The 144,179-nt window shown below is 49.3% G+C and overlaps 1 protein-coding gene across 4 annotated transcripts; it reads right to left on the bottom strand.

The window, feature by feature from the left end:
- Positions 1-29,814: 29,814 nt before the first annotated feature.
- On the bottom strand, positions 29,815-95,173 carry ST6GALNAC6 (ST6 N-acetylgalactosaminide alpha-2,6-sialyltransferase 6). 4 transcript variants are annotated; one of them, XM_078646670.1, is made up of 8 exons: positions 95,119-95,167; positions 92,441-92,524; positions 75,354-75,478; positions 71,077-71,256; positions 64,689-65,098; positions 59,736-59,843; positions 30,191-31,562; positions 29,815-30,113 (listed from the first exon to the last, which is right to left on the bottom strand). In XM_078646670.1, the coding sequence occupies exons 3-7, from the start codon at positions 75,420-75,422 to the stop codon at positions 31,364-31,366; spliced, it is 966 nt and encodes a 321-aa protein (XP_078502796.1). In that variant the 5' UTR covers positions 75,423-75,478; positions 92,441-92,524; positions 95,119-95,167; the 3' UTR covers positions 29,815-30,113; positions 30,191-31,363. The 4 variants fall into 4 exon arrangements, with proteins under 4 accessions (XP_078502796.1, XP_078502795.1, XP_078502797.1 ...); XM_078646669.1 differs by having other exon boundaries at positions 29,815-30,100; positions 30,213-31,562; positions 95,109-95,151; XM_078646671.1 differs by lacking the exon at positions 95,119-95,167 and adding an exon at positions 94,761-94,817.
- Positions 95,174-144,179: the final 49,006 nt, after the last annotated feature.

Consider the following 144,179-nt stretch of genomic DNA (forward strand, 5'->3'; position numbering starts at 1 on the left):
TTTTGATAACGTTGGTGGGTGGAATCATCTTTGGTGTGCATTTGATTTTTATGCCGGTAACTACAGTACCTCCCCTTGATCCTACTACTTCTACGGTTTCTTCTATGCATTCTTTTCACTCGTTTCCTGAACACGAACAAGCTCGACGCTCAGAATTTATTAACAATACATTTGTACAGCTCTTGCATCAACACCAACTGGTAGTTAATACTACAGACTGCTGGGTGTGTGGCTTGATACCTCACACTATGGATAAAGGCATTCCCTATCTAGTCTTGCCTTTTAGCTATAATGGATCATTTCAGGCCTTTCAGACCATTTTTTCCTATGCCCTTGAGACCTATCCTTCGCGTCCACCACGGTCCACTAAATACAACTCAGCCAACAAAGCTTTAGTCCAGGGAATTATTGACATGATTAAAGACGTCAATAATACTCCATCTTACCCTAGAGATGAATTACGGGTGTATTTGAGTTGGAACTCTACAGAGTATCGCCTTAGTTTGGGAGAAAGCAAGCGTAAAAGCTCCACTTCAGTCTGGGTCGTGCCTCACCGAGGTCAGGTCTGTATGCAAGGAAATGGGAGAAATCTGAGAGCTCAGCTAGGGAGGAGTGAGTGCGTTGAGACTTACGTATTTCCGTCTAACTCCTCCCCTGCCTTCCTTACTGCTAGGGGTACTTACTTCATCTGTCAAGACAGAGCGTATACATGGCTGCCTGCTGACTTCTCAGGTTCATGTTATATTGCTCGATTGTTACCTCCGACATACACTGCTTCTTCAGATTATCACAAGACCAGAGTAGCAAGAGGTGTCTTCAGCAAGGAAGATACCGCTGGTCAGGAAGCTGGAGACTTCTTCAAAGGTTTCCTTCCGTTTTGGGGGCCTATGGCCAATAGTAGAAATCTACGTCAACTAACACGGGTAGTTGAATCTACTATTACAGAAACTGCTGGTGCCCTTAGTAACTTAACAGCTGAGCTTCAGGCGGATCGTCTCATGACGTTGCAGAACCGTATGGTTCTAGACGTAATACTTGCAGATCGAGGTGGGGTATGCAGAATGATCCAATCGAGCTGCTGTGTTTTTATTCCCAATAATGCTCCAACCGTCTATGAAGCGATCTCTAAGCTACACAAGATTTCCGACTCTATACACGTAGACAAGGGAAACTGGTCCTTCATGGAGTGGTTTTGGACTCTGGTATCAGCGTGGGGATGGAAGGTTCTGATGGTCATTGGTGTCATCCTGGTATTTCTGTTCTCGTGCTGCCTTATTATCCAATGTGGTCCCGCTTTGTGTAGTCTCTATGCTGCAACCTGTTTCAGAAAACCACCTACATTTGGGGAGAAGGTACGAGACAAGATGATGATGCAACAACATGTCACTGACCTAATGAGCATAGAGTTAGATTCTGACATAGACTGAGTAATTGCCTATGTAAGGGCAAAAGGAGGGTCTGAGGTTCCGTGACGATTTGAACCCGTGTTTTTAACATTGTCGCAAATACATAATTTTGGTATCAGTGAACCGCAAATGATCCATCTAGTATATCCTGGTGTTTTCGCTATGCTACGAGCAAGAGCACTCCTGTTACAAACACATTTCTGTTCTACCCATGGCATCCATCTTAGATTACGGCAGACATTTTGTATTCTTTGCCCTCACATAGTCAATGGACACGCAATGACCTCTTTCAATTAAGGACACATAGGCTTTAGCAGGCAATTCACCTTGCTAGTGACACGTGCACCTTAGGCAAGCAACGCTGTGGCAGCATGACTCAGCAAGAGCTGCCTCCCCAGCCTGAGGCCAGTCCTGCTATACTGGTTCTCGTGTCCGTTGGCCTGATCATGATTAGGCGGCCGAAGCTGGTAGCCTTGCCCATTTACGACCCACAAACATCTCTTATCCTACTGTTCTATCTTCTGCACCTGGCTCTGCTCCTTTCCTTCTGGGCCTTTATTAGGGGGAGGTAACGAAATTTACGATGAGGCGGTCCGGGTCTTGAATGAGAAATTGACATGGGATTATGATGGAATAGTGGGAACCCCTCGTTCGTAATGTTTTGACATCAGATATTGTTGACGATTCCTGTGCAACGCCAAATATTTATTGCTTAAGATACAAAGGTTTTTGAATGTGCTAACATGTAAAGAATTTGCCTGAAGCCCAATATTCAGTATATAAGGAGCAACCCTCTTTGTACAAATTGAACAGGCTCCTAGATACTGCCCATGTGTAGTTTCTGTGACTTCTGTGTCCCTGCAGTAATAAACCTTTGGTCTTTGACGCCACCATCGAGAAGCCCGTGTTTCTGTTTGTTTGTGCACCGAGGCAGGTAGAACTCCGGGGTCTTCGGGTGTTATCCCTGACACCTCTGGACGGAACCAAAAAGTCCAGAACTCCACCCCAAGGGACTTCAGTGCCTGATAGACGGGTTTGTTAGATTTATTGACACCCTAGATTTAACAGCCAATCTTTCTAAGTCCTTTGTTATGTTGGCTGGTACTAAACCATGCCAGAAGTTCTCCTATAAGATAGGTGCACACAAAATAGGACAGGTACAAACCTTTACTTATCTTGGCCTGCTATTTGATGGATTTTTAAATTTTAAGACATTAATTGTAGAGCGATGTTCCACATTAGTGGCCGCGACCGGGGCCATAATGAACTACGGGCGGAGGCTGGGGAGGTGGTCACCAGAGCAAATTCTGAATCTGTATAGCTCAGTATGTTGCTCTAAAGCGACCTATGGGTCAGAAGTTTGGGGTTTTGTCAACACACAGCAACTACAGGTGGAGGGGAACAAATATTTGAGGAAGGTACTCCAAACCCCAAAAAAGTACCTCGGCCCTGATCGTCCATGAGGAACTGGGCAGCCCTTATATTGAGGACCTGGTTAAGGTCAGACCCCTAATGGCCTGGTTGAAGATCCGGACAAATACTGAGGCTGACCTGAGTAGGCAAATTATTAGAGACTGTCTGGGTAGGGACAAGGGAATGAGAATCCCATGGCTAATGTACGTAAAAAAATCCTTTGAAAGAATTGGCTGTGAGGATCTCTTCATAAACCCAGGGGAAATCGTCCCCCAAGACAAATCCCGAGATAAGCAAATATTCCTGGAGGACGTAGCCTCATGGTGAGCAGCACTGGAAGGAGGCAAACCCACAGTCTGCGCTCATAGCCTGGTCCAAACAGGGGAGGGCATGGAACCTTATCTCGCCCTTATGCCTAATGCCCATGATAGATTTTTAATCACCCGTTTTAGGCTCAACATTTTACACCACTTACTGGCTGACCCACCAGGTTTTACTCTAACTGTTGAGCAGAAGGGTGCCTGCGGCTGCGACAATCGGTCTCCGCAGGAAACCCTTCCTTTTGTAATATTATGTCCATTTTATGTATTACCTAAGCGTAGATTTTTAGTAGGTATTTTAAAACAGGCCAAGTTTCGAGAAGCTAAGGTTGCCCTATTATTCTTGCAAAGGGTTAACGACCCCCTTTCGCTGATTTGTGTTATGAATTTGATCAAGGTTGCTTTAAGGCTGAGGAACACAAGAGGGTTGTGCTGACTGAATGTTGTGTTCTCTTACTTTATTCTACTATGGGCATGTGATGTTTATGAACTGTACCTGTTATGGTGACTTTTTAATTGTGTAAATGTGAACTTTTATGGTGTTTTTAAAATACCGAATAAAGGATTATAGATGATGAAAATCAAAGAGAGACATGTTAGAATACCAAAATAAATGAATGCACTGTATACTACTTATTTCTACTCTGACCCCATTACTTTATTTTAACGATAGCATTAGTAGTTAAGCAGGACATACAAAGTTTAGCTCGAGCAGAAGCTTGTGCATTAGTATGTGAAGCTTGAAGTGGGCATCTTTGGCACTAGTGCGCAGCTGCAAAGAATTTCCACCAAAAGCATAGATACGTCACACTACGTAGATGTAGCAGACGCATGCGCAGAAAGGTTCCCGCGTTTTCGGCGGCCATATTAGGACACTCGGGTTACTGTTAGTAAGAGCACTTAGAAAAGCTTCCCCTAGATACTAAAATGTCGTGAAATACAGTCATTAGTAATCATAAAACATGTTGGTTAATAAGTTACATGTTATTTAGAGAGGATTGAAATCAAGCAAGTCTCTTTACGTATTAAACCTTGTTCCATCACCATCACTACAAGAGGTTTCATTCTTCGTGAGGAGGGTGCGTATCGAATCACTGTAAAATAAACTTAATCTATGTTTATTAATTTTGGCTGGTTTGGTAGCTGCCTGTTTATTTTATAGGAAGAAGATTGAGATTTCAAGTATATAAACGGTGGGCTTTATTGCAAATATGAAATGTAATATATTTACCTTTGCTTCTAGTATGAAGATAAATAAAAGATATAAAAAAAGAAATTAAAATAAAAGACGTCTTTGGACATTTTCAAATATAAATTAAAATTTTCAGGATATCTGCGCCTCCATCTGGTCAGTAGGTGCGGATTCCACGTGAGCCCTCGAGCAGGCGACCATTCATGTGCATCGTCATGTGTTGCATCACCCATGGAAACAAGTCCTGGATTCAGGGCGCTTTTGTGACATCATCAATTGGGAAAACGTGAAAGTCATTCCAATACAAGAAAGAAGACAGACTGTTCTTTTTTTTCAGAAATTAGAGAGAAAAGTACAATGGGACAGTAGGTACCTTTTTATTTTTTTCCTTCTTCTTGTGTGCCTAACTGCAGGAATCAAAAGTTAAATACATTGTCTGTGTCAGTCTTCTATCCCTGCACATACACTTTTAATATATTCACATGAAAGTTTTAAATGTGTTTATCCCAATTACCACTCCGGGTATGTCGTAAACACTGTGGGTTCAGACTTTTCTAGCTCCTTCATATCACAATATTACACATTTAACCCCTTCTAGTTCTCTAGTGTAGTAACTTGGGTCCAGACTGAAGGTAGCTTTTAAGTAGATTTATTAGCTTAAGTTACTAGTATACAAAAACCCCACAGAAACCCCACCAGGAGCGCCTGGCTAGGTGCTCAGCCCAAGACCAACTGTGATGAATCAGGTCATAACATTCTACATGACATCACATTTACAGAGTTCCACTGGTGGAGTAGAGAAAGACATGTGAACATATTTATTAAGATACTACATATCCTCCTTTCTCAAAAAACACAAAGAAAGAAACTTAGGTAAGAAAACAACACACCACAGAAAAGCAAATAGTGTAGAACCAGAAGTAAAAACGTACAAAAGAGAATCAAAGGGAGCTGAAGAATCAGCAGTAAAAGTAAAGAGAAAAAGAAGAGAGATGAGGAAACTTACTAAAGACAAATAGAGATTCTTTGAGACATATTACTCATCCTCCTCTCTAAACACACAAAAGAAAAGAAAGTTAAAGAATAGGTAGGAAAACCATCAATGGCAGTTCAATTCACACCTACTGGCCAGGTAAGCTAGAAAAGGACAGCACAGATCAGGGGAAAATGAATAGACAGTGAAGGAAAAGAATAAACTCCTTCAATCTTCACTATCACATACAAGAAGAATAAAATATATAAGAAAAATTCAAACTGGGCTAAAGTGGAAAACACAAAACAAGTATAATGAACAAAACGCCCAGAGTAACTTAACCCATGCATTACGGCTACTGAGACCATACACCCATTAAGGGTAAAATGTACTTATGCATGGGTATCCCCGAATGGAGAAAATAATGTGCACAGATACAAAATTAAACTAAGCCCACACTAAACATCAGAAGAAAGATAAGATGTGCACAATAGTGAGGGCATTGAACAAGCAAACTGAAGTGCATATAATGATGGGAAGACCCAACAAACAAACCTTAGGAAAGGTCAAAAATTATGCATAGTAAACAGAACACCCCTTGAAGAGCTCTACGTTGTGCACTGTAATGACAGGACTCAACATCCTTTCGTGATACCCTTTGCGGAGTAAACAAAACAATGTGCACTAACAGACAGGACCATAACCCTGTGAGACACCACGACTCGTGGTACAGATTGTGCATCGTGAAAAAGAAGTACAGAAAATCGTGCACTGCAAAAAAAACAAATTTCCTGTAGACATTGTATACTGAAATAACATGAGGTACGTATTATTTGGGTAAGAATCCAAAAGAAAATGAGAATCATTTTTTTGCCAACTCTTAAGAAAGAGAAACAGCTATACAACTACAAACCTTGAACCGACTGAAGCTTAAAATTTGTGCACTGTGAGACAAAACGAATATACACTGTATAAGACTAAACTTAATTGTGCACAAATAACTGCTGTATTATTATAATTTTATAAACTGTACTGTGCTTGAAATAATAACGGCATTACTGTACGCTAATAATGCGTAAAATAAAGTTGAAAGCATGACAATAGTGTGCCTAAAAAAAACGAGGTATTTTTGAGCTCCGCAGAAATAGATTTGTCAACTTGAACACAAAATGAATTACGTTCACTATTCCCAAATTGCACCATTGAAAATGCAAGGAAATGGGACTGAAATGGGACTATACTAAAGTGGATAAAATTCAAAATACTAACTCGACCCAGAAGATGGCAGTATGGTACAGTGAAATGAATTCTGTGGAAATATAGGAAAACTACAGATAAATGTGACGAACGCAGATTTCACTTATGGATTGTAAATATGAAGCAGTCCAGCACTGGGGCTCAAGTTTTCATATGCGCATTGACAATAATTTTACACGCCGGAGCTCGATCTTTGCCCCCGAGCAATATATCCTCATTGAAACGAAGAACAAACTGCCACCAAAAGAAATAGTAGATCCACAGTACCTTCCTGTAGGATGTCCCTCAAGAACAAACAGTAGAAGCTCACTTCCAAAAGTCCCATCGCAGTGGTTTGTGAAATGTAGAACGACGGGAAACAAACTCCGGTGGTGACAGGACGCACTAGCGCAACACAATAAAAGATGGCGGCACGTACAGTGGCGCAAAGACGGATGGCTCACGGCGCTTCTCCACACCAAAGCATCGGAGAATCCGGCAGGGAAGGCAGCGCGTCATAGGAGCTCCGTAACAGAAAGCAGGTGAGTGCGCAAAGCAAAAGGCGCGCGCTGCATTTTTTAAACGTTGTTTTAAACGTGGAAAGGCAGTTGAGCAGTTGAAATGACGCTGGATTAAGTGCCACGATATTCCCTCAAACACAATAAAATATTGAAAATAATAGAATCACCACAACTGTATTCAAAACTTGGCATAAAAACAACGTGTGAGCACCAATTTAAAACAGTAAGGCTTGCTCTGTCGCAGCTGTGTGACCCCAAATCCATCTTGTGACCTGGTTTCGCTCTTCCCAGTACCACAACAGATGAGATTAGGGAAACAGACATAAATCAAGCAGTTTCTTTTGCAAGTCTGTTTGAAGCCAGATGGTCAACAGCCAAACACTTTGGGAAATACGAGTCAAACAAATGAACTGGCTTACTGTACATGGAGTGTTTCTGCGCAGTTTCTAACACGCATGTAAAATTAATTTGTTTGGACACTGAACAGTACGCTTTAGCTGACACAGAATATCTTTTCAAAATTACTTTGGTACTCAGTTCTTAAAGCATTATCATTCGCCAACATTAATTGAAAGTACACCCTGGGTTCTTCCGCTGCAAAATGTTTTTAACCCTTAACAGGTGGAGTCAGCACACATTTCTTCTTGTGTTGATAGGCTCTCCCAAAACGTAGATTCAGGATGTAAATGAAAAGAGACATTTTTTTTTTTTTTTTTTACCTTTGCCAAATTCACTGCTGTGGAAACGTTATGGTTGTAGAGTGTCTTGTTGACAGGAACCAAGTTGAAGTACGATGAGGGCGACCGGTGCAGAGGTCACTGGTGGGGCTGATTTCTTGACAGTTGGTTCACAGCAGTGCAGAGAGGTAAATTCCAGATGTATCCAATTGAAGTAGGTAGATGCATTTGTTTGTAGACTGTGTCATGTATTTCTATCGGTTCTGAATCGATCCCCCTATTCCTGACCCTATTCTAGTTAAACAAACCAACAAGTTAACTAGCAGTCAGCCCATGAGGCAGAAAACCCCCATGATGCAGATACCGTTATCTGACGCAGTCACACTACGGCACAGGAACGTGTTATCTGATTAGGTCATAACGCTTGCGATCTAATTAGACAAGCGATATTCCTCCAGCCCCTGATAAGGCATACGGAGTTCTCATAACAAATCAAACCTATGACAACCTGGGCAAAACCCTGCGGCCATTGTTTTGATTTCACCGAGAACTTTAGTAAAAGAATGTGCTAACGAGCAAGTCGTATGACATCTTTATTGACGTATCTATGTCCATCCTTACGTCAATCTCGGCACCTTAAAGGTATAAATATTACCGATCTTGCCATATGCAAACACACGCGTGGTGACGAGACGGAGCAGCCATACTTGCCGAAGCCGAGAGCAGAGCAGACCCCGCTGGCAGCAGCCCCGCCTTTCTGACGCGCTGAGAGACGCGCTGCTTTCTCCTGCCGAGAATCCAGCACCGGCGTTTCTGGGTAGCCCTCGCAGGCAGCCTGGAATATCGAGACCAGAGAGAGAGATACCATTCCTCATTCATCCTAACTTCCAGGTACAGAACTGAATAACCCCTCACAGAGAATTCTTTAGTTATTCACTTGGCAAAAACAAACTTAACTTAAACTGTAACTTTCTATTCCCGCCCACGTATTAGACTTAGGTCAGGTACACGGGGTAGGCGTATCTAGAAACACCAGTTGAGTACGTTTAGTCAAATGTATATGTGTATGTAATATATTTTATTCATTTTAAAACATCTTATGGCTTAGAAACCATATCAATGTTTTTACAGTATTATTTTATACTATTGCTTTTAATGTATGCACTTTACTTAACTATAAGTATCGCAATAATATCGATCCATTTCTCTTGTACGAGAAAAGAGACTGATCAATAAATAACACCTTTTTATTGAACACGCCCGTCCCTTCCTTTTCTCTACATTCTGATGAGACTAAGAATGCACGTACTGACTGAGTAAAATAAATTGCCTTTTGTTCACACGACTCTCGAGATTGACTCTTGATTAGGGGAGAGCAAAGTTGTCATGTTCTATGGTTGTCAGAAACTAAATCCCTTCTTGTCTAATCAGGGAAGTTAAGTCCTCCTTGAACATTCGAGAAAGTTTCTAGCGAACTCTGAGCTACGCTGGCAAACCCAAAACTTTAAGTCTAGTATCGACAGTAGTAGACCTAGTTAACGTCTGGCCTAGGCCTTTACTGCTGTAGGTATTATTCCAATGCGCAGAGCCTATTGGGAAGATAGGAACTACACTACATGGCGCCCAACGCGTTTGGAAAGGGCGATAAAACTAACGTAAGACATTTAGAGTAACTCAGTCGTGCTTTCTCACTCAGACCCCTTTTCCCAAATACTCCAAAGACGTCTGGAGTGGGTGAAAGGTTATATCCGCCAGACCTCGCAGGAGGGAACTCCTATGTATGGTTCTTGGTATAGTCAACGTTGAAGGATACACTGTTCCAAAATATTGTGCATCTAATCTTTGTTCCATAAGAAACCTGATCTGCAAACAAAAGACATAAGCTTCCTGTCGGTAAAATGGCAGAGAGTGATGATGAAAGAGAGGCAGTTAGATTAGCAACTGAACTCGCAGATGCTGATGCTACCATGCAAGCAGCAAACGCGGATATAATACTCATTCCGGTCATCAAAAGGAGATCTATAACCCTGAAACTTATAGAAAATGGACTGACACCTAGAGGTGGCACAGTCATATTCGTAATTGAGGCACACGAATATCGGCAGACAGAGGTATACTATTCATGGATACATTTTCCAGCAGCAAATGCTGTAACAAAGTACTTCCACTACTACAAAATAGAGGAACCTCCTGAAATGTACACTCCTTTCGAGGAGGTGGAAGTACCACTCAAATTCCAAGAGCATTTGCTCTTATTTGATGGCGCCCTAAAACATAATAATCACATCACCAGGCTCGGTCCTTTAGGTAGACCAGGAGCAACGTGGCCGGTCTTAGCCGGATACACACCACACCCAGACATCGAAGGGATGTCTACAGGAGAGCTGTTAATACAGCTAAAACAATTACTAAAAATTCATAGACAATTAGTCCAATATGTAATGCGGACTTCAACAATTCAGCCAGCGATTAAACTTCCACAGCTGACCCCTCACCAGGGGAACACAAATAAAATTACACCACAGAACATCCAATCCTGCCTAGGTAAAGTACCGGCTAAACGGGAACAAATACCATTCTGGTTGGCACAGAAAATTACCCAAATAGAGGCGGTGTTTCCTGACACCACCCCGCTAGAAAAACACAGGATTCTGACTATCTGTCTTCCAATGGGAATCGCACCACACATAGAGGACTGTGACACTTGGGGTACAGTCTTTGCTTCCATCTACACAAAAACGCACGGTGTTCCATCCATTTCGGTGATACCAGATGTGCTAAAACAAATTCAAGACGAATACGGTCCAGAACCCGCTTTAACTCTTGGTATGAAATTACTGAAAGACTTCAAGCAGGTCTCGGCTATATTATTAGCCAATATAAAAGGTGAAGCAGCAAACGTGGCGATCCGCCAGAGGTTAAAAGAGACAGATATAGCAGACCAACCAGCTGAAATTGCCAGAATCATAGAAAAATCCTATGAGGAACTAGGTAGAGATAGTTTAGGTGGAATACCAGTAAAACCGCAACTGACTGAAAGTCCAGAAAAAATATTTTTTAATAACAATTCACCAAAAAAGAACTGGGATGGAAATAAACAATCCAATCCTAAAGAAAAGAAATTCCAGTCCAGAGGAAGGTCTCCTAGGCGAAGAGAAAAATCTCCAAACCGAAGACAGAGGTCACCGCAGAGTGACCCCTCTGGGAATAGATATAACCTTAGAAATAGGGATAATATTAAAAAACCTGATAGATATCAAGACATTGATACACGTCCCTCTCAATCTTTTCAGAATTCCTCGCAGAAATCGGAAAGAAGAGGACGATCAGAACAAAGAGAAGAGCACACCAAGTCCAAAGACAAGGAACCTGCTCAGCTAAAAAAGAAATTACAGTTTCCAAAAAAGAAGGTAGCCAGTATCAAGGTAGTTAACAATGCCGAGAATACTGAGGACACAACTGAAAAACGGAGAGTGGGCTCAGACAATGCTAGACAGTGCAGCAGAAGTGAGCATAGCTCGCAAAGTCCTTATGAATCATCTGGAGACAGTGGACACGAATGAATATCTTCAAGTGGAAACTGCAGACACCAGGGTTAGCAAACCTCACAATATATACGAGATAACATTACGTATAGAGGGAGATAAGACTAGGAAAATAAGGGGACTATTTTGGGATAACCTCTCCAAGGGTTATGACATCCTTCTAGCTGAAAAAGACTGGCCACCAGAGTTTGTCAGGGAGTGCCCTCATGGCGAAGAAGTAATTATGCCTGCCTTCTCAAATCAAATTCCAATTCATAAAAAATACACACTTGCTAGAAAGTGGGCAGTGGCTCTAGCACCTGCTTTATATAAAAATCACGTAGGATGGGATGAGGACTCCCCTCCTCACAAAATCCAGTTAAAATCACAACCTACTGCACAAAGGCAGTCCCCAATTAAGCAAGAAGCTAAAAAACAGGTAAATGAAATACTAGATCAGCTAGAATACCAGGGGGTGATTGAAACTTGCACCTCACAAATGAACAATCCTTTGTTTCCGGTCTCCAAACCAGACAATTCATACCGTCTAGTTTTGGATTACCGACACCTTAACACATGTTGCAAAACTTTTGCAGTGCAAAACTCACACAGTGCTGCACTAATGAATAACATAGTGCGCAAAAAATACAAAACAACCTTGGACATCTCCAATGGATTCTTTTGTCAAAACATAGCACCAGAGAGCAGATATTTAACTGCATTTTCAGTAAATGGCACTCAAAAACAATTCTGTCGGTTAGCCCAGGGGTACAAGAACAGCCCGGGGGTATTCTCAGCGAGAGTAACAGAATTACTTCAACTATATGATGATGAAGCATTATCTTATGTCGATGACATTTACTTAACAGATGATGACTTGGAGACTCACTTGAAAAGAGTGAACACCATAATACTTGGGTTCGCGGCAGAGGGTTACAAATTCAACTTTAAAAAGTCCAGAATTGCCCATCTGACGGTCCTATTCTTAGGATATGAGTTATCAAGTGAAGGCAAAAGCCTGGCTGACAATTTCCTAGAGAAATGTGCCGTACTCCAAGCACCTAGAACACTAAAAAACCTACAGTCAATTCTAGGCTTCCTAAATTTCGGAAGAACATACATTGCAAATTACGCAGAAAGGGTCAAACCCCTTTATGATCTAATTAAACCAGACTTTAAAAGATCCAGTTGGACTCAAATACACACAAAAATTTTGAGATCCTTACAAACAGACATGCTAATTAAAACAAAATTAGAAACACGTGATAACACACGCAATCTTGTGATTCGAGTCATCCCAGGAAGATGCGGATTCACATACCTGACCTCTAATGAGGGGGAAAAGGTACCAATTGCATTCAAATCACACTTGTACACAGAAGCTGAACAGAAATTCAGCAACAAAGAAAAAATTGTTCATGCAGTTCAAACCGCAATAGCTAGAGAAAAAGATCAAGCGGACGGTAGACATATCACAGTCAGAACAGCAAAATCAGCCTTTGAGGCACTAACAACACCGTGTAATTTACCAACAACAGCATTGAATCCGGAATGGATACAATGGGTGAATTCTATCACAACGGACAAAGTATACTACTACTTTGATCCAGAACTAGAAGAATTAAAAAATCTAGAATATGAAGAAACATATCCTCTGCCAATCGACATTCTGCCTTTACGACATTACGCCTGTGTAATCTATACAGACGGACATGCTCAACCCTCCGTTTGGGGAGAACAAGCATACAACCCCACATGTGAGATTACAAAAGAAGTGTGGCGCGGAGTTAAACTAAAACCTCTATTAACAAAGACACACTCAGTAGAAAGTAATTCAGAACAACAAACTGAAATAATAGCATTAAAAATGGCGCTAGATAATGCGGATCGCGAATTCCCGACACTTATAGTGTCAGATTCGTATTACTGTGTCAAATCATATAACAGCGATTTGCAGACATGGATTCAAAACGGTTACAAAGATGACACAGATGCACCAATAAAGCAGAAACTGCTCTGGGAACAAATAGCTCTTTTACAAAAAGAACTACCAAAGACTCACGTGACTCACTCACTGAGTCATCAGCGTGATGGCGTTCACGTTGTAGGGAATTCATTGGCTGAAACAGCCGCAGCGGCAGCCACTAAATCGGCTCCCGTAGTTCGAAAAAAGCGTACATTAAAATACATTGACGGTGAAACAGTGCTGGCGGTGAAAACGTCATCAAAAGGCGACTGCTCAGCGTTACCGATCAACTATCCACTCAATTATACATACATAATCGATGCAAACTCCGTCCCTTTTGCTCGAATCCCTGGAGTGGGGGATAGAGTGATTCCAAACATGGACAGGAGAAACTTGTTAATCGCAGACGCACACATGGGCGAGGGTCTCAGACACCTTAAATTAAAAGATTCTCTGGAAGAATTACAATCACGGTACTGGTGGCCAGGCATGAGCCTGCGTCACACCATGTTTGTAAAACGCTGCCCAAACTGCAATAGAGATCGCAGTGGGGAGAGAAACAGTTTGATACCTCGTCGTATTACGGCAGATAATATTACCAGTAAAAAGAATGGCTTGCGATTAACATATACAGGCTAGTTTTCACTTATAATGTAGATCACCAGCACTCGGCTGACGTCCGGACTGTTATACAAAGATTTGCGAGTCTAAATGGCATATACGCTAAGAGCATGCTACGTTCGACCATTGTTTTCACTCATGCCTACCAGCCTGGGGGGAAACATGGCCGAATGAGCACAGTCCAGCGGGAATCTTCTCACTTCCTTCCTGAGGGTACGGGATGGTGTAAAGAAAAAACCAAGGCATAAAGCAATCTATAGCGGAAAGGATATTAGGTTCGGGAGCTGGGTGGGTCAAACATTTAATAAGTGTCCAACGTAGTCTAAATAACTTGCCAAGAAATTCTCTGAAGGGATTCAGTGCCTACGAATTATTATTTGGAACTAGGATGATGATCTCTGACATTGATAGTCAGACTTCAGTGGTGAAAGAAAAAAGCTTTGATATCAAAGACCGTTTGGCTATTTTGCAGGACTTAAACAAAACAAGAAAAGACCTGAGCAACATAAAGTTGAAACAACAGCCAACAACCACTGAAGAACCACCACCTGTCCCAGCAAGACCTGTCTGGATTCCAAAAGTCGGGGATCTAGTCAGGGAAAAGATCGCGGTAAAGAAGGAATTTGGGCCTTCTTACAGAAAAGCAGTTCCTGTCTTGTCTGTCAACGGGACAAGATCAGTTGTACTACCGCCACTTGCTGGTAAAAAGGAGAACCGAGTTGTATCAATCGACCTGGTAAAACCACAACATGTGGCCGATAACAAACAGTAGGCCAAGTGGACTCCCAATAAGTAGCAGAACACCAAGGTTTGCTACCAGTACAGAGGTCCTAACGAAGAGGCTCATCACATTCGAAACGCCTACAGAAGAATAACAAGGACTATGCAACAATGCAATAGAACTCAGACCTCTGAAAACCCAAATAAAAACTTTTAGCAGAGACACACCAATCTATAATGAAGTACCAAGTGAAAATGCAAGAAACAAAAATCCTGAACCAATTGGAACAATTGACAGAACTGCATCCGGCTACTTCATAAACTTCGATGATTCCTCTGAAAGCCTCAGTGAATCAAAGACACAGCCATCATCAAAATCCTTTAAAGACAAAGTTAAGGAACTTTTGAAACAACTGAAAGAAACGTATCTGATTTCTCCATGGATTTAATTTTGGGTGGGTTTTGGTGCATTTATCCTCATACTTTGGCTCATCATGGTACTTACTTTGGGACGCTTCATTGAGGGAAAATTTGCCAAAATGGACACAGCAAGTCAGAAAATCAACTTGATCCTCAAACCACACACATCTTCACACGTCGAGAAAAGAGAACTTTCTTCAGCCAACTTCACAGCCAATCCGATACCGGGTGGGGTAGCCTGGGACAACACTGACTATGAAATTTATGGTCCGGTCGAGATCCTGAAATATCCACACCAAATTAAGATCTCATTGAGTGACTTTGCAAAACCAAACTCATTTGCTGATGATTGGGACTTCGAAAGCTAATACTATGATGTCTGACTTAGTAATGTCTGCTAAATTTACCAAACATGATTATTTGCAAGGTTCTACAAATTATGACAGTATGTATTGCTATAACCACTATGGTAACCACTTTTTACATAGATCTGCACAGCCTAGAAATGTTTTAAATTATAATCAATGGGAACATTGTGCAACACCTCCAAAAGGGAGCTCAAGAACCGTTTACGACAAATATTCATATTTTTCAGGTTTTAACACAAGTAATGCTGAAACATTTTATTTTAAATTGTCAAACAAGACAGGAACCAAAACCATGATAACCAACACAAAATTGTTATATTCAGACTCATTTTTTGAACAAATGAATACTTTTGGATTTGATTATTGGGACAAAAATGTTGAATTGAAAAGTGTTTGGGGTACAAAAGAATGGCAAGTACAGGGTATAGAAGCTTTGTTTAGAGCCTGCATGATCCCAGAACAAATGATATTTTTAAATGACACTGTTCAACAAACCACCTGTCTTGGCTTAGCCAAAATCAAAGATTTAAATAAACCGTCTATTCCAAAACCAACAATGTTTAGCAATAACTCTGATACAGATGAAGAGATAGACGTAAACCATATATTAAACGAAAACAGAACACATCCTGATTGGAAACAGTGGTTGATCTGGCCCACAGATACAAATAACTGTCAAGATAGATTCCTGAATAAAACACAGGGTTTCAAAATGAACAGGCCAGACCCTAGATATCCTCAAAGACATCACCCAGGGATAATAACCACCTACAGTGTGGGCAAATTATGCCTTCAATGGCTACAAACTTCCACACTGGCAGAAATTAAGCGACACCTAACTTTACTTACTGATGGTGCTGACTTGCGTGATTTCACTTTGGGACCACGCAAACAGCGTCAAAAACGTTTCATAGCAGCCTCTGTATATGCAGCATACAATGAGGCCTGGAAGGTTAATCAAATTGAAACAGCAGAAAGAATACGGGAAATTGACCGTATTAATTTGGAAAAATCACTTTCTGTAGTGGACAATGGGTTAATGACTCTGTCCTCCAGAATTTTTTCTTTGGACAGCATTGTGCCGTCAGCAATCGATATATTATCGCAAGACTTACTGTTATTACAACATGGTCAGTCACAATTGCGTTCTATTGTACAGCTTGGCTGGACGTTACAAAATCTGCGTTCAGGCTATGTGCCTTGGCGTTTAATCAACACAACGTCACTATTCCAAATCTTTAACCTTACTGATAGACAAATCGGTATGGCGCAAAAGGGTGCTGATTATACAATCTTGAGCATTGAAAAACTAGAAAGATTACCAATGACAATGTCAGAATGACCTGTCAGTGAATGGATAATACACGGAATCATAAATATTCCAATCTCAACCTTCAGGTTTCAATACTGCCAAAGATATATACAGGCTGGCATGTACGAGAAATTGGGAAAGGGGTACCTTAAAACAACATGGAACCTGCCCTATTCACACGCATGTGTCAGTAATAAAGGACAGAAAGTGTTTCTTAGTGGCAACAATTGTGCGATGTCACTAAGCGGCACGCTTCTGTGTAACGGAATTAGTTTGCATGGAGCCTGTGAAGGGAATTCATACAACCTTTCATGTCACCAGCAAGGCGCACCTGCAACTGAAATAGAACCATTCTTTCAAAGACTCTATAATGGGAGTTACATTCTTATTGTAGACCGCAGATGTTGTAGTCTTATGCCCGGGACTCCTTATCTAGTAACTACTACTGCGAAGGTCAAGTGCTGTGGACGCTCATTGTTCCCCAGCTCCTTTCCAGACAGGGAGGCAAGGGCATGGCCCGATTTGAAAATTACTTCTATTCGAATAGACACTTTAAGCAGAATGAAAACAGTGCTTCTACAGACGCCTACAAGGCTCACGTCATCTAAAGAAACGTATGATCTACAAGTCGCAAGGACGACTGCAGAGATACATACATTATTATCAACTAATTCCCCCGTACATTTCGCGGAAATCCTGAATGAAATCTTAAATATTTCTGATACCAATGGGGTCTCAAAGGTATTTAAGACAGTATTTTCGATGGCATTAACACCATTCAAAGCCATACTGGGTATTTTTCCAGATTTCGTCCATTCGATTTTTGGCGGACTTCCCCTGATCCTGGGACTAATTGCAGGAATCCTATTCTTAGTCCTTATTTTTTGTTATGGCAACCCATGTCACAGACAAAACTCTCGCGACAATGGAAGATACGATCCTAGCCATTGGATACCGGGACCGGATATCAAAAATCCTGGGACTCTCCCGGCTTAGAGACCTGAACATGACTTGGTTTCTATCATTTCGACCAATGTGGCAAAGATGTGTTTTACCTGTATTGAGGTGTCTGCTATGCGGAGAAGAATGCGTGTTGGACACCTGTCTGACGCTACAATCGGATGCGCCGATGGATGCAGAAACATTGTTGAGCCCGATCAAGGTTCATGCTTTGTGCTGCCCTCAAAGGCTACCAATCCTGATGACGGCATTCGTGGAAGCTTCACCACTACGATTGATGGGTAGTGAAGTTCAAGATGAAAGCAGCATCGAACAGGTACGACCTTCTGTCAGTAATGCAAATCAGAATGTCAATGGAGACAATCATGCGCAAGAATGCATGATTACACCGAGTTAGTGGAACTTTCCCATGAAGCTGTTGACAGTTTTTTCGAAAGCCTAAATGATATGATGTTCGCACCCGAACAGAAATAGAGACTTTTGAGCAAGCTCGCACACGGCGTTCCCTGAATTCGGCCTTCAACTTTAAAAATAAAGTCACATGAACATTTTCGCTCCAGTTCACGGACAGCAGTTTTTTCAAGCAGCCCCAAATATTTTTGCATATTTTTCGGGACACTATCTTCTGCTTAAAGTAAGAACTATTCTTAGAGAACTAAGGTTTCTACATTTTAGATAGCTTATAGACATTAGCTGCCCGCTGGCATGTTCATAAAGATATTTTATTCTGTGATGGAATGGTCTCGAAACTTTTTTCTGTCAGAAACCATTTCATGTGTAATTCTCATATACCAAATAAGCAATAATGTATACAAATGCGATTACTTTGGCATTTTTCTACAGCTTGGGTGCATACAATATATATGTCTGCAATTTGTCCGTATATTTGAAATTTTCAAAATGCATTTATGTATTTTGGGGTGGTAAGGTATACACACTACTCTATAGTATGTTGTACTATGTTATACTATGCCTAGATTAGTAAATATGTCCATAGTTAGCGTGGAGTGGGTGTCATGTATTTCTATCGGTTCTGAATCGATCCCCCTATTCCTGACCCTATTCTAGTTAAACAAACCAACAAGTTAACTAGCAGTCAGCCCATGAGGCAGAAAATCCCCATGATGCAGATACCGTTATCTGACGCAGTCACACTACGGCACAGGAACGTGTTATCTGATTAGGTCATAACGCTTGCGATCTAATTAGACAAGCGATATTCCTCCAGCCCCTGATAAGGCATACGGAGTTCTCATAACAAATCAAACCTATGACAACCTGGGCAAAACCCTGCGGCCATTGTTTTGATTTCACCGAGAACTTTAGTAAAAGAATGTGCTAACGAGCAAGTCGTATGACATCTTTATTGACGTATCTATGTCCATCCTTACGTCAATCTCGGCACCTTAAAGGTATAAATATTACCGATCTTGCCATATGCAAACACACGCGTGGTGACGAGACGGAGCAGCCATACTTGCCGAAGCCGAGAGCAGAGCAGACCCCGCTGGCAGCAGCCCCGCCTTTCTGACGCGCTGAGAGACGCGCTGCTTTCTCCTGCCGAGAATCCAGCACCGGCGTTTCCGGGTAGCCCTCGCAGGCAGCCTGGAATATCGAGACCAGAGAGAGAGATACCATTCCTCATTCATCCTAACTTCCAGGTACAGAACTGAATAACCCCTCACAGAGAATTCTTTAGTTATTCACTTGGCAAAAACAAACTTAACTTAAACTGTAACTTTCTATTCCCGCCCACGCATTAGACTTAGGTCAGGTACACGGGGTAGGCGTATCTAGAAACACCAGTTGAGTACGTTTAGTCAAATGTATATGTGTATGTAATATATTTTATTCATTTTAAAACATCTTATGGCTTAGAAACCATATCAATGTTTTTACAGTATTATTTTATACTATTGCTTTTAATATATGCACTTTACTTAACTATAAGTATCGCAATAATATCGATCCATTTCTCTTGTACGAGAAAAGAGACTGATCAATAAATAACACCTTTTTATTGAACACGCCCGTCTCTTCCTTTTCTCTACATTCTGATGAGACTAAGAATGCACGTACTGACTGAGTAAAATAAATTGCCTTTTGTTCACACGACTCTCGAGATTGACTCTTGATTAGGGGAGAGCAAAGTTGTCATATTCTATGGTTGTCAGAAACTAAATCCCTTCTTGTCTAATCAGGGAAGTTAAGTCCTCCTTGAACATTCGAGAAAGTTTCTAGCGAACTCTGAGCTACGCTGGCAAACCCAAAACTTTAAGTCTAGTATCGACAGTAGTAGACCTAGTTAACGTCTGGCCTAGGCCTTTACTGCTGTAGGTATTATTCCAATGCGCAGAGCCTATTGGGAAGATAGGAACTACACTACAACAGAAGTAGGTTCTATCAGTATCGTCGCCAAAATAAATGTAGTAACTTGGGTCCAGACTGAAGGTAGCTTTTAAGTAGATTTATTAGCTTAAGTTACTAGTATACAAAAACCCCACGGAAACCCCACCAGGAGCGCCTGGCTAGGTGCTCAGCCCAAGACCAACTGTGATGAATCAGGTCATAACATTCTACATGACATCACATTTACAGAGTTCCACTGGTGGAGTAGAGAAAGACATGTGAACATATTTATTAAGATACTACATCTAGTTTAAACTCTTCCATTTCTTTGATAGAAAGTGTAAGTTTTAAACATGCGCAGAATGCTTGCATCACTTGTTGCCGCTCTCTGGGATTGTTTGTTATAACAAGGATATATCAGATAGTGATGACAATAGAGCTGACACATTTACCCCGTGACTGTTTATCCTCCTGCTTAGCGAGGCATACATGTCTGCTAGCTTTGCCATTATTTTCCTTATAAGAAATAAATATATAACAAAAGAGAAGGGTTTTTTTCAACAATCTCTCATCAGATCCTGTGAGACCCAGGTGTCAGGCTATAGCGTAGAGGCAGCTCTGCCTGGGATGTCGCATACGAGGCCACCCCAGATCGAAGCTGCGGTGCCCACTTTAGCCGAAGCGCCAATACTCAGAGCGGCTTTCACGGGTTACCGTTTAATCACCAGCGCTGCTCAAAGACTATAACATATGGGATTCGCTGTTTCAAGATGGCCGCCCCCGCTGAACTGCAGCGAAATCTGCCCGTAGTCGACAAGTAAATGCCGATTTAAGATTGCCATTTTTATTTTAAAAATAAAGACGATGCTCAGCAAGAAGAAAGCGCTCTGAGCAGTTCCTTTTTTGAGCTTGTTACATCAAGTGAGGCTGGGAGATTTCGAGGTGAGCTGCTTCCTGTCAGAGGGTTGGAGCGAAGCTTAGGAAAGGGCGCGGCTGAGGCCTAGGCCATTCCCACAGCTGGTTTTAGCTGCTGCTCTCGGCCTAGTCTGACTGATTTCTTCATCTATATCAGTATTGATCTTAAAATATTGCTTTAGACAGCTCTTATTTATGGAAGGCAAGCAGTCTCACAATATGTCGTCTAAACGGAAACAAAATGTTTCCCCACCACCAGTTAAATCTAAACCAGTGGCTATTAATGAACCTTCATTATCCGCTTTACTGGAGGAACTACAAGCCGTACGTTCTAATACTGATAATATCGTGACTGAGATTACAAATTTGCGTAAAGAAATGGCTGGTCTTTCTATGAAGGTCTCTGACAATGCTATTAAAATTCAAGACAATGAAGCTAAAATTGACCATCTTATACCCATTGCAGCCAAAATTGATTCAATGAATAAATTACTATTGGATTTGGAGAATCACAATAGGCAATATAAACCTGCAAAGTTTGGGGCAGATTTATGATGACTGGCGCATCCCTGGGGATGCGCCAGTCATCCTGCACCGCTGCTCCGCCACCCATGGTGCGCCGCATTTATAATGCGGCGCACCATGGGGCAGAAACGGCACAGATGCGTGACGCATCTGTGCCGTAAAGGTGGCGCATTGCTGGAGCTGCGTCGCAAGCACGATGCAGCTCCAGCAAGGCTCGGGGGTGCTCCATCTCCACAATGCTGCGTCAAGACCATGCGCCTGCGTCAAAACCATGCGCCTGCTTCAAGCAGGCGCATGGTTTTGACGCAGCATTGTCCTGAAAGTGACTGAGTGAAATCTCATAGATTTCACTCAGCCACTTTTAGGAGGCGTTCCTGCGCAGGAACGCACCCCCCCTGCGCCGGAACGCCTCCTTAAGGCGCAGGGCTTTACAACGTGACGCATCTCCTAGATGCGTCACGTTGTAAATAGGGCGCATTGTTTGCGCCGCCGTTGCGTCAAATAAAGTGACGCACCGGCGGCGCAAGGCCTTCATAAATCTGCCCCGTAGAATTTACCAGAAGATGTGGAGGGTAATGACTGCCATGTCTATCTGGAAAACCTAATACCTGGTCTTTTGCGTATTAAGTTTCCTGAAAATTTTGAAATTGATAAGGCACACAGAATCCCTTCTCATCGCAACCCAAGACAAGATAAGCCTCGTCAAATGATTTTAAAAGTGTTACGTCATCACCATCTAATTTTAATACAAAAGGCTGCCAGAGATATCCCTTCGTTAATGGTCAATGGGAATAACATTTTCATTCATCAAGCCTTTAATAAAGATACAGTCAATATCTTCAAAGAATTAGCAAACCTTCGCCCTAGGCTAAGAAATGCTGGTTAGAAATATGGATTGTTTGATCCGTTTACTATAGGAATTTGGAAGGATGGATTTTCTAAATCTTTTCAACATCCGGCAGATCTTCGCCGTTTTCTGGATTTGTAGTCTCAGTCAGCTATGGAAACAAATAAGACGACTAGTTGACTTCATTGTTGCTTGATTTTTTATTGTAAGTATGTTTAATTGATTGGAGTATTCTTTCAGGGCATGTTAATTGGGTTATTCTTGATATGCGTGTGTGCAATTCAGAAGTTCTATATATGTCTCTATGTTGTATAGTTATTATTTTTGTTGTCTGTTGGTGTCTTTTGTCTCTTTTATATATCGATCCTCAAGCTACTATTCTTTTTCTAATCTGTCTTTTTTATCTATCTTCTTTTCTACCTTTTTTCATTTTTCAAAATGTCAAGTCGCAATGGTATTAACATTGTTTCATTTAATGTTAAAGGTTTGCGGCACCCTGTTAACCGTGCTAAAGTTTTAGATTATTTAGCTAGGCATAAAGCTGATATTTGTTTAATTCAGGAAACTCGTGTAGATGATAACGTTTTATCCTATATGAATTAAAAATGGGTTGGAACTGTTATTTCATCTCCAGCTCTCAATAGGAAAAAAATGGGATAGCAATTCTTTTTGCAAAAAAATTACATGTTCAAATTTTGTGTAAGCGTTTTGATTCGGAAGGTCATTTTATTATAGTTAATATGAAAATTGACAATAAGGTTTTCCATCTAAATAATGTATATGGTCCTACTAATGATGACTCAGAGTTTTGGTTAAGATTTTAGATCAGAGGTTCTAAAATTGGGTAATGTTCCTCTGATTATAGGAGGAGATTTTAACCTTCTATCTGACCCATCACTGGATAGAATATCACAAGCCAAATTTCGTCCTACAAAAGCGTTTTTCACGCTCAAAGCTTTTTCGAAGACTACCAACATGGTTGATATTTGATGTCTACATATCCTACTGATCAACAGTTTACCTTTTTCACTAATCCTATTCTAGGTTAGATTATTTTTTAATTTCTCGTAATCTAATTTCCTCACTTTATAATCCAGACATTCAGAATATAAATATTTCTGACCATGCTTTAATCTCCTGTATTTTATACAATGATTCCGACCAGAATAGCCATAATCGCCAGCGTATGAATACCAATATTGTTCTTAACGACAAGAACAAACCTAGGGCCTCATTTATGAGGCCGTGCGTCACTTTTACGCCGCTGGTGCGTCACATTTTGTACCGCATCAGTGGCGTAAAAAATGCGCCATATTTACAAAGTGACGCATCTAGGTAGATGCGTCACTTTGTAAATCCCTGCGCCACATTATACCTGCGCCAGGTATAATGTATGCAAAGGGGGCGTTTTGACACAAGAAAGGGTCATGGAAGTGACGCAGTGAAATCTATGAGATTTCACTGCGCCACTTCTAGGACACAAATGCGTCAAATTCTTACGCCTGCCTCACAGCAGGCGTAAGACTGATGCAGGCCCTTTCACACGTTGCTTGCCCCATGTCAAAGGATACATTGCTGGAGTTGAGTCACTTTTGTGACACACTCCAGCAATGCGTCACTTTTGCGCCATACAGATACGTCAGAAATACTAACGTATCTGTAACTCCTTGCGCAATGATGCGTCATACTGTAAATATGACGTATCATTGGTGTAGCAAGAAGGGCGCAGTTTTCACGCAGCGATGCGTCACTTTTCATAAATGAGGCCCCTAGACTTTTATCAGCTATGTTATGTTATGTTACGTTAAATCTGTTTATATAGCGCATGGCTACCCCAGCAACGGGGCGTCCCAGCGCTTGTGGACATACCAGAGGCAGAACAGCGCAGCAGGTAAGAGTACGTTAAATGGAGGAAAACAGCCAGGTTTTAATCTGTTTACGGAATAGCATGTGGTTAGGAGTGGTCCGAGCCCCTAGAGGGATCGAATTCCAGAGCTTCGGGGCCAGATACCTGAAGGAGCGGCCACCAGCTCTACTCCTCCGGATCTTAATTGTGCGGGCAAGAAATAGATCCGCCGAGCGGAGGGCACGCATGGGGGCATAGAGGGAACAGAGTCCCTGCAGAGTTTGGGGGCCAACACCATACAGGATTTTGTGGGTTAGGCATAGAGTTATAAACTGGATGCGTGTTTGATCGGCAACCAGTGCAGGCGTCGAAGAATAGGAGAGGTGTGGCAGGTTTTTGCTAGTGCAAACAAGATACGGGCGGCAGCATTCTGGGCTCTTTGTAGCCTATTTATCACTGTCATGTTAGAGCCAAGCATGAGAGCATTGCAATAGTCAAGATGGGATAAGACTACCGCCTGGACTATGACCTAACGAGTGAGAGGCTCAAAGAAACCGAGAATAGGTTTAAGAGAGCGTAGGCGACCGTAACAGGTACCTGCCACTCTTTTGGCATGAGTCTCCAGCGAGAGTGAGTTGTCCAACATCACGCCCACATTTTTAACTACCTCCTTAGGAGGGGGGGGGTCCTAATGTGAGGGGCCACCAGTGTTTGTCCTGTTTCTGTGTTTCGTTGCCTATGAGAAGTATCTCAGTTTTAGATGAATTTAGCTGGAGATAGTTCTGTGACAACCAGTTTGATATGGCCAGGATATCTTCCTGGAATTTGATTTGATCAGCCACAGTGTTTTTGGAGAAGGTGAAAATGAGTTGTTTATCGTCCGCGTATGATATTAATTTAATCTTACATTCCCGGGCCAGCAAGGCCTGGGGGCGGACGTACACATTGAACAATGTGGGACTGAGCGCAGAACCCTGCGGGACCCACATTCCAGGGGGTGCCTGCTGGATGAGTACGGCGGGGCGTGCACCTGGAAGAAACGGTCAGATAGAAATGACGCGAACCAGTCCAGGGCACTCTCCCTGACTCCGATCTCCCACAGACTCTCAAGCAGGATCCTGTTGGAGACCGTGTCGAAGGCCGCGCTCAAATCCAGCAGAACCAGAGTTGATGTCTCATCCTGGTCCTGTGCCTCCCTCAGATGTTCCGTGACAGCCAATAAAGCAGACTCCGTGCTGTGTTTAGCACGGAATCCGTTTTGGGACTCATCCAGAATTTCGTTGGACTCCAGGTAGGTGGTCAAGATGGAATTCACATGAGCCTCCATCACCTTAGTGAGGTACGGGAGTAAAGAGATAGGTCTGAAGCTATCCGGTCTGGCGGGGTCCAGCAAGGTTTTTTTTAGGAGGGGGACTACTTTGGCATGTTTCCAAGATTTGGGGATGACGGCTGACTGGAGTGAGTTGTTAATTAGCACCTGCCCCTCCCGCAGAATGGAGTCTTGGAATGATCTAAACAATTCAGGTTTGATGGGATCTTCCGTGGAGCCGGACTTTACTTTTTTGGTCAGAAATTCCATCTCAGTCTGCTCACTGGGCGGAAGAATTTGTAGTAAGTATGGGAAATCATTTGGGCCTATGATGGGGCTAGGGTTCATAGTATGACCATCCGCGTGCAGAGAGTTGTAGATCCCTTTGACTTTGTCAATAAAAAAACATGATAGCTCTTCGCATTGTGCGTCGGACACTATCAGGTTACCTGTTCCCTCCAGAGCCTTGGTCAAGTCCTTCACTAAAGCAAAGATAGTTTTGGAGCGGTTGGTGCTGGAGTTGATCAGGTTGGTGTAATACTTGGCTTTAGACGTCTTTATAAGTTTGTGATATGCTTTAGTGGCAGATCTAAAGTTGATTTTGGCCAGGTGATCGTATGATCGCCTCCAGATGCGCTCCAGTAGCTTACATTGCTTTTTTTTTATTGTAAGAGCCTCAGAGTACCACGGATGGGACTGCACACGCTTGGGCCTCGACTGTTTCATCGGAATGAAATGATTGAGTGATTTTTTTATCCACTCCCTGTAGGCTATGTCGGCCTCCTCCATATTGCTGGGCCAGATTGGATGAGAGGTTTTCAGTCTGGCTTCAAACATGACATTATCCAGTTTGATCCAGCGTCGCCTCCACAGAAGGGGCGGGAGCTTTTCCCTACAGCTAGCTGGAATCTTGATCGAAATGAGGAACGGGAAGTGATCGGTCCAGCTGAGGGGACTAGGAGTAGTGATAGTAGCTTCCTGGATATTCGTGAACACCGGATCTAATAAGGGGCTGCCTGATGCGATGGCCCATTGACTAGCTGGTTAAGCTGGCAGGCCTCCAAGTCATTCAGAAACTTCAGTATAGTGGATGAGTCGCGGCGCTCAAGATGGAGGTTGAGGTCCCCCAATATGCTGAAGTTTGATGATTGTAGAGCCAGCGCCGAGATAGTCGATACCAGTGACTCCTGGAAGGCGCTAGCTGACCCAGGAGGACGATATATCAGGAGGCCCATAAGGGTAAAAGTGTCAGAAACTCGTATCTTAAATACCGCACTTTCACAGCTGATTATGCTTGTGGGGTTGAGGGTGCAGGAATAGTTACATTTAAAGATTACTGCTATACCGCCACCTCCTTCCATGGGTCTATTCTGAGTGCATATGAGATAGCCTGGAGGGAGAGCCAGGGCAGAAATGGCCGAGGTGTCATCGATTAACCATGTTTCTGTCAAAAATAGGAGGTCGGGGGAATGATCTATAAGGAACTCGTTAACGTCTTCGTGGTATTTCACTAGAGACCTACAGTTTAGGCTCACTATGCTTAATTTTGTGGAGGTCTTTGCCCCTGGAGCTGCAGATACTGGCAACTGACTGATCTATGTGGCCTTAAAGCCACAGTGGTCGCATTGTGCACAGGGGGAGCCGGGGTGCCACAAATGTGCCGTGCAGACTGCCTGTCTCCTAATAGCAGTCAGCTCCTCTCGGGCGTAAAGGGCCATTCGATTGCCTGAGAGCCAGGGGTCCAGGCGACTGGCGACGGACGAGCGCGAGAAATATTTCTGATGGAGACAATATCAATTTTCTTGCTACCGTTTAAAATGCAGAATTACAGTTGTCATTTCCTTTGGACACATGGAGGAAATTTGGTTAAACTATTTCGGGTTGGTTGCCTGTAACATTATATCAAACTAACAGCTATATACTTTTAATTGTTTATGGACCCCTTTAAAATTATATATTGCCAAACTTTCAACTTCTTCTAATTTTTGGAATTGTTCTTTAGATGTTGAATCATTACGATGTATGTTATTTGATTGTCCTTTTGTTAAGAAGTTTTGGGATGAAATTTGACAAACAATTACTTGTCTATTGAATGTATTGGATACTTTATCACATCAATTAATTATTTGCAAAGCCTCTACTCTCATTACTAAATTGACCTTGTTGAATAACAAACTCTTTGATTTTTCAATGTCAGCAGCTGTGAAGAAAATTACTGCTAATTGGAAAGAGTCATCTTCTTTAACTGTTCATGCCTGGTGGGCCTGGATTACTTTTACAAGAAAGGTTGCTAATTTGACTTTATCTTGTATTATTCATAATAATCCAAACTATTGAAATTTCTGGAAACCAATTGATGAATTTTCATTGTTGAATCCATAATATGTACAAGTTTAAATGTATCTTTTTATGGTATGACTTTTAGCTTTAGTAGCTCTGTAATCTCTTCTTATAAATGTATGCGGTTGTCCTTTTTATTTTTCATTGCGGAGATGTCATTTAGTTTTATAGGTACTTTATAATATAATCTTGAATTTCTTAATTATAAATTAGAATGTTTATATTTATTCATATTGTATTTTTGGATTAATGTATGTACCTCTTCGGAGCTCTTTTTGGTATGTTATCTATTATCAAAACACACAGACTATATATCTACTCTGGTGTTTCACAAGGACCCCGCTGCTCCTTGCTGCTCTGGAAACAGGGACGCTGTGAGCACTATCTCTGAAACTTAGAAGTAGGCTTATTGTTTATTGATTCAGCTAAAGCTTGCATAGCGCTTGGAAGTAGCAGCTTGAGAGTGTCAGGACTATAGATTTTAATAAACAAATTACAATTGTTTTAAATATTCTCATTATCCATAACTTGCTTCGCTGCCTCGCTCTGCATATTCTATGTGGTTCTCTTCACATTTTATGCACTAGACTAAAGATTTTAAAATAAACAGTTTAAAATACATATCTGGCTTCTTCTGTCTGTTTTGAGTGTGTTATTAATTTACAAAAGAGCATTGGGAGTTCCATGGTTGTCCCTGAATTTATTTGATGAGACTGATCATTCCCAGTTAACACTTCCTGTTCAGCATTGCTCAGTGGGTTGTGTATGGCTTGCAGCCCAACTGAATTTCTGATTCTGCTTGGCACAGTGGCTAAGGGCCTGATTATGAGTTTGGCGGTCTCGCAGCGGGCCTCCACGCCAGCGCCTGCTGAGTGACCGCCAAACCCGCAGTCAGACACCCTGCCAGATAACGAGTATAATCCTGGCAGGCGGTCCTACAGCGGCGACCCCACAGCAGTGCCTTTCTCAAAGAAGAGCCATAGAAAGGCGGCGCTGTCGGAGCGCCGATGCAGGTTCCTGCAAGAGAAATAATGCACCATGTCATGCATTTCTTCTTGTGCAGGAACTGGGGGTGATAACATACGGGGGGCACACCATGTGCCCTCCTGTATGCGCCCCACTGCACCGAGGTGACAGGGCCCCCTGAGTTGCCGCACCACCACCCTTTCCATGGCGGGCTCACCGACGTAGCTAGGGTCACAGTGAGGCAACTCGTAATACGATCGGCGGTGCTGCATTGGCACCGCCAGCATATTACAGCCCAAGACCGCGGCTCCACCGCTGCGCGATTCAAGATCCCCGGTGGATCCGTTGGTGCTGTGGTGATCCCACCGCCGCACTCTAAATATGGCAGCCGGACTATGAGTGCAGCAGTGCGTAGACCGCCACCACGGTCACATGGACCACCAAACTCTTAACCGGGCCTTTAGTCCTTGAAGTCAAGGGGGCAGAAAGTCAAACCTTGTGGCTCTGGGTGGGCACCGCCACGGAACGCATCAGAAGCGAATGAGCAGCTTCAGGTCAAATCTTTATTCTGGATCCATAATTCATCCCCAGCCATTAAAAATGTGTTTAACCAAACTCTTGTTACATTTAAAAGGGCTTTGACAGGGACATAGACAGGCCTTTATCTAAGTATATTTTGAGTGCACCTAGGGTGACATTAGGGGCATGCTGGTATACATGCTTCCAGGCTCACAGCGGGGTTCGGGGATTCTGGGACTCTCCTTGGGTGTATTAATGCTGTCGGCCCCGCTGTGCTGTCTTGAAGGAGTTCTTCTGCTTGAGGCATGAATGGTTTGACGAAGAGACCTCCATATTTTGCAAGAGGCTCGAGAACAATGGAGGCTGCCTCTCTTTCCACCTCTCTGGCACGCTCTCTCTCCCCAGCACGAGGGGAAGTGAAACACCCAGCACAGGATGTGCGTCAGAGTGAAAGATGACTCCTTCCCCGGCCACACACGCTGGCCACGCCCAACAGGGAAGGCTGAACTCTCACACAGGAAGCAGTTACAGGACTAAAGTGAGAACACTCAAACATTTACAGACATGGATCATGGGTTGTGCTTGCCACAGGGCCAGCTGACACCAATGTCTTTAATTGCAGCCCTCGTGAGGTCACAAACACACATGCACTGTCACCGCACACGAGGTAGACACGCCCATTAATACGGCCATGATGTGGAGTGCTAGGACCTCCACGTGGTAATCCCCACCAAGAAACCTATAGGAAATTGAATAAAGTACATTCCACGTTCAGCGGTGCGGAGAGTGAGAGGACAGAGTCCCGGGCATCGCTGAGCTGGTCGCTGTTGGATCACTTCAAGGCGCTGCACACCGCTGCGTCGCTGAGCTGCACTTCAAGAAGCTGCACACCGCTGCGTCGCTGAGCTGCACTTCAAGGTCGCTGCACAGCGATGCATCGCTGACCTGCACTTCCAAGGCGCTGCACAGCGCTGTTACCTGGGCAGCGGTGGTGGCACCATGTCCTTGGATTACAACATAACGCTCTTAAAGTGAAGAGTGTGAGGGATAAGTTGGCTGTAGGACTCCTTCCAAGCCCCTTTCTGTATGAGGAGTAAAGACCCTGACACTCTCCCAACAAGCGCACTTTCCTTTGTCTGCCCCATGAACACGCGTGTCCAAGACCCACATCACGCGTGAACCCCGAGGTATGGATCGGTGCCACAGGAACTTGAAGCCACCAACTGCATGAGGTCCCTGGAGCAGCAGACCTACCCCTAAGGGTGGACAACACACCAGAGTTTCTCCAAAAAGGTTTGCAATAGGCTTGAGCTTGGCTGACGCATTCTGCCCATGAGCGTCACTGAACATCTCTTGAAAACAGGCAAGAAAGGCAGCAGCGTCTGCACCAGGGATAGTCATTGAGAGCTCCACCTGTCCACGCGCCACCTTACTTCTTGCCCAAGGAAGTCTGCCCTCCCGGTATCATGACAGCGCCCCTGACCTCCAGCCGCCTCTGGGAGGAGCGTCGCAGCGCTAGGTGCCTCTCGGCGCTGCATGACCTCCAGCCGCCTCTGGGAGGAGCGTCGCAGCGCCAGGCGCCATGATGGAGCCAGCCTGGAGAGGAAAGTGATGTGAGGTCCCAGCTGGAAGAGCTCATGGGAACAGATCTGGGTCGAAGATGTTCTGGAAGTTGGTCATGGTGGGAATTTTGAAGCTGATCTGGGCTAACGGAAAGAGTCTGGTTGTGTATGGAAGATGGAGACGGAGCTGTAACGGGCGGAAGGAGCCGGATTATGTTTCAAAGGTCTCTGGGAGAGGCTCATGGCTGATAGAGAGGGACTTGGCTGGAAAGGATTGATGGAGGTGGTCCTGGATCAGTGAAAATGGTCTTCGCTCCGAAGGACCAGTGGAGGTGGTCTGTGCTGGAAGGGCCAGAGGAGGTGGTCTGTGCCCGAAGGGCCAGTGGAGGTGGTCTTCGCTCCGAAGGGCCAGAGGAGGTGGTCTGTGCTGGAAGGGCTAGTGGAGGTGGTCTGTGCTGGAAGGACTTGGTGGAGCTGGTTCTGGGCCAGTGGAGGTGGTCTGTGCTGGAAGGACTGGTGGAGCACGGCTCCAGCTGGAAGGAGTTGGAGACCCCTGTCAATGATCTTGAAACCAGCGCGGATGCGAGAAGGTGATGTTGTAGACGCTGGCCCAGTGCGCAAAGACAAGCTTCTCTGTGATGAAGCGGTGGTGGCTGCCCCGCCGGCTCCGCTCGTTCTGGAGGTATGTGGTGCACTCATCGGGGCCTTTGGGTTCGTAGTAGTGGTACGCCACTTTGCGGAAGGCCACACGCCGGCTGTAGGAGAACAAAGAAACAGTGTGAGTGTCCTGAGCCTTGTGTGGGCTCTCAATAGTGCACAACAGCCTGGCACAGCAAGTCGAACAAGTGTAGCGACTTCTGGGCCGGTCTCTCAAGAGAAAGTAATAAACACAAAAGTAGGCAAAGCGCAGTCCCCAAAATGGCCACCCTGTCACCCCGATTATCAGTTCTGTTCAGTGTTGACTCAGCCTCCCGCTCTGCAACACACACAAACCTGCAGATGTAAAGACACTGCACACAACACTTGCAGTAGGTAAAGCAAGGCACTAGAGGGCACTTTTTCACTTGGAGAAGACAAGGAGTCCAGTTAGGAAGTCTATGATCCTCCTCGACGCCGAAAAGGCGTTCGATCGTGTAAGATGGGAATATCTCTGGGGATTGCTGGCCCGGAGTGGGTTCTGACCAAAGATACTAAAGGCTCTTAAAGCTATGTGTAGCAATCCAACGGCCAGGGTACAGTTAATGGGTGAGAGTTCGGAGAAGATAACCATCACAAGGGGGACATGCCAGGGGTGTCCCTGCTCACCCATACTTTTTGCACTGTACATAGACCCACTGATTCGGAAGTTATTGGCATGTAGGGACATCAAACCGATAACCACTAATGGGTTTGATACGAAACTCCTGGCCTATGTGGATGACTTAGCGGTAATCACCTCTGAACCAGTGATGGCAATGCAGGCAATTGTTGAGATAACGGGGGAGCTGGGCGGAAATTCAGGGTACCGATTGAATGAGGCTAAAACCCAGATAATTTGTACCAACAATATAGTCAACCCAGATGCTAGATATGTTGAGTCTGCAGTTTATCTTGGGGTTACAATAAATACAGATATTGAGTCAATTACAGGAGACAATCTTGCACCACTGTTAAAAACAATTGCTGCTGATCTTAAAAGAATTACTTGTCTCTTATAGGTAGAACAAATGCTTTAAAAATGACGATGTTCCCAAAGATCCTGTATATCCTCCGAGCAATACCGTTTTTTATTGAGGAAGCTATGTTGAAATCAATGGAAACAATATTTATGAACTTTTTGTGGCAATATGGCAATACTAGAAGGGCTATGAAATTTATGTCCTTACCTCAGGAACAGGGTGGGCTCGGAATTCCTAATCTCAGACATTAGCATTGGGAGTGCCTGATCTACCAGATGGCGGTATTGTTTGAACCATCTACTGGAGGGGCCGACATATCCTTAAGGAACCAAAGCCCACCGTCAATATATGAATTATTGTTAGGTAGGGAAGTGTATGGGCTACTATTGAGGAAAACAGAGCGGCGCTACTACAGGAAAACTAGATATAAGGTTATATGTAGTGCATGGGAGGTCTGGAAACTGATACAAAAGGTGTGTGTAATTCTTAAAATTAACCACTTTTCACCGTTGTGGCAATCTGGGACTTTCCCACAAATCAGTAGGGATGGTATGTGGAGACAATGGGAACAATCAGGTATTAGAACTATAGGAGACATTATGCAGGATGACGCGGTTCTCAGTTTTGAGAGAATCCAACAGAAATTTGGCATAGCGGATAATCAGAGGTTCAAATATCTACAGGTATCCCAGACAGTAAAGGCCATGAGACCTCGTATCTCACTGGGAGTTAGAAGCAGTCTATTGGATTTCCTTTTAAGGGGAGGTAGTAACATTAGAATAATTAATGGGATTTTGAAGAGTGAGTTACAGGATGATATTGAGAAATGGGAGGCCTCTTGGGCGCAGAAATTGGAAAACCCGGATGTGGATCAGGATAAGTCATTGCACCTAGACAAAAAAATACTCCGGTCCTCAAATCTAAGGGCTCAACACTATAAAACACTATTCAATCTATACTACACACCTGATAAATTGTTTAAGTGGGGCAAAAGGGACGACAATAAATGTCCTAGGTGCATGCAAGGATCAGCTGACCTATTGCACATGTTTCATGATTGTAAAAGCTCAAGCCAGTTTTCAGAGAAATCGAGATATTTTGGGAAGAACTACTAGCTCAGAAGGTGGTAATATCCTCCACATTAATGATACTGGGTTGTGACAGCAGGCTGAAGCTACGGAAAGAGGTGGAAGATTTTGTGTTCTTATGTATTTCTGTTTTACGGATTCTTATATCTGCGGGCTGGAAGGATACATGTGCACCATCCATGCCAGTATGGTTGACGAGACTCCTTGGCATACACAATATTGAATCCTCCCTCTATGAGGGTAAGGGACGGAAGGTACTCGAGATGGGTTTAAAGATGTGGGCCCCATTACAAAGTGGAGGGATCGACAGATTTAACCTAAGTTATTAGCCTAAATTAATCTCAAAACTGTAGCTAATTATTGTAAGTATGGTATGTACGAAGGTATAAATTGGGCTTTTCAGATTGGCCGATTGTGAGAAGTTGGCCTGGTAGGGGATGTTTCCAATTCTGGAACCACCTACTACCTGACCAAACAATCCCTTATGGTGTCTGGTTGTAAGTCAACCTTATTAGACAAGCTATCCTAGGGGTAGCATGGACTAAGCAGCCTAAAGGCTTAACTTAAGAGGTCGTGTTAAGCGAGCTGTTTTACCACATACAATCCTGTAATACCAAATGAAAGGACACCACACAAGTATATATTATAAAAATATATGTGTTTATTACTAAAAACAATCCCCAGTATTCTTTATGAATAAAGGGGCACAAGCGTTAAATCAAAAGCACTGTTTAAACATACAAGTTGCACAATTATGGATGAGGGCGGGTGGCCACTCAAACCATATACTAAACAAGTGGTATAAGAGAGGCCACTCGAACAGTGGTTAGGCCTAGGGCCTAGGGAATCGCTGGGAGCAGTCAGGACAAGCAATGCTGAAGTCGGGAATGGCCCTCGGGATTCGGGAGATGTGCGGAAAGCGCACGCATGCACCAATGTTAACCAATGGTGCGTAAAAGTCATAGAGTTAAAGTTTAAGGACACTTCCGCTGAACCTAGAGGAACAAAACTTAACACACAGACCCTAGAGGTGTGCACCAGTGTGGGAACACCGGCGGAGCAAAGTTACCTCACCCACAGGAAGTGGGTGCACAGGGTCGAAGTGGCGTCGGGTTTTGACACGCAGGCTCTTGGTGCTTGAAGCTGAAAGGGCTGCAGGCGGGTTAAAGATGAAGTGTCCGGTGGAGTCCAAGGGTGGACTCAAGTTGTAGAGTACCTGAAAGCAGAGGGGACAGAGTCTGGGTCACTCAGCAGTGACCAGGGTGGAACCAGGACGGAACCAGGCAATGTCGGGCGCAATCAGGTGGTCGTCGAGGAGCTTCTCTCCGCTGTCACGTGGGCTCTGGGGCATCTGCGACGTCCAGGAGCAGGTCACGATCTGTCCCACGCAGGCTCTCACCGTCGGTGCAGTCGGCTTCAAGTTTGGAGCAAACAAGCCTTGGCAAGAGCAATCCACGCGGGATCGGAAGATTGCGTCTCACTCGGACCAGGAAGGTCAGAGTCGGGGCTCCTTTTCAGGGGAGCTGGTGTGGATCTGGAGCAACCAGATTCACGAGTCTTCTTAGGTAGTTCGTCGGCACAGGGACCACTAGCCAGCTGGCAAGTGACCGGGCCAACGCGTTGAGCCAAATAGAGCCAAAGGGCCCCACGCAGCACTCGTCGAGTGTGGAGGGCTGAACTTCGGCTCAGGAGCAGCTCAGGGTGGGGGCTTCTCAAACCCCGGTGCACAGCTTCGAGGGTCACTCGTGGGCTGCACGGTCAGCGTCTCGTGGTCAATTCAAGATGGCGTGCCCCACGCTTCCGGTCGCCTCCACGGGTCTCAGCTCTGCAGGGACTGTGGATCGGGCTGTTGGAAGGCAGGCAAGCTTGATCTCGTCGATCTCAGTCGCTCGAGTTCCGGCGGGAACTGCAACTAAGTAGACGTCGAGGGCTGGATGGGGCCTGCTGCTGCAGGGTGGTCACTCCTTGACCACAAGGGAGATTCTTCGGGCTTCCACGATGAGATGGAGGGCGAAGGGTCCAGAATTGCGTTTCAAATGTTTCTTCCAGGAAATCTGATGTGCATTGGCACTGCTCCCACTCTTATTCCAATCTGGGGGGCGTGATTACCTGCTAGGTCCCCTCCTATGGGTGGGACCCAGGAAGTGGGTGGATACACCCCCTTCCTTTGATCCAGGCCGCCCTGGCACGAGGGCTGGAGTGCCCCAGAACCGGTTTGGCCGGATTATGCAAGGGGCAGCCTTGTGCGCCCCAGGCAGTGTCTGGTTTCTTTCAAACCTCCCTGCTACAATACACTATCTCCTGTCTGGAGGGCGGTGACACCCTCCTGTGACAGGAAACCCTTTGTCCAGGACCCATTTGGTCGAGTTTCGGTCAACTGCAGGGGTCCAGACATTTGTCTGTGGCAGAGGCATCCATTTTGTGGATCTTAAGGTCTTTGGAGAAATTAACCGCATTAAAGTAAAGTAACATGTCTTACCCCTCTAGAGGGGTGGAATGCCATCCCCGTCGCCAGAACTGGCGAGGGGATGGTATTCCAAATCGTATGACACCTTACACGACATGTTTTGATAAAGCCAAACCAAAGTTGCTATTTAACCGCGAGGATTATAAGGCACTTAAAAGTATATGGTATGGCATTATCCTGAAACAGCTTAGGGATTTGTTCCCGACAGCTGCAGACAGGCTCAGCTCATGCTAGAGCTCCATCTCACATAAAACCACGCACTCAGCCTCCAGGATTGATGAGGCCTTCTATAGGAGTGGCTCACAGGTTTACATGTGTCCAGATATAGGTTTAGATATAGGTATACTATATCTAAGCAAGGGGTGTTTACACCACCTTACCCCAGCTGAGTGATCAGCCAGTTGTGTCAATTTAAGAACCAGCCAGGGGTGGCAAAAGATATGCTGCAGCCCCTGGTAGGCCTTGGTGGCCCCTATGCCCTGGGCACCTATAGTGCATGCTACAGGGGCTGACAAGGAGTCCATTTCCAATTGGTATGTGCCTATAGCACATGTGTCATTAATTTAGTGAGAGAACAGCAGGCTGGGGGTCTGATCAGCAGGCCCACAGCCTCAGTAGTCGAAAACCAGTGAAGCAAAAAGCAAAAATTTGGGGTGACCATAGGATAGCAGACCCTACTCTCCTACACAACCCCCCCCCAAACGCAGGGACATTAATCTAACCTTGACCAGATAAGTCTTCATGTTCTAAGTGGAAGTACCTGGAGAGACCATCTGCATTACCATGGTCAGTCCCTGGGCGGTGCTCCACTGTAAAGTCCATCCCCTGTAGGGAAATGGACCACCTGAGCAGTTTGGGATTTTCACCCTTCATCTGATTAAGCCATAAGAGGGGCTTATGGTCTGTCTGCACCAGGAAGTGAGTTCCAAACAAGTAGGACCTCAACTTCTTTAATGCCCAAACCACAGCAAAGGCCTCCCTCTCAATGGCTGACCAACGTTTCTCTCTGGGAGTCAGCCTCCTGCTAATGAAAGCAATAGGCTGGTCTTGACCATCTTGATTAAGTTGTGAGAGCACAGCTCCCACCCCCAACTCAGAAGCATCTGTCTGAACAATGAACTGTTTGGAGTAGTCAGGACTCTTTAGGATAGGTGCAGAGCACATGGCCTTCTTCAGGTCATCAAATGCCTTCTGACAGCTAACTGTCCACTGAACCTTTTTTGGCATCTTCTTGGATGTCAAGTCATTTAATGGTGTCACTATAGACCCATAGTTTTTCACAAACTTTCTGTAATACCCAGTCAGGCCCAAGAAGGCTCTGACTTGTGTCTGGGTAACTGGAGGAGCCCAGTCCTGTATGGCCTGGATTTTGCTTTCCAGTGGCTGAACCTGGCCTCCACCTACTAGGTGGCCCAGGTATACAACCTTACTCTGCCCTATCTGGCACTTTGTGGCCTTGATAGTTAGGCCTGCCTTTTGCAGGGCCTCCAAAACTTTCTTCAGGTGGATCAGGTGATCCTCCCAGGTGGAGCTAAAGACAGCAATATCATCTAGATAAGCTGCACAAAAGTCATCCAACCCAGTAAGGACTTGGTTCACCAACCTTTGGAAAGTGGCAGGTGCATTCTTCAAACCAAAGGGCATTACCACAAACTGATAATGTCCACTAGGGGTAGAGAATGCTGTTTTGGCTTTTGACTCCTCAGCTAGTCTGATTTGCCAGTAGCCAGCTGTCAGATCAAATGTGCTCAGAAACTTGGCAGAAGCCAATCTGTCAATGAGCTCATCTGCTCTTGGAATGGGGTGAGCATCTGTCCTAGTGACAGCATTGAGACCCCTGTAGTCCACGCAAAACCTCATTTCTCTCTTTCCATCTTGGGTATGAGGTTTTGGCACCAGGACTACTGGGCTGGCCCATGGGCTCTCTGATGGCTCAATCACTCCAAGCTCCAACATCTTTTGCACCTCAGCCTTGATGCAATCCCTGACATGATCAGGTTGCCTGTAGATCTTATTCTTGACAGGCAGACTGTCACCAGTGTCCACAACATGGGTACACCAGTCAGTCTGGCTGGGTGTGAGTGAAAACAAATGCCTGTGGGCCTGCAAAACTTGTCTGCAGTCCATCTGTTGCTGGTCAGTGAGGCTGCCTGCCAAGGCTACTCCATCAACTGAACCATCATCAGGGTTCTGAGAAAGCAGGTCTGGGAGAGGGTCACTCTCTTCCTCCTGTTCCCCATCTGTGGCCATGAGCAAGCTCATGTCCTCCCTGTCCACAAATGCTTTCAAGCGATTCACATGGATTACCCTGTGAGGGCTCCTGGGTGTTCCAAAGTCTACCAAGTAGGTGACTTCCCCCTTCTTCTCAATAATAGGATAGGGTCCACTCCATTTGTCTTGGAGTGCTGCTGGAGCCACTGGCTCCAGTACCCATACCTTCTGTCCTGGTTGGAACTCTACCAGCACAGCCTTTTGGTCATGCCAAGCTTTCTGTAATTCTTGGCTGGCCTCCAGGTTTTTGGATGCTCTTTCCATGTACTCAGCCATCCTGGAGCGGAGACCAAGTACATAGTCCACTATGTCTAGTTTGGGCTTTTTGAGAGGTAACTCCCATCCTTCCTTCACCAAACACAATGGACCTCTCACAGGGTGGCCATACAAAAGTTCAAAAGGGCTGTAGCCAACCCCCTTCTCTGGGACCTCTCTGTAAGCAAAGAGCAGGCAGGGTAAAAGAATGTCCCATTTCCGCCTGAGCTTCTCTGGTAATCCCTTTATCATGCCTTTAAGGGTCTTGTTAAATCTCTCCACAAGCCCATTGCATTGTGGATGATATGGGGTGGTAAACTTATAGTTTACTCCACATTCCTTCCACATTGCTTTCAGATAGCTGGACATAAAATTGGTGCCCCTATCTGATAACACCTCCTTTGGGAAGCCCACTCTTGAGAAAACTGCAATGAGGGCTTTTGCCACCACAGGTGCTGTGGTGGTCCTCAGGGGAATAGCCTCTGGATACCTGGTGGCATGATCCACTACCACCAGTATAAACCTGTTCCCAGATGCTGTTTGGGGGTCCATTGGACCCACAATATCAATTCCAACTCTTTCAAAGGGGACCCCCACCACAGGTAGTGGTATTAGGGGGGCCTTTGTTGTGCCACCTGACTTACCACTGGCTTGGCAAGTGACACAGGAGCGACAAAACTCCTTGACATCCTCTGACATGTGAGGCCAGTGAAAGTGTGAAACAAGCCTGTCCCACGTCTTGTTCTGGCCTAAGTGTCCTGCAAGGGGAATATCATGGGCCAAGGTAAGAAGGAACCCCCTAAACTGCAGAGGTATGACCAACCTCCTGGTCATGCCAGGCTTGGGGTCTCTAGCCTCTGAGTAAAGGAGTCCATCATCCCAATACACAGTATGGGTACCTTGGGCATCCCCAGCAGCCTCAGCAGCAGCCTGCTGTCTGAGGGGTTCAAGGGAAGGGCAATCTAATTGAGCCTGCCTCAGGTCTGCCCTTGAGGGTCCCCCTGTCCCCAGAAACTCAACCTGGTCAGGTTCAAGCTCCTCAGAGACAGTCTCCTCTTGGACTGCAGAATCAGTTTCCTCTGAAACTTGATCCTCAACCTGGGGCAAGGTGGAAGGCTGGGCCTTTCCTCTCTTGCTCCTTCTCTTGGGTTGTGGCTGGTCTATTGTTTCAAGATCCACCACTGGTTCAGGAAGGCACTTCTTAGCCTGAGCCCTTGTCATGGCAAGGACATGCTCTGAAATCCCTAGCATTTCTGCATGAGTCCTGTACTCCACTTCTGACCATGCTGAGCTTTCAAGGTCATTGCCTAACAGACAGTCTACTGGTAGGTCTGCACTCACCACAACTTTCTTTAGGCCATCAACCCCTCCCCAGGAGAAGTTCACAACTGCCACACTATGGGAGGTAGTGGAGTTGCTGGCGTTGGTCACTAGGTAGCTCTCACCTAGTACAATCTGTCCAGGGTCCACAAAGTCAGGTGTCACCATGGTGACACTGGCACATGTGTCCCTGTATGCTTGAGCCAGTTTCTCATTAATTAAGGGAGTCTGCCTGTATTTGCCCAGGTTAGTGGGGCTTACTGCAGTGGGCAACTCAATGTCCACATCATACAGGAGAACTGCCTGTGTAGGGATTCTGACTAGGCCAGATCCTACTTCAATACCCAGGGTCAACCCAGCTACACCCTTGGACTGTGTTCCACCACTGCTTACTGTACTTGGGGTTGCAGTTGCTTTAGGAGCTGTAGTGGTGGGAACTGGATTTGCCTTGGTGCACTCACTGCCCCAGTGTGAAACTGATTTGCAGGTATTACACCAAGGTGTCTTTGGACCTTTGTTCTTCTTCTTCTTGTTACCATTTTGGGAACCACCCTCCTTACTATTAGTTTGGGGGCCTGAAGACTTCTGGTCTTTTTCTTTATCTTTCTGATTCTGATTACCACCCTTCTGGTCTGTTTTCTTCTGGTCACCACCTTGGTTCTGGGGTTTCTGCTTAATCCTTGTTCTGACCCATTTGTCTGCCTTCTTTCCCAATTCTTGGGGAGAGGTCAGATCAGAGTCAATAAGGTATTGATGCAACAGCTGGTTTGTACAGTTATTAAGGATCTGTTCTCTCATTATAAGATTGTACAATCCTGTATAGTCTGAAACTTTACTTCCCTGTAACCAACCCTCCAAAGCCTTAGTGGCACACTCAACGAAATCAGTCCAGTCTTGAGTCTGTGCTTTTTGGGTGTCTCTGAACAACAACCTGTATTGCTCAGTGGTTAGGCCAAACCCTTCAATAAGAGCACTCTTCAAAACAGAGTAGTTTTTGGCATCCTCAGGTCTAACTGTGAGGAGCCTGTCTCTCCCTTTCTCAGAAAAGGAGTACCACAAAATTGCAGCCCACTGATTCTCAGGAACCTGCTGTACCATGCAGGCTCTCTCAAGAGCAGTCATCCATTTGTGGATGTCATCCCCTTCTTTAAAGGGGGGCACAATTTTGGTCAGGTTTCTATTGTCATAGGCCCTGTCTTTTTCTCTTGGAAAATTGCTGCCACCAGTGACATCTAAGCCACTTAATTTCTGCTCTCTTGCCAAGGCAAGTTTAGCTTGAGCTAAGGTAAGTTTAGCTTGACTCAGGGCTACCTCCTCTCTCTCTATCTGGAGTCTGACAGCCCTCATCCTAGCCCTATGCTCAGCTTTCTGAGAAACAGTCATGCCTCTCTCTGATTCTCTGGAGGCACTAGAAATATGAGAGTCCCCTGAGGGAGATCTCACTCTTCTGTTGCCTGGGAGAATCCCATTGTGGGTTCTGGGGAGGTGCTGGCCCTCTCCATTCCCCAGTAGGTCCAAGTTGGCCTGGCTAAGCCTGGCAACTGGAACCTGGCTACCCTGATCCTGAACTTCTAAGTCCTCAACATCTGAGTCCTCATCTAAGTCATCATCATCCTCCTCCTCCTGAGGGGGATCAGTTTCAGGGGGGTTCCCTCCACTTCCTGTGTCTAGGGAAGCTGCCTTTGCCTTTTCTAAGTCATCCTGTTCTAGGATTTCTACCAGGATTAGGCAGGTGGGGCTTCTGCCCCTTTTTAACCCTCTTGCTTTGCACAAGGCAATCAAGTCTCTGCGGGTTAGTTTGTCATATCCAAAAGTTGCCTGGGTAGGGTCAACTGTCACAGGAGCAGACCCTGAGGCTTTTCCTGTGTCAGACATGGTTACTAGTGAGGTGTAAGTGGTGCACTTACCTACACTAAGTGTTTTCCTACTGTACCTTGCTAGTTAGTTGTAGTCAGGGTGTGCTAATCCCTTCAACCTACAACTACTAAGTTCAGTAGAACTTAATATGCTAAGCTTTTGATTTATATGTACCTAGAGGTACTTGATGTGATCTTTCAATTTGATATAAAGATTGCAATGGTAAAACAACAGCAAGCTCAAATCCGCACCGCTGCTCACCAATGTGAGAAGTTGGCCTGGTAGGGGATGTTTCCAATTCTGGAACCACCTACTACCTGACCAAACAATCCCTTATGGTGTCTGGTTGTAAGTCAACCTTATTAGACAAGCTATCCTAGGGGTAGCATGGACTAAGCAGCCTAAAGGCTTAACTTAAGAGGTCGTGTTAAGCGAGCTGTTTTACCACATACAATCCTGTAATACCAAATGAAAGGACACCACACAAGTATATATTATAAAAATATATGTGTTTATTACTAAAAACAATCCCCAGTATTCTTTATAAATAAAGGGGCACAAGCGTTAAATCAAAAGCACTGTTTAAACATACAAGTTGCACAATTATGGATGAGGGCGGGTGGCCACTCAAACCATATACTAAACAAGTGGTATAAGAGAGGCCACTCGAACAGTGGTTAGGCCTAGGGCCTAGGGAATCGCTGGGAGCAGTCAGGACAAGCAATGCTGAAGTCGGGAATGGCCCTCGGGATTCGGGAGATGTGCGGAAAGCGCACGCATGCACCAATGTTAACCAATGGTGCGTAAAAGTCATAGAGTTAAAGTTTAAGGACACTTCCGCTGAACCTAGAGGAACAAAACTTAACACACAGACCCTAGAGGTGTGCACCAGTGTGGGAACACCGGCGGAGCAAAGTTACCTCACCCACAGGAAGTGGGTGCACAGGGTCGAAGTGGCGTCGGGTTTTGACACGCAGGCTCTTGGTGCTTGAAGCTGAAAGGGCTGCAGGCGGGTTAAAGATGAAGTGTCCGGTGGAGTCCAAGGGTGGACTCAAGTTGTAGAGTACCTGAAAGCAGAGGGGACAGAGTCTGGGTCACTCAGCAGTGACCAGGGTGGAACCAGGACGGAACCAGGCAATGTCGGGCGCAATCAGGTGGTCGTCGAGGAGCTTCTCTCCGCTGTCACGTGGGCTCTGGGGCATCTGCGACGTCCAGGAGCAGGTCACGATCTGTCCCACGCAGGCTCTCACCGTCGGTGCAGTCGGCTTCAAGTTTGGAGCAAACAAGCCTTGGCAAGAGCAATCCACGCGGGATCGGAAGATTGCGTCTCACTCGGACCAGGAAGGTCAGAGTCGGGGCTCCTTTTCAGGGGAGCTGGTGTGGATCTGGAGCAACCAGATTCACGAGTCTTCTTAGGTAGTTCGTCGGCACAGGGACCACTAGCCAGCTGGCAAGTGACCGGGCCAACGCGTTGAGCCAAATAGAGCCAAAGGGCCCCACGCAGCACTCGTCGAGTGTGGAGGGCTGAACTTCGGCTCAGGAGCAGCTCAGGGTGGGGGCTTCTCAAACCCCGGTGCACAGCTTCGAGGGTCACTCGTGGGCTGCACGGTCAGCGTCTCGTGGTCAATTCAAGATGGCGTGCCCCACGCTTCCGGTCGCCTCCACGGGTCTCAGCTCTGCAGGGACTGTGGATCGGGCTGTTGGAAGGCAGGCAAGCTTGATCTCGTCGATCTCAGTCGCTCGAGTTCCGGCGGGAACTGCAACTAAGTAGACGTCGAGGGCTGGATGGGGCCTGCTGCTGCAGGGTGGTCACTCCTTGACCACAAGGGAGATTCTTCGGGCTTCCACGATGAGATGGAGGGCGAAGGGTCCAGAATTGCGTTTCAAATGTTTCTTCCAGGAAATCTGATGTGCATTGGCACTGCTCCCACTCTTATTCCAATCTGGGGGGCGTGATTACCTGCTAGGTCCCCTCCTATGGGTGGGACCCAGGAAGTGGGTGGATACACCCCCTTCCTTTGATCCAGGCCGCCCTTGCACGAGGGCTGGAGTGCCCCAGAACCGGTTTGGCCGGATTATGCAAGGGGCAGCCTTGTGCGCCCCAGGCAGTGTCTGGTTTCTTTCAAACCTCCCTGCTACAATACACTATCTCCTGTCTGGAGGGCGGTGACACCCTCCTGTGACAGGAAACCCTTTGTCCAGGACCCATTTGGTCGAGTTTCGGTCAACTGCAGGGGTCCAGACATTTGTCTGTGGCAGAGGCATCCATTTTGTGGATCTTAAGGTCTTTGGAGAAATTAACCGCATTAAAGTAAAGTAACATGTCTTACCCCTCTAGAGGGGTGGAATGCCATCCCCGTCGCCAGAACTGGCGAGGGGATGGTATTCCAAATCGTATGACACCTTACACGACATGTTTTGATAAAGCCAAACCAAAGTTGCTATTTAACCGCGAGGATTATAAGGCACTTAAAAGTATATGGTATGGCATTATCCTGAAACAGCTTAGGGATTTGTTCCCGACAGCTGCAGACAGGCTCAGCTCATGCTAGAGCTCCATCTCACATTAAACCACGCACTCTGCCTCCAGGATTGATGAGGCCTTCTATAGGAGTGGCTCACAGGTTTACATGTGTCCAGATATAGGTTTAGACATAGGTATACTATATCTAAGCAAGGGGTGTGTACACCACCTTACCCCAGCTGAGTGATCAGCCAGTTGTGTCAATTTAAGAACCAGCCAGGGGTGGCAAAAGATATGCTGCAGCCCCTGGTAGGCCTTGGTGGCCCCTATGCCCTGGGCACCTATAGTGCATTCTACAGGGGCTGACAAGGAGTCCATTTCCAATTGGGTTATGTGCCTATAGCACATGTGTCATTAATTTAGTGAGAGAACAGCAGGCTGGGGGTCTGATCAGCAGGCCCACAGCCTCAGTAGTCGAAAACCAGTGAAGCAAAAAGCAAAAATTTGGGGTGACCATAGGATAGCAGACCCTACTCTCCTACACCGATCATACCATGAATTACCATATAATTTTTTATTATGTTTTGTATATCGTATAAGTTCAAGATCCTAAAAAGTCTAATTTTCTTTTCTTTATGTTGTTCTCTTTTTTCCTTTGTCTCTTACTCCTTAGGTTAATTGTATTCCCATATGATAATGAACTATGTATGTATTGGATTTTGTTGTGGTACCAGTATATTCTCAATTAAATAAAAAAAATTAAAAAAAGGAAGTCTACCTGAGGGTGGGTCAGAAGAAGCATGACTCCCCCATCCAAGTCACGGGTCTCCACCAAGGGCCAAGTCTTGGACAGAGCATACAAGTCTGTTATACCTGCTGCTCAGCCAGTGTGACTGGGATGTGGAATGTTGGTGTGTGAGGATGCGGTGGAATGTTGGTGTGTGTTGATGCGGTGGAATGTTGGTGTGTGAGGATGCGGTGGAATGTTGGTGTGTGTTGATGCGGTGAAATGTTGGTGTGTGAGGATGCGGTGGAATGTTGGTGTGTGTTGATGCGGTGGCATGTTGGTGTGTCAGGATGCTGTGTTGGATTTGGCCCTTCTGGCGTGTTCACCCCTGAACTTTTTGTTTTTAATTATGACCTGGTGATAGTGATTTTTGGTTTCTGCGCACTTTACCACTGTGTCCCAGGGTAAAGTGCGTGCGTGTGGTAAGGTTGGCCTGCCCTCCCATACGAATGCATGGGGAATGTTTGTGTCCCTGGTAGTTCCTGACGCGTGTGGAGTGCAGGTGCGAGAGTGGTATGTGCGGGCTCGTGTGATTAAATGCTGCGCGATGATGTGTGCGGCGTTATTGTGTCTAGTGTGGAAGTGCCACTTCTAGAAGTTGGCCTGTCTGTGCAGTTAATGTGCTGGCATGTGATTGGCTGGAGCTGGCTGGTGTGCCTGGCTCCAGAAGTCAGGATGGGTCTGCCCCGGTGGTGAATGGGAGATCTGCATGTTGATGGCCGGGGAGGAGTGGACCTGGGACCTGAATAGGGCTGGGCTTTCCCCACACAATGCTGGCTCTGCCCCCTGTGGTGTGACTGATGACCCTACCCATCCTGTGAATAGGCAGAGGGGCTGAGCAAAACAAAGTGCTCAGGAACCAGTTGTATCTGGTTCGCCCCTTGCCTGCACCTTTGTAAACAAAGGATTTCGCTGTATAAAAGAGGGTCTTTGACCCCATGAAAATTTTCTTGTTTCTGACTTGGATCTACCAGGGGCGTGCTGCTGCTGGGGCCCAGGGGAAGGCTTGCCTCTCTGGGCCCTGCCCAGCCCCTGGATATCCTCGATGCTTGGAAAACTCTCTCCCTGTGGGGCCCTTCTGCCTTGCCTGGGGGGACTGGAGGACTTTTTCTTTACTAGGAGCTGCCTGCTCCATTTCTCTGCCCCAGGACCCCTTGGACTCCCCAGCGCATTGGGAGCGCTTTATTTGAACTTTTGCAGCATGGAGCTGCTCTCTGACCTGCTCGTGTTTCAGGCAGGAGCCTACCCTGCATATTGCCTGCATCTTCATTATATTTTTATTTAAGGGTGCCACCCCTATTTATATGCCTTCACGGGTGCCCACCCAGTTTCTACCTTTATTTTATATATCGAGTGTGCCTACCCCTCATTATTGCCCCCGAAAAGGATGCCGGCGCCGAGGCAAAACAGGAGGCCAGGCCCCCGCCCACCTGACTGTGGGCGGGGCCTGGCGTGTGTCACTTCCGCTTCCCCCCTGACTGGGGGAAGCCATCGCCCGCCTTGCCGGTCTCCCGTATGGAGAGGGAGACGGAGATGCTGCCCGCGCCACAGGGAATGCAGCCCCTACGAGCGAGGCTCTCAGGAGGGAGAGAGAGCCCCGCCCGCGGCCTCAATGAAGCCGCCGGGGCTCCCGTGAGCGAGGGAGAGCCCCGGCAGACCACAATGAAGAGACCGCGTCCCCCCTGCCGCATGGAGAGAGGAGCGGCAGGGGGGATGCAGGCTGGGCATAGGGGGAGCACAGTCACATTAGTTCTTGAGCGGCCCCTGCCTGATAGGGGGCCGCTCCAACGACAGAGCCAGAGGGGTCCACCATTAAGGCATTCTTGTCTTGAGCCTGAGGGCTCCAACGAAGCCCCCCGCATTGCTGATGATGACCAGAGCCAGAGTGCTCCACCGGGCTAGATCATTATTTTAGGAGCCGGAGCGCTCCAGTGGACATAGCGGGTTTCAGAGCCTAGAGGGCTCCGAAGTTTGGCGTATTATATGTTCCTAGAGCCTAGAAGACTACAAAGTGCGCAGTATTTGGTCCAGAGCCTGAGGGCTCCAACCCTTTTACGCAGTCTTTGTCCTGGGGGCCAGTGAGGGCCTACGCAGCAGTTTTGATCCTACAGCCGCCCAGCAAGTAGTGGGCAGCTGCACCATTTAGGTTTTGCTTCTTAGGGGACTCAGGAGTGAGGCGCACTCCTTCGCCCCTACTTTGGCCTTCCCCAGCACTTAGTGCCAGTTGCAGAGATTTTAGGCCCTGTTCTTGTCCTTCATCTGCCCAGAAAGTAGTGGGCAGCTGATACGTTTAGGTTTTGGTGCGGTGGCGCAACCTGGGCCTCAATGTGATTTATGCGCTAAATGTGATTTATGCGCTAATTCTTTGGGTGTTAGGAAATGGTCTGTGTTGCACTTGGCCCTCTTTGCAGGGTCCTCCCTGAACTTTTTGCCTTCCTCCAATATTCTCTCTGACCTGTTTTTGTTGGTTTCATGACTCTGGGCACTTTACCACTGCTGACCAGTGCTAAAGTGCATATGCTCTCCCTACTGTAAATTGCTATATGTGATTGGTTTCCATGTTTGGCTTATTTGGTTAACTGTCAGTCCTCAGTAAAGTGCACCAGGAGTGCCAGGGCTTGTAAATGCCAATACTGCTAGTGGGCCTGCAGCACTGGTTGCGCCACCCACAGAAGCAGCCTTAAAATGTGTCTAGGGTCTGCCATTGCAGACCCTGCGTGCAGTCTGGTACTGTCATGCTGACTGGGCAAATGCACACACTTGCCAGCCCCTAAACCCTCCCTTTACTTCATATTAGTCATCCCTATGGTAGGGCAGGGTGGGGTGCATTGTAAGCGGGGTGGTAGGGCAGGGTGCATTGTAAGCATAAGGTAGGACATGCTCTGGTGTGGTTGGCATGTCCTAATAGTGAATTACAGCCATTTTCGTTTTTCACTATTGTAAGGCTACCTGTTCTTATAGGCCAGAATGGGCTGCTGGAATTATTACACTCTATAATCCCAGCAGACTCAGGGAGCATGGTATAAAGTCAAGTCTAGTATGCCTGAACTCAGAATAATAAAATACTTCTTTTAGTAAAGTTTATTTTAATATCCTGTGTTTGCAAATACTACTTTTTGAAAGTTAGCATTTGCTTGCCTAACCATTTCAGCCCGCCTCTGCCAGGATGTGTATCTACTGTCTGGGTTCTGTGAGTGACAGGGCTAGGGATGACAGGTGGTGAATAGGGGGATTACACCTTAGTGGGAGGTAGGAGTGCCCCTTGACTCTGAATAGGGCTGTGCTCTGCCACCACAATGCTGGCTCCGCCCCCTGGGGAGCGACTCATGACTCTGCCCGACACCTAGCCCAGGAAGAGGGAAGACTGTCAACAGAGTGCTCCTGACTGTACTTGTCATCACAATGCTGGCTCCGCCTCCTGTGGAGCGTCTGATGTCCCTGCCCTGCTCACTGAAAGCAGAAACCAAAGCCTGAAAAACAAAGTGCTCAGAGACTGACTGGATTAGGCAAAGGCCCCCCTGACCTGAAAGAACAAAAGAAATGTCCAATAAAAGAAGGAGCCCTGCTCCTAAGAAATCAGATCCTGTTTGCGCTAAGAAGAAACTCTGCCCGAAGAGAAGGACCTGGGAAAGCTGCATGGAGGAGTACTGTCTCTAATCCTGAGAGACTGGCCTGTGGTGGGTGCCTTGCTGCAAGGAGAGAAACCAAAGACTGAGAGAGACTTTATTTATTTCAACTTGTGCATTCTTCTACAAAGATCTCCATGGGCTTGCTGGTGAACTTGCCCCCTGAACTGCGCCCCAGGAACATTGGGCGCTAACCCCCTGAAAGAGGAGCTGCTGCCAAGGGTTGTCGTCCCTGCATCGCTGCCCACGGAAAGCTGAGTGCGCTTTGCTTCGCCATCGTGCCCTCTGAAGAACCTGTGCCAACCTCTGTCCTGCCAAGCGCCGTGACTCCTGCACGCCGAGCCGTAGCTCGCACATCAAAGGTCAGCGCCGCCTGACCCAAGCACCGTGACTGTGTCTCCCCGAGCCGTAGCTCGCCAAGCAAGGTCCAGGACCCGTCTGGTCCAAACACCTCAATCTGCTGGTCCCCGCGCCGTGGAAAGCAAAGTAAAGACGGACTAAAGCGTGAGCTCGCCGCCCGTGTAAACGCCCTGCTGTAAGCGACTCAATCCGCTGCACCCCACTTCAGGACCCCAGGACTCTGCCCTCGTGAGCCTGTGTCCCCCGGAGCACCGCCAACCAACGGAGAAGCGACCCCGTGGCACTTCGCGCCACCCCGCCCTCCAGGACGGCACCGCAACGTCGGACCTCAGCCGAGAGCCGTCCGTCCCGATCTACAAGACAAGGTACTGTGCCCAGAGTGCCTCGAACTGTGCGCCAGCGAGCCACGCTTGCAGCCAACGACTCGTACCTCCTGTGAGGACCAACGCACCCGGGTACGTCCCGTACGTTTCACCACGCCCCGGACTGAAGTCTCCGCGAGGCGCGTGCAATTTGGCAAGGCGGTACCTGTTAACGCGGTACGAGCCGCATTGAAACCTACGACTCGCACAGCTGGGTTGTAACAAAGGCATGTTGAAACGCCTCGACTTGTGCCCTGTGCAAGTCTCGCCTCACACTACCTGTTTTGACCTGAGGCCCCTGGTACGCCTTGAGCTGCGCGCCCACCCGGCTGGCAATTGTGAAAAGGTACGAGTCGCACCAGCTTAGTACGACTCGTACCCCTTATTTGGGTTCGCCTGCAGCGTACGCATCTCACGCGGGGTGTGTGAGGTTTAGTAGGGCCTTTTGCCGGCGATCATATGGAGCGCACAGGAGTGTTCCATAGGGCCCAAACCTTAAGGGTACACTGCAATAGCAATCGTAACCGTGCCTGAAGCCCAGTGAGCTGGCTGTGGAAGTATTCAACCCCTTCTCGGCCCTGAAGTTGGCAACTGAGGCCCATACCTTACTGTTGAACATTGTGGCATCATTGGTAAAGTGACTTGACCCATTTTGAAGTACGGGGAAGCCGTTTTTAGAGTGAGTGAAAGCATTCTAAGTACTGTCCATGATATTCAAGAACTGTGGCAACATTTTAAAGAGTAACTGGAACCATTGGTGAGAACCTTCAAAGTCTGTATGTACAAGCCTACTTAAGAGTATATATATAAAGAATATATTTGTACTAAACCTACAGTCTTGTGTCCCTGTGTGGTGGGTTGATGGTCATTGTGGGGGATGCTTCAAATGCTTAACCGTATGTACTCCAGAGATTAGCCTTGACTGCTTGCGCCACACTACCTAGAGGGTGAGCAGGGGTTATTTCCTGAGAGTAATCCTTTGCCCTGACTTAGAGGAGAGGGCCCCTGCTTGTCGCAAGTACATACCTGTGCCAACCAGAGACTCCCAATTCTAACATACTATGTGTGGTATGTTTTGCGTACCCTGTGTTCTGACACCTCTGAATGTGTTTTTATGCATCATGTGTAAAGCTTCTGGCCTATACCCCTAAATGTATTTTCATGCTTAGGTGGTTGTTTTCCCTCGTACAGTTATACTAGTGAGTTCATGGCTCCCTGCGTGATATTTTCCTAAGGTGGTTAGGGTTGCGTAGGTGGTACTTACTTTTTACCAGTGATTACTAGTTGTGTGCTACATTTGCCATGTTGTGCCTAAAACTATCTCCAAGGGCTTGATATCAAGCTCGCCCCTGACCAGAGTCCCAGGACCAGTAGACTCTATTGTGCCTTCCCTGCCAAGTTGCTGGGACCTGCCTGATCTCCTTGGGCCGCTGGAGCCCCGCCTGAAGTGTGCCTCGCTTGCCCCCCTTTTGCAGCCTGTACCTGGCCGCCCTCCCGCCTCGAGCCGCACCACTCTCCTTTGAGCCACGTCCGCTTCGCTGGACCGCTCGCACCCTGCCCCCCTCCTCCTCTGAGCCGCACACCTCGGTCGCCCCAGCCACTGAAAATAGCCTGGAGCCTTTGGGAGGCGAGAAACGCCTGCACGCTTGTAGCGTGCCGGCCGCCTCCCGCCCACGCAGGCCTGCTGAGGAGATCACCCGCATTGTCCCGCACAATCAGAACGGAAGGTACGGCCCGTACCCACCGCCAGTTATTGTATGTTGTATGTTCTAAGCGCTATTCCTACAAGTATTCTATTCCTACAAAGTGCTATTTCTTACAAGTGTTAGTTCTAAAAGTGCTTATTACTGACAGTGGTCCATGTGGCCCTGTCCCATGTATATAATCCCCTGTAAATTCTGCCCGTGTACATTGTAAAGTGTATGTTCATTATCTAATGTGTTTGGTATAATACAAAGGCTATTTTTATACAACCTTGTGTGGAGTTCCTTTTGGGGGGGCCGGGGATGTTGTTGCTGGTGGGTGCGTGCGCAAATGCTTTACACAATGCCTCCGAGATAAGCCTTACTGCTCGCGCCATGTTACCTAGAGGGTGAGCAGGAGTTATATTTGGCGGGTGACTTCCTTGCCCTGACTAGAGTGGTGATTTCTGCCTGGCTTTGGCCCAAGTCTTAGCCAACCAGAAATCCATTTCTAACACTATGGAATGTTGGTGTGTGAGGATGCGTTGGAATGTTGCTGTGTGAGGATGCGGTGGAATGTTGCTGTGTGAGGATGCGGTGGAATGTTGGTGTGTGAGGATGCGGTGGAATGTTGCTGTGTGAGGATGCGGTGGAATGTTGCTGTGTGAGAATGCGGTGGAATGTTGCTGTGTGAGGATGCGGTGGAATGTTGGTGTGTGAGGATGCGGTGGAATGTTGGTGTGTGAGGATGCGGTGGAATGTTGGTGTGTGAGGATGCGGTGGAATGTTGGTGTGTGAGGATGTGGTGGAATGTTGGTGTGTGAGGATGCGGTGGAATGTTGCTGTGTGAGGATGCGGTGGAATGTTGCTGTGTTAGGATGCGGTGGAATGTTGGTGTGTGAGGATGCGGTGGAATGTTGCTGTGTGAGGATGCGGTGGAATGTTGCTGTGTGAGGATGCGGCGGAATGTTGGATGAGAGAGAGTCAGTTGGAGGCTGGGCTGAGCAGCAGGAAGGCTGCCCCCTGGTGGGGCTCTTGATCTTAGCCTCTATCTTAATAAACATCTTACTTCATCTTCCCTGGAGTACTGGACTTCTTTCAATATAACTGAGCCATTTTAGGGTCTCCAGCAAATGCTTGGTTTTATTCTGGGGCTGAAAATGTTTGAATAATTCAATGTGTGCAGTAAATCATGCATTTCTTAACTGTTTATTCTGCAGCTGTGGCCTACCTCTGCGTAGCCCCAATGAGAGCCCTCGATGGCTCCTGTGCACCAACCCCTTGACCCCGGGGGAGTCCTATGGCACTCTGAAACCCCAGTCTGGGGTGTGGGGCCAGGGAGAGGAGTGTGAGGAAGCCATGTTGCCAGCCTGGGCTCACCTGAGGGACAGGGTGAAAGGAGGAGCTCTCTCACAGCATGTTCAGAGGTGGGGGGCAGTGAGCTCCTACAGAGACAGCACGGGGCGAGAGAGTGATAGAAGAGAGGAAAGGACAGAGTGCAGGAGGAGAGTCCACCAGGGTTAAAAGACAGACCTGCTCAGGCTTGGAAGGCCCTTTTGAGCACCGCGGGGCCTCCTCCGGCAGCGAGGTGTTTGCACAAAGGGTTCACGTAGACCCGTTTGTATCTTTGGGAATGTTCGTGCTGTTGACTGCAGCCCATATAGAGCTCTCAGTTAATGGCCCCAGGACAGAGTTTGGAAGGATGGGGTGACCTTGGGGGCCGGCTTGCGTCAGGATGTCTGATCAGGCCTCCAGGTGAACGATTGGTGAGAGTCCGACTGTGATTGAGGTCAAAGTGTCCTTGAAGATGTGACACAGTGTCATCAGGGGTGCACTGAGTGACACCGGCTGTGCCATCTGTGAAGGGAGGCACCACCGGTGGTGACCAATCCAGAGAGAGGGACTGTACTCTGGGGACCAAACGACTGCACGATCAAGTGCTAGGTGAGCGCCAGACTGGCCAAGACCAGCTCATCTCCTCTCACTCATTGACCGTACGCTTGTCTTTGACCCTGCACAGTCCTCCGCTAGCTTTGGCTAGGCTTGAGCTAAAGCTAATACCATATACATACATAGATACGTGCAGATGTGTGGTACCCCGAGGAGTTTGCAAGAATCCAGACCCCAGGGCCATGGTAGGTGGTTGACACCCGGCAGGGTACCACCTGTGAGCACCACAATGAGACCAGGCGGGACCCCACTCTTCTGTTTGGGGGGGCCTTGACATGAACTCTGCCTTCAGTGAAGTTTAGGCCACAGGTTTCAGAGCTGAAGGTCTAAGACACTTTTAGGGGATGTGAGAGTGTTATGTATTATTTTAGGACCCTATTGTAAGTTTCCCGATTCATGCCCTTATATAGGAATAAATCACCATATCCTTATATAGGCATAGAAATCATAACCATATTTAGGCATAGTTCATGCAGTCCAAATACGGCTGGGCTACTTCCACTAGTTCCGAAAATCCACAACGATTTCTTGGAAAAACCCGCCTTCAGCAGTCAGGGACTTCCCCTTGCTTGAATATTGATTTGTCCAAGAACTCATGGAGTTTTCAGAAGAACTGAGACTCTTTGATGACGTTATTATGTCCAACCATAGGTCAAACCCGACACCTTCAAGGTGTAAATATGCCCACATTTGCCCAAGCAAACACACGGTGGTTTGGAGCAGTTCGACTATCCACTTGCCCAACGCGCCCTGCTACAGCAAGTGCCGAAGGAAGCCGACCCTCCAGCAGACGCACTAAGAGAGACGCTGTCTTTTCTCCTGCCGAGAAATCCAGCTCCAGTGTTTCCAGCTTACCCTTGCAGGTTGCTGGGAAGTCGAGTCCCGAGACCAGCCTTTTTCATTCTAAACTAAGGTGCGGAGCTGATTAGACCCTTAGAGAAATCTTGGACAGATTCTTGGCAAAAAGAATACTACATTTATGCTACACCTCACTTACTTCTTCCCTCGTACTAAGCTTAGATTAGGTACATTGGGGCAGGTGTATTTTAGAAGCACCAGTTCAGTACTTCTAGCCTCTGTTATTTATGTATGTATTAATCTATGCTTTAGGAATCATAATATGCTCTTACAGAAATATTTTATTATACTATTTCTACTGTATACATTATATTTTACAACCAGTTTTACAATTGTAGCAGTTCATTTCTTATGCTTGAGAAAGAAGACTGTTCAATAAATCCTTTTATTGAAAACGCCTGTCTTTCTACTTTCTCTGCACCTCTGGTGAAACGAAGCATGCACGATGGCCCCCACGTTTGGTAAGGCACTAATTTAAGGCTAGATACTAGAGTAACTTGGTCGTGCTTTTCACAGAGACCCCATTTCCCCATAAAAACTCTAATAGACGTCTGGAGTGGGTTAAAGGATAAAATATCCGCCTTAAACTGAGTAGGACGAAAAATCCTATGTATTAGTTTTTGGTTTGTTCAACGTTGAAGGATACAGTGTTCCAAAATATTGTGCACCTTATCTTTATTTCCTTGAAACTTGCTCTGCAAACCTTCATAAAGAAATGTCGGATAGCTACAGCGAGAACGGTGGAGCTGCAAGAACTGCAACCCAACCGAATCTAGATACTACAGGTTTTAATGAAAATGACCCGGATGTTATACATATCCCAGCAAATGTAAGAAAAATTATAACTTAAAACTCATAAATAATGGAGTATCATCGAGAGGTGGTAAAGTAATTTTTGCAATAGAGGCACATGAATATCGGCAGACAGAGGTATTCTATTCATGGATTGTCTTTCCACACGCAAATCCAGTAACACATGAATTCCACTTCTATAAAAGGGAGGAACATCCAGCGGAATACGTTCCTTTCCAGGACTTTGAAATTCCACTAACTTACCAAGAGCATCAGCTCCGGTTTAATGGCACCCTACAACATCAAAATCACATCACCAGGCTCGGTCCACTAGGTAGACCAGGAGCTACATGGCCGGTACTAGCCAGCTATACACCACATTCTAACATCGAAAGAATGACAGATGTAGAATTGTTAGCTCAGCTAAAACAATTAATTAAAATACATATACAATTGGTACAATTTGTCATGCGGTCCAACCTGCTTTAAGAATTCCACAGCACACACCTTATCAGGGGAACACAAACAAAATCACACCACAGACTATACAGTCAGTAATCAGTAAGTTGCCCGCAAAAAGGGAACACATTCCATTCTGGTTATCCCAGAAAATTACTCAAATAGAGGCAATATTTCCTGATAGTACACCTCATGAGAAACACAGGATTCTGACAATCTGTTTACCAATGGGGATTGCACCACACGTGGAGGACTGTGACACTTGGGGTACAGTCTTTGCTTCAATCTACACAAAAACACATGGTGTCCCGTCTATGGCAGTAATACCAGACGTTCTAAGACAGATTCAAAATGAATACGGACCAGAACCAGCCTTGAATCTCGGTATGAAATTACTGAAAGATTTCAAACAGGTTTCAGCTATCTGATTAGCTAACATTAAAGGTGAAGCAGCATCAGTGGCAATCCGCCAAAAATTAAAAGAACTAGATATTACTGAGCAACCGTATGAACTTGCCAGAATTATTGAAAAATCCTATGAAGAACTAGGAAGAGATAGTTTGGGAGGGAAACCCGTAAAGCCTGAACTAACAGAAAATCCTGAAAACGTTTTTATCAAAAACAATCTAACTACTCCTAAAAAGAAATGGGAAAATAGTAGACAGTCACTTCCTAAAGAAAAGCGTTCTCAGTCCAGGGGTAGATCTCCTCAAAAGGAGCGCTCTGAAAAGAGATATAACCTTAGAAATAGGGATAATTTAAGAAAACCTGACAGATATCAACATACAGATACACGATCCTCTTGTACGGGGAGTGGGCCCAGACAATGCTGGACAGCGCCGCAGAGGTCACCATACCTCGCAGGATCCTGAAAGATCATCTGGAGACAGTGGATCTGAATGAATGCATTCAGGTTGAAACTGCAGATCCCAGGGTTAGTGTACCCCATAAGTTATATGAAGTAACACTCCGAATAGAGGGGGATATAACTAGGAAAATAAAAGCACTCTTTTGGGAAAAACTATCTAAGGGTTATGACATCCTTCTGGCTGAAAAAGACTGGCCACCTGAATTTGTCAGGGAGTGCCCACATGGCGAAGAGATCATTATGCCAGCCTTCTCTAATCATATTCCTATTCATAAAAAATACACCTATGCAAGAAAATGGGCTGTAGAGCAGGCTCCAGCATTATATAAAAATCATGTAGGATGGGATGAGGATTCTCCTCTCCACAAAATCCAGTTAAAAAATCAACCTACTGCTCAGAGGCAGTATCCAGTAAAACAGGAAGCTAAAAAGCAAGTCAGGGAGATCTTAGATCAACTTGAATACCAAGGGGTGATTGAAACATGCACCTTGTCAATGAACAATCCTTTGTTTCCTGTCTCCAAACCAGACAATACTTATCGTCTAGTTTTGGATTATAGACATTTAAACTCTTGTTGCAAAACTTTTGCAGTACAAAATGCACACAGTGCAGCACTGATGAATAACATCGTTCGGAAGAAATATAAAACTACCTTAGATATTTCAAACGGTTTCTTCTGTCAAAACATTGCACCTGAAAGCAGGTATTTGACCGCTTTCTCAATAATGGGGACACACCGACACTTCTGTCGTCTCCCCCAGGTATTCAAGAACAGTTCTGGATTATTTTCAGCCAGAGTAACAGAGTTACTACAAACGTATGATGGTAAGGCATCATTTTATGTCGATGACATCTATCTTACAGATGATGATTGGGACAGGCACTTGAACAGGGTGAACACCATAATACTTGGATTCGCCTCTGAAGGGTATAAATTCAATTTTAAGAAATCAAGAATTGGCCACCTCACGTCCTATTCTTAGGATACGAACTTTCAAGTGAAGGCAAACGCCTGGCAGCAAACTTTTTTAGAAAAATGTGCGCTGCTCCAACCTCCAAAAACGCTGAAAACTTACAGTCAATTTTAGGATTCCTAAACTTCGGAAGAACTTAGGATACCCGTAGGGTGACAGTTGCGCGTTACAAATAATAAATACAATACAATACTATACTTACATTCTAAATTACGCAGAAAGGGTTAAACCTCTCTACGAACTAATCAAACCTCATTTCAAACTAACTAATTGGACTCAAAACACACAGAAATTTTGCGTTCAATACAAACAGACATTTTGGCAACAACACACTTACAAACACGGGACAATGTACGCAACCTTGTAATCCGAATCATCCCATGGAAATGCGGATTCACATACCTAACCTTTAACGAAGGTGAAAAGGTACCAATAGCTTACAAGTCACACCTGTACACACAAGCTGAAATGAAATTCACTTCAACAGAAATAATTCTGACAGCGGTTCAGACTGCTGTAGCAAAGGAGAGAGCCCTAGCACAGGGCAAACACATTAAAATCGTTACACCTGTACCTACCTTAGAGGCAGTGACAAAAGCAAGCATTCCGAATGCAAAAGCTCTACATCCTAGATGGATACACTGGGTTAATTATCTTGCTGCAACAGACGTTGAATACGTGTTTGACCCTTACTTGAAGACACAAGAATTTCTCCAATACAAACACGAATGTCCTCTGCTGACCGAGATTCTGCCTCTAGAACATTACGGCTGTATAATATATACAGGTGCATCAGCACAACCCGCGATTGGGGGCAAACAATCTTACAGTGCTGCGTGCGCGATTGTTAAAGGTCACTGGCGCGATGGTAAATTCAGACCCATGGTCACAAAAACTCAGTCTCTCAGAGACTGTACAGCTCAGCGAGCTGAACTACAGGCTTTCAAGATGGCGCTTGAAAATACCGATCGCGAATTCCATACACTGATAGTGTGCGATTCATATTACTGCGTCAGGAATTACAATGAATATCTGCAGACCTGGGTTCAAAATGGTTTTAAAAACACAAAAGGTGGCACAATCAAGCATAAAAAGCTTGGGGAACAAGTAGTTCTTTTGCAGAAAGAACTACAAAAGACTCACGTGATTCATACGCTGAGTCATCAGCGTGATGGCGATCACGTTGAAGGGAATTCATTGGCTGATGATGCTGCGAAGGCAGCTGTGCAAATGGCTTCCTTAGCTACATTATATTATATTAATGCACAGAGCCTATTGGGAATATAGGAACTACACTACTGTGAGAGGGTAAGACTACAGTAAGACTCCAGCACGCAAATCTCTGTTGTGCCAACTTTTTTGTATTTTACTGTCTTCGGGAACAGGAAGATATCCCTGAGTTACTGATATGGAGGGAAGAGGCTCCCCCGTCCTGAAGTGAGGAACAGAGACATGCAGGATAAGATATGGGATCGAGGGGACACCTCAGGCGCAGCACGGTCACCTGGACTTTGCAGACCGCCTGGCCCTCCTCTCACACTCCCATCTGCAGATGGAAGAGAAGACCAACAACGTGGCAGCCACAGCAGCACAACGTGGCAGCTACAGCAGCACAACTAGGCTTCAACGCCCACAGGGGAAAAACCAAGATCCTGAAGGCTAACACGGCCAGCACTCCTGCAGACAAGCATTGAAACAGATTGAGGCCTTCACCAACCTGGACACGCAGGGCGGTACAGAGGCCGATGTCAAGGCAAGGATCGGCAAAGCCAGGGCTGCCTTCATTCAGCCTAAGAAGATCCGGAGCTCCAAGGAGCTAACGCTGCAAACCAAGAGCAGGCGTTTTAACACCAACATAAAATCAGTCCTTCTGTATGGAGCAGAAACTCAGAGGAGAACGGTGACCACCACCAACAAATGCCAGACCTACATCGACACCTGTCCGAAGAAAATCCTCCAACTACGCAGGCCAAACACCATTAGCAACAACAACGATAGCAGCAGACTTCCCAACGCCCTGCTCATGAAGAAATCATGAAAAGACACTAGGGCTGGATATGTCACCCCCTCCGCAAGCCCACGTCAAAGCCCACCAGGTAAGTCCTGACCTGGAACTGTCAAGGGAAAAGAAAAAGAGAAAGGCCAAGAAGAAACACCCGGCACCGAGGCCTCAGGCTGACTGCAAAGAGACGGGTTTCAATTGAGGTCAAATTGAAAGAAAACCCAGGACGGAGGCGGGTGGAGAGTCCTGGTTGATGGCCGATAACCTAGGAGGGGTAGTAGGCATAAGTAAGTATTTCCACATTTCTTTTCAAGTTTTTCTCCACTGAGAAAACCTTTTCCTTGTAGAGAAACCCCTTCCTTCAACTCCCCTCCACCTTTGGAGAAATCCCACTCCTCTTACGTCCTTTAAGAGTGTTACTCCGACCATTCGCCGGAGTCAATCTCCGACCACTCGTGTGTAGGGAAAGGGTGGGTCAAAGATTGTGAATGTTCACAAACATACATGTTTTCGGGTCTTCTCACACCTACTGGGGTACCATGCACTATTCTGACCATTTGCATCACCTCCCTTGAGACTTGTTAGTGCACATTTCGCTGACTCATTGTGAACAAACATGCAGAAGTGAATCCTTGACACCCACCAAGATTCCCATCATGAATTCATAGCAGGCATAAAAGAAGGCATCATCAGTCCTAATCAAGTTTATGGCCAAACAATGCCTTTTTGCCCTCTTCCTTTAGTGGGGCACGGAGAGAAATCGGGAGGAGCAGGGGGTTCAGGGAGACTATTTAAAACAGAAGCAATCAAAATAGGTGGTGTCTTACCTGCAGTAGTTTGGGGGGACCATTCCGTAAACATGAACCTGATCACAAAGATCCATTGCAATCCCCATTGTGAACCAACCGGTGCTCAGCCAGGAGCGGGACTTCTCCCTGAGAACAGGAGGGTAGGGAGGAGGAAACCAGGAGAGAGGAGAAGGAAGGAGGAAAACAATGAAGAAGGGAGGAGGAAACCAGGAAAGAGGAGAAGGAAAGAGGAAAACAAGGAAGAAGGGAGGAGGAAACCAGGAGAGAGGAGAAGGAAGGAGGAAAACAAGGAAGAAGGGAGGAGGAAACCAGGAGAGAGGAGAAGGAAAGAGGAAAACAAGGAAGAAGGGAGGAGGAAACCAGGAGAGAGGAGAAGGAAAGAGGAAAAGAAGGAAGAAGGGAGGAGGAAACCAGGAGAGGAGACAGAAGGAGGAAACCAGGAGAGAGGAGAAGGAAGGAGGAAAACAAGGAAGAAGGGAGGAGGATACCAGGAGAGAGGAGAAGGAAAGAGGAAAACAAGGAAGAAGGGAGGAGGAAACCAGGAGAGAGGAGAAGGAAAGAGGAAAACAAGGAAGAAGGGAGGAGGAAAACAGGAGAGGAGACAGAAGGAGGAAACCAGTAGAGAGGAGAAGGAAGGAGGAAAACAGGAGAGAGGAGACAGAAGGAGGAAACCAGGAGAGAGGAGAAGGAAGGAGGAAAACAGGAGAGAGGAGAAGGAAGGAGGAAAACAGGAGAGAGGAGACAGAAGGAGGAAACCAGGAGAGAGGAGAAGGAAGGAGGAAAACAAGGAAGAAGGGAGGAGGAAACCAGGAGAGAGGAGAAGGAAAGAGGAAAACAAGGAAGAAGGGAGGAGGAAACCAGGAGAGGAGACAGATGGAGGAAACCAGGAGAGATGAGAAGGAAAGAGGAAAACAAGGAAGAAGGGAGGAGGAAACCAGGAGAGAGGAGAAGGAAGGAGGAAAACAGGAGAGAGGAGACAGAAGGAGGAAACCAGGAGAGATGAGAAGGAAGGAGGAAAACAAGGAAGAAGGGAGGAGGATACCAGGAGAGGAGACAGAAGGAGGAAACCAGTAGAGAGGAGAAGGAAGGAGGAAAACAAGGAAGAAGGGAGGGGGAAACCAAGAGAGAGGAGAAGGAAGGAGGAAACCAGGAGAGAGGAGAAGGAAAGAGGAAAACAAGGAAGAAGGGAGGAGGAAACCAGGAGAGGAGACAGAAGGAGGAAACCAGGAGAGAGGAGAAGGAAGGAGGAAAACAGGAGAGAGGAGACAGAAGGAGGAAACCAGTAGAGAGGAGAAGGAAGGAGGAAAACAAGGAAGAAGGGAGGAGGAAACCAGGAGAGAGGAGAAGGAAAGAGGAAAACAAGGAAGAAGGGAGGAGGAAACCAGGAGAGATGAGAAGGAAGGAGGAAAACAAGGAAGAAGGGAGGAGGAAACCAGGAGAGAGGAGAAGGAAGGAGGAAATCAGGGAAGAAGGGAGGAGGAAACCAGGAGAGAGGAGAAGGAAGGAGGAAAACAAGGAAGAAGGGAGGAGGATACCAGGAGAGGAGACAGAAGGAGGAAACCAGGAGAGAGGAGACAGAAGGAGGAAACCAAGAGAGAGGAGAAGGAAGGAGGAAACCAGGAGAGAGGAAAAGGAAGGAGGAATCCAAGGAAGAAGGGAGGAGGAAACCAGGAGAGAGGAGAAGGAAGGAGGAAATCAGGGAAGAAGGGAGGAGGAAACCAGGAGAGAGGAGAAGGAAGGAGGAAACCAAGGAGAGAGGAGAGGGAAGGGGGAAACCAGGAGAAAAGGGAGAGAAAAAACCCATGATAACACATGTAGCACAGGGCCTCCGACAGCACGTCACGCCTCTGAGCACCCGCTACCCTGACGTAGCACAGGACTGCTGATAGCACGCCACGCCTCTGAGCACCCCCTCCCCCCCACCCTAACACATGTAGCCCAGGGCCTCCGATAGCACATCACACCTCTGAGCACCCCTCACCCTGACGCATGTAGCACAGGGACACCTAAAGCATGTCACGCCTTCGAGCACTCGCTCCGCACCCTGACGCATGTAGTACATCATACCTCTGATTCCAAAAATCACAGAAAGATGTGTAGCGAAACAACAACTGCAGCACTGATACAGCCCTGCTGCAAGTGATTAACGATGCGCTGCATGTACTCGATTTGGGGGAGTCTTGTCTTCTGATTCTTCTTGACCTCTCTGCAGCCTTTGACAGTGTCAATCCCTACACCCTCCTCAACACTCTTCAACAGAGAATGGGTTTGGAAGGAACAGTCCTCAAATGGTTTGCCTCATTTCTCTCGGACAGATCCCAAATGATCAAGATTGCGAACAGCCTCTCGTCTCCACTGGTGGTTGGTCAAGTCGTCCCTCGAGGTTCTATCTTCGCACCCACTTTGTTCAATCTCCATTTGGAACCATTGGGGAACCTCCTAAGCAAATCTGGGTTCCCCTACCATCTCTATGGGGACAACACTCAAATCTACCTTACGGTGTCCTCCGCCCAAGATATCTCAAACTCTACTCTCAAATCCATTCAAAACTGGATGTCAACACATCAACTCATTCTGAATCCCTCCAAAACTGAATTCCTCCTCCTCTCCTCCTCACTCTCTCCTCCTCCTGTTCAATCTTGGATGGATCAGATGAATCTACTAAACAATAAACCCATCATTGTCGACAGTGCAAAATCCCTTGGTGTCAAACTTGACAAAAGGCTCAATCTACTCTCCCACATCAATTCCATGGCAAAGAATGCACGATACCAACTGCCCCTTCTCTGGGGGATTCAACGTTTCTTTCTGGAGCAAGACCTAAAAACTTTGGTCCAATCTCTGGATCTCTATAGACTGGACTATTGCAATTCTCTTCTTGCTGGCCTCCCCAAATCCCACCTTTCCCCTCTTGAATCCGTTCTCCATTCAGCAGCTCTTTTGTCTTTGGAGCCAAAAGAAGTGATCACATCACACCCATTTTGTCTTCTCTTCGATGTCTCCCCATTGAGGCAAGATCAATCTACAAGACCGTCTGTATCACCCTCAAAGCCTTGCACACCTCCTCCCCTCGATACTTGGTGAATAAAGTGCACATTTCTGGAGGCTCAAGAACTTCACGTAATGCAAGAAAATTACTGCTAGAGCCCCCCACCTTCAAAAGAGAAAGCACCCCATTGCGGTGGGAATCTGGAACTCGCTTCCTCCATTGCTCCGTGCCACCGCCTCTACCCGGACTTTTAAAACTGACCTTAAATCCCTTCTCCTCCAAAGACACTTCCAGAATTAATACACCCCTTTTCATGTCCCTCAAGGAAGTTCTTTCATTATTGTAAATTTGTAATCTATGCCTGTACAATCTTCATCCTATTGTGTTTTTTGTGTTTTTTATGTGACTGCCATCTATTGTTTTATTTTACATTTTCTTGTTTCTCGTTTGTGTCTGTAATGTGTAAATATGCAATATTATCCTCATGAAATGTACTTGGTACTAATGCGAAGCACTCTGACACCTTCGGGTAAAGTCTGTGCTATATAAAAATGCATAACATAAATAAAAACAAGGCCTCTGACAGCACGTCACGCCTCATAGCACCATCCTGACACATGTAGCACAGGGCCTCTGACAGCACGTCACGCCTCATAGCACCATCCTGACACATGTAGCACAGGGCCTCTGATAGCACGTCACGCCTCATAGCACCATCCTGACACATGTAGCACAGGGCCTCTGATAGCACGTCACGCCTCATAGCACCATCCTGACACATGTAGCACAGGGCCTCTGATAGCACGTCACGCCTCATAGCATCATCCTGACGCATGTAGCACAGGGCCTCTGATAGCACGTCACGCCTCTGAGCATCCCCCATCCTGACACATGTAGCACAGGGCCTCTGATAGCACGTCACGCCTCATAGCACCATCCTGACGCATGTAGCACAGGGCCTCTGATAGCACGTCACGCCTCATAGCATCATCCTGACGCATGTAGCACAGGGCCTCTGATAGCACGTCACGCCTCTGAGCATCCCCCATCCTGACACATGTAGCACAGGGCCTCTGATAGCACGTCACGCCTCATAGCACCATCCTGACACATGTAGCACAGGGCCTCTGATAGCACGTCACGCCTCCTAGCACCATCCTGACACATGTAGCACTGGGCCTCTGATAGCACGTCACGCCTCCTAGCACCATCCTGACACATGTAGCACAGGGCCTCTGATAGCACGTCACGCCTCATAGCACCGTCCTGACGCATGTAGCACAGGGCCTTCGATACCACGTCACGCCTCATAGCACCATCCTGACGCATGTAGCACAGGGCCTTCGATAGCACGTCACGCCTCATAGCACCATCCTGACGCATGTAGCACAGGGCCTTCGATAGCACGTCACGCCTCATAGCACCATCCTGACACATGTAGCACAGGGCCTCTGATAGCATGTCACGCCTCATAGCACCATCCTGACGCATGTAGCACAGGGCCTCTGATAGCATGTCACGCCTCATAGCACCATCCTGACGCATGTAGCACAGGGCCTCTGATAGCATGTCACGCCTCATAGCACCATCCTGACGCATGTAGCACAGGGCCTTCGATAGCACGTCACGCCTCATAGCATCATCCTGACACATGTAGCACAGGGCCTCTGATAGCACGTCACGCCTCATAGCATCATCCTGACGCATGTAGCACAGGGCCTCCGATAGCACGTCACGCCTCTGAGCATCCCCCATCCTGACACATGTAGCACTGGGCCTCTGATAGCACGTCACGCCTCATAGCACTATCCTGACACATGTAGCACAGGGCCTCTGATAGCATGTCACGCCTCATAGCACCCCCCACACTGACGCATGTAGCACAGGGCACATCACGTAGCATGTCACGTAGCCCCTTCCCCCCCACCCTCTAAGGAGCTGGTTCCTGCATCTCAACGCACGCTGCCAGCTTTGAAACGCACCTGTCCTTCCCGGTCTCTCCACGGAATAGGTCGTCAAAGCTCTTCATCTTGCCTGGGGAGATGATGAAGGCTGCCACGTTGGTGAAGCTGGCAGTGGCATGGCGGATGATCTGCAGCAGGCTGCCCTTGCTCTCCTTCTGCATCTTGTTGGGGGGTCCCCAGAAGATGAGGGTGGTCTCCTGGGACTTGTTCAGGAACTCCTGGGGCCTCCGGAGCACCCTGTAAACACTGGAGTGGGCCACCACGCGGAAGGTGGTCTTGCTGCCAACGTCCGGCTCGTAGGCCGTGGTTGGCGCGTCGTTCATGCGGATCGTGCATTCTGATTGGTCAATCGTTGAGCCCAGGTGGCTGCCTATCAGGTGACTGGAGCTGGTGATGACGACACAGCGCTGGCAGTGAGTGTGCAGGCTCTGAGGGGAGACGTACAAGAGAGTGAGGTCCCTCCACGGTGCCCACCCTGCCCCCTTCCCACTGATCCATTCTGTGGCACCCCAGCTGCTCCTACGTGCCATGCACAGCTTTCCCCAAAGCATGCCACCTGCTCCTGTGTGCCACGCACAGCTTTCCTCAAGGCATGCCACCTGCCCCTGCTTGCCACGCACAGCTTTCCTCAAACCATGCCACCTGCCCTTGCGTGCCACACACAGCTTTCCTCAAAGCATGCCACCTGTACCTTTCATACAGTGCCAATGTCTCCTCTCAACGTGGCATTGTCCCCATGCCATCACTGTGCCAGCAGCGTTCTTGCCAGTGTGCCACCATAGACCTCGCCAAGTGTACCTCCCACAGCGTGCCACGTGTACACCCCACAGTGAGTCAGGTGTACACCCCACAGTGTGCCACATGTACACCAAACAGAAAGCCACGTGTACACCCCACAGCGTGCCACGTGTACACCCCACAGTGAGTCAGGTGTACACCCCACAGTGTGCCACATGTACACCAAACAGCGAGCCACGTGTACACCCCACAGCGTGCCACGTGTACACCCCACAGTGAGTCACGTGTACACCCCACAGTATGCCATGTGTACACCCCACAGTGTGCCACGTGTACACCCCACAGCGTGCCAGGTGTACACCCCACAGTGAGCCACGTGTACACCCCACAGCATCCCACGTGTACACCCCACAGTGAGTCAGGTGTACACCCCACAGTGTGCCACATGTACACCAAACAGGGAGCCACGTGTACACCCCACAGCGTGCCACGTGTACACCCCACAGTGAGTCACGTGTACACCCCACAGTATGCCATGTGTACACCCCACAGTGTGCCACGTGTACACCCCACAGCATGCCAGGTGTACACCCCACAGTGAGTTACGTGTACAACCAACAGTGTGCCACGTGTACAGACCACAATGTGCAATGTGTACACCCCACAGTGTGCCATGTGTACACCCCACAGTGAGTCACGTGTACACCCCACAGTGTGCCACATGTACACCCCACAGTGAGTCACGTGTACACCCCAAAGTGTGCCACGTGTACACCAAACAGCAAACCACATGTATACCACAGTGTGTCACGTGTACACCACACAGTGTGCCACGTGTACACCCCACAGTGTGCCACGTGTACACCCCACAGTGAGTCACGTGTACACCCCACAGTGTGCCATGTGTACACCCCACAGCGTGCCATTTGTACACCCCACAGTGTGCCACGTGTACACCCCACAGGGAGTCACGTGTACACCCCACAGCATACCATTTGTACACCCCACAGTGTGCTACGTGTACACCCCACAGTGAGTCACGTGTACACCCCACAGTATGCCATGTGTACACCCCACAGCGTGCCATTTGTACACCCTACAGCGTGCCATTTGTACACCCCACAGCGTGCCATTTGTACACCCCACAGCGTGCCACGTGTACACCCCACAGTGAGTCACGTGTACACCCCACAGTGTGACATGTGTACACCCCACAGTGTGACATGTGTACACCCCACAGTGAGTCATGTGTACACCCCACAGTGTGCCACATGTACACCAAACAGCGAATCACATGTACACCACAGTGTGTCACGTGCACACCACACATCGTGCCACGTGTACACCCCACAGTGAGTCACGTTTATACCCCACAGCAAGTCACTTGTGCCCTTCCCAGTGTGCCAGACCAGGTGCACCTTCCCCATGGTCTGTTACCTGTGGCCTCCCTAGTGAGCCACAAACACTTGTCCCATAGTGAGTTATTTCATCACTCCCCAGTGTGTCACATGACCCCTCCCCGTGTCAAATTACCCCTTCCCAGTGTGTCACATGACCCCCTCCTGAGTGTGCCACACGACCCCTCCCCCGTGTGTCACATGATCCCCTTCCAGTGTGTTACATGATCCCCTTCCTGTGTTTCACATGACCCCCTCCTGAATGGGTCACATGATCCCCCTCCAGTGGGTCCCGTGACCCCTCCCCAGTGTCTCCCATGACCCCTCCCCAGTGTCTCCCATGACCCCTCCCCAGTGTCTCCCATGACCCCTCCCCAGTGTCTCCCATGACCCCTCCCCAGTGTCTCCCATGACCCCTCCCCAGTGTCTCCCATGACCCCTCCCCAGTGTCTCCCATGACCCCTCCCCAGTGTCTCCCATGACCCCTCCCCAGTGTCTCCCATGACCCCTCCCCAGTGGGTTAAATAACAACTGGCTGAGTTTTTACTCTGGATTGATCTCTGTGACCCTCACCTCAAATTCACTCTGAATACGAGCAAAGAGAGGATTGAATTCCTGGCCATTTGGATACAGGTTGCTGATCATATCATAGCGGTGTCACTGAACCCCAAACCCACCGCACGTCACACCCTTCTTCACTATCAAAGTTACCATCCGCGGTGTCAGAAAGACAGCATACCCTTCAGTCAGTTCCTCCGCATCCGGAGGAACGGTACCACCATTACTGAGTACAACACGCATGCGGAACGTCTCAAGCATAAATTACTCAATCGAGGTTATTCCAACGAGTAATTAGAGACGCCTTCAAGAGGGCAAAATACTATAATCGTGAATCACTGTTTCAAGGTAAGACCAATTCAGAGGGAGACAAATTGTCAGTATTATCAGACATTCCAATGTCAACAATAAATTGCGCCTGATAATCACTTCTAATTGGCATATCCTTAACTGTGGACAGGGTACCACCCTTCCCAGACCCGTGTTTGCGTTTCGTCACAACAAAAATCTACGCACCTCCCTGGTTATATCTACCTGCACTCTAGGATCGGTTTGTTCAAAAATCCATTACGGGTAAGAACCCGGTGACAGGGACCCATAAATGTGGCAACTGCCATGCTTGCAGTGTTGCCATCGTCACTGATGTACTCCAGTGGGGAAACCAAAAATTCCCGTTTAAACAAATGAACAACTGTAAGACCGGCAATGTTATCTACCCAATTCTCTGTCCCTGCAACCTGGGATATGTAGGGGAAACTGGCAGAGAATTCAGAGTCAGATTTAGCGAACACAAGTCCGCGATCAAGAACGGACGTACTGGAGCACCCCTGGTTGAACATTGGAACTTGCTTGGCCGTTTGGAAGCCGACCTCAAATGCTTATCCTTGAGAGAGTTACTAACACCAGCTCTGGCAATAGGGATGCCATTAGGCGCAAAAGGGAAGTCTTTTGGATTTTTACCCTCCAAACAGTAAACAAGCACTCAATGATCATCTCCCTTGGGAGAATGCCCTTTTATGATTGGACCCCTGTAACTCTACCTTTGTACCCTGATATTCCTTTGCCCATTAACTCCCGATACTGGCAGTTACCTAGGAGCATTGTTGCTCCCCGAGTATCCGTCATGTTATTATTTTTTCCTATTTTTGCTATCCCGGTTTACCTAGCGCTGTTGGGGGCGTTGTGGAGATTAGGCAAGCTATTGCCCAGAGTCGCAGAGTGGGATCCATGATTGGAATAGGCACCGAGGAGAGAATTATCAGATCCGAGGAAATTGAGCCCGAGACCCGCCGAGGCGGGAATTGAACCCTGGTCCCGGCCAGACCTCTGCATCAGGGTCTGCCGCTCTAACCATTGAGCCACGCTTCTCCACATATTGTGTCCTGTGACCCCTCCCCAGTGTGTCACATGACCCCTCCCCAGTGTGACCAATGACCCCCCCAAGTGTGTCCCATGACCCCTCCCCAGTGTGTTCCGTGACCCCTCCCCAGTGTGTCCTGTGACTCCTACCCAGTGTGTCCCGTGACCCCTCCCCAGTGTGTCCAGTGACCCCTCCACAGTGTCCCGTGACCCCTCTCCAGTGTGCCCGTGACCCTTCCCCAGTGTGTCCCATGACCCCTCCCCAGTGTGTCCCATGACCCCTCCCCAGTGTCCCATGACTTCTCCCCAGTGTGTCACATGATCCCCCTCCCCAGTGTCTCCCATGACCCCTCCCCAGTGTCCCGTGACCCCTCCCCAGTGTGTTCTGTGACCCCTCCCCAGTGTGTTCTGTGACCCCTCCCCAGTGTGTCCGTGACCCCTCCTCAGTGTGCCCCGTGAGCCCTCCCCAGTGTGTCCTGTTACCCCCTCCAGTGTGTCCTGTGACCCCCCAGTGTGCCCCGCGACCCCTCCCCAGTGTGTCCCGTGACCCCTCCCCAGTGTGTCCCATGACCCCTCTCCAGTGTATTCCGTGACTCCTCCCCAGTGTGTCCCGTGACTCCTCCCCAGTGTGTCCCTTGACCCCTCCCCAGTGTCCCTTGACCCCTCTCCAGTGTGTCCCACGACCCCTCCCCAGTGTGACCCGTGACCCCTCTCCACTGTGACCCATGACCCTTCTCCATTGTGTTCCGTGACCCCTCCCCAGTGTGTTCTGTGACCCCTCCCCAGTGTATCCATGACCCCTCCCCAGTGTCCCTTGACCCCTCCCCAGTGTATCCTGTGACCCCTTCCAGTGTGTCCTGTGACCCCTTCCAGTGTGTCCTGTGACCCCCTCCCCAGTGTGACCCATGACCCCTCTCCAGTGTGTCCCTTGATCCCGCTCCAGTGTGTCCCGTGACCCCTCCCCACTGTGCCCTATGACCTCTCCCCACTGTGACCCATGACCCCTCCCCAGTGTGTCCCGTGACCTCGCCCCAGTGTGTCCATGACCCCTTCACAGTGTGTCCGTGACCCCTCCCCAGTGTCTCATGACCCCTCCCCAGTGTGTCACATGACCCCTCCCCAGTGTGTCCCGTGACCCCTCCAGTGTGTCCCGTGACCCCTCCTCAGTGTGTCACATGACCCCTCCCCAGTGTGTCCCGTGACCCCTCCCCAGTGTCCCACTTGTAGCGTTTAATTTTATTTGTATTTATATATTTATTTTATTTTTTAAAGGTTTTATATAGCGCTGGCTAGACCCGGAGGAATCAGAGCGCTTTACACGAGGAACAATAATGTTGCAATTACATCAGTTAAAAGTTACATAATTAACAAGAAAAGCATTTAAAGAACAAAGGGGACAAGGTGAATGGAAGGGTAAGGGGATAGGGTAAAGGGGTGGGAGGAAGATAGGACGTAGAGACGAGGGGAAAATCTGCCCTGGTCCGGCTGGGTAGGTGACGGCAGAGGGGGGGGTGGGGGTGGGAGGGGGAGCCCACAACCCATCTCCTCTTTAGCTATTTGTTAGTTCCACCGGGCATCAGCCAAATCGCTAGATCTCCACAGTCCGGGGTAAGTTCGTACCAAGTCCTGATGTGTAGGCAGGTTAGGGGATAGGTTCAAGGTCTGTTCAATGTCCAATTGTTGTCCCAGGGAAGTAAAACAACGTGTAGGGGACCACTATGGAAGCCATCTTGGGGTCAGGCAGGGGACTGTACTGTACACTGATGGCCATCCTAAGGTCAGGCATCTGGCAGTTAAAGTCAATATCCAGGACAGCGGCCTCCAGAAAATAACAAATCCAGCGTGCACACACATCACACGCACAGACATGCACAAGCACACACAAATGTGAGCACACACTTTCATATGCACACTGACGCACACAGACAAGCACATAGACAGAAAACATCCAAGAACACAAGCACACATAAAATCCCATGCTCTAATACAAAAAGACCCAAATACATGCACACGCAAACACCATCACATGCACAGACATGCACAAGCACAAACAAATGCGCTCGCTCTCTTACACACGCAGACACGCGCATACAGAAACTATCAAAAAAACACAAGCACACATACAAACACATGCTCCATAACAAAAATACCCAAGGAAATACACAAATACATGCACACACACACACACCATCACAGGCACAGACATGTACAAGCACACAACAAAAGTGTGCAATCACTCTCATACTCGAACAGAAGGCGCACATACAGAAACATCCACACGTACAAGCACACATACACTTCCAAGCTCTAATACAAAAACATTCAAAAACATGCGAGTGATGCCCCGCACACACCTGGTTCCCATGCACGGGCAGGTACCCGCTCTTGGCTGGCACTCTCCTGAAGTTTGGCTTGTGGCGCGACTTCACCTTCAGGGACTGGTACTGGAAGCTCTCGCCGCCATTGTTGGAGCTGTAGAGTATCAGGAAGGTGATCAGCGTGAAGAGCAGGAGAAAGATGGCGGTCTGCTGGCCCTGGGGGTGCAAGAAGAGAGGGTCAGCGCTCTAGTCTCAAAGGAAGGGCCCTGTCTGCTGGCCCTGGGGGTGCAAGAAGAGAGGGTGAGTGCTCTAGTCTCAAAGGAAGGGCCCTGTCTGCTGGCCCTGGGGGTGCATGAGAGAGGGTGAGCGCTCTAGTCTTCAAGGAAGGGCCCTGTCTGCTGGCCCTGGGTGTGCAAGAGAGAGCGTCAGCGCTCTAGTCTTCAAGGAAGGGCCCTGTCTGCTGGCCCTGGGGGTGCAAGAAGAGAGGGTGAGCACTCTAGTCTTCAAGGAAGGGCCCTGTCTGCTGGCCCTGGGGGTGCAAGAGAGAGCGTCAGCGCTCTAGTCTTCAAGGAAGGGCCCTGTCTGCTGCCCCTGAGGGATGCAAAGAAGAGAGGGTCAGCGCTCTAGTCTTCAAGGAAGGGCCCTGTCTGCTGGCCCTGGGGGTGCAAGAGAGAGCGTCAGCGCTCTAGTCTTCAAGGAAGGGCCCTGTCTGCTGGCCCTGGGGTGCAAGAAGAGAGGGTCAGCGCTCTAGTCTCAAAGGAAGGGCCCTGTCTGCTGCCCCTGAGGGATGCAAAGAAGAGAGGGTCAGCGCTCTAGTCTTCAAGGAAGGGCCCTGTCTGCTGGCCCTGAGGGATGAAAAGAAGATATGGTCAGCGCTCTAATCTCAAAGGAAGGGCCCTGTCTGCTGGCCCTGGGGGGGAAAGAAGAGAGGGTCAGCGCTCTAGTCTCAAAGGAAGGGCCCTGTCTGCTGCCCCTGAGGGATGCAAAGAAGAGAGGGTCAGCGCTCTAGTCTTCAAGGAAGGGCCCTGTCTGCTGCCCCTGAGGGATTCAAGAAGAGATGTTCAGCGCTCTAGTCTTCAAGGAAGGGCCTCTATGCTGGCCCTGGGGGTGCAAGAAGAGAGGGTCAACGCTCTAGTCTTAAAGGAAGGGCCCTGTCGTCTGGCCCTGCGAGATGCAAAGAAGAGAGCGTGAGCGCTCCAGTCTTCAAGGAAGGGCCCTGTCTGCTGGCCCTAAGGTATCCAAAGAAGAGAGGGTCAGCGCTCTAGTCTTCAAGGAAGGGCCCTGTCTGCTGGCCCTGGGGGTGCAAGAAGAGAGGGTCAGCGCTCTAGTCTCAAAGGAAGGGCCCTGTCTGCTACCACGGGGGAAGCAAGAAGAGAGGGTCAGCGCTCTAGTCTCAAAGGACAGGGCCTGTCTGCTGGCCCTGGGGGTGCAAGAAGAGAGGGTGAGCGCTCTAGTCTTCAAGGAAGTGCCCTGTCTGCTGGCCTTGGGGGTGCAAGAGAGAGCGTCAGCGCTCTAGTCTTAAAGGAAGGGCCCTGTCTGCTGGCCCTGGGGGTGCAAGAAGAGAGGGTCAGCGCTCTAGTCTTCAAGGAAGGGCCTCTATGCTGGCCCTGGGGGTGCAAGAAGAGAGGGTCAACGCTCTAGTCTCAAAGGAAGGGCCCTGTCTGCTGGCCCTGAGGGATCCAAAGAAGAGAGGGTCAGCGCTCTAGTCTCACAGAAGGGCCCTGTCTGCTGCCCCTGAGGGATGCAAAGAAGAGAGGGTGAGTGCTCTAGTCTCAAAGGAAGGGCCCTGTCTGCTGGCCCTGGGGGTGCAAGAGAGAGCGTCAGCGCTCTAGTCTTCAAGGAAGGGCCCTGTCGGCTGCCCCTGAGGGATCCAAAGAAGAGAGGGTGAGCGCTCTAGTCTTCAATGAAGGGCCCTGTCTGCTGGCCCTGGGGTGCAAGAGAGAGGGTCAGCGCTCTAGTCTTCAAGGAAGGGCCCTGTCTGCTACCCCTGAGGGATCCAAAGAAGAGAGGGTCAGCTCTCTAGTCTTCAAAGAAGGGCCTCTCTGCTGCCCCTGAGGGAGGCAAAGAAGAGAGGGTCAGCGCTCTAGTCTTCAAGGAAGGGCCTCTCTGCTGGCCCTGGGGTGCAAGAAGAGAGGGTCAGCGCTCTAGTCTTCAAGGAAGGGCCCTGTCTGCTGGCCCTGGGGGTGCAAGAGAGAGGGTCAGCGCTCTAGTCTTCAAGGAAGGGCCCTGTCTGCTGGCCCTGGGGGTGCAAGAGAGAGGGTCAGCGCTCTAGTCTTCAAGGAAGGGCCCTGTCTGCTGGCCCTGGGGGTGCAAGAGAGAGGGTCAGCGCTCCAGTGTTCAAGGAAGGGCCCTGTCTGCTGCCCCTGTGGGAGGCAAAGAAGAGAGGGTCAGCGCTCTAGTCTTCAAAGAAGGGCCTCTCTGCTGCCCCTGAGGGAGGCAAAGAAGAGATGGTCAGCGCTCTAGTCTTCAAGGAAGGGCCTCTCTGCTGGCCCTGGGGGTGCAAGAGAGAGGGTCAGCGCTCTAGTCTTCAAGGAAGGGCCCTGTCTGCTGGCCCTGGGGGTGCAAGAGAGAGGATGAGCGCTCTAGTCTTCAAGGAAGGGCCCTGTCTGCTGCCCCTGAGGGAGGCAAAGAAGAGAGGGTCAGCGCTCTAGTCTTCAAAGAAGGGCCTCTCTGCTGCCCCTGAGGGAGGCAAAGAAGAGAGGGTCAGCGCTCTAGTGTTCAAGGAAGGGCCCTGTCTGCTGCCCCTGAGGGAGGCAAAGAAGAGAGGGTCAGCGCTCTAGTCTTCAAGGAAGGGCCCTGTCTGCTGGCCCTGGGGGTGCAAGAGAGAGGGTCAGCGCTCTAGTCTTCAAGGAAGGGCCCTGTCTGCTGGCCCTGGGGGTGCAAGAGAGAGGGTCAGCGCTCTAGTCTTCAAGGAAGGGCCCTGTCTGCTGGCCCTGGGGGTGCAAGAGAGAGGGTCAGCGCTCCAGTGTTCAAGGAAGGGCCCTGTCTGCTGCCCCTGTGGGAGGCAAAGAAGAGAGGGTCAGCGCTCTAGTCTTCAAAGAAGGGCCTCTCTGCTGCCCCTGAGGGAGGCAAAGAAGAGATGGTCAGCGCTCTAGTCTTCAAGGAAGGGCCTCTCTGCTGGCCCTGGGGGTGCAAGAGAGAGGGTCAGCGCTCTAGTCTTCAAGGAAGGGCCCTGTCTGCTGGCCCTGGGGGTGCAAGAGAGAGGATGAGCGCTCTAGTCTTCAAGGAAGGGCCCTGTCTGCTGCCCCTGAGGGAGGCAAAGAAGAGAGGGTCAGCGCTCTAGTCTTCAAAGAAGGGCCTCTCTGCTGCCCCTGAGGGAGGCAAAGAAGAGAGGGTCAGCGCTCTAGTGTTCAAGGAAGGGCCTCTCTGCTGGCCCTGGGGGTGCAAGAGAGAGCGTCAGCGCTCTAGTCTTCAAGGAAGGGCCCTGTCTGCTGCCCCTGAGGGATGCAAAGAAGAGAGGGTCAGCGCTCTAGTCTCAAAGGAAGGACCCTGTCTGCTACCATGGGGGTGCAAGAAGAGAGGGTCAGCGCTCTAGTCTTCAAGGAAGGGCCCTGTCTGCTGGCCCTGGGGTGCAAGAGAGAGGGTGAGCGCTCAAGTCTTCAAGGAAGGGCCCTGTCTGCTGGCCCTGGGGGTGCAAGAGAGAGCGTCAGCGCTCTAGTCTCAAAGGAAGGGCCCTGTCTGCTGCCCCTGGGGGAGCAAGAAGAGAGGGTGAGCGCTCTAGTCTTCAAGGAAGGGCCCTGTCTGCTGGCCCTGGGGGTGCAAGAGAGAGCGTCAGCGCTCTAGTCTTCAAGGAAGGGCCCTGTCTGCTGCTGGGGATAGATCTGACCGGAAATGTCTGCACCCTCGAGTGGTGATTACTGCTGACATCTGGAGATTTGATTAGGTGGAAGATAATTTAATGTTCCAGATCGACATTTTAACCTCTTGCATGCTCCTGACAAGGTGAGCTCGTCATGTATAATGGGGATTTGGGTCCTGCAGCACAGGACGGGAAAAGCCTTAGCAGCCAAGTGGTTAAATATGCATGCATGTATGAGCATGTCAGATCTGTCTGATGTCTGGTGGTCCGCTACCAGAGATGGAAAGGAGCAAACAAGGGAGTCTACAGCTGACTTCAGGGAGCCCTCTCTCCAGTCTACAGCCCACCGCAGTGAGAGACGCCATGGTATTCACATTCCTACACTCTTCCTGTCACACAGAGCAGCACCCACACAGGAACCCAGTGAGGCCTCGGCCAGGTAAGAGGTGGCACCTATGGGCACCTATGGGCCCCTATGGGCACCTATGGGCACCAGGAGGAGCTCAGAACTCACCAGGGTCCCTCCGGGCTCCTTCTTCCAGGTCACATTTCTCTTCTTGGGCAGCTCTTTCTTTCCACTCATTTCTTCACTCCTGCCTCACACTCACTATGAGGCGTTCATCCTTCCAAGGCAGAAAACTGAAACGTAATGGAGAACAAGAGTGCGTTGTCAATGTCACAGACAGAGGAGCAACAGGAGGCTCAAGGACACTTCACTGAGTGCAGTGTGTGCCACTCATACCTCACTAACACCTGCACCACTCATACCTCACTAACACTGAGACCACTCATACCTCACTAACACTCGCGCCACTCATACCTCACTAACACTCGCACCACTCATACCTCACTAACACCTGCACCACTCATACCTCACTAACACCTGCACCACTCATACCTCACTAACACCTGCACCACTCATACCTCACTAACACTGAGACCACTCATACCTCACTAACACTGAGACCACTCATACCTCACTGACACCTGCACCACTCATACCTCACTAACACTCGCACCACTCAGACCTCACTAACACCTGCACCACTCATGCCTCACTAACACTCGCACCACTTATACCTCACTGACACTAGCACCACTCATCCCTCACTAACACTGAGACCCCTCATACCTCACTAACACTGAGACCACTCATACCTCACTAACACTCGCGCCACTCATACCTCACTAACACTGAGACCACTCATACCTCACTAACACCCGCACCACTCAGACCTCACTAACACTCGCAACACTCTTACCTCACTAACACCTGCACCACTCCTACCTCACTAATACCTGCACCACTCATACCTCACTAACACTGAGACCACTCATACCTCACTAACACCTGCACCACACATACCTCACTAAGACTGAGACCACTCGTACCTCACTAACACCTGCACCACTCATACCTCGCTGACACCTGCACCACTCATACCTCACTAACACTTGCACCACTCATACCTCACTAACACCTGCACCACTCATACCTCAATAACACCTCCACCACTCATACCTCGCTAACACTTGCACCACTCATACGACACTAACACCTGCACCACTCATACCTCACTAACACTTGCACCACTCATACCTCACTAACACTCGCTCCACTCATACCTCACTAACACGGAGACCACTCATACCTCACTAACACTGAGACCACTCATACCTCACTAACACCTGCACCACTCATACCTCACTAACACTTGCACCACTCATACCTCACTAACACTCGCTCCACTCATACCTCACTAACACCTGCACCACTCATACCTCACTAACACTTGCACCACTCATACCTCACTAACACTCGCTCCACTCATACCTCACTAACACTGAGACCACTCATACCTCACTAACACTGAGACCACTCATACCTCACTAACACCTGCACCACTCATACCTCACTAACACTTGCACCACTCATACCTCACTAACACTCGCTCCACTCATACCTCACTGACACCTGCACCACTCATACCTCACTAACACTGAGACCACTCATACCTCACTAACACTGAGACCACTCATACCTCACTAACACTGGGACCACTCATACCTCACTAACACTTGCGCCACTCATACCTCACTAACACTGAGACCACTCATACCTCACTAACACCTGCACCACTCATACCTCACTAACACCTGCACCACTCATACCTCACTAACACTCGCTCCACTCATACCTCACTGACACCTGCACCACTCATACCTCACTAACACTGAGACCACTCATACCTCACTAACACTGAGACCACTCATACCTCACTAACACTCGCGCCACTCATACCTCACTAACACCTGCACCACTCATACCTCACTAACACCTGCACCACTCATACCTCACTAACACATACACCACTCTTACCTCACTAACACCTGCACTGCTCATACCTCACTAACACTCGCGCCACTCATACCTCACTCACACCTGCACCACTCATACCTCACTAACACCTGCACCACTCATACCTCACTCACACCTGCACCACTCATACCTCACTAACACCTGCACCACTCATACCTCACTAACACATACACCACTCTTACCTCACTAACACATACACCACTCTTACCTCACTAACACCTGCACTGCTCATACCTCACTAACACTCGCGCCACTCATACCTCACTAACACTCGCGCCGCTCATACCTCACTAACACCTGCACCGCTCATACCTCACTAACACATACACCACTCTTACCTCACTAACACCTGCACTGCTCATACCTCACTAACACTCGCACCACTCATACCTCACTAACACTCGAGCCACTCATACCTCACTAACACTGAGAACACTCATACCTCACTAACACCCGCACCACTCATACCTCACTAACACCTGCACCACTCATACCTCACTAACACTAGCACCACTCATACCTCACTAACACTCAGACCACTCAGACCTCACTAACACCTGCAGCACTCAGACCTCACTAACACTGAGACCACTCATACCTCACTAACACCTGCACCACTCATACCTCACTAACACTCGCGCCACTCATACCTCACTCACACCTGCACCACTCATACCTCACTAACACCTGCACCACTCATACCTCACTCACACCTGCACCACTCATACCTCACTAACACATACACCACTCTTACCTCACTAACACCTGCACTGCTCATACCTCACTAACACTCGTGCCACTCATACCTCACTAACACCCGCACCACTCATACCTCACTAACACCTGCACCACTCATACCTCACTAACACTAGCACCACTCATACCTCACTAACACTGAGACCACTCATACCTCACTAACACCTGCACCACTCAGACCTCACTAACACATACACCACTCTTACCTCACTAACACTCGTGCCACTCATACCTCACTAACACCCGCACCACTCATACCTCACTAACACCCGCACCACTCATACCTCACTAACACCTGCACCACTCAGACCTCACTAACACCTGCACCACTCAGACCTCACTAACACATACACCACTCTTACCTCACTAACACTCGCGCCACTCATACCTCACTAACACCCGCACCACTCATACCTCACTAACACCCACACCACTCATACCTCACTAACACCTGCACCACTCAGACCTCACTAACACATACACCACTCATACCTCACTAACACTCGCTCCACTCAGACCTCACTAACACTCGCGCCACTCATACCTCACTAACACTTGCAACACTCTTACCTCACTAACACTGAGACCACTCATACCTCACTAACACTGAGACCACTCATACCTCACTAACACTCGCTCCACTCAGACCTCACTAACACTCGCGCCACTCATACCTCACTAACACTGAGACCACTCATACCTCACTAACACTCGCGCCACTCATACCTCACTAACACTTGCAACACTCTTACCTCACTAACACTGAGACCACTCATACCTCACTAACACTGAGACCACTCATACCTCACTAACACTCGCTCCACTCAGACCTCACTAACACTCGCGCCACTCATACCTCACCAACACTGAGACCACTCATACCTCACTAACACTCGCGCCACTCATACCTCACTAACACTTGCAACACTCTTACCTCAATAACACTGAGACCACTCATACCTCACTAACACTCGCTCCACTCATACCTCACTAACACTGAGACCACTCATACCTCACTAACACTCGCTCCACTCAGACCTCACTAACACCTGCACCACTCATACCTCACTAACACTGAGACCACTCATACCTCACTAACACTCGCGCCACTCATACCTCACTAACACTGAGACCACTCATACCTCACTAACACTTGCGCCACTCAGACCTCACTAACACCTGCACCACTCATACCTCACTAACACTGAGACCACTCATACCTCACTAACACTCGCGCCACTCATACCTCACTAACACTGAGACCACTCATACCTCACTAACACTCGCGCTACTCATACCTCACTAACACCTCCACCGCTCATACCTCACTAACACTCGCGCCACTCATACCTCACTAACACTCGCGCCACTCATACCTCACTAACACTGAGACCACTCATACCTCACTAACACTGAGACCACTCATACCTCACTAACACCTGCACCACTCATACCTCACTAACACTTGCACCACTCATACCTCACTAACACTCGCTCCACTCATACCTCACTGACACCTGCACCACTCATACCTCACTAACACTGAGACCACTCATACCTCACTAACACTGAGACCACTCATACCTCACTAACACTGGGACCACTCATACCTCACTAACACTTGCGCCACTCATACCTCACTAACACTGAGACCACTCATACCTCACTAACACCTGCACCACTCATACCTCACTAACACCTGCACCACTCATACCTCACTAACACTCGCTCCACTCATACCTCACTGACACCTGCACCACTCATACCTCACTAAACACTGAGACCACTCATACCTCACTAACACTGAGACCACTCATACCTCACTAACACTCGCGCCACTCATACCTCACTAACACCTGCACCACTCATACCTCACTAACACCTGCACCACTCATACCTCACTAACACATACACCACTCTTACCTCACTAACACCTGCACTGCTCATACCTCACTAACACTCGCGCCACTCATACCTCACTCACACCTGCACCACTCATACCTCACTAACACCTGCACCACTCATACCTCACTCACACCTGCACCACTCATACCTCACTAACACCTGCACCACTCATACCTCACTAACACATACACCACTCTTACCTCACTAACACCTGCACTGCTCATACCTCACTAACACTCGCGCCACTCATACCTCACTAACACTCGCGCCACTCATACCTCACTAACACCTGCACCGCTCATACCTCACTAACACATACACCACTCTTACCTCACTAACACCTGCACTGCTCATACCTCACTAACACTCGCACCACTCATACCTCACTAACACTCGAGCCACTCATACCTCACTAACACTGAGAACACTCATACCTCACTAACACCCGCACCACTCATACCTCACTAACACCTGCACCACTCATACCTCACTAACACTAGCACCACTCATACCTCACTAACACTCAGACCACTCAGACCTCACTAACACCTGCAGCACTCAGACCTCACTAACACTGAGACCACTCATACCTCACTAACACCTGCACCACTCATACCTCACTAACACTCGCGCCACTCATACCTCACTCACACCTGCACCACTCATACCTCACTAACACCTGCACCACTCATACCTCACTCACACCTGCACCACTCATACCTCACTAACACATACACCACTCTTACCTCACTAACACCTGCACTGCTCATACCTCACTAACACTCGTGCCACTCATACCTCACTAACACCCGCACCACTCATACCTCACTAACACCTGCACCACTCATACCTCACTAACACTAGCACCACTCATACCTCACTAACACTGAGACCACTCATACCTCACTAACACCTGCACCACTCAGACCTCACTAACACATACACCACTCTTACCTCACTAACACTCGTGCCACTCATACCTCACTAACACCCGCACCACTCATACCTCACTAACACCCGCACCACTCATACCTCACTAACACCTGCACCACTCAGACCTCACTAACACCTGCACCACTCAGACCTCACTAACACATACACCACTCTTACCTCACTAACACTCGCGCCACTCATACCTCACTAACACCCGCACCACTCATACCTCACTAACACCCACACCACTCATACCTCACTAACACCTGCACCACTCAGACCTCACTAACACATACACCACTCATACCTCACTAACACTCGCTCCACTCAGACCTCACTAACACTCGCGCCACTCATACCTCACTAACACTTGCAACACTCTTACCTCACTAACACTGAGACCACTCATACCTCACTAACACTGAGACCACTCATACCTCACTAACACTCGCTCCACTCAGACCTCACTAACACTCGCGCCACTCATACCTCACTAACACTGAGACCACTCATACCTCACTAACACTCGCGCCACTCATACCTCACTAACACTTGCAACACTCTTACCTCACTAACACTGAGACCACTCATACCTCACTAACACTGAGACCACTCATACCTCACTAACACTCGCTCCACTCAGACCTCACTAACACTCGCGCCACTCATACCTCACTAACACTGAGACCACTCATACCTCACTAACACTCGCGCCACTCATACCTCACTAACACTTGCAACACTCTTACCTCAATAACACTGAGACCACTCATACCTCACTAACACTCGCTCCACTCATACCTCACTAACACTGAGACCACTCATACCTCACTAACACTCGCTCCACTCAGACCTCACTAACACCTGCACCACTCATACCTCACTAACACTGAGACCACTCATACCTCACTAACACTCGCGCCACTCATACCTCACTAACACTGAGACCACTCATACCTCACTAACACTTGCGCCACTCAGACCTCACTAACACCTGCACCACTCATACCTCACTAACACTGAGACCACTCATACCTCACTAACACTCGCGCCACTCATACCTCACTAAGACTGAGACCACTCATACCTCACTAACACTCGCGCTACTCATACCTCACTAACACCTCCACCACTCATACCTCACTAACACTCGCGCCACTCATACCTCACTAACACTCGCGCCACTCATACCTCACTAACACTGAGACCACTCATACCTCACTAACACCTCCACCACTCATACCTCACTAACACTCGCGCCACTCATACCTCACTAACACTCGCGCCACTCATACCTCACTAACACTGAGACCACTCATACCTCACTAACACTCGCGCCACTCATACCTCACTAACACTTGCAACACTCTTACCTCACTAACACTGAGACCACTCATACCTCACTAACACTCGCTCCACTCATACCTCACTAACACTGAGACCACTCATACCTCACTAACACTCGCTCCACTCAGACCTCACTAACACCTGCACCACTCATACCTCACTAATACTCGCGCCACTCATACGTCACTCACACCTGCACCACTCATACCTCACTAACACCTGCACCACTCATACCTCACTAACACTCAGACCACTCAGACCTCACTAACACCTGCAGCACTCAGACCTCACTAACACTCGCGCCACTCATACCTCACTCACACCTGCACCACTCATACCTCACTAACACCTGCACCACTCATACCTCACTCACACCTGCACCACTCATACCTCACTAACACCTGCACCACTCATACCTCACTAACACATACACCACTCTTACCTCACTAACACCTGCACTGCTCATACATCACTAACACTCGCGCCACTCATACCTCACTAACACTCGCGCCACTCATACCTCACTAACACCTGCACCGCTCATACCTCACTAACACATACACCACTCTTACCTCCCTAACACCTGCACTGCTCATACCTCACTAACACTCGCGCCACTCATACCTCACTAACACCCGCACCACTCATACCTCACTAACACCTGCACCACTCATACCTCACTAACACTAGCACCACTCATACCTCACTAACACTGAGACCACTCATACCTCACAAACACCTGCACCACTCAGACCTCACTAACACATACACCACTCTTACCTCACTAACACTCGTGCCACTCATACCTCACTAACACCCGCACCACTCATACCTCACTAACACCCGCACCACTCATACCTCACTAACACCTGCACCACTCAGACCTCACTAACACCTGCACCACTCAGACCTCACTAACACATACACCACTCTTACCTCACTAACACTCGCGCCACTCATACCTCACTAACACCCGCACCACTCATACCTCACTAACACCCGCACCACTCATACCTCACTAACACCTGCACCACTCAGACCTCACTAACACATACACCACTCTTACCTCACTAACACTCGCGCCACTCATACCTCACTAACACCTGCACCACTCATACCTCACTAACACCTGCACCACTCAGACCTCACTAACACCTGCACCACTCAGACCTCACTAACACATACACCACTCTTACCTCACTAACACTCGCGCCACTCATACCTCACTAACACCCGCACCACTCATACCTCACTAACACCTGCACCACTCAGACCTCACTAACACATACACCACTCTTACCTCACTAACTCTCGCGCCACTCATACCTCACTAACACCCGCACCACTCATACCTCACTAACACCTGCACCACTCATACCTCACTAACACCTGCACACTCAGACCTCACTAACACCTGCACCACTCAGACCTCACTAACACATACACCACTCTTACCTCACTAACACTCGCGCCACTCATACCTCACTAACACTGAGACCACTCATACCTCACTAACACCTCCACCACTCATACCTCACTAACACTCGCGCCACTCATACCTCACTAACACTCGCACCACTCATACCTCACTAACACCTCCAGCACTCATACCTCACTAACACTCGCGCCACTCATACCTCACTAACACTTGCGCCACTCATACCTCACTAACATTGAGACCACTCATACCTCACTAACACTCGCTCCACTCATACCTCACTAACACTCGCGCCACTCATACCTCACTAACACTGAGACCACTCATACCTCACTAACACTCGCGCCACTCATACCTCACTAACACTTGCAACACTCTTACCTCACTAACACTGAGACCACTCATACCTCACTAACACTGAGACCACTCATACCTCACTAACACTGAGACCACGCATACCTCACTAACACTCGCTCCACTCAGACCTCACTAACACTCGCGCCACTCATACCTCACTAACACTTGCAACACTCTTACCTCACTAACACTGAGACCACTCATACCTCACTAACACTCGCGCCACTCATACCTCACTAACACTGAGACCACTCATACCTCACTAACACCTGCACCACTCATACCTCACTAACACATACACCACTCTTACCTCACTAACACCTGCACTGCTCATACCTCACTAACACTCGCGCCACTCATACCTCACTAACACTCGCGCCACTCATACCTCACTAACACCTGCACCGCTCATACCTCACTAACACATACACCACTCTTACCTCACTAACACCTGCACTGCTCATACCTCACTAACACTCGCACCACTCATACCTCACTAACACTCGAGCCACTCATACCTCACTAACACTGAGAACACTCATACCTCACTAACACCCGCACCACTCATACCTCACTAACACCTGCACCACTCATACCTCACTAACACTAGCACCACTCATACCTCACTAACACTCAGACCACTCAGACCTCACTAACACCTGCAGCACTCAGACCTCACTAACACTGAGACCACTCATACCTCACTAACACCTGCACCACTCATACCTCACTAACACTCGCGCCACTCATACCTCACTCACACCTGCACCACTCATACCTCACTAACACCTGCACCACTCATACCTCACTCACACCTGCACCACTCATACCTCACTAACACATACACCACTCTTACCTCACTAACACCTGCACTGCTCATACCTCACTAACACTCGTGCCACTCATACCTCACTAACACCCGCACCACTCATACCTCACTAACACCTGCACCACTCATACCTCACTAACACTAGCACCACTCATACCTCACTAACACTGAGACCACTCATACCTCACTAACACCTGCACCACTCAGACCTCACTAACACATACACCACTCTTACCTCACTAACACTCGTGCCACTCATACCTCACTAACACCCGCACCACTCATACCTCACTAACACCCGCACCACTCATACCTCACTAACACCTGCACCACTCAGACCTCACTAACACCTGCACCACTCAGACCTCACTAACACATACACCACTCTTACCTCACTAACACTCGCGCCACTCATACCTCACTAACACCCGCACCACTCATACCTCACTAACACCCACACCACTCATACCTCACTAACACCTGCACCACTCAGACCTCACTAACACATACACCACTCATACCTCACTAACACTCGCTCCACTCAGACCTCACTAACACTCGCGCCACTCATACCTCACTAACACTTGCAACACTCTTACCTCACTAACACTGAGACCACTCATACCTCACTAACACTGAGACCACTCATACCTCACTAACACTCGCTCCACTCAGACCTCACTAACACTCGCGCCACTCATACCTCACTAACACTGAGACCACTCATACCTCACTAACACTCGCGCCACTCATACCTCACTAACACTTGCAACACTCTTACCTCACTAACACTGAGACCACTCATACCTCACTAACACTGAGACCACTCATACCTCACTAACACTCGCTCCACTCAGACCTCACTAACACTCGCGCCACTCATACCTCACTAACACTGAGACCACTCATACCTCACTAACACTCGCGCCACTCATACCTCACTAACACTTGCAACACTCTTACCTCAATAACACTGAGACCACTCATACCTCACTAACACTCGCTCCACTCATACCTCACTAACACTGAGACCACTCATACCTCACTAACACTCGCTCCACTCAGACCTCACTAACACCTGCACCACTCATACCTCACTAACACTGAGACCACTCATACCTCACTAACACTCGCGCCACTCATACCTCACTAACACTGAGACCACTCATACCTCACTAACACTTGCGCCACTCAGACCTCACTAACACCTGCACCACTCATACCTCACTAACACTGAGACCACTCATACCTCACTAACACTCGCGCCACTCATACCTCACTAAGACTGAGACCACTCATACCTCACTAACACTAGCGCTACTCATACCTCACTAACACCTCCACCACTCATACCTCACTAACACTCGCGCCACTCATACCTCACTAACACTCGCGCCACTCATACCTCACTAACACTGAGACCACTCATACCTCACTAACACCTCCACCACTCATACCTCACTAACACTCGCGCCACTCATACCTCACTAACACTCGCGCCACTCATACCTCACTAACACTGAGACCACTCATACCTCACTAACACTCGCGCCACTCATACCTCACTAACACTTGCAACACTCTTACCTCACTAACACTGAGACCACTCATACCTCACTAACACTCGCTCCACTCATACCTCACTAACACTGAGACCACTCATACCTCACTAACACTCGCTCCACTCAGACCTCACTAACACCTGCACCACTCATACCTCACTAATACTCGCGCCACTCATACGTCACTCACACCTGCACCACTCATACCTCACTAACACCTGCACCACTCATACCTCACTAACACTCAGACCACTCAGACCTCACTAACACCTGCAGCACTCAGACCTCACTAACACTCGCGCCACTCATACCTCACTCACACCTGCACCACTCATACCTCACTAACACCTGCACCACTCATACCTCACTCACACCTGCACCACTCATACCTCACTAACACCTGCACCACTCATACCTCACTAACACATACACCACTCTTACCTCACTAACACCTGCACTGCTCATACCTCACTAACACTCGCGCCACTCATACCTCACTAACACTCGCGCCACTCATACCTCACTAACACCTGCACCGCTCATACCTCACTAACACATACACCACTCTTACCTCCCTAACACCTGCACTGCTCATACCTCACTAACACTCGCGCCACTCATACCTCACTAACACCCGCACCACTCATACCTCACTAACACCTGCACCACTCATACCTCACTAACACTAGCACCACTCATACCTCACTAACACTGAGACCACTCATACCTCACAAACACCTGCACCACTCAGACCTCACTAACACATACACCACTCTTACCTCACTAACACTCGTGCCACTCATACCTCACTAACACCCGCACCACTCATACCTCACTAACACCCGCACCACTCATACCTCACTAACACCTGCACCACTCAGACCTCACTAACACCTGCACCACTCAGACCTCACTAACACATACACCACTCTTACCTCACTAACACTCGCGCCACTCATACCTCACTAACACCCGCACCACTCATACCTCACTAACACCCGCACCACTCATACCTCACTAACACCTGCACCACTCAGACCTCACTAACACATACACCACTCTTACCTCACTAACACTCGCGCCACTCATACCTCACTAACACCTGCACCACTCATACCTCACTAACACCTGCACCACTCAGACCTCACTAACACCTGCACCACTCAGACCTCACTAACACATACACCACTCTTACCTCACTAACACTCGCGCCACTCATACCTCACTAACACCCGCACCACTCATACCTCACTAACACCTGCACCACTCAGACCTCACTAACACATACACCACTCTTACCTCACTAACTCTCGCGCCACTCATACCTCACTAACACCCGCACCACTCATACCTCACTAACACCTGCACCACTCATACCTCACTAACACCTGCACACTCAGACCTCACTAACACCTGCACCACTCAGACCTCACTAACACATACACCACTCTTACCTCACTAACACTCGCGCCACTCATACCTCACTAACACTGAGACCACTCATACCTCACTAACACCTCCACCACTCATACCTCACTAACACTCGCGCCACTCATACCTCACTAACACTCGCACCACTCATACCTCACTAACACCTCCAGCACTCATACCTCACTAACACTCGCGCCACTCATACCTCACTAACACTTGCGCCACTCATACCTCACTAACATTGAGACCACTCATACCTCACTAACACTCGCTCCACTCATACCTCACTAACACTCGCGCCACTCATACCTCACTAACACTGAGACCACTCATACCTCACTAACACTCGCGCCACTCATACCTCACTAACACTTGCAACACTCTTACCTCACTAACACTGAGACCACTCATACCTCACTAACACTGAGACCACTCATACCTCACTAACACTGAGACCACGCATACCTCACTAACACTCGCTCCACTCAGACCTCACTAACACTCGCGCCACTCATACCTCACTAACACTTGCAACACTCTTACCTCACTAACACTGAGACCACTCATACCTCACTAACACTCGCGCCACTCATACCTCACTAACACTGAGACCACTCATACCTCACTAACACTCGCTCCACTCATACCTCACTAACACTGAGACCACTCATACCTCACTAACACTCGCTCCACTCAGACCTCACTAACACCTGCACCACTCATACCTCACTAACACTGAGACCACTCATACCTCACTAACACTCGCGCCACTCATACCTCACTAACACTGAGACCACTCATACCTCACTAACACCTCCACCACTCATACCTCACTAACACTCGCGCCACTCATACCTCACTAGCACTCGCGCCACTCATACCTCACTAACACTGAGACCACTCATACCTCACTAACACTCGCGCCACTCATACCTCACTAACACTTGCAACACTCTTACCTCACTAACACTGAGACCACTCATACCTCACTAACACTCGCTCCACTCATACCTCACTAACACTGAGACCACTCATACCTCACTAACACTCGCTCCACTCAGACCTCACTAACACCTGCACCACTCATACCTCACTAATACCTGCACCACTCTTACCTCACTAACACCTGCACCACTCATACGTCACTTACACCTGCACCACTCATACCTCACTAACACTGAGACCACTCATACCTCACTAACACTCGTGCCACTCATACCTCACTAACACTCGCGCCACTCATAACTCACTAACACCTGCACCACTCATACCTCACTAACACTCAGACTACTCAGACCTCACTAACACTCACAACACTCTTACCTCACTAACACCTGCACCACTCATACCTCACTAACACTCGCGCCACTCCTACCTCACTAACACCTGCACCACTCATACCTCACTAACACCTGCACCACTCATACGTCACTTACACCTGCACCACTCATACCTCACTAACACCTGCACCACTCATATCTCACTTACACTCGAACCACTCATACCTCACTGACACCTGCACCACTCATACCTCACTAACACCTGCACCACTCATACCTCACTAACACCTGCACCACTCATATCTCACTTACACTCGCACCACTCATACCTCACTAACACCTGCACCACTCATACCTCACTAACACTAGCACCACTCATAACTCACTAACACCTGCACCACTCATACCTCACTGACACTTGCACCACTCATACCTCACTATCACCTGCACCACTCATACCTCACTAACACCCGCACCACTCAGACACTCACTAACACTCGCACCACTCATACCTCACTAACACCTACACCACTCATACCTCACTAACACCTGCACCACTCATACCTCACTAACACCTGCACCACTCTTACCTCACTAACACCTGCACCACTCATACCTCACAAACACCTGCACCACTCATACGTCACTAACACCTGCACCACTCATACCTCACTATCACCTGCACCACTCATACCTCACTAACACCCGCACCACTCAGACACTCACTAACACTCGCACCACTCATACCTCACTAACACCTACACCACTCATACCTCACTAACGCTTGCGCCAATCAGACCTCACTATCACATACACCACTTATACCTCACTTACACCTGCACCACTCATACCTCACTAACACTCGCGCCACTCATACCTCACTAACACCCGCACCACTCATACCTCACTAACACCTGCACCACTCAGACCTCACTAACACATACACCACTCTTACCTCACTAACACCTGCACCACTCATACCTCACTAACACTTGCACCACTCATACCTCACTAACACCCGCACCACTCATACCTCACTAACACCTGCAACACTCATACCTCACAAACACCTGCACCACTCAGACCTCACTAGCACATACACCACTCTTACCTCACTAACACCTGCACCGCTCATACCTCACTAACAACTGCACCACTCATACCTCACTAACACTCGCACCACTCAGACCTCACTGACACGTGCAACACTTGTACCTCACTAACACCTGCACCACTCATACCTCACTAACACTCACGCCAATCAGACCTCACTATCATATACACCACTCTTACCTCACTAACACCTGCACCACTCATACCTCAGACACTCTCACCACTTTTACCTCACTTACACCTGCACCACTCATACCTCACTAACACTCGTGCCACTCATACCTCACTAACACCCGCACCACTCTTACCTCACTAACACCTGCACCACTCATACCTCACTAACACCTGCACCACTCAGACCTCACTAACACATACACCACTCTTACCTCACTAACACCTGCACCGCTCAGACACTCACTAACACTCGCACCACTCACACCTCACTAACACCTGCACCACTCATACCTCACTAACACCTGCACCACTCATACCTCACTAACACCTGCACCACTCATACCTCACTAACACCCGCACCACTCAGACACTCACTAACACTCGCACCACTCATACCTCACTAACACCTACACCACTCATACCTCACTAACGCTCGCGCCAATCAGACCTCACTATCACTTACACCACTTATACCTCACTTACACCTGCACCACTCATACCTCACTAACACTCGCGCCACTTATACCTCACTAACACCTGCACCACTCAGACCTCACTAACACATACACCACTCTTACCTCACTAACACCTGCACCACTCAGACCTCACTAACACTCGCACCACTCAGACCTCACTGGCACGTGCAACTCTCGTGCCTCATAACACCTGCACCACTCAGACCTCCCTGACACATTCACCATTCATACCGCACTGACACTCGCACGACTCAGACCTCACTGACGTGCAACACTCCTACCACACTGAAACTCGCACCACTCGGACCTCACTATCACCTGCACTACTCATGCCTCACTGACACTCGCAACACTCATACCTCGCTAACACTTTCACCACTCATACTACACTAACACCTGCACCACTCATACCTCACTAACACCTGCATCACTCAGACCTCACTAACACTAGCAGCACTCATACCTTACTAACACTCGCACCACTCATACCTCACTAACACTCTCACCACTTAAACCTCACTTATACCCACACCACTCATACCTCACTGACACTCTCACCACTTAAACCTCACTTACACCCGCACCACTCATACCTCACTGTCACTCTCACCACTAATACCTCACTATCACCTGCACGACTCATACCTCACTAACACTCTCACCACTTATACCTCACTTACACCTGCACCACTCAGACCTCACTGACAATCTCACTACTCATACCTCACTAACACTCACACCGCTCATGCCTCACTAACACTCGCACCACTTATACCTCACTAACACTCGCAACACTCATACCTCACTAACACCTGCACCACGCATACCTCACTAACACTCGCACCACTCATACCTCACTAACACCTGCAACACTCTTACCACACTAACACTCGCACCATTCATACCTCACTAACACTCGAAACACTCATACCTCACTAACACCTGCACCAATCATACCACACTATAAAACTTGCAACCCTCATACCTCACTGATACTTGCACTACTCATACTTCACTAACACTCGCACCACTCATGCCTTACTAACACTTGCACCACTCATAGCTCACTAATACTCACACCGCTCATGCCTCAATAACACTCGCACCACTCATACCTCACTAACACCTGTACCACTCATACCTCACTAACACTAGCACCACTCATACCTCACTAACACCTGCACCACTCATACCTCACTAACACCTGCACCACTCATACCTCACTAACACCTGCACCACTCATACCTCACTAACACTTGCACCACTCATACCTCACTAACACCTGCACCACTCATACCTCACTGACACTCGCACCACTCATACCTCACTAACACTCCCGCCACTCATACCTCACTGACACTCGCACCACTCAGACCTCATTAACACCTGCACCACTCAGACCTCACTAACACCTGCACCACTCATACCTCACAGACACTCGCACCACTCATACCTCACAGGCACCCGCACCACTCATACCTCACTAACACTCCCGCCACTCATACCTCACAGAGACTCGCACCACTCATACCTCACAGACACCCGCACCACTCATACCTCACTAACACCTAGGTGCAGAGTTTACAGCCTCGAAGGGTGAAGAGAACAGAATCTGCTCACCTAGAGCGGAAGCGGCCGGCGAGGCTTCCAGGCGCTAGGGGCCCCATGGCCTCTTGGGGCCCCGGGACGGCTCACGATCATCTCCTGTACAAACAGGGAGAAAAAGAGGAGTGCCTGGGTGAGTGTCCAACAATGAAAGACGCTCACTTAGACTCGGTGAAAGAACATGGAGACATCACCCCTCCCCTCCCATCTAATCCTCCTTAGAAACGCTAGACCCACCTACAAAAAACACATTTTCTCTGAAAAGGGTTCCTTCTTCCGCATACAACTCTCCCGGGCAAAAAACTGTCCCAGAGAATTATGCAACATTGTTAGAAACCAAACATCCACCCCCCCTAAACCTTCTTGCATCCACCAACAAATACGCTGAAAGTGCTAGCTTTTTTAACGAAAAATTTTCCAAAATTGATAAATCCTTCTTGATTACACAGGCCCCCCCAACCTCCCAATGTCCCCCAGATGCAACCCTAATTCCACTCTCCCTGATACCCCCACCCCTCACACCGTCCCTTCTCCTCCTCTCACCCACCCTACCTCAAGCTAGCCCCACTGACCCTCTGCTTAAAAAGAATGCCTCTTGGCATAATTTCAATCCTGTATCTGAACTTGAAGTCTTTAACATCATATCCAAACTTAAACCAGCGTCTCATACAAAAGACCCACTGCCATCCCCCCTCGTCCATGAAGTAAAGCACATCACCGCCCCTTACTGGACCAATATCATCAATTCCTCACTCTCCACGGGGTGCGTCCACGTTTCCCTCCAGCTTGGCCAGATAACACCCTTTCCTAAAAACCCCAAAGCCGACTCTAATGACCGTAATAACCTCCGCCCCATGCATGTAAAGCGCTCTGATACCTACGGGTCAAGCTAGCGCCATATAAAACTTTTAAGATAAAATAAATAAATTAATGGAGAGCTAACGCTCAATACCCATATAAAAAACTCGGCAAAGGGAGCACCTCTCACACTCCGGCATCTTAAAAAAAATCAAAACATTTATTCCCGCTGAAGATTTCAAATTGATTGTCCAATCTTTAGTCTTCTTGAAAATTGACTACGAGTGTGAGTGTGGCTGAATGGTTAGAGCGGCAGACTGTGATGCAGAGGTCTGACCAGGGTTCAATTCCCGCCTCGGCGGGTCTCGGGCTCAATTTCCTCGGACCTGATAATTCTCGCCTCGGTGCCTATTCTAATCATGGGTCCCACTCTGCAACTCTGGGCAATAGCTTGCTTAATCTCCACAACGGCCCTCACAACGCTAAGGATGCCTGGCCTCCACCTTGGGGGTGCCCAGGAGTGGGCATTTCACAGGAAAGCCAGGAGGGGTTCCACAGCGGTATTCGTACAAGCGCCGAGATGCCTACGGGTAGTTGTGCGCTATACAAGTGCGTAATCATTTCATTTCAAATGCCTTAATCGCCGGAATGCCCAAAATTCACCTTAACCCCCCCTTAAATCCGCCTTCAACTTAGCGGCTAGGCTCACAACGGACTGCAAACGCTTCGATCACATATCACCTGCCCTCAAGGCCCTAAATTGGCTTCCTATTGAAGGACGTTTATTCTATAAAATCTCCTGCATTACGCACAACACCCTCTAAAAGACCCCACCTTTCCTCTCAAATAAACTCAACAAAGCAGGTTGCTCCCCCAGCTGAGAAGCACCCACTCTTTTCTCCTTATCCCCGCGCTATTAAGAAGAAAAGTCCTCAAAGTCCTACTCCTTCTCTGGAAAGGCCCCAACATCTGGAATGAGCTGCCTAAAAACCTACAAGAAACCCCTCCGACCTCCACTTCAAACAAGACCTTAAAACACACATGTTCAGCAAATACTGGGGGTCTTAAGTCCTTATGTACTACACTTACTGCCCCCTCCCTCGCCCCAATGTTTCTCTCCCACACACACCGCACCCCCCTCCTTCCTCCCCATCATATATGGCGGCGCAATAAATACAAATAAATAAACATTGACGGGGCAGAATGTGTCGCGCGCAGCGAAGCAAAGGGGGGGCCCCCGGAACTGGAGCAGCTGACCCCCCCCCCATCACACGGGACCGGCGGGTGCAGGAGGAGCCCCCCCCCCCATGGACCGCAGCCTCATGGGGGGGCTCAGGGCCCCCCCTGACCGAGCCCCCCCCTCAAGCACGGGCCTGTGGCATCCACTGAACCCCCAGATACGGGTCCGCCCCCCCCCCCCCACAAGAGTATGACGCATAGAAACACCCCCCCGCTCTCCAGGGGTGCGCCCCCCCACCCAAAAACACAGCAATAGACTCAGACTAAAGGCTGCAGCCCCCCCCCCCCCCCTCCACACCTCGGACCATCGCGGTGACGGAGCCACTGAGGCCCCCCCTCAAAGCATCTATGACGATAGCGCCGGAAACACCCCACAGCGTGACTCGCAGATCCACCCCCCCCCCCCCACCCGATGCACGCGCACCAGGCGCACCCCCACAACACGGACCGGCAGAGAGGAGACTCTGCCCCCCCCCCCCCCCCCCCGCGGAGCATCGCCCCCCCCAGAGACGGCTGTCAACGGAGGCGGGGGGGGGCGGATACCGAGACCCCAAAAGACAGACCCAGACACGCAGCAGAGCCCCCCCCCCCATCCCCACAATTCACAGGCTGTTAATACCCCCCCTGCCCCCCCCAGCACACCGACCCGCACAAACCCGCATCCTCCGCTCTCCCGAGGTCTGAACCGGGAGGACTGGAGGCCCCGCCCCCACAGCTCCACCCCCCCCCCCCCACGGGGGCAGCGGGGGGGGCGAAGAGGAGAGTAGAGGGGCCTGATCTGCGGAGGGATCTACACCCCCCCGCACCCCCCCCCACACGAGCAGGGCCTTAGAAGCCCCCCCACCACTGGCAGGATCCTAGAGCCCCCCCCCCAGAGCTGCAACACCAGGTCTGCAGGGGTTTCAACCCCCCACACCTGAGGGTCCCAGAGCCCCCCACACCTGAGGGTCCTAGAGCCCCCCACACCTGAGGGTCCCAGAGCCCCCACACCTGAGGGTCCTAGAGCCCCCACACCTGAGGGTCCTAGAGCCCCCCACACCTGAGGGTCCCAGAGCCCCCACACCTGAGGGTCCTAGAGCCCCCACACCTGAGGGTCCTAGAGCCCCCCACACCTGAGGGTCCCAGAGCCCCCACACCTGAGGGCCCTAGAGCCCCCCACACCTGAGGGTCCCAGAGCCCCCACACCTGAGGGTCCTAGAGCCCCCACACCTGAGGGTCCCAGAGCCCCCACACCTAAGGGTCCTAGAGCCCCCCACACCTGAGGGTCCTAGAGCCCCCACACCTGCAGGGTCCTAGACCCCCACACCTGAGGGTCCTAGAGCCCCCCCACACCTGAGGGTCCTAGAGCCCCCCACACCTGAGGGCCCTGGAGCCCCCACACCTGAGGGTCCCAGAGCCCCCCACACCTGAGGGTCCCAGAGCCCCCACACCTGAGGGTCCTAAAGCCCCCACACCGGAGGGTCCTAGAGCCCCCACACCTGAGGGTCCTAGAGCCCCCACACCTGAGGGTCCCAGAGCCCCCACACCTGAGGGTCCTAGAGCCCCCCACACCTGAGGGTTCTAGAGCCCCCACACCTGCAGGGTCCTAGACCCCCACACCTGAGGGTCCTAAAGCCCCCACACCTGAGGGTCCTAGAGCCCCCACACCTGAGGGTCCTAGAGCCCCCCACACCTGAGGGTTCTAGAGCCCCCACACCTGCAGGGTCCTAGAGCCCCCACACCTGAGGGTCCTAGAGCCCCCACACCTGAGGGTCCTAGAGCCCCCACACCTGAGGGTCCTAGAGCCCCCACACCTGAGGGTCCTAGAGCCCCCACACCTGAGGGTCCTAGAGCCCCCACACCTGAGGGTCCTAGAGCCCCCACACCTGAGGGTCCTGGAGCCCCCACACCTGAGGGTACTAGAGCCCCCCACACCTGAGGGTCCTAGAGCCCCCACACCTGAGGGTCCTAGAGCCTCACACCTGCAGGGTCCTGGAGCCCCCACACCTGAGGGTCCCAGAGCCCCCACACCTGAGGGTCCTAGAGCCCCCACACCTGAGGGTCCTAGAGCCCCCCACACCTGAGGGTCCCAGAGCCCCCACACCTGAGGGTCCTAGAGCCCCCACACCTGAGGGTCCTAGAGCCCCCCACACCTGAGGGTCCCAGAGCCCCCACACCTGAGGGCCCTAGAGCCCCCCACACCTGAGGGTCCCAGAGCCCCCACACCTGAGGGTCCTAGAGCCCCCACACCTGAGGGTCCCAGAGCCCCCACACCTGAGGGTCCTAGAGCCCCCCACACCTGAGGGTCCTAGAGCCCCCACACCTGCAGGGTCCTAGACCCCCACACCTGAGGGTCCTAGAGCCCCCCCACACCTGAGGGTCCTAGAGCCCCCCACACCTGAGGGCCCTGGAGCCCCCACACCTGAGGGTCCCAGAGCCCCCCACACCTGAGGGTCCCAGAGCCCCCACACCTGAGGGTCCTAAAGCCCCCACACCGGAGGGTCCTAGAGCCCCCACACCTGAGGGTCCTAGAGCCCCCACACCTGAGGGTCCCAGAGCCCCCACACCTGAGGGTCCTAGAGCCCCCCACACCTGAGGGTTCTAGAGCCCCCACACCTGCAGGGTCCTAGACCCCCACACCTGAGGGTCCTAAAGCCCCCACACCTGAGGGTCCTAGAGCCCCCACACCTGAGGGTCCTAGAGCCCCCCACACCTGAGGGTTCTAGAGCCCCCACACCTGCAGGGTCCTAGAGCCCCCACACCTGAGGGTCCTAGAGCCCCCACACCTGAGGGTCCTAGAGCCCCCACACCTGAGGGTCCTAGAGCCCCCACACCTGAGGGTCCTAGAGCCCCCACACCTGAGGGTCCTAGAGCCCCCACACCTGAGGGTCCTAGAGCCCCCACACCTGAGGGTCCTGGAGCCCCCACACCTGAGGGTACTAGAGCCCCCCACACCTGAGGGTCCTAGAGCCCCCACACCTGAGGGTCCTAGAGCCCCCACACCTGAGGGTCCTAGAGCCCCCACACCGGAGGGTCCTAGAGCCCCCCCACACCTGAGGGTGCTAGAGCCCCCACAGCTGAGGGTCCTAGAGCCCCCACACCTGAGGGCCCAAGAGCCCCCACACCTGAGGGTCCTAGAGCCCCCACACCCGAGGGCCCTAGAGCCCCCACACCTGAGGGTCCTAGAGCCCCCACACCTGAGGGCCCAAGAGCCCCCACACCCGAGGGCCCTAGAGCCCCCACACCTGAGGGCCCTGGAGCCCCCACACCTGAGGGTCCTAGAGGCCCCCCACCTGAGAGTCCTAGAGCCCCCCCACCTGAGGGTCCTAGAGCCCCCACACCTGAGGGTCCTAGAGCCCCCACACCTGAGGGTCCTAGAGCCCCCCCACCTGAGGGTCCTAGAGCCTCACACCTGAGGGTCCTAGAGCCCCCACACCTGAGGGTCCTAGAGCCTCACACCTGCAGGGTCCTGGAGCCCCCACACCTGAGGGTCCTAGAGCCCCCACACCTGAGGGTCCAAGAGCCCCCACACCTGAGGGTCCAAGAGCCCCCACACCTGAGGGTCCTAGAGCCCCCACACCTGAGGGTCCTAGAGCCCCCACACCTGAGGGCCCTGGAGCCCCCACACCTGAGGGTCCTAGAGCCCCCACACCTGAGGGCCCTAGAGCCCCCACACCTGAGGGTCCTAGAGCCCCCACACCTGAGGGTCCTAGAGCCCCCACACCTGAGGATCCTGGAGCCCCCCCCCCACACCTGAGGGTCCTAGGGCCCCCACACCTGAGGGTCCTGGAGCCCCCCCCACACCTGAGGGTCCTAGAGCCCCCATACCTGAGGGTCCTAGAGCCCCCACACCTGAGGGTCCTAGAGCCCCCACACCTGAGGGTCCCAGAGCCCCCACACCTGAGGGTCCTAGAGCCCCCCACACCTGAGGGTTCTAGAGCCCCCACACCTGCAGGGTCCTAGACCCCCACACCTGAGGGTCCTAAAGCCCCCACACCTGAGGGTCCTAGAGCCCCCACACCTGAGGGTCCTAGAGCCCCCACACCTGAGGGTCCTAGAGCCCCCACACCTGAGGGTCCTAGAGCCCCCACACCTGAGGGCCCAAGAGCCCCCACACCTGAGGGTCCTAGAGCCCCCACACCTGAGGGCCCTAGAGCCCCCACACCTGAGGGTCCTAGAGCCCCCACACCTGAGGGTCCTAGAGCCCCCACACCTGAGGGTCCTAGAGCCCCCACACCTGAGGGTCCTAGAGCCCCCACACCTGAGGGTCCTAGAGCCCCCACACCTGAGGGTCCTGGAGCCCCCACACCTGAGGGTACTAGAGCCCCCCACACCTGAGGGTCCTAGAGCCCCCACACCTGAGGGTCCTAGAGCCCCCACACCTGAGGGTCCTAGAGCCCCCACACCGGAGGGTCCTAGAGCCCCCCCACACCTGAGGGTGCTAGAGCCCCCACACCTGAGGGTCCTAGAGCCCCCACACCTGAGGGCCCAAGAGCCCCCACACCTGAGGGTCCTAGAGCCCCCACACCCGAGGGCCCTAGAGCCCCCACACCTGAGGGTCCTAGAGCCCCCACACCTGAGGGCCCAAGAGCCCCCACACCTGAGGGTCCTAGAGCCCCCACACCCGAGGGCCCTAGAGCCCCCACACCTGAGGGCCCTGGAGCCCCCACACCTGAGGGTCCTAGAGCCCCCCCACCTGAGAGTCCTAGAGCCCCCCCACCTGAGGGTCCTAGAGCCCCCACACCTGAGGGTCCTAGAGCCCCCACACCTGAGGGTCCTAGAGCCCCCCCACCTGAGGGTCCTAGAGCCTCACACCTGAGGGTCCTAGAGCCCCCACACCTGAGGGTCCTAGAGCCTCACACCTGCAGGGTCCTGGAGCCCCCACACCTGAGGGTCCTAGAGCCCCCACACCTGAGGGTCCAAGAGCCCCCACACCTGAGGGTCCAAGAGCCCCCACACCTGAGGGTCCTAGAGCCCCCACACCTGAGGGTCCTAGAGCCCCCACACCTGAGGGCCCTGGAGCCCCCACACCTGAGGGTCCTAGAGCCCCCACACCTGAGGGCCCTGGAGCCCCCACACCTGAGGGTCCTAGAGCCCCCACACCTGAGGTTCCAAGAGCCCCCACACCTGAGGGTCCAAGAGCCCCCACACCTGAGGGTCCTAGAGCCCCCACACCTGAGGGTCCTAGAGCCCCCACACCTGAGGATCCTGGAGCCCCCCCCCCACACCTGAGGGTCCTAGGGCCCCCACACCTGAGGGTCCTGGAGCCCCCCCCACACCTGAGGGTCCTAGAGCCCCCATACCTGAGGGTCCTAGAGCCCCCACACCTGAGGGTCCTAGAGCCCCCACACCTGCAGGGTCCCAGAGCCCCCACACCTGAGGGTCCCAGAGCCCCCCACACCAGAGGGTCCTAGAGCCCCCACACCTGAGGGTCCTAGAGCCCCCACACCTGAGGGTCCTAGAGCCCCCACACCTGAGGGTCCTGGAGCCCCCACACCTGAGGGTCCTAAAGCCCCCACACCTGAGGGTCCTAGAGCCCCCACACCTGAGGGTCCTAGAGCCCCCACACCTGAGGGTCCTAGAGCCCCCTCACCTGAGGGTCCTAGAGCCCCCACACCTGAGGGTCCTAGATCCCCCACACCTGAGGGTCCTAGAGCCCCCACACCTGAGGGTCCTAGAGCCCCCACACCTGAGGGTCCTGGAGCCCCCACACCTGAGGGTCCCGGAGCCCCCACACCTGAGGGTCCTAGAGCCCCCCACATCTGAGGGTCCTAGAGCCCCCCACACCTGAGGGTCCTGGAGCCCCCCACACCTGCAGGGTCCAAGAGCCCCCACACCTGAGGGTCCTAGAGCCCCCACACCTGAGGGTCCTAGCGCCCCCCACATCTGAGGGTCCTAGAGCCCCCAACACCTGAGGGTCCTGGAGCCCCCCACACCTGCAGGGTCCAAGAGCCCCCACACCTGAGGGTCCTAGAGCCCCCCCACCTGAGGGTCCTAGAGCCCCCACACCTGAGGGTACCACAGCCCCCACACCTGAGGGTCCTAGAGCCCCCACACCTGCAGGGTCCCAGAGCCCCCCACACCTGAGGGTCCTAGAGCCCCCCACACCTGCAGGGTCCTAGAGCCCCCTCACACCTGAGGGCTCTTGTTAGACCTGGCACCTTGGCGTGAGTTTCCCTTTCACTTTTTGCTGATGTGCCTCAGATGTTTTTGCTGGTGTCCGCCGCTCAGGGCACTGCGCCACGGCCAACCCGTGCCGCAGTGCAAGTGCTCCCTATGAAAAATATAACTGTGATTGGTATACCTGATTGGTTCATTGGATTTAGTCCCCATTAAAGTGCACCCGGAGTGCCAGGGCTTGTGAATGCCAATACTGCTAGTGGGCCTGCAGCGCTGGTTGCGCCACCCACAGAAGCAGCCTTTTAAAATGTGTCTAGGGTCTGCCATTGCATAACCTTTGTGCAGTCTGGTACTGTCATGCTGGCTGGGCAAGTGCACACACTTGCCAGCCCCTAAACCTTCCCTTAACTTCATGTGAGTCACCCCTATGGTAGGCCTGAGGGCCGGGTGCATTGTAAGTATAAGGTAGGACATGCTCTGATGTGTGTGGCATGTCCTAATAGTGAATTACAGCCAAATTCGTTTTTCACTATTGTAAGGCTACCTGTCCGCTTTAGGCCAGATGGGCTGCTGGAATTATTACACTCTATAATCCCAGCAGGCTCAGGGAACATGGTAGAAATTAATGTTTAGTATGCCTGAACTCAGAATAATAAAATACTTATTTTAGTAAAGTTTATTTTAATATCCTGTGTTTGCAAATGCTACCTTTAGAAAGTTATTTACAACAAGGGGTGGTGAGGGACAGAGTCACTGAATTAAGCAGAATACTCTCACCCAGTCAAGAGATCAGGGCTAGATCCAACACCGTTTTTTAGCTCACTGCACCATCTCAGTTTCAGAACCTGGCTGTATGCAAATTAGTCTGTTCCTGTCCCAGTGCATGATGGGAACAGGGCAAACCAAACTGCAAAAGCCAATTCTTACACTGGGAAGGAAACAAGCTTCCGGGGACCGGTTTCTGGCATTTCAGCCGTCTTCGGCCCGGCTTGCTTGAATCCTGATGGCGCAATGAGCAAGGGACTCATGTCTGAGTATACCCTTCCACGCTTAGGGTGGACAAAAATATTTACAACAAGGGGTGGTGAGGGACAGAGTCTCTGAATTAAGCAGAATACTCTCACCCTGTCAAGAGATCAGGGCTAGATCCAACACCGTTTTTTAGCTCACTGCACCATCCCAGTTTCAGAACCTGGCTGTATGCAAATTAGTCTGTTCCTGTCCCAGTGCATGATGGGAACAGGGCAAACCAAACTACAAAATCCAATTCTTACACTGGGAAGGAAACAAGCTTCCGGGGACCGGTTTCTGGCATTACAGCCGTCTTCGGCCCGGCTTGCTTGAATCCTGATGGTGCAATGAGCAAGGGACTCATGTCTGAGTATACCCTTCCACGCTTAGGGTGGACAAAAATATTTACAACAAGGGGTGGTGAGGGACAGAGTCTCTGAATTAAGCAGAATACTCTCACCCTGTCAAGAGATCAGGGCTAGATCCAACACCGTTTTTTAGCTCACTGCACCATCCCAGTTTCAGAACCTGGCTGTATGCAAATTAGTCTGTTCCTGTCCCAGTGCATGATGGGAACAGGGCAAACCAAACTACAAAAGCCAATTCTTACACTGGGAAGGAAACAAGCTTCCGGGGACCGGTTTCTGGCATTACAGCCGTCTTCGGCCCGGCTTGCTTGAATCCTGATGGTGCAATGAGCAAGGGACTCATGTCTGAGTATACCCTTCCACGCTTAGGGTGGACAAAAATATTTACAACAAGGGGTGGTGAGGGACAGAGTCTCTGAATTAAGCAGAATACTCTCACCCTGTCAAGAGATCAGGGCTAGATCCAACACCGTTTTTTAGCTCACTGCACCATCCCAGTTTCAGAACCTGGCTGTATGCAAATTAGTCTGTTCCTGTCCCAGTGCATGATGGGAACAGGGCAAACCAAACTACAAAAGCCAATTCTTACACTGGGAAGGAAACAAGCTTCCGGGGACCGGTTTCTGGCATTACAGCCGTCTTCGGCCCGGCTTGCTTGAATCCTGATGGTGCAATGAGCAAGGGACTCATGTCTGAGTATACCCTTCCACGCTTAGGGTGGACAAAAATATTTACAACAAGGGGTGGTGAGGGACAGAGTCTCTGAATTAAGCAGAATACTCTCACCCTGTCAAGAGATCAGGGCTAGATCCAACACCGTTTTTTAGCTCACTGCACCATCCCAGTTTCAGAACCTGGCTGTATGCAAATTAGTCTGTTCCTGTCCCATTGCATGATGGGAACAGGGCAAACCAAACTACAAAAGCCAATTCTTACACTGGGAAGGAAACAAGCTTCCGGGGACCGGTTTCTGGCATTACAGCCGTCTTCGGCCCGGCTTGCTTGAATCCTGATGGTGCAATGAGCAAGGGACTCATGTCTGAGTATACCCTTCCACGCTTAGGGTGGACAAAAATATTTACAACAAGGGGTGGTGAGGGACAGAGTCTCTGAATTAAGCAGAATACTCTCACCCTGTCAAGAGATCAGGGCTAGATCCAACACCGTTTTTTAGCTCACTGCACCATCCCAGTTTCAGAACCTGGCTGTATGCAAATTAGTCTGTTCCTGTCCCAGTGCATGATGGGAACAGGGCAAACCAAACTACAAAAGCCAATTATTACACTGGGAAGGAAACAAGCTTCCAGGGACCGGTTTCTGGCATTACAGCCGTCTTCGGCCCGGCTTGCTTGAATCCTGATGGTGCAATGAGCAAGGGACTCATGTCTGAGTATACCCTTCCACGCTTAGGGTGGACAAAAATATTTACAACAAGGGGTGGTGAGGGACAGAGTCACTGAATTAAGCAGAATACTCTCACCCTGTCAAGAGATCAGGGCTAGATCCAACACCGTTTTTTAGCTCACTGCACCATCCCAGTTTCAGAACCTGGCTGAATGCAAATTAGTCTGTTCCTGTCCCAGTGCATGATGGGAACAGGGCAAACCAAACTACAAAAGCCAATTCTTACACTGGGAAGGAAACAAGCTTCCGGGGACCGGTTTCTGGCATTACAGCCGTCTTCGGCCCGGCTTGCTTGAATCCTGATGGTGCAATGAGCAAGGGACTCATGTCTGAGTATACCCTTCCACGCTTAGGGTGGACAAAAATATTTACAACAAGGGGTGGTGAGGGACAGAGTCTCTGAATTAGGCAGAATACTCTCACCCTGTCAAGAGATCAGGGCTAGATCCAACACCGTTTTTTAGCTCACTGCACCATCCCAGTTTCAGAACCTGGCTGTATGCAAATTAGTCTGTTCCTGTCCCAGTGCATGATGGGAACAGGGCAAACCAAACTACAAAAGCCAATTCTTACACTGGGAAGGAAACAAGCTTCCGGGGACCGGTTTCTGGCATTACAGCCGTCTTCGGCCCGGCTTGCTTGAATCCTGATGGTGCAATGAGCAAGGGACTCATGTCTGAGTATAAAAAACGGTGTTGGATCTAGCCCTGATCTCTTGACTGGGTGAGAGTACTCTGCTTAATTCAGAGACTCTGTCCATCACCACCTGAGGTTCCGCGACGATTTGAACCCGTGTTTTCAACATTGTCGTAAACTCATAATTTTGGTACCGTTGAACCGCAAATGATCCATTTAGTATATCCTGGGGTTTTCGCTACGTTACGAGTAAGAGCACTCCTGTTATAAACACATTTCCGATACAGCGAGGGCATCCATTTTAGATCATGGCATCCATGTGAAGTAGTGTGGCTCACTGGTTAGAGGCGGCAGACCCGAGAGCAGAGGACGGCCCGGGACCAGGGTTCGATTCCCGGCGCGGCAGGTTTCTGGACCAGGGTCAGCGGACTCGATAATTCTCTCGCCTCGGTGCCCACTCTGATCAGCGTTCACACTCGGCAACTCTGGGCATTAGCTTGCCTCATCTTCACTAACGGCCCCACCAGACCGCCGGGGATGCCTGGTCTCACCCTGGAGATACCCATTAAGGGACCATCTCTCAGGGAAGCCAGGAAGGGTTTCGCAGCGGTCGAAGCGCCTTGGGACCCTACGGGTAAGTAGTGCGCTATATAAATGCCTATACATTACATTACATTACATCTTGTCTTCTTGCCCTCACATAGCCAATGAACACACAGTGACCTCTGATTACTTGATTTTAGTTAATGACACGTAGGCTTTAGCCGGCGATTCACCTTGCTAGTGACACGTGCACCTTGGGTCAGTAACGCTGTGGCCGCATGATTCGGCAAATAACTGCCTCCCCAGCCTGAGGCCAGTCCTGCTATACTGGTTTCCGTGTTCGTTGGCCTGATCATGATAAAGCGACCGAAGCTGGTAGCCTTGCCCATTTACGACCCACAAACATCTCTTATCCTACTTTGCTATCTTCTGCACCTGGCTCGGCTCTTCTCCTTCTGGGCCTTTATTAGGGGGAGGTAACGAAATTTACAATGAGGCGGTCCGGCTCGTGAATGAAAAGTTGACATGGGATTGTGATGGAACAGTGGGAACCCCTCGTTCGTAATATTTTGACATCAGATACTGTGGACGATTCTTGTGTAACGCCAAATATTTATTGTTTAAGACACAAAGGTTTAGATACGTACTAGCATGTAAAGAATTTGCCCCAAGCTGAAAATATAGTATTTAAGGAGCAACTCACTTTGTACAAATTGAACAGTCTCCTAGACTCTGCCCGTGTGTAGATTCTGTGATTTCTGTGTCCCTGCAGTAATAAACCTTTGGTCTTTGACGCCACCACCGAGAAGCCCGTGTTTCTGTTTATATGTGCACCGAGACAGGTAGAACTCAGGGGTCTTCGGGTGTTGTCCCTGACACCTCTGGACGGTACCAAAAAAGTCCAGAACTCCAATTGGCGCCCAACGTGGGGCGACGTCATTTGGTTCCGGTCCAAAAGCCTGAAGAGTTCGAGAAACTTCGTGTGAAGATTCCGGAGGGAGGCGCCCCACTTCATCGATCCCGGTATATCGCAAAAGTGGCCTGACGTTCTCTTCCACGAGGGTTCCCGTTCGGACGGCTGCAGTGGTCCGTTGCCTTGACCGTCGCCCTGTCTTGGACCCGAGGTGCAGACCTTAGTACAGCGAGACGTGACGGGTTTCTCCTTGGTGACGTCTTCAGTACCTCAGTTAAGTATTAAGCGGTTGTGAGTTGCTTTGTTACTTCGTAAAGGTCCAGATAATTTTTAGTTCCTTGGCTTGGTTTAGTTTTATAAGATTATCGTTGGTTATTCTGGTTACGATAACCTTTTTGGTTTAGTCTAGGTATCGATACATTTTGTTCTCTTTGGTAGGCCTAAGTCCGAGTGCGCACTGTTATTTGTGTTTGTTCTGTGTTCCGGTTTCTAAAAATGGTAAGTCGGAAAAATTCTGTGTTTTCTTTTTTTGGTTGCAACAGCGATTCCCGGTTGGAGGACTCGTGTTCGGTCCCTCCGATTGGAACTCCTCTTTATGATCTTTATTGCAAATTTGGTGTGGGCCCTATCTCTTATAACGAGGTATGGATCCGCTATACAGAGAAAGATGGTGTCTTTAGTTGGCCACTACATGGTAGTTTCGAACCTGGAGTTCTCGATAATTTAGAAAGAAGGTTGTTTAAGAAGAAAGCCCGGCCGGCAATGTTTGATTCTTTCCGTTATTGGCGGAAAGAATCTAAACAGAGAGAGATAAAAAAGTTGAAGAAAGAACAGAAAGAACAGGAATTGACTTTGGAACAGTCGGCCAAGCAGCTGCAACTAAATGAATCTGAGAAAGCGATAGAGGTAGCCGATAGACAACGTAATTTAGCGATAGATAAGTGCTACCCTGCCTTGCCATCTAGTACAACTAAGATATTGGAGGATCCGGAAAATGATCCTTTGCTGTCTTATTTGTTAAGGTCACCTCCACCGTATGCACAGGGTGCTACAGCTCCACCTCTGCCGAATGTCGTGTTACCGGTTGCTGGACAGCCTGGTATACCGGCTCCTGTTCCCCTAAATCAAGCTCCTGCACCCCCCGTGGTTATCAATGTTCCTACGGCACCCCCTCTTCCAGGGTTGCCAGCTCCTCTGCCTGTGCATGTACCGCTAACACCTTTTCTTTCGCAAGCTATCTTGCCTACTACTCCTACTAGTGCTGTTCCTCTTGTCCCAACTACTACACTACTTCAGACTTCCGCAAGCTATGCGACTCCGCTTTCTGTTCGTCGGAGGATCACTGACTCTGTCTCTAATATTCTCTCTCCTTTCTACAAAACTTTCATTAGGAGTCCTGCCTCTGAATCTGTTCAGAGACGCAGTCAGCTTCCTAGTATCGAAGAACGAGGAATATTGGATTCTACTGCTTTTAGATGGGTTTCGAGAGTGGGAAGATATAGTATACAAGACATATTAGATACATTTATGCAATGGAACGAGCCGACACAACGCTATGTGTTTGATGTCATGTGTTCTCTTTTGCGTGAAGACTGGGAAGAGAACGATTCCGAACAAGTTCCAGACGAATTAATTCAGGTTCAGCAGAAATTTGCTGCAGGTATGATAGTTGGTCGAGAGATAAAGGAAGCAATGGAATTAGTTTTAGATTTTAGATTTGACCCTTCCCGGCACTCACCAAGCGATTCAGAGAAACGTAACACGAAACAAAATCGTCAATATCCAATGAGAGAGGTTCCACCAATTTGGCGTGAAGCTGTGCAAGCTAATGTAAACCTTGGTATTGCAGCCGCTCCAGCCCAATTTCAGAGAGTGTGGATACACATCCCGTGGAAACGAGCTGAAGTGTTAGCATTAAAACAGGCCTTGCCAGATCCGCGTAAAAATCAAGCTGGATATTACAAGGAATTGGCTCAGACGGTTGAAGCTTGTGTGATGAATCTAGCGGACATTGATATGCTATTCGGTAACGTAGTACCGCAACCAATTTGGGCTAAAATTCGTAGAGAAAACCATCCAGTGGCCCTGGGTGGAGACTGGGCAGCTATTATTGCGGCAGATGGCCAACAAATTGGGGGATCTAAACCTGAACCTTTAATTGCTAATTTGCCCGGTAGAATAATTGACTTAATGAAAACTCTGATGCCCGCGTTGCGCGTTAACTGGGACAAGTTGTCCGCATGCAGGCAGAAGAAAGACGAAAGCGTCTCCGACTTTTTCACCAGATTCGAAGAGACTTTTGTAGATCACAGTGGTCAAGATATGAGCACGGAAGGAGGTCAGAGATTATTTGTCGATAAATTTGTGCACAACCTGATACCAGAGCTCAGCAATAAGTTAAAGAATTCTGAAAGTGCGTGGGCTGTCTCTACGACTGCGCAGATACTCGCCACTGCCCAGTACTATGAAAATAGGGATAAAGAAGAGAAGGAAAAATCAGATAAAAAGACGAAAGATTTAAAAACTAAGGTCCTTTTGCAACAAGCTTATCCGCCTCACACGAATCAAACGAATACGCAGCAAAGGTCATATCAGAGAAATGACTATAGTTCACAGAGACCGCAATACCAATGGAATCAATGTGCGTATTGCAAAAAGGAAGGTCATTACAAGAATGAGTGTCCAGTATTAGCGCAGAATAATGCTGCTACAGCTCAGAGAGGTCGTGGTGGTTCTATGCAAGGTTCTAGAGGTCGAGGACGAGGTGCTATGCCTCCACAAACAAGTGATCGCCCCTCTAATTATTTTGACCAACGAAATGGTCAGTCTACACAGCCAGCTAGATCTCAACAGTATCACGTGGAAGATTACTGTGAAATTGGTGAGGAATTCCAGCGAAATGAATACTAGGACAGCCATGGACAAAGAGAGGGAGTAGTGTCAGTTCCAGTAGACCAGAGTGGGCCTTATGTCGCGGTAGCCACATCAGGTGTAGTCGAACCGTTTCTGTTGGATACTGGTGCAGCAAAAAGTTCTATCATACATGCGAAACTCCCTGGCGCACCCTTGTCTGGCTTAACAAACGTTTCTGTAGGTTTTTCAGGCGCCCCCGTTCACAACCCTGTTTCTGGGCCTTTGTCTATTTCTGTTGGGCCTCGTCAATTAAAAGCACCCTTGATTTTGACGACTGGTTGTAATGAAAACCTGCTTGGTTTAGACTTGTTAAAACGCCTATATGCGACATTGTACTGTTCTCCTTCAGGAGTACAGCTTACATTAGGTAAAAGAATCATCTCCCCGATGTACTTATCAATGGATGCGCTCCCACTGGAGCTGCGTTCTCTCCCCGATACTCTTTGGGCGACTGGTCCTAACGATGTAGGCCTTTTGGAAATCCCGCCATATGTAGTGACGTTGAAAGCAAACGTTAAATTTCCACGAATCCCACAATACAAAATTTCTAGTGAAGGTGAGCGTGCGCTCCTATTAATAGTGCAAGATTTGATAAAAAGAGATGTAATAGAGGAAACCAGAGGAAATGTCTGTAATAGTCCTGTACTGCCTATTCTGAAACGAACTGACCCAACAAAGCCTCCAGTATATAGATTTGTAATCGATCTTAGAGAGGTTAATAAAATTGTAATTCCACAGTTTCCTGTGGTTCCAGACATTACGGCATTGCTAACGCTGATCCCTGCCACAGCCACATGGTTCTCAGTGATCGACTTGAAGAATGCCTTTTTCAGCATTCCGATAGCCGAAGAAAGCAGAGATATTTTCGGTTTCTCTCTAGGAGGACGAAGCTTTAGGTTTAAACGTGCTCCACAAGGCTATTGTGAGAGCCCGTCCATTTACAGTCAGGCATTAAAAAGACAGTTAGACTCCTTTGTCCTTCCTCCTAGTTCTGCCCTAGTGCAATATGTCGATGATCTTCTAGTGGCTGCCGATGACAAGGAAACTTGCAAAGCAGCTACAATTTCCTTATTGCATCATTTGTCTAATTTAAATCATAAGGTGTCACCTTCAAAAATGCAATACTGTTGCCAAGAAGTGACCTACCTAGGTCATCTCTTGTCAAAAGAGGGAAGAAGGTTGACCCCAGAGAGAATAAAGGCAATTACGCAGATGAATGTTCCTAGCACACAGAGAGAAGTGCGTGCGGTTTTTTGGGTATTACTTCATACTGTAGGCAATGGATTCCAAATTTTTCCCTCCTGGCAAAGCCGTTGGTGGCTTTGACGGGGAAAGGTGTTCCAAATCCAGTACCATGGTCTGACGAATGTCAGCAGAGCTTTTCTGAGTTACGAAATGCACTATGTTCAGCTCCTGTGTTGGGTACTCCTGACTACAGTAAGCCATTTACACTCTATGTCCACGAGAGAGAAGGTTGCGCATTGAGTGTTCTGACACAGCAATTTGGTGATAAACAACGCCCTTGTGCGTATTTTTCATCAACGTTAGATCCGGTAGCCAGAGCGTTGCCTAGTTGTTTGAGAGCTACAGCGGCAGCTGCAGCGTCCATTCGACAATCTGCTGGGTTGGTTATGAACAACATGCTGGTGGTCATGGTACCTCATGCTGTGGACACACTCATGAACCGAACAAAGACACAACACCTTACCAGTGCTAGATTATCAGGCTATGAGCTGACACTACTTGCAAGTCATATTCAGATCAAAAGATGCAATGTATTGAATCCAGCAACATTGTTGCCGACGAGTCAAGAGTCGAGTGATTCCGAACCACATGATTGTTGTTTCAGAACAGAGGAAGAGACAAAAGGACGAATTGATTTAAAAGACACTCCGTTGTCAGATCCAGATGGCACGTTGTATGTTGATGGGTCGTGTTTTAAATTGGAGAATGGTGATGTGACAGCTGCATATGCAGTAACAACTTTGAATACAATTGTGGAGACTGCAAGAGTGAGTCAGAATTCTGCCCAAGCCGCAGAATTGATTGCGTTGACTAGAGCGTGTGTTTTAGCTAAGGGAAAGAGAGTGAATGTGTTCACAGATAGTCAGTACGCATTTGGCGTAGCCCATAGTTTTGGACGATTGTGGAAGGAAAGAGGTTTTATTACGTCACATGGGACTAAAATACAGCATGGTCAACTAGTTAATGACCTGCTGGAATCTCTAACCTTACCAATGGAAGTTGCGATTGTGAAGTGCAGTGCTCATCGAGCAATCACGGATGATGTCGGTCGAGGAAATGCCTTTGCTGATGAGACAGCGAAACAGACAGCTAGGAATTTGATGAGTAGAATGTATGTTGCAACGTCTGCAAAGTGGGTTACTGATTCAGGAATGTGTGAAGACACAATGGAAAGTGTGAGAATGATTCAAGAAGAAGCAACTGAAGAGGAAAGGCTTGCATGGAAAGAGAATACGGGTAAGTTGGACTCGAATGGATGTTGGATTGATTTGACGGAACAGCAGCGTTGGATGTTGCCTGATGCGTATGTGCTTGCGGTAGTAACAATGGCGCATGGAACAGCGCACATCAGTTCGAAAGGGATTTGTAAGATGTTGGCCCCAGTTTGGAAGAATGATGGAATTAGTAAGTGTGCAGAGCGAGTGGTGAGAAACTGCATGATATGCCTGATGCATAATCCTGGCAAGGGAACCCCAACACCTGCTGGTCATTTCGCTCCACCTTCCTGTCCCTTTGAAGTGATTCAGTTAGACTTCATTCACATGGACCGATGTAATAATCTCAAGTACGTCCTAGTGGTAGTCTGTGCCTTTTCAAGATGGATTGAAGCTTATCCACTTAAAGACAATACTGCTTTGTCGACTGCCAAAATTCTCCTCAAAGAATATTTCCCTAGGTTTGGCATGCCACGGATTGTATGGTCAGATAACGGAAGTGAGTTCGTAGGGAAAGTCATGCAGAATGTGTGTGCAGGCTTAGGCATAAAGCAAAAGTTCCACAGTGCAAATCATCCCCAGTCAGCAGGTTTAGTTGAAGGCTACAATGGCACCCTCAAACTGAAGCTGGCTAAGGTACAAGCCTCCACGGGCTTGTCCTGGCCAGACGCCTTACCTTTGGCCCTGCTATCCACGAGAGCGACTGTGTATTCTCGAGTAGGGCTTAGCCCTTATGAGATTGTGTTCGGTCGACCCGCAAATATTTGGGGAGTACCGAGACCGAGGGAGTTTAAGCAGCTGGAATACCCGATGTTAATCGATTATCTTTTTGACTTGACTGCTAAATTGAGTCTTATTCATCAACAGGTTTCCGATGCATTGCCAAAACCTCCGGAAAGTCCAGGCCATCAGCTAAAACCTGGAGACTTCGTCGTTGTGAAGAATTTTGGACGAACCAGAAATCTTCAACCAAAATTCATTGGACCATATCAAGTGCTTTTGGCGACAAGAACTGCTGTACGAGTGGCCGGTAGAAAAAAATTGGATCCACGCAACACACACCAAGCGTGTGCCCTTACCACTCCCGTATGATAATTGGGTGAGGAAAGGGGTTGGGGCCTCCGAAGTTGAACCGATTCCAAAATACATACCGTTCAGCGATGCAGAACTGATCACTGATACACCGAACTCTGACCCCCCTTCTGAAACTACTCTTTTGAACTCTGGAAATTTGTCCTCTGCCCCAACAGAACATTCGCCATCTGCGAATTTGAACATTGCCACCCCTGCGGAAGATAAACTGTTTCCGGATCAAACAACTACAGGAAAATTGAGATATAACCTACGTTCTCACACAAAGGACAAATAAAGCAGGAAACTGCCTATTTTACATATTTGAATCTCGATACATTACCTCCAGCCAGGAAGTTTGCTAACATGCATGTTATGTTGTTTTGAATTACCTTGCCGTCTGGGTAGCCGTAGGGTCGTGGCTGTGTGCCTAATTGAATCTGCGGGGGCCAGACACAAGGTCGGCCTTTCTGTTAGTTCTGGGAACTCCCAGGGTTGATAGAGGCATTTTCAACTACGTACACATCATCAGTGGTCGCGAGCGGTTGTAGAAGATGGAGCTTCCTGGGCTGCACCGAGAGAATGTAATTTATGTCCGCAGAAATAGATTTTACAAGATTCTTCATAACAAATGTTTCTTGATGCAATGTGCAATTACGTTTTTGATCGTTTTAATAATGTTGGTGGGTGGAATCGTCTTTGGTGTACATTTAATTTTTACACCGGTAGCAACCACAGTGCCTCCCTTTGATCCTATGCCTCCTACTATTTCTTCTTACCATTCCTTTCATCCGTTTCCTGAACACGAACAAGCTCGACGCTCTGAATTTATAAACAACACTTTTGTACAGCTCTTGCACCAACACCAACTGGTAGTTAACACAACAGACTGCTGGGTATGTGGGTTGATACCCCACACTATGGATAAAGGCATTCCCTACCTGGTCTTGCCTTTCAGCTATAATGGATCATGTTGGGCCTTCCAAACCATATTCGTCTATGCTCTCGAAACCTATCCCCCGCGCCCTCCTCGCTCCACTAGGTATACATCTGTTAATAAAGCCTTGATAAAGGGAGTAACTGACATGGTTAGAGACGTTAATAACTCACCGCCTATCCCTAGAGATGAACTACGAGTTTATTTGAGTTGGAATACTACGGAGTATAGCATTAGTTTGGGTGAAAACAAGCGTAAGAGCTCCACTCCAATTTGGGTCGTACCTCCCCGAGGTCAAGTCTGTTTGCAAGGAAATGGGAGAAATCCGAGAGCTCAGCTAGGGAAGAGTGAGTGTGTTGAGACCTACGTGTATCCGTCTAACTCTTCCCCTGCCTTTCTGACTGCTAGGGGCACCTACTTCATCTGTCAGGATAGAGCATATACATGGCTGCCTGCTGACTTTTCAGGTTCATGTTATATTGCTCGACTATTGCCTCCGACATACACTGCCTCTCCAGATTATCACAAGACTAGAGTAGCAAGAGGCGTTTTCAGCAAGGAAGATACCGCTGGTCAGGAAGCTGGAGACTTCTTCAAAGGTTTCATTCCGTTCTGGGGGCCTATGGCCAATAGTAGAAATCTACGCCAGCTAACACGGGTAGTTGAATCTACTATTACAGAAACTGCTGGTGCCCTTAGTAATTTAACAGCTGAGCTTCAGGCGGATCGTCTCATGACGTTGCAGAATCGTATGGTTCTAGACGTAATACTTGCAGATCGAGGTGGGGTATGTAGAATGATCCAATCGAGCTGCTGTGTTTTTATACCCAATAATGCTCCGACAGTATACGAAGCGATCTCTAAGCTACACAAAATTTCCGACTCTATTCACGTAGACAAAGGAAACTGGTCCTTAATGGAGTGGTTTTGGACTCTGCTGTCAGCGTGGGGATGGAAGGTTCTGATGGTCGTAGGTGTTATTCTAGTGTTCCTGTTCTCGTGCTGCCTTATTATCCAATGTGGTCCTGCTTTGTGTAGCCTCTGTGCCGCAACCTGTTTCAGAAAACCACCTGTATTTGGAGACAAGGTACGAGAAAGAATGATGACACAGCAGCATATCACTGACCTGATGAACATCGAGATAGACTCGGAGACAGACTGAGTAATTGCCTATGTAAGGGCAAACGGAGGGTCTGAGGTTCCGCGACGATTTGAACCCGTGTTTTCAACATTGTCGTAAACTCATAATTTTGGTACTGTTGAACCGCAAATGATCCATTTAGTATATCCTGGTGTTTTCGCTACGTTACGAGTAAGAGCACTCCTGTTATAAACACATTTCCGATACAGCGAGGGCATCCATTTTAGATCATGGCATCCATCTTGTCTTCTTGCCCTCACATAGCCAATGAACACACAGTGACCTCTGATTACTTGATTTCAGTTAATGACACGTAGGCTTTAGCCGGCGATTCACCTTGCTAGTGACACGTGCACCTTGGGTCAGTAACGCTGTGGCCGCATGATTCGGCAAATAACTGCCTCCCCAGCCTGAGGCCAGTCCTGCTATACTGGTTTCCGTGTTCGTTGGCCTGATCATGATAAAGCGACCGAAGCTGGTAGCCTTGCCCATTTACGACCCACAAACATCTCTTATCCTACTTTGCTATCTTCTGCACCTGGCTCGGCTCTTCTCCTTCTGGGCCTTTATTAGGGGGAGGTAACGAAATTTACAATGAGGCGGTCCGGCTCGTGAATGAAAAGTTGACATGGGATTGTGATGGAACAGTGGGAACCCCTCGTTCGTAATATTTTGACATCAGATACTGTGGACGATTCTTGTGTAACGCCAAATATTTATTGTTTAAGACACAAAGGTTTAGATACGTACTAGCATGTAAAGAATTTGCCCCAAGCTGAAAATATAGTATTTAAGGAGCAACTCACTTTGTACAAATTGAACAGTCTCCTAGACTCTGCCCGTGTGTAGATTCTGTGATTTCTGTGTCCCTGCAGTAATAAACCTTTGGTCTTTGACGCCACCACCGAGAAGCCCGTGTTTCTGTTTATATGTGCACCGAGACAGGTAGAACTCAGGGGTCTTCGGGTGTTGTCCCTGACACCTCTGGACGGTACCAAAAAAGTCCAGAACTCCACACCCCTTGTTGTAAATAATTTTGTCCACCCTAAGCGTGGAAGGGTATACTCAGATGTGAGTCTCTTGCTCATTGCACCATCAGGATTCAAGCAAGCCGGGCCGAAGACGCCTGAAATGGCAGAAACCGGTCCCCGGAAGCTTGTTTCCTTCCCAGTGTAAGAATTGGCTTTTGTAGTCTGGTCTGCCCTGTTCCCATGATGCACTGGGCCAGGGACAGACTAATTTGCATACAGCCAGGTTCTGAAACTGGGATGGTGCAATGAGCTAAAAAAACGGTGTTGGATCTAGCCCTGATCTCTTGACTGGGTGAGAGTACTCAGCTTAATTCAGAGACTCTGTCCATCACCACCCCTTGTTGTAAATAATTGCTGCTGAAGGAGAGCAGGAGAAGAAAGACTGTGTTGGACCCGGCCTCGTGGCGTGGTCCTACCCTCCCACATGGCAGGCCCTGGACGACATCGGCCCTACATCGACCCGCTGTTGCCCCCCTGACACTACCCTCCACGAACTCTCAATGAGAGCAGCCCCCCTGGCGACCCACGGCTCTCCCCCCTGGAACCCAGCGAACCCTGCTCGCCCCCAACCCTGCCGGTCCGGCCACCACCCCGGGCCGCCATTTCAGGCCCGACTCCATCTTGGGCCCATCACGTACCGAGCACGTGGCCTCGGCCCGACCCCGGCCGCGGTCCCAGCAAGGCCCCGACATCGAGGCACCAAGATCCGCCCAGGTGGTAAAGTGGCCACTTGAAGGATCCAGGAGGAGGGGAGTTCTGATGGCCCTCCAGCCGTCCCCGGACGCCTGGTAACGATCGCCCTCCGGCCTCCCTGGGCGCTGGCTCCACCCCCCTGCTGGGTGTCTGGACATTCTCCTCCCGGCCCCTCTGACCCCCAGGCGCGAGGGTCCGGACATCAAAGGACTCCCGTCCTATATCTGGGCCCGCCCTGGATAGGGACTCCAGTTGTATCTTGGAATCGAAGCCCTGCTGACCTCGTCGCGGCTGATCCTGATAAGAATTCTTGTGCTTGGAACCTGGAACCTCGGAGCCCTGCTGACGCTGTCGCGGCCCGACCTCGCTGAACCATCTTCGGAGCCCTGCTGACGCTGTCGCGGCCCGACCTCGCTGAACCATCCTCGGAGCCCTGCCGACGCTGTCGCGGCCCGACCTCGCTGAACCATCTTCGGAGCCCTGCTGACGCCGTCGCGGCTCCTTGTACCCCCCAGCTCGAGGATTGAGAGCTGTGCGCCGGGTGTCCTAGTACCAGTGGGTACCCAGACTATCCCGCTACCCCTTTCCCCCTGATACCGAGACTCTACGGATCTCTCGATCCCCCTGTATCTATTGCTGCGAGACCTCACCTTTCTGCTTTATATAAAGACTCGTAAGAATCTACTCTTGTGTGGTGTCCCTGTGTAGTGGTGTGATTGCTCAGCTGTTACGATTGTAGGAGAGGAGCCTTGCCAAAGAGGCCTCTCGACGACGCTCGGCCAATTCCATACGGAGTGGTGAATCTCAGGGGGGTCAGTCAGACATCTTCTGTCTCTCCTGGGATTGCCTTTCTAACAGACTGAAAGACTTTGCTTTTATTCAACTTGAGCCAAACTTTTACCAAGATCTCCAAGGGCTTGCTGTGGAACTTGCCCCCTGAACTGCGCCCCAGGAACAGTGGGCGCTAACCCCCCCTGGAAAGAGAAGCTGCCGTGAGATCTACATCGGCCTGGTAAACCCTCCTGAGGAAAAGCGGAGTGCGCTGTGAAGGAATCACTGCGCCCCCTTAGAGGCCCTTGGCACCCCCGTCCCGCCAAGCCCCGCATCTGCTTCCTGGCAGGCCCCAGATAACATCGCCAGGACCAGCCTTGCTGGCCCCAGCACCGTGCCTGTCGCCTGCCTAACTGCGGACTGCACCGCAAGACCGGACTCTGCCTTTTGCCCGACTGTTCCTGAAGGAGAGATGCCCCGAAGCCCCAGCCACCGCCGTTCGTGTGCAGCAGCGGCGTGTGGAGAGAAGGAGCACTCCCTGTGCTTGCCAAGGCTTGTGTGTGCCTCACTTTGCTGCCCGGGGCGCCGCCCCCTCTTTCTGGGATCCGCGGCACTGTGCCCTGCTGACCCGACCCGCAACGTCGACCTCCCGAGCCGAGCCGTCGCTCCCATCAGCCCAGCAGAGGAAGACACCGCGACGCGGGATTGCCAGACGACCCCTGCATGGTGACCTCGACCCCCTTCAAGGATCTCCAAGGTACTGTGCCCCAGCCGCGGTGCGAGCGTCCTGCCTGTTTTAGCTCGCACCGCCCTGTGCCCCCGGGAGCCCCGCAGCGTCTGCATCAGAGACGCGGTGCGAGCGTCCTGCTTCTGAAGCTCGCACCGCTCTGTGTCTCCCTCGGCTGCCCCCAGGAGCCTCGCAGCAGTAATCAGGCACCGCGGTACGCGCCGCCTCTTTCAGCGAGGCTCGCACCGCTCCTGGCCCCCCCGAGGCCCCCCTAACACTCCCCGTGGCCGGCGCCCCCTCCGCAGCGAGTCCCACACAGTCGTGTGACTCATACTGAGAGCCAGCCCCGGTCGTGCCTTTCGCCGCTCACGCGAGAAGCGTGAGCTTTGGCAGGCTGGGCCCGATTTTCTCACCAGAGGCGCACGGAGGCGCTGGGAACCGCGCCGAAGCGCTAGAAAACACAGTACTTTGTGGAAACTGGGCAAAAGGCCCTAAAGAATACCTTTGGAACCTATAAGAAGCATAATAAGATCTGTGGCGTATTTAAAGAGTAACTGGAACCCTTGTTGAACTATGCTAAAACTGTATTTACAAGCCTGCTTTGAATCTATATAAAGAGATATATTTTTACAAGAATACAGTCTGGAGTTCTGGACTTTTTGGTTCCGTCCAGAGGTGTCAGGGATAACACCCGAAGACCCCGGAGTTCTACCTGCCTCGGTGCACAAACAAACAGAAACACGGGCTTCTCGATGGTGGCGTCAAAGACCAAAGGTTTATTACTGCAGGGACACAGAAGTCACAGAAACTACACATGGGCAGTATCTAGGATCCTGTTCGATTGGTACAAAATGGGTTGCTCCTTAAATACTAAATTTTCTGCTTGGGGCAAATTCTTTACATGCTAGTATAGTTCTAAACATTCGTGTCCTAAATAATAAATATTTGGCATTTACACAAGAGTCGTCCACAGTGTCTGATGTCAAAATATTAAGAACGAGGGGTTCCCACTATTCCATCATAATCTCATGTCAGCTTTTCATTCAAGAGCCGGACCGCCTCATCGTAAATTTCGTTACCTCCCCCTAATAAAGGCCCGGAAGGAAAGGAGCAGAGCCAGGTGCAGAAGATAGAAAAGTAGGATAAGAGATGTTTGTGGGTCGTAAATGGGCAAGGTTACCAGCTTCGGCCGCCTAATCATGATCAGGCCAACGGACACAAGAACCAGTATAGCAGGACTGGCCTCAGGCTGGGGAGGCAGCTCTTGCTGAGTCATGCTGCCACAGCGTTGCTTGCCTAAGGTGCACGTGTCACTAGCAAGGTGAATTGCCTGCTAAAGCCTATGTGTCCTTAATTGGAAGAGGTCATTGCGTGTCCATTGACTATGTGAGGGCAAGGAATACAAAATGTCTGCCGTAATCTAAGATGGATGCCATGGGTAGAACAGAAATGTGTTTGTAACAGGAGTGCTCTTGCTCGTAGCATAGCGAAAACACCAGGATATACTAAATGGATCATTTGCGGTTCACTGATACCAAAATTATGTATTTGCGACAATGTTAAAAACACGGGTTCAAATCGTCACGGAACCCCAGACCCTCCTTTTGCCCTTACATAGGCAATTACTCAGTCTATGTCAGAGTCTAACTCTATGCTCATTAGGTCAGTGACATGTTGTTGCATCATCATCTTGTCTCGTACCTTCTCTCCAAATGCAGGTGGTTTTCTGAAACAGGTTGTAGCACAGAGACTACACAAAGCGGGACCACATTGGATAATCAGGCAGCATGAAAACAGAAATACTAGGATGACACCAATGACCATCACAACCTTCCATCCCCACGCTGTTACCAGAGTCCAAAACCACTCCATGAAGGACCAGTTTCCCTTGTCTACGTGTATAGAGTCGGAAATCTTGTGTAGCTTAGAGATTGCTTCATAGACGGTTGGAGCATTATTGGGAATAAAAACACAGCAGCTCGATTGGATCATTCTGCATACCCCACCTCGATCTGCAAGTATTACGTCTAGAACCATACGGTTCTGCAACGTCATGAGACGATCCGCCTGAAGCTCAGCTGTTAAGTTACTAAGGGCACCAGCAGTTTCTGTAATAGTAGATTCAACTACCCGTGTTAGTTGACGTAGATTTCTACTATTGGCCATAGGCCCCCAAAACGGAAGGAAACCTTTGAAGAAGTCTCCAGCTTCCTGACCAGCGGTATCTTCCTTGCTGAAGACACCTCTTGCTACTCTGGTCTTGTGATAATCTGAAGAAGCAGTGTATGTCGGAGGTAACAATCGAGCAATATAACATGAACCTGAGAAGTCAGCAGGCAGCCATGTATACGCTCTGTCTTGACAGATGAAGTAAGTACCCCTGGCAGTCAGGAAGGCAGGGGAGGAGTTAGACGGAAATACGTAAGTCTCAACGCACTCACTCCTCCCTAGCTGAGCTCTCAGATTTCTCCCATTTCCTTGCAAACAGACCTGACCTCGGTGAGGCACGACCCAGACTGAAGTGGAGCTTTTACGCTTGCTCTCTCCCAAACTAAGGCGATACTCTGTAGAGTTCCAACTCAAATACACCCGTAATTCATCTCTAGGGTAAGATGGAGTATTATTGACGTCTTTAATCATGTCAATAATTCCCTGGACTAAAGCTTTGTTGGCTGAGTTGTATTTAGTGGACCGTGGTGGACGCGAAGGATAGGTCTCAAGGGCATAGGAAAAAATGGTCTGAAAGGCCTGAAATGATCCATTATAGCTAAAAGGCAAGACTAGATAGGGAATGCCTTTATCCATAGTGTGAGGTATCAAGCCACACACCCAGCAGTCTGTAGTATTAACTACCAGTTGGTGTTGATGCAAGAGCTGTACAAATGTATTGTTAATAAATTCTGAGCGTCGAGCTTGTTCGTGTTCAGGAAACGAGTGAAAAGAATGCATAGAAGAAACCGTAGAAGTAGTAGGATCAAGGGGAGGTACTGTAGTTACCGGCATAAAAATCAAATGCACACCAAAGATGATTCCACCCACCAACGTTATCAAAACAATTAAAAACTTAACTGCACATTGCATTAGAAAGCATTTGCTGTGAAGTATTCTGTACAGTCTATTTCTGCGAACATAAATTACATTCTTTCGTTGCAGCTCAGGAAGCTCCATCTTCTACAATCCGCTCGTGACCACTGATGATGTGTACATAGATGAAAATGCCTCTATCAGCCCTGGGAGTTCCCAGAACTAACAGAAAGATCGACCTTGTGTCTGACCCCCGCAGATTCAACTAAGCACACAGCCACGACCCTACGGCTACCCAGACGGCAAGGCAAAATTTAAAACAACAAAATAATAGCAAACTTCCTGGCTGGAGGCAATGTATCAAAAATTCAAATGTGAAAATAGGCAGTTTCCTGCTTTATTTGTCCATATTGCGAGATCGCAAATTGTATCTCAGTTTTGCAGGAGCTGTCTGATCTGGAAACAATGTATTTTCAGCCGACGTTGCAATGTTCACGTTTGCAGATGACAAATGTTCTTTTGGTGCAGATGGCAAATGTTCAGGGTTCAAAAGAGCAGTTTCAGGAGGAGAGCCAGAGTTTGATGTATCAGTGATCAGTTCTGCATCACTGAAAGGAATGAAACTGGGTATTTGTTCTGCTTCAGAGGCACTGATTCCTTTCTTTACCCAGTTGTCGTAAGGAAGTGGCAGAGGCACACGTTTGACGTGTGTCGTGTGGATCCAATTCTTCCGTCCGGCCACACGAATAGCAGTTCTCGTCGCCAATAAGACTTGGAAGGGGCCAACGAATCTGGGCTGAAGATTTTTCGTTCTTGCAAAATTTCTAATGACTACTTGATCCCCAGGTTTCAGCTGATGACCTGGACTCTCCGGTGGCTTTGGCAATGCATCGAAAACCTGTTGGTGAATAAGGCTTAATTTAGCAGTCAAGTCGAAAAGGTAATCAATTAACATTGGGTATTCCAGCTGCTTAAATTCTTTCGGTCTAGGTACCCCCCAAACATTTGCAGGACGACCAAAAATTATTTCATATGGACTAAGCCCTACTCTAGAATGTACAGTTGCTCTTGTTGATAACAAAGCCAAAGGCAGTGCATCTGGCCAGGGCAAACCCGTGGACGCTTGTATCTTAGCAAGTTTCAGTTTAAGGGTGCCATTGTAACCCTCAACTAAACCCGCGGACTGGGGATGATTCGCACTGTGAAACTTTTGTTTAATCCCTAGGCCGGCACACACACTCTGCATAACTTTCCCTACGAACTCACTTCCGTTATCTGACCATACAATCCGTGGCATTCCGAATCTGGGGAAGTATTCTTTAAGAAGGATTTTGGCAGTGGACAAAGCAGTATTGTCCTTCAGTGGGTATGCTTCGATCCATCTGGAGAAAGCACAAACTACCACTAGGACGTACTTTAGATTGTTGCAACGATCCATATGAATGAAGTCTAACTGAATCACTTCAAAGGGGCAGGAAGGAGGAGCGAAGTGACCTGTAGGTGTGGGGATTCCCTTGCCAGGATTATGCATCAGGCATACCATACAATTTCTCACCACTCTCTCTGCACACTTACTAATCCCATCATTCTTCCAAACTGGAGCCAACATCTTACAAATCCCTTTAGAACTGATGTGCGCTGCTCCATGTGCCATCGTTACTACTGCAAGCACATACGCATCAGGCAACATCCAACGCTGTTGTTCCGACAAGTCAATCCAACACCCACTCGAGTCCAATTTACCCGTGCTCTCTTTCCATGCAAGCTTTTCCTCCTCAGTCGCCTCTTTCTGAATTTCTTTCACGCTTTCCACTGTGTCCTCACACATTCCAGACTCAGAAATCCATCTTGCAGACGTTGCAACATACATTCTACTCATCATATTTCTAGCTGTCTGTTTTGCAATCTCATCAGCAAAAGCATTCCCACGACCAACATCATCCGCGATTGCTTTATGAGCACTGCATTTCACAATCGCAACTTCAGTCGGCAAGGTTAGAGATTCCAACAAGTCATTAACTAGCTGGCCATGTTGAATCTTAGTCCCATGGGACGTAATGAAACCTCTCTCTTTCCACAAACGGCCAAAACTATGGGCCACGCCGAACGCGTACTGACTATCTGTGAACACATTCACTCTCTTTCCCTTAGCTAAAACGCACGCTCTTGTTAGCGCAATCAATTCTGCAGCCTGGGCAGAATTCTGACTCACTCTTGCAGTCTCCACAATCGTACTCAAAGTCGTTACTGCATAGGCAGCAGTCACGTCACCATTCTCCAATTTGAAGCAAGACCCATCAACATACAACGTGCCATCTGGATCTGATAACGGAGTGTCTTTTAGATCAATTCGTCCTTTTGTCTCTTCCTCAGTTCTGAAACAACAGTCGTGTGGTTCGGAATCACTCGACTCTTGACTAGTCGGCAACAATGTTGCTGGATTCAATACATTGCATCTTTTGATCTGAATATGACTCGCTAGCAGTGTCAGTTCGTAACCTGATAATCTAGCACTGGTAAGGTGCTGCGTCTTGGTTCGGTTCATGAGTGTATCCACAGCATGAGGAACCATAACCACTAGCATGTTGTTCATTACTAAACCAGCAGATTGTCGAATGGAGGCCGCAGCTGCGGCCGTAGCTCTCAAACAACTAGGCAATGCTCTAGCTACCGGATCTAACGTTGATGAAAAATACGCACAAGGGCGTTGTTTATCACCAAATTTCTGTGTCAAAACACTCAACGCACAACCTTCTCTCTCATGGACATAGAGCGTAAATGGCTTACTGTAATCGGGTGTACCCAATACAGGAGCTGAACACAGTGCATTTCGTAACTCAGAAAAACTCTCCTGACATTCGGCAGACCATGGCACTGGACTCGGAACATTTTTCCCAGTCAAAGCTACCAACGGTTTTGCCAAAAGAGAAAAATTTGGGATCCATTGCCTACAATATGAGGTAATACCTAAAAAGGCACGTACTTCTCTCTGCGTGCTAGGAACATTCATCTGTGTAATTGCTTTTATTCTCTCTGGGGTCAACTTCCTTCCCTCCTTTGACAAGAGATGACCTAGGTAGGTCACTTCTTGGCAACAGTATTGCATTTTTGAAGGTGACACCTTGTGATTCAAATTTGACAAATGATGCAATAAAGAAATTGTAGCTGTTTTGCAAGTTTCCTTGTCATCGGCAGCCACTAGAAGATCATCGACATATTGTATTAAAGCAGAACCAGGAGGAAGTACAAAGGAGTCTAACTGGCTTTTTAATGCTTGACTGTAAATGGATGGGCTTTCACAATAACCTTGTGCAGCACGTTTAAACCTGAAGCTTCGTCCTCCTAGAGAGAAACCGAAGATATCTCTGCTTTCCTCGGCTATCGGAATGCTGAAAAAGGCATTTTTCAAGTCGATAACCGAAACCCATGCTGCTGTAGCAGGAATCAACGTTAACAATGCAGTAATGTCTGGAAGCACAGGAAACTGTGGAATCACAATTTTATTAACCTCTCTCAGATCAATTACAAACCTATATACTGGAGGTTTTGTTGGGTCAGTTCGTTTCAGAATAGGCAGTACAGGACTATTACAGACATTACCTCTAGTTTCTTCTACAACGTCTTTCTTGATCAGATCTTGCACTATCAGTAGGAGCGCACGCTCACCTTCACTCGAGATCTTGTATTGTGGTATTCGTGGAAGTTTGGCATTTGCTTTCAAAGTTACTACATAGGGTGGAATTTCTAAAAGACCTACATCATTAGGACCAGTCGCCCAAAGAGTATCAGGGAGAGAACGCAGCTCTGGTGGGAGCGCATCCATCGACAAGTACATCGGAGAAATTATTCTTTTACCCAACGTAAGCTGTACTCCTGCCGGAGAACAGTACAATGTCGCGTACAGGCGTTTTAATAAGTCTAAACCAAGCAGATTTTCATTACAACCTGTCGTCAAAATTAGGGGAGCTTTCAAGTGGCGGGGTCCAACAGAAATAGACAAAGGACCAGAAACAGGGTTGTGAACAGGGGCGCCTGAAAAACCTACTGAAACGTTTGTTGAGCCAGACAAAGGTGAGCCAGGGAGTTTCGCATGTATGATAGAACTTTTTGCTGCACCAGTATCCAACAGAAACGGTTCGACTATACCTGATGTTGCTACTGCGACATAAGGCCCACTCTGATCTACTGGAACTGATACTACTCCCTCTCTTTGTCCATGGCTGTCCTAGTACTCCCTTGGCTGAACTTCCTCTCTAGCTTCATAGTAGTCTTCAACATGATACTGTTGAGACCTATTTTGTTGGGCAGATTGTCCATTTCGCTGATCGAAATGATTAGAAGGGCGATCACTTGTCTGTGGAGGCATAGCACCTCGTCCTCGACCTCTAGAGTTTTGTATAGAACTACCACGACCTCTCTGAGCTGTCGCAGCATTATTTTGCGCTAAGACTGGACACTCAGTCTTATAATGGCCTTCCATTTTGCAATAAGCACACTGATTCCATTGGTACTGTGGCCTTTGAGAATTATACTCCATCCTTTGATATGACCCTTGCTGTGTATTAGTCTGATTCGTGCGAGGCGGATATGCTTGCTGTAAAAGAACTTTAGTTTTTAAATCTTTCGTCTTTTTATCTGATTTTTCTTTCTCCTCTTTATCCCTATTTTCATAGTACTGGGCAGTCGCAAGTATTTGCGCAGTCGTAGAGACAGCCCACGCACTTTCAGAATTCTTTAATTTACCACTAAGTTCTGGCAACAGATTGTGCACAAATTTATCAACAAATAATCTCTGGCCTCCTTCTGTGCTCATATCCTGACCACTATGATCCACGAAAGTCTCCTCGAATCTTGTGAAAAAGTCGGAGACGCTTACGTCTTTCTTCTGTTTGCACGCGGACAATTTGTCCCAGTTAACGCGTAATGCTGGCATCAGGGTTTTCATTAAATCGATTATTCTACCAGGCAAATTAGCAATTAAGGGTTCAGGTTTAGAACCCCCAATCTGTTGACCATCCGCTGCAATTATAGCTGCCCAATCACCACCTAGGGCAACTGGATGATTCTCTTTACGAATTTTAGCCCAAATTGGTTGCGGTACTACATTACCAAATAGCAGATCTATGTCCGCTAGATTCAATTCGCAAGCTTCAACTGTCTGAGTCAACTCTTTGTAGTACCCTGCAGGATTTTTACGCGGATCTGGCAAGGCCTGTTTCACTGCTAATACTTCAGCTCGCTTCCATGGAATATGTATCCATACTCTCTGGAATTGGGCTGGAGCGGCTGCAATACCAAGGTTTACATTAGCTTGCACAGCTTCACGCCAAATTGGTGGAACCTCCCTCATTGGGTATTGACGATTTTGTTTCGTACTACGTTTCTCTAACTCCCTCGGTGAACGAAAGGATGGGTCATTCCTATAACTTAAAATCAGTTCCATCGCTTTTTTTATATTTTGACCAACTATCATACCTGCAGCAAACTCTTTCTGAACATTAATTAATTCTTCCCTATTTGATTCAGAGTCATCCTCTTCCAATTCCTCACGTAGAAGGAAGCACATTTCATCGAACACATATCGTTGTGTCGGTTCGTTCCATTGCATAAATGTATCTAATACATCTTGTACATTATATCTTCCAACTTTCGAAACCCATCTAAGAGCAGTGGAATCTAATATTCCTCGTTCTTCAGTACTGGGAAGCTGACTACGTCTCTGCACAGAGTCAGAGGTAGGAGTCTTAATTAGAGTTTTATAGAAGGGAGATAGAATATTAGAGACAGAATCAGTGATTCTCCGACGAACAGAAAGCGGAGTCATAATATTAGCAGAAGCAGTAAATAGAGTAGCAGTTGGAACAGATAGAACAGGAACAGTAGGAGTAGCGGGCAAAATAGCCTGTGAACTAGCAGGTGTGAGCGATACAGGTATAGGTAAAGAAGCCGGCAACCCTGGAAGAGGGGGTGTCGAAGGAACATTAATATTGACCATAGGAGGTACAGGAACTTGATTCAGAGGAGCAGGAACACCAGGTTGTCCAGCAACCGGTAATTGAACATTCGGTATAGGTGGAGCCGTAGCACCCTGTGCATACGGTGGGGGTGATCGTAACAAGTAAGACAACAGGGGATCCTTTTCGGGGTCCTCTACTATCTTAGCTGTACTCGATGGCAAAGCAGGATAGCACTTGTCTATCGCTAAATTACGCTCTCTATTGGCCACCTCCATCGCTTTCTCAGACTCGTTGAGTTGCAGCTGCTTAGCAGACTGTTCTAAAGTCAACTCTTGCTCTTTCTGTTCTTTCTTCAACTTTTTAATTTCTCTCTGTTTAGATTCTTTTCGCCAATAACGGAAAGAATCAAACATTGCCGGCCGGGCTTTCTTCTTGAACAATTTCGTTTCTAAATTATCAAGAACTTGGGGTTCAAAACTACCATGCAGTGGCCAACTAAGGACACCATCTTTCTCTGTATAGTGGATCCATACCTCGTTATAAGAGATAGGGCCCACACCAAATTTGCCATATAGATCATAAAGGGGAGTTCCAATCGGAGGAACCGAACACGAGTCCTCCAACTGGGAATCACTGTTGCAACTAAAACAAGACAACATACAATTTTTCCGACTTACCATTTTATAATCCGGAACACAGAACAGACAAAACACAAACAAAAGGTGCGCACTCGAACCAAGAACTTAGGCCTACCAAAGCGAACAAATGTATCGATACCCAAACTAAACCAAATGATTATCTTAACCAGAACAACCAGTGATAATCTTACGAAACCAAACCAAACCAAAAACTAAAAGGATTATCCAAACAGGAGCAACCCTTACGAAGTAACCAACTAGCAACCACTTAATACTTAACTGAGGCACTGAAGACGTCACCAAGGAGAAACCCGTCACGTCTCGCCGTACTAAGGACTGCACCTCGGGTCCAAGACAGGGCGACGGTCAAGGCAACGGACCACTGTAGCCATCCGAACGGGAACCCTCGTGGAAGAGAACGTCGGGCCACTTTTGCGATATGCCGGGATCGATGAAGTGGGGCGCCTCCCTCTGGAATCTTCACACGAAGCTTCTCGAACTCTTCAGGCTTTTGGACCGGTACCGAATGCCGTCGCCCCACGTTGGGCGCCAATTGGAGTTCTGGACTTTTTGGTTCCGTCCAGAGGTGTCAGGGATAACACCCGAAGACCCCGGAGTTCTACCTGCCTCGGTGCACAAACAAACAGAAACACGGGCTTCTCGATGGTGGCGTCAAAGACCAAAGGTTTATTACTGCAGGGACACAGAAGTCACAGAAACTACACATGGGCAGTATCTAGGAGCCTGTTCGATTTGTAACTTTGTCAGAGGTAGCGCGTTAGCCCCCAGCGCTCCGCTGCCATTTTGTTTGTTGTTTGTGCTGTTATTTGTACACGCGCCCCGCCTCCCAGCTGAGCCGCCCTCCCACAGACTACTTCCAGCGCTCCAAACCCAACTAGCGCTGTGACTCGTTCCCAGCTCTCGAGCCGAGTGGTCGCTCCCCTGCTACTGGTATCGTTGTGCCCTCACTGCCTGCATTGTACCTCGCCTGCCGCTTTTCATTATTGCTTATTGTGAAATAGACGATCTTTGCCTTGTCTAATTAGCCTGCATTGTGCCTCGCCTGCCGCCTTTCATTTTTTGCTCATTGTTAAAGCGACGCTTTGTGATCTGTTTAATCAGCCTGCATTGTGCCTCGCCTGCCGCCTATCTTTTTGCCAATAGTAAAATAGACGCTTTTGCTCTGTTTAGTCAGCGCTTGTTAACCCCTGCTTAACTTTGTCAGAGGTAGCGCGTTAGCCCCCAGCGCTCCGCTGCCATTTTGTTTGTTGTTTGTGCTGTTATTTGTACACGCGCCCCGCCTCCCAGCTGAGCCGCCCTCAACCCTCCCCCCTCCTCTTCCTTATATGACAGTAGTTCCCGCGCGCAGCGTTCACGCGCAGCGACCGCGCCCAATCCGCGCCGAAGGTGCGCCAAAGGTAAGCCCGTCTACGCCCGTCCGCGCCTGGACCGCGCCCAGCGCCAGACCCCCTGCCCCTCTCGCCGCCCACCCCCCCCGCATTACCTACGATGCCGCCACCCTCCTAGCCCTTAACCCCGGCCGCGCCCCCACCTGCGTCCAAGCCGCTCCTGGACGCAACCATGGACCTTTCTCCTGCTACTCCTGCAAATTCAGCAGCACCGTCACCAACTCCGCTACGACCACAACACAGATTCCCGACCCCAACCACCTAGAATGCATCCTTCTCAACACCCGCTCGGTCCACAGGCACGCCATTGACCTTTGGAACCTACTAGACACCATCTCTCCTGACGTCGCCTTCCTAACGGAAACATGGATGAACGCTTCCTCCGCCCCTGACATCGCCATCGCCATCCCTGATGACTATAAGATCACACGCAAGGACCGCACCGACCATACAGGAGGTGGAATCGCTATCGTCCATAAGAAAACAATCCGCATCTCAACCAGCTCTGATGCCAACCTCGCCAACTCCGAACACCTTCACTTCCAGATCCACATCGACCCCAAGACCACACTCAGAGGCACCCTCCTCTACAGACCACCAGGACCACGCGCAAAATTCAGTGAAGACATCACGGACTTCATCACCCCACACGCGCTCCCCTCCAAAGACTACATCCTTCTGGGAGACCTCAACTTTCACCTTGAAAAGATCAACGACCGCAACACCGCCACCCTCTTAGACAACCTCGACAACCTCGGACTTAAACAACTGGTCACTTCCCCCACCCACATCGCAGGTCACACTCTCGACCCCATCTTCACCTCCAGCAACCATGTCTCCTTCAGCCACACTACGGATCTCCTCTGGACTGACCACAGCTGCGTCCACTTCACCTACAACAAGCCGAAACCCATCATCCACCTCCAACCAACTCTACAAAGAAACTGGAACAAAATCACCACAGAACAGATCTCCACATCGCTCCTTCAAACCTCCCCAGCCCTCTCTTCTAACGCCAACGAAGCCGCCTCCAACCTCACCCTTTGGTTATCCAACACCGCCGACACATTAGCACCACTGAAAAAACGTCAACACAAACTTGGCATCAAGAAGGCCGCATGGTTCAACGACGACCTCAAGAAGTCCAAGAAACTATGCCGCTCCCTTGAAAAGGCCTGGAAAAAAGACCCATCCACCAGCAACAAGGACGCCTTCAAAAGCGCCATCCGTACTCACCACCAACTGATCCGAAAAGCCAAGAAAACAGCATTCAAAGATCGACTTGACAACAACGCCCACAACAGCAAGGAACTTTTCAACATCGTCAAGGAATTTTCCAACCCCTCGGCCAACTCCAACGACATCACCCCCTCTCAAACCCTCTGCGATTCCCTAGCCTCTTTTTTCCACAACAAGATTGCTGACATCCACAACAGCTTTGTCAACCAACACGGAAGCCAACCCACCCTACCATCAGCTGACCATCTTCCCCCCGTTAACACCCTTAACGCCTGGAAGCCAATCTCCACTGAGGACACCATCCGCCTGATGAACTCCATCCACTCTGGATCCCCCACAGACCCATGCCCTCACCACATCTTCAACAAAGCAGACTCCGTCATAGCTCCGCACCTCCGAGACGTCATCAACTGCTCCTTCAACTCCGCTACCTTCCCAGAAGACTGGAAACACGCTGAACTCACCGCCCTTCTGAAAAAACCAACAGCAGACCCCACCGAACTCAAAAACTACCGCCCCATCTCGCTTCTTCCATTCCCGGCCAAAGTCATCGAGAAAGCCGTCAACAACCAACTCGCCGCCTTCCTCGAAGCCAACAAATCCCTCGACCCCTCACAATCTGGCTTCCGAGCCAAACACAGCACTGAGACCGCCCTCATCGCAGCAACAGACGACATTCGAACTCTGCTGGACAATGGAGACACAGTCGCCCTCATCCTCCTCGACCTCTCTGCAGCCTTCGACACAGTCTGCCACAGCACCCTTTTACAACGCCTCAGAAACATCGGAATCCAAGGAGAGGCACTGGAATGGATCACTTCGTTCCTCACCGGAAAAACCCAGAGAGTCCGCCTCCCACCTTTCAAGTCCGAGGCCACCGAAGTCATCTGCGGCGTACCACAAGGGTCCTCACTCAGTCCCACCCTCTTCAACGTATACATGAGCCCCCTCGCGGCCATCGCCCGCCAACACAACCTCAACATCATCTCTTACGCGGATGACACTCAACTGATCCTATCTCTCACCAAGGACCCCAGCACCGCCAAAACTAACCTACACGAAGGAATGAAAGAAGTCGCCGAATGGATGAAACAAAGCCGTCTGAAACTAAACTCAGACAAAACAGAAGTCCTCATCTTAGGTAAATCCCCCTCTGCATGGGACGACTCCTGGTGGCCGGAAGCCCTCGGAAATGCACCCATCCCGACAGACCACGCACGGAACCTTGGCGTCATCCTGGATTCTTCACTCTCAATGAACAAACAAGTCAGCGCCGTATCCTCCTCCTGCTTTAACATTCTTCGCATGCTCAGAAAAACATTTCGCTGGATCCCCTCCGATACAAGGAAAACAGTCACCCACGCTCTAGTCACGAGCCGACTGGACTACGGAAACACCCTCTACGCAGGTACCACCGCTAAACTCCAGAAGAAACTACAACGAATCCAAAACGCCTCAGCCAGGCTCATATTAGACATCCCATGCAACGAACACATCTCTGGTCACCTTAAAGACCTCCACTGGCTACCCGTCAATAAGAGGATTACTTTCCGACTGCTTACCCACGCACACAAATCACTCTACGACATCGGACCAGATTGCCTCAACTCTCGACTGTCCTTTTACACCCCCTCCCGACAACTTCGCTCTTCCAGCCAAGCCTTCGCCACTGTACCTCGCATCAACAAGACCACCATGGGAGGCAGATCCTTCTCATACCTGGCTGCCAAAACATGGAACTCACTCCCCGCTTACCTTCGCCTCACCCAGAATCACCTAGCGTTCAGAAAGCAGCTTAAAACGTGGATATTTGACAAATAATCCTCCTCCCCTTCCTAAGCGCCTTGAAACCCTCTGGGTATGTAGTGCGCTATATAAATGTTATGACTTGACAAAATGGGTTGCTCCTTAAATACTAAATTTTCTGCTTGGGGCAAATTCTTTACATGCTAGTATAGTTCTAAACATTCGTGTCCTAAATAATAAATATTTGGCATTTACACAAGAGTCGTCCACAGTGTCTGATGTCAAAATATTAAGAACGAGGGGTTCCCACTATTCCATCATAATCTCATGTCAGCTTTTCATTCAAGAGCCGGACCGCCTCATCGTAAATTTCGTTACCTCCCCCTAATAAAGGCCCGGAAGGAAAGGAGCAGAGCCAGGTGCAGAAGATAGAAAAGTAGGATAAGAGATGTTTGTGGGTCGTAAATGGGCAAGGTTACCAGCTTCGGCCGCCTAATCATGATCAGGCCAACGGACACAAGAACCAGTATAGCAGGACTGGCCTCAGGCTGGGGAGGCAGCTCTTGCTGAGTCATGCTGCCACAGCGTTGCTTGCCTAAGGTGCACGTGTCACTAGCAAGGTGAATTGCCTGCTAAAGCCTATGTGTCCTTAATTGAAAGAGGTCATTGCGTGTCCATTGACTATGTGAGGGCAAGGAATACAAAATGTCTGCCGTAATCTAAGATGGATGCCATGGGTAGAACAGAAATGTGTTTGTAACAGGAGTGCTCTTGCTCGTAGCATAGCGAAAACACCAGGATATACTAAATGGATCATTTGCGGTTCACTGATACCAAAATTATGTATTTGCGACAATGTTAAAAACACGGGTTCAAATCGTCACGGAACCTCAAGTCTAGTGTCATTGTGTGGTGGGTTGATGATTATTGTGTGTGATACTGCAAATGTTTAACCCTATGTACTCCAGAGTTTAGCCTAGACTGCTTGCGCCACACTACCTAGAGGGTGAGCAGGGGTTATTTCTGGGAGTAATCCTTTGCCCTGACTTGGAGGAGAGGGTCCCTGCTTGTCGCCAGTGCTGCACTGCGCCAACCAGAGACCCCCAATCCTAACAGCCCTGGAGCCCCCACACCTGAGGGTCCTAGAGCCCCCACACCTGAGGGTCCTAGAGCCCCCCTCACACCTGAGGGCCCTGGAGCCCCCACACCTGCAGGGTCCCTCGGTGGTCTCTACACTGTTGTGTATATTGTTTTTCCTAATGAACCTTTTTTCAGGGTGTCAGATGTTTCTGGGGTAGAAGTGTGGGGAGGGGTGTAGTTAGGGGGAATGGATTTCTTTGCAGGTTATCATTTTTTCTGTATTGTATTATACATTAAATGTATGTTCACCTTTTCCTTTCATTTTTAGGTTTAGACGCACTTTCACAATAGCTATGGCAGCGATCTCGGCATTGCGACGTCTCGTAATGCGCTTTAGCAGATCCCTTCTTTATGTGGACCATCGTGTATACACACCCATCTCCATCACCATGGCTGTTCAAATCTACTTGGAATGTCAATGGTCTCCGGGACAGCATGAAGCGAGCCTCAATTCTTACCGTTGCCCATCGCCTTCTCTCCGAGGAACTATTACTTCAGGAGACTTGTCTTATGGGTGAATGCGACCCTTTCCCGGTGTGTAAGGAATTCAATAGGGTAGTTCATACAGGGTATTCCTGTGGGCCCTGGGGAGGTGCTATCTTGTTGCAGTGTTATTTTCCCCTTCCATTCTCCCACAAACACGAGACCCGCAGGGCTGCTTTATTACAGTGACAGGGACATTGGAGGGACAAGTGGCTACTATGGTGTGCATTTATGCACTGCCCACATCCCTTAACGCTTGCCTCCGTGACCGCTCCAAGCTTTTCTTGACCCTCCCACAGGGCTTTACAATAATAGGAGGCGATTTTAATGCCATGCCGGATCCAGAGCTTGATATAACGTGCACAAAATCTGAAGGGGTACAGGGGGAGGGGGAATGGGCGAGGCAGCCCCCCACTTGATATAACGTGGTCTGCAGCCAGCTTCAGACAGACCAGGTCACATCACATCGCCACATCACTGACTGGACCGCTACTCTTGGCCTCTGTGATGTTTGGAGGGCGCGGCACCAAGACTTTGCCAGTTTACACACACTTCAGCGGCCCATCACACTCACTCATGGATAGACTTACCTTTTTACCCTCCTCTGATTGCTGAATGCTTTCCAAAATCCAAATATTACCTCATGGAATTTCAGATCACCCCCTTCTCCTTTACCTTTGAACCCCCCTCCTCCCCCCAAAATCCGGCCAACGTCCCATGTGGCGCCTTAATGCCTGGTATTTCCAGGACAAGACATTTGTCCAATTACTTCGTACTCAACTCCAAGCTTATTTCTGTATTAACGAGGGGTCGGCCGCAAATATTGGCACCCTGTGGGCTCAAGACGTCCCTTGGCCAAAGCCCTGCACAGTCGTCTTACTGGCAGCCCACAGGGTGCCAATATTTGCGGATGATGTCCTTCTATGTCTTGCAAATCCCACCATAAGTGGTCCCCGGTGTCTTCAATTGCTGAAATACTTCCAGGCTGCCTCACGTCTTAGGATGAATCTCTCTAAATCTGTACTGGTTCTCTTAGCCCCATCTAGAGACTGTTTTGATGTGCAGATGAATATTCCTAATCGTCGGCTGAGTTTCGGATACTTAGGCACATGGGTCACGTTACATCCGGAACTCACATGGGCTCTCAATCTCCACCCTTTCAATCAATCAATCAATCAGGGTTTTGTAGAGTGCACTACTCACCCGTTAGGGTCACAAGGCGCTGAGGGGTGGATGTGAGCAGCTCCGTTGGGGTCATTCGAAGAGCCAGGTCATGAGGTCCTTCCTGAATTGGTGCGGTGTCAGGCTTTGCCAGAGATGAAGGGGGAGATTGTTGCAGGCCTTGGCTGTGAGGTAGGAGAAGGACCTTCCACCTGCTCTGGTCCTGTAGAAGCGTGGGGTGGTGGCTAGGGAGAGGTCGGCTGAGCGGAGGTTTCCCATGGGGGCGTGAAAGGAGATGCAGTCGTTGAGGTATTGGGGTCTGTTGTTGTGGAGGGGCTTGCAGGCATGCATGATCAGCTGGAAAGTTATTCTTCTTTTGTCAGGGAGCCAGTGGAGGTCACAGAGGTGTTGTGTGATGTGGTTGTGGCAGGGATGTCAAGGATGAGTCTGGCTGCAGCGTTCTGGACGGTCTGAAGTTTGCAGAGGAGTTTTTTGTTGATTCCGGCATAGAGGGCGTTGGCGTAGCCCAGTCTGCTGGTGATGAGTGCATGAGTGACGGTTTTCCTGGAGTCAGGGGGATCCACTTGAATGTGTTGCACAGTATGCTGAGGGTGTCGAAACATGCAGAGAAGACAACTTTGATCTGGTGATTCATGGTTAGTGATGAGTCTAGTATGATGCTGAGGTTACGTGCATGATTCACTAGGGGGGGGGAGTTCCCAAGGGCAAGGCCCACCAGATTTCGTCCCATGCAGAGGGGGTGGAGCCGAGGATGAGAACTTCAGTTTTTTCCAAGTTGAGTTTCAGGCTGCTATTCCTCATCCAGGTTGCAACAGCTTTTATCCCATCTTGGCAATTGGGACTGGTGATGTTGGGTTCCTTGGTGAGGAAGAGGATGAGCTGGGTGTCATCGGCATAGGAGACGATGTTGAGTCCGCTCGCAGCTGATCTCTACTGGTGGGAGAGGAAGGGCAGGAGTGTTATACTCCTATATGTGAGTAATGATCATAACCAGTCTACGGCCTTTCCTTTGATGCCGGTGTTGTGGAGTCTGGTGGCTAGTGTGGGAAGGGAGACGGTGTCAAAGGCTGATGATATGTGGGCAGTGGCAGTGTCCCTACCGCTTTTTAAACTGCGCTACCGGCGTATTTGTGAGCAATACTGATATGCTGCTACAGCGCCTGTGATCACTTTTAATTCACTTTTTTAAATACTTACTGAGCACTGGTGTGGAGGAGAGCGGGTCGCTGTACCCGCGCTGCTAATATCGCGCTATTGCTGGATTTTCTATAGATTCCATACTCTGCTCTGCTGAGGCACTAGGGAAGCAGACAGGCAGCCACAATAACCAATCAGAAGGCACTGGACTCGCCCCTCCCTCCCGCCTCGTTCTGACGCCGGTGGTTAGCGCCGTTTGTGGAGAGGGCGTGGAGGGTCCGAGCCAGCTGCTTCCTGGAGTCCACCTGCAGCGCTCTAGTTGTTGGGACGCTGGGGGGGATATAAGGCACCAGAATCTGCAGCCTCTCGTGGTAAGTGGGCAGTGGCAGTGTCCCTACCGCTTTTTAAACTGCGCTACCGGCGTATTTGTGAGCAATACTGATATGCTGCTACAGCGCCTGTGATCACTTTTAATTCACTTTTTTAAATACTTACTGAGCACTGGTGTGGAGGAGAGCGGGTCGCTGTACCCGCGCTGCTAATATCGCGCTATTGCTGGATTTTCTATAGATTCCATACTCTGCTCTGCTGAGGCACTAGGGAAGCAGACAGGCAGCCACAATAACCAATCAGAAGGCACTGGACTCGCCCCTCCCTCCCGCCTCGTTCTGACGCCGGTGGTTAGCGCCGTTTGTGGAGAGGGCGTGGAGGGTCCGAGCCAGCTGCTTCCTGGAGTCCACCTGCAGCGCTCTAGTTGTTGGGACGCTGGGGGGGATATAAGGCACCAGAATCTGCAGCCTCTCGTGGTAAGTGGGCAGTGGCAGTGTCCCTACCGCTTTTTAAACTGCGCTACCGGCGTATTTGTGAGCAATACTGATATGCTGCTACAGCGCCTGTGATCACTTTTAATTCACTTTTTTAAATACTTACTGAGCACTGGTGTGGAGGAGAGCGGGTCGCTGTACCTGCGCTGCTAATATCGCGCTATTGCTGGATTTTCTATAGATTCCATACTCTGCTCTGCTGAGGCACTAGGGAAGCAGACAGGCAGCCACAATAACCAATCAGAAGGCACTGGACTCGCCCCTCCCTCCCGCCTCGTTCTGACGCCGGTGGTTAGCGCCGTTTGTGCAGAGGGCGTGGAGGGTCCGAGCCAGCTGCTTCCTGGAGTCCACATGCAGCGCTCTAGTTGTTGGGACGCTGGCGGGGATATAAGGCGGATGTTCCCTCGGCAGCGCAGCGGACGAGCGCAGCGGGCGCGGCGAAGGCGCGCCGGAGTTGCGCCTGAGTTAAGCCCGCCTGCGCCCGTCCGCGGCCGACTGCGGCCCAGGGCCAGAACCCCTGGCCCTCCCTCAGCCCATATCAGTTGGAGCCGAGAGGATCTTTTTCTCCTCCGCCATGAGTATTTGGGACCCTGCTCACACAGCATGGAGGTAGGAAACAACGTGGCCTGTAGCTACTGCAGCTTCGCCTTTTACACAGGGGAAGCCAAAGTTAGCGCCCAACACTCCCTGATATGTGGTCTGCTAAACGTACGTTCCCTACGTAAGCATTGCCTCGATATCCACGATCTACTCAGCGGGACGCAATGGGATCTACTTTTCCTTACGGAAACTTGGTTAGATCAAGATTCCATGCCAGAAATTATCGAAGCCATCCCAGAGGGCTACTGTCTACAAAGATTGGATAGAATAAGAGAGAGAGGGGGGGGCATAGCCATAGTTGCTAAACAGGATTACCAATGTCAGCTGGAACGTACGAATATTGAGGGTAGTGAAGCTGGTGCCTTCTCTATCTCGATAAATGGCAACTTCACCTTGAAAGGCCTTTTGATCTACCGCCCCCCCGGGCCCTTCGACAGCCTTTATTGAAAAGCTAGTGGAGGACATTACAGAAGCTGCACTAAGTACGGATAAATATCTAGTACTGGGCAATCTAAATTTACACCTAGACGCCCCCACGGACAAGGCAGCAAGTGACCTTTGTCTGACTATGGCAAGCCTGCAGTTCGAACAGAAGGTACAACACCCTACCCACAAGATGGGCCACCTTCTTGACCCACTTTTTGCAAATTGGAACCAGGTGGACGCTCAGACTCCCATCCCTATCCCATGGTCTGACCACCATCTCATTCCATTCACCATTGGGACACAGGGACCTTGTCGGGCCGACCCTCCTGCTGACAAACATCCTAGGCGAAGATGGGCGGCGTTCTCCCAAGCTTGTTTTAATCAGGCGCTAATTGCGAAGGGTCATCTCGGTGGTGTGGGGGTGGAAGAAATTAATTCTAACCTAGACCAACGTATCACGGAGGCCCTGGACCTGGTGGCTCCACTTGGTGCGGCCAAAACGGGGGGTAGAGCTATGAGATCAGCTCCTTGGTTCAATGAGGACATGCGGGTGGCTAAAGCAGCTTGCAAACGGGCGGAGAGCCAATGGAGGATTGCCTACTCAACTCCCTCCAAAGCACAATACATAGACTGCAGGCGTAACTACCATAAGCTGCTCAGAAAGGGTAAATCACTGTACTTCTGCGCTAAGATTGCAGAAGCTGAACAGTCCACCAAGGAACTCTTTTCTATTTATAAATCTATTGCAGTAGGGAAGCCCGCTGTGATGCCCACGAAACTTTGCACTACGGAGGGCTGCGACCGTATTGCAGAATTCTTTGCTAACAAAGTTACTAACATCTATAACTCCTTTCCTCAGCGGGCAAACAACAGTCCCCCACACTGGGAGGCTATTAAAACCAAAGGAGAACGACAGCTTACCTCCTTCGCCACCCCCTCAACTGAAGAATTAATCCGTATTTGCGGGTCGATAAAATCTGGTTCCCCAAGAGACCCGACGACTCCCAGTCGACTCAAGGGTAGCCTGCAAGTACTCGAACCCCATGTCCGCCACTTACTAGACACCTCCTTTAAATCCCAGAGTGTCCCCAAAGCTTGGAAGCAAGCAATTGTACTACCCCTACAGAAAAAGGCCAATGTGCAATTTGAAAAACTTGACAACCTTCGCCCGATCTCCCTCCTGCCCTATATGGCTAAAGTGGCGGAAAAAATAGCCAACGTACAACTTATGCAGTACGTGGAGGAGGCTTCGCTACTCCACGACTCGCAATTTGGCTTCCGCCCCCGTCATTCGACGGAATCGGCACTTCTTGTGGCGGTTGAAGCACTACGACAGGGCGTGGATGAGGGCCGAACCATGGCTTTGATCTTGCTTGACCTGAGCGCAGCATTCGACACTGTAGCACATTCCACCTTGCTACAGTGTCTGAATGGAGGTGGGGTTACAGGCGCCGCGCTGGGCTGGATCGGGTCCTTCCTGTCTGACAGGTGCTTCCAGGTCAGGCTGGGTGAATGCTATTCGAGGGAGATTGAGTTGGGCCAGGGCGTGCCTCAAGGTTCGTCCCTGAGCCCAACCTTATTTAATATCTACGTCTCCCCCCTAGCGGCCATCGTGGAGAGACACGGTCTTCGCCTGGTGTCCTACGCCGACGACACGCAGTTGGTCGTCTTCCTATCGCGTGCACCCGGTCTTGCAGCGGACATCTTCAGGAACTGCATGCAAGATCTTGCAACCTGGATGTCCGCAAACTGTTTAAAATTGAACGGCAGCAAGACCGAGGTGCTCGTGGTGGGGGGAGGGCCTTCTGCTTGGTCGTCGGCGTGGTGGCCACCCTGCCTGGGCGATGTCCCTGCTCCTTGTCAGGAGGCCAGGCACCTCGGCGTGTGGCTGGATAGAGACCTTGACTTTGGTCCCCAGGTTAGCCGGGTGACGGGGATGTGCTTCGGTGTCCTAAGAGCCTTAAGGAAAGTCTTAGACCTGCTTCCCATTTCTGCTCGAAGGACGCTAGTGCACGCCCTGGTCACCTCGCGACTTGACTATGGGAACTTGCTCTATCTGGGGGCCACGAAAAAGGTCATGGGCCGCCTTCAAGTGCTTCAAAACGCCGCGGCACGGCTTGTACTCAGGCTTCCCAGGAGATCACCCTCCATACCTGCTCTTCAAGCCCTCCATTGGCTTCCTATGGAGAAGAGGGTTGAGTTTAAAGCCCTCTCCACATGCCATCGTATTCTGAGCGGTAAAACCCCTGAACCGCTTCAAAATCTGGTGACCCACTACGAGCCTACTCGCAAGTTACGGTCTTCTCAGACCGGACTACTAATGGTGCCCAGGATAAGGAAGGCCCGCATGGGAGGGAGATCTTTTAGATTTCTCGCTCCCAGATGCTGGAATGTTCTGCCTCCAGAACTGCGACTTGAACCATCGGAAACCCTGTTCAGGAAAAAGCTTAAAACTCACCTTTTCAGCAGGTAGCCTTTAATGGGAGGGGGGGCGGCCACTTTCACTTACTTCAGCGCGGGGACACGCCAGTGGCGTCACCAGGCGCTTTACAAATGCCCAAATAAATAAATAAATATATCCAGGATGATAAAGGCTGCCATTTGGCCTTGGCTGAGGAGGGCAGTCTTGGTGCTGTTGTTGCTGTGGGATCCAGATTGAGAGGTGAGTAGGATTATGTTGGTTTCGATGAAGTGTGCAGGTGTGTGTTGATGGCCTTTTCGATGATCTTGGCTGTGAAACGGAGAAGTGAGACGGGCCTGAAGTTCTTGAGGTCCGTCGTGTCTATGGAGAGCTTCTTTAGGAGGGGATTGGCTTCGGCACGCTGTCGGGAAATGTGGCATCTCGAGGGAGCCGTTGATACCTCGGGTGCGATGGAAGTGGTGGCCCTGTGGGAGATGTGCAGTGGGCAGGATTCAGAAGGTGCACCGGAGTGGATGCTCTTCATGGTCTTTAGGGTGTCTTCTGTCGTGAGTGGGGTGCAGGTAAGAAAGGTCTGTTGGGTGGCATCACTGGGGGTGGAGGTTGGGGCGATGCAGAGGTCTTGGTCATTGAAGTTGTTGTAGAGCGTCTTGGGAGGGAGGGACTCAGTTGTTTCACTGTTGGGTTTGGCCAATTCCTCTTTAATGGGGAAGATTTTCTTGGAGTTATGGGCATTGGAGAGGATTCTGTCTTGGAGGAAGTTTTTCTTTGTGGATTTGAAGAGTTGGTGGCGTGCTGTGGTGGCTGTTTTGTCAGGTGGAGCATGCTTCCGGAGTTTTGCTGTTTTTCCACATCTTTTCCAGTCATCAGCAGGAGCGCTTGGATTCTTGGAGTACAGTGGTGAACCAGTTAGCTTTCTTGATGTGTTGTCTTGTGGTGTTCTGGAGGAAAGTGAGTGTGTTGGCGCAGTTGGCAATCCATTGGTGGAGGTTGCTTGCCGCAGTGTTGGCGTCTGTCATAGGTGGGAGTGGAGTGTAGGTGAGGGGGGGAGGTGAGATGTTCTTCGGAGACCTTGTTCCAGATTCTGCGTGGGAGGTGGCGCACATGCTTGTGTGCGGTGGGTTTAGTAAAGTAGAAATGGATGCAGTGGTGGGCAGTCTAGAACAGTTCCCAGGAGTGGCTGAAAAAGATTAACTCCTGCAATGATGGGGTTGAGTGTGTATCCTGCTGTGTGAGTTGGGGTGGAGACAAGTTGCTTCAGCCCTATGTTGGTGAGGTTCTCTAGGACGGCAGTGTTGTTGGGGTCACTGTGGTTTACCAGGTGGGAGTTCTATGTCTCTGAGTAGTATGCAGTGTGTGGAGGCGAGGGCGTGGTGTGCGATGAGGTCGGCGATGGCGTTGGTAAACAGGGTGGAGGGGCCAGGTGGTCTGTAGGCGAGTGTTCCACGGAGCGTCGTGCTGCGGTAGGTCTGGATCTGGGAGTGGAGATTTTCCATGGGGGGCGAGGTGTCGTGCTAGTTGGTGGATGACAATCGGAGAGAGCTTATGTGGATGATGGGGAGGCTTCCTCCTGGGCGGATGGGGTGGTCTTTTCTCAGGATCTTGTAGACGTCCGGGATGGCAGTTGCGATGTCGGGTGCGGAGCTGGCGTTGGTCCAGGTCTCTCTGAGGAAGGCGGCATCTGGCGTGTGAGTGTTAAGGGTGTCCCAGATTTATGTGGCGTGTCTGTGCAGGGAGCGCAGTTGAGGAGGATGCAGGTCAGTGGTTTGTGTGCACTGGCAATGGTGGGCTAGGGGTTTCAGCCGGGGTCCAGAGGTGGGTGAGGGTGTGGTGGCAGTGTCAACAAGAGATCAAGCCATGGGTTTTGCTTGGTGTGAAGACCTGGCAGTCGTTGTTGCATCTGGGATTGAGTGCGTGGAGAGTGCTGGGGTTGTAGCGGCAGGGATCGGGGGACCAGGGACCCTGGCGCTGGTCGCGATCGGGTCGCGGATGGGCACAGATGGGCGTGCCTTTGGCGTGCCTTCAGCGCGGCCGCACAGCAGCCACCACGAAGTAGGGGTCGGGGGGAGGGCGATCAGCTGGGAGGTGCAAGTGACACGCTGAGGGGAGGGACCGTGGGGTTAGCAGTGGCAGGGAGTGCAAGAAGAGGGAACAAGGAGCACAAGAGGGAATAGAGGCAAAAAGAGAAAAGAGAAAGAAGCAAAGAGAAAAGGCAAAGAGAAAGTGGCAAAGAGGACACAGGACAGAGCGGGATAACAGAAGAGTAGGGTGCTCTTCCACTAGACCACCAGGGATGAGGCATAGGCTGGAGCCTGTTGATGGAGTAGGGCCTCGAGCACCTACCTGGAAGGAGCTCGGGCTCAAGGGCAGAGACTTAACAGTGGAGCTGCACAGGGGGAGAACAGTGACACTGACCAAGAAGGTCAGAGGTCTTGTTCTTCTAGCTGCACAACGGACGCCATTATTTAGGAGTCGTGGGAGGGCGATCAGCTGGGAAGCGGGAGCCACACGCTGTGGGGGGGCGTGAGGTCAGCAGCGGCGAGGAGCACAGTAGGAGGGAGTGAGGAAGGCAAGATGAAAAAGAGGCAAAAAGTGAAAAGACAAAGAGAAAGAGCCTAAAAGGACACAGGACAGAGCAGAATCGCAGAACAGGGTGCTTTTACACTAGACCACCAGGTATGAGGCACAGGCAGGAGTTTGCCGGTGGAGGAGGGCCTTGAGCACCTACCTGGAAGGAGCTCTGGCTCAAGGGCAGACCTTTAATGGTGGAGCTGCACGGGGGAGAGCAGTGACACTGACCAAGAAGGTCAGAGGTCTTGCTCTTTGGTTCCGGATAGCTAAAACTGATCTTACTAGATGGCAATCCGTTCCGTTTAATGTTCTGGGGAGCTTTGCTCCCTACAAGATGATAATTCTCCCATGGTTGCCCTACATTTTTCAGAATTTACTGTTCCACTTACCCAGGACGTGGTTTTGTGATCTGAATGGAACCGTGATATCATTTCTGTGGCATGGGTATTGACTGCGTTTGGCCATCATGCATTGTCAACGTGGTCCCTATGATGGTGAGCTGGAAAGGACTAATCTTTATCTTTACTACTGAGCTTCACACCGACTTGCTATTCACAATTGGTTTAATGGGGGGGGGGGAGAGTCTGACCCTGCTTACCAGCTAGAACTGTCACTGTTGGGTTTTCCTCGCTTGCAGGCCCTGCTTAAGGATCCCCAGTTTTTACCGCCTACGTCAGGTAACTAGAGTGGTCTTCCTAGCCTGGCGGGCTGCGCTTTGACATGTCCAATGGGATGCTAAGCTCACACAACAGACCATTCTGGTATGGCACCTGGTTGAAGGAAGTGGAAATGCTTCAAATGTTTAAGGCCTGGGACCTTATTGGCATTACACAGTTGGGAGATATTTGGTCTGGGACATATATACGCTCCTTTCAAGACTTGCAGAACACCTATGCGCTTGCAAATACCCAATTCTATAAGTATCATTGACTGCGGCATGCTCTCAACACTCACGTACTGACACACAGAACTCTACCAGAGTTTAGTCTTCTGGAATCCAAATTTCTTATGGAAAATATTGGCTGTGGAAGAATTTCCCAGATCTATTGTACCCCGATAATAACTTCACCCAGTACTCTGCATCATCTCAGATCCCGGTGGGTGAGTTGGCCGGGTCCCATTGATGATGAAGATTGGTGTGATGCTTTCATGGCCCCTCGGGAGCTTACTATTTCCTTTCGACTGTGGCTTGTTTTTTGTTTATTGTGCCTACCTTTCTCTGACCCGAATGTATTGGGCGGGACTTCGCCCCATCCTCTCCTGCCCCCGGTATGGGCTTGACAAGGAAGATTTCTGCCATCAGGTACGGTCTTGCCCTGTGGTGGTGAATTATTGGAGCAGAGTGACTCTGGGTTTGTCAGACATACTTGGGTGGGAGGTTCCTCTTTCCACCTTGTTGATATTGCTTGTTGTATTTGAAGGTTTTGGGGACACGAGGGCCGAGTGGTCGTTTCTGGGTATGGCCCTGCTGGTTGCTCAACGGGACATGGCTGCACGGTGGAAGTCCTCTGGACCCCTGACCCCGTCGGGATGGAGACGAGGGGTGGATTTGTGTGCGGCAGCAGCGCGTGGTCTATGCGGCCAGGGGCTGCCCAGGGCCGTAGCGGGCATTGTGCGTTTCCCTGGGAGGCTGGGCCGGTTTTGGAACCGTGGGGCCGGTTTTGTTACTGGGTCCAGTTTTACAGCGGTGATGCAATATCCGCCCCTGGTAACCCTTGCCCGCACCCCCCTTAAGGGGCCTGGCCTGACACTGTTGCCAGGGCTACTTAGGGTTCCCAGCGCTGCCCCGGGCGCCCCCACAAACGTGGGCGTGTTTGGGTGAATTTGTTTGAGTTTGTCATGGACGTTGAATCTTGGGCACTGCCTGCCAGGGTGGAGCCGCCCTGCCCGAGAGCTGAGGGTCGACACACAGTCGTAGCCCCTTCTTTTGCTTCAATTGTCATCTGTGCCAATTATTGTGGTTTAAAATCAATGCAAATGTGTCTATAAAGCCCTGGCCTCTGACCTCTGCAGTGAGGTGAAGGTCACCCTTTATAAAGGAAGGAGGCCCCGGTACAGACTATTGTTCTAATGCTTAGTTGATTACAATATTCATACAATCATCCACCCTCGAGTGGTCCTTCCAGGAGCAGAGCGGAGGAAGGCCGGCAGCGCCCTCCCCTGGGCAGACATGGTACTGCGCGCGCCTTCGCGTTATGAGTCAAA

This window comes from Lissotriton helveticus, chromosome 5_2 (genome assembly GCF_964261635.1).
Source record: "Lissotriton helveticus chromosome 5_2, aLisHel1.1, whole genome shotgun sequence".
Classification (NCBI taxonomy): domain Eukaryota; kingdom Metazoa; phylum Chordata; class Amphibia; order Caudata; family Salamandridae; genus Lissotriton; species Lissotriton helveticus.

Excerpts from the sequence above, each read along its gene's own strand:
- ST6GALNAC6 (XM_078646670.1), bottom strand. The coding sequence starts at position 75,422 with ATGAGTGGAAAGAAAGAGCTGCCCAAGAAGAGAAATGTGACCTGGAAG. Across the intron at positions 65,099-71,076 it reads TGCCCGTGCATGGGAACCAG|AGCCTGCACACTCACTGCCA; the intron begins GTGTGTGCGGGG and ends GTCTCCCCTCAG. Across the intron at positions 59,844-64,688 it reads GGAGAGACCGGGAAGGACAG|GGAGAAGTCCCGCTCCTGGC; the intron begins GTGCGTTTCAAA and ends TCCTGTTCTCAG.